This window comes from Heloderma suspectum, chromosome 5 (assembly GCF_057233095.1).
Source record: "Heloderma suspectum isolate Gila_16-S chromosome 5, 16-S_ref, whole genome shotgun sequence".
In the NCBI taxonomy this organism is placed as follows: Eukaryota; Metazoa; Chordata; class Lepidosauria; order Squamata; family Helodermatidae; genus Heloderma; species Heloderma suspectum.
This window is the reverse complement of record NC_139462.1, coordinates 182,636,600-182,748,079: the sequence shown is the minus strand read 5'-3', so window position 1 is coordinate 182,748,079 and position 111,480 is coordinate 182,636,600. Positions and strand designations below refer to the sequence as shown.

Sequence of the window (111,480 nt, the reverse complement as noted above, 5' to 3'; positions counted from 1 at the left end):
TTTTTCTGGAAAACTTGGGATAGTCTTCTAAAAGTACATTGGTCCAGTCTGAAAGCAACTACCAGAATACTTTTGAGCAAACATTGTGCCTCCCAAAAGTTTTTTGAATATATGGTACAAAAGCATTTTATTTGCAGAAGGCTCATGGCTCAGTGGTAGAGCACCTGCCTTGCATGCAGAAGGTCCCAGGTTCAATCCCTGCCATCTCTAGTTATAGCCAAAAAAAAAAAATCCTGCCTGAAACCTTGGAGAGCTACTGCCGGCCAATATTGACAATACTGGGGTATATGGACCAGTGGTCTGATTTCAGTATATAGGTACCTTCCTATGTAATGCCTGTGTGCTATATTCATGCATGCATGGTACAAAGCTTATTGGCTTGAAGGCTGAACAAAGAGAAACCTTGAAACATGTGAACAAATTCAGATGTGAGAACACCAATATTTTAGGTGTAAGTCCGCATTCCGTTCTTCTCAAGGGGAAAAACATGAACCTATTGATATATATTTTATGTACCATTGAACAATTTTTTTGTTATTTTCCTGCAGATTTTCCATAGGTACTGCTTGATCTAAGGTGCGATGTCTACGACTCTTGCAATCTTTCTGTTTCACACTACTGTGCCAAATAGTCTATGTTCTAGGAAATAACTGGTGAGAAGGACTTACTCCACTGTCACACTAATGTAAGAATCAAAGCAGTTCATTGTTTTAAGTAGAGATTTATTCTCTTTCTTTCTCCCTTGTAAGAAGTGTGCTCCTCTCTGCCCGGCTAGAAGTGCTGCCAGGCTCCATCCTCTGGACCTATTGTTGGCCTCAGAAACAGTGTGTGTGTGTTGGGGGGGGGGATTAAGTCTACAGCACCCACCTAATGACTTCCTCATGCACACACACACACCCCGGCTGATATTCAGGGAGGGGCTCGGCTTATCCTTGGTCAAACTCCCCAGAGCAACCTGTGCTTTCTTAGCTACCTTTATACTCTCTGAGTATCTAGGCTTCCCACTAGTGCTGTGCTGAAAATTTCTCCCATTCTCATTCAAGTTGATAGAAAAGGAATTGCTTTTGTAAAGAAATTCAAAGGAGAAGAAATTTCAGAGAAATTCTCATGGGTTGAGTTTGGGGTTCTTGGGCAGACCTTACTTAGGAGGTGGCTGAGGAGTGTTCATGAGTGTCCTCCTGTCTGTCATTGTACAGTAATCTCTGTGGCAGCCTGTGGCCTCCTCGGCTTCCCGCACTTCAGTTAAAGCCATCATGAGGAAGGCATCGTTAGGGACTTTCTCCCATAGGGCTTTTTTCAGTGCAGGAAGTGCAGGTGGCCTGGGAGGCTGAAGAGCAATGGAAAGATGTGTAGTAGAGAGAGAAAACACACACAGCACCCTCGGCCACCTCGCAAGGATTAGGTAAGCTCAAAAACACCGCCAACAGAAATTCAAAATTTTGCCTCAGAAAAGCAGAAGCCTCAACACAGTGGATGCCGTTTCCACCTGTAGAAGCAGTGCAGTAAACCAAAAACCCTTAGGGGGAAAAAAGAAAGAAGCTGTGCTACTACAACCCCTGCCGATAGTGAGCCCTATCTGTGAGAAACTGTTGGAGAATTTCTCCTCCCCTAGGAGAAATTTGTTGAAATCCCCCCCCATCCTTTTTGTGCCCACAAATAGGCTGGAGAATTCTGAGAGGCCCTTTGTGCACAGCTCTACTTCCCACTCCCTCGGAAGGCACTCCCTGATGACCTCATAGATTTCAACTACTGTTCCGCCTCTTCTGGCTGCTGTGCCCAGTCCCCACCCTGCTCTCATGTGGGAGGCCCTGAGAACCAGTTGCACCATCCAGAGGTTTCTGCAGGAGCAATCTCATCACAGTTCCATTCGTAGAAATGTACATAAGTGGAATATTATCTCTCTGCCTTTAAAAATGATGTCTGTAGACCATGATTTTTGTTACATTCATTGATCTTGGTGGGACTGAAACTCTTCTAAAAAAAATAATAATAATAACACAGAGAGTATTAAATATTTTATGTGAACATTCCTTAGTAATTGAAAATAATGATACAGTGCAATGCTATGCAAGTTTACTCAGAAGTAAGCACTGCTGAGTTCAATTATGCCTAAGTAACTGTGTGGCGCAGAGTGGTAGGCGGCAGTATTGCAACCGAAACTCTCCCCACAACCTGAGTTCGATCCCAGTGGAAGCCAGGTCCCAGGTAGCCGGCTCAGGTCGACTCAGCCTTCCATCCTTCCGAGGTCAGTAAAATGAGTACCCAGCTTGCTGGGGGAAAAGTAGTCACGACTGGGGAAGGCAATGGCAAACCACCTCGCTACAGTCTGCCATGAAAACTCCAGCGCAAGTGGCGTCCCTCTAGGAGTCAGCAGTGACTCGGTGCTTGCACAGGAGGAACCTTTCCTTTCCTGAACTGTGCATAAGATTTCAGCTTTAGACTTCCTGGAGTAAATACCATGGGATTTACTTCCAAATAAACATGCGTACGATTGTGCTGTAAGTTCCATTACAAACTAGGTATCGAATATTAGATCTGATTCTCTGTAAAGATGATTTGAAGCAATGATGTGGCTATGAGCTTAATTTAATTGCAAGGCTGTCAGAGGTAGTTCTGCCAAGTGGAGGCAGATTTAAAATTATTTAAATGAGATTTAAAATACTCCACACTAAGTAGAAGCCCAAATGTTTTTTTCTGAACCATATGCTACACAAATTAAATGAGATTAGTAGTTAAATGAGAGCAATCAACTGTCAGAGCACAGGAAATTGTTCTTCTAATACTTGATGAATTGGTCTATGAAAACCTGACACACCTTTTATACATTGGACCGCTAGCAAAGGATGGGACTTTTAAGGATGGCTAAGGACTGACTTTTTAAAAAATGTAATCTTAACATTCCCCTTCATGGATCACTACCTTGTTGTGGCGAAGGGGCTTGCGTAACTCAGTGAAGCCATAAGCTATGCCATGCAGGACCACCCAAGACGGACAGGTCATGGCGGAGAGTTCTGACAAAATGTGGTCCACTGGAGAAATGGCAACCCACTCCAGTATTCTTGCCAAGAAAACCCCATGGAATGTATCATAAGGCTAAAAGATTCGATGCCGGAAGATGAGCCCCTCAGGTCAGAAGGTGTCCAATATACTACTGGGGAAGAGCAGAGGGTACTTCCAAGTAGTGCCAGAAAGAGTGAAGCGGCCGGGCCAAAGCCGAAAGGACACTCAGCTGTGGATGCGTCTGGTGGTGAAAAGAAAGTCCGATGCTGTAAAGAACAATATTGTTTAGGAACCTGGAATGTAAGATCAATGAATCATGGTAAGCTGGAGGTGGTCAAACATGAGATGGCAAAATTGAACATCGACATCTTGGGAATCAGCGAACAAAAATGGACAGGCATGGGCGAATTTAATTCAGGTGACCATCATATCTACTATTGTGGGCAAGAATCCCTTAGAAGAAATGGAGTAGCACTCATAGTCAACAAAAGGGTGGGAAAAGCAGTACTGGGGTACAATCTTAAAAATGATAGAATGATCTCAGTATGAATCCAAGGCAAACCATTCAACATCACCGTAATTCAAGTCTATGCCCCAACTACTGATGCCGAAGAAGCTGAGGTTGATCGGTTCTATGAAGACCTACAACACCTTCTAGAAAAAAAGGAAAGGAAAATTTCCTCCTGTACAAGCACCGAGTCATTGCTGATTCCTAGAGGGACGCTGCTTGCACTGGTGTTTTCATGGCAGACTGTAGAGGGGTGGTTTGCCATTGCCTTCCCCAGTCGTGACCACCTTTCCCCCAGCAAGCTGGGTACTCATTTTTCCAACCTCGGAAGGATGGAAGGCTGAGTCAACCTGAGCCGGCTACCTGGGACCCAGCTTCTGCTCAGGTCGTGGGGAAAGTTTCAGTTGCAATACTGCCACCTACCACTCTAGAACTAACACCAAAAAAAGATGTCCTTTTCATCATAGGGGATTGGAATGCTAAAGTAGGAAGTCAAGAAATCACCAGGATAACAGGCAAGCATGGCTTTGGTGCACAAAATGAAGCAGGACAAGGCTAATAGAGTTTTGCCAAGAGAACATGCTGGTCATAGCAAACATGCTTTTCCAACAGCACAAGAGGCAACTCTACACATGGACATCACCAGATGGTCAATACTGAAATCAGATTGATTATGTACTTTGCAGCCAAAGATGGAGAAGCTCCATACAGTCAGTAAAAACAAGACCTGGAGCTGACTGTGGCTCAGATCATGAGCTTCTTATTGCAAAATTTTGGCTTAAATTGAAGAACGTAGGGAAAACCACTAAACCATTCAGGTATGACCTAAATCATATCCCTGATGAATATACAGTGGAGGCGAGGAATAGATTTCAGGGATTAGACCTGATAGACAGAGTGCCTGAGGAACTATGGACAGAGGTCCGTAACATTGTTCAGGAGGCAGCAACTCAATCCATCCCAAAGAAAAAGAAATGCAAGAAAGCCAAGTGGCTGTCTGATGAGGCTTTACAAGTAGCTGAGGAAAGAAGGGAAGTGAAAAGCAAGGGAGAAAGGGGAAGATATATCCAACTGAATGCAGAGTTCCAGAGAATAGCAAGGAGAGACAAGAAGGCCTTCTTAAATGAACAATGCAAAGAAACTGAGGAAAACAACAGAATGGGAAAGACTAGAGATCTCTTCAAGAAAATCGGAGATATCAAGGGAATGTTTTGTGCAAAGATGGGCATGATAAAGGACAAAAAAGGCAGGGACCTAACAGAAGCAGATGAGATTAAGAAGAGGTGGAAAGAATACACAGAAGAACTAATACAGGAAAGGTCTTAATGTCCCCGATACCCATGCTAGTGCGGTCACTGAACTGGAGCCGGACATCCTAGAGAGTGAAGTCAAGTGGGCCTTAGGAAGCATTACTAACAACAAAGCTAGCGGAGAGGACAGTATTCCAGCTGAGCTATTTAAAATCCTAAAAGATGATGCTGTTAAAGTGCTGCACTCAATATGCCAACAAATTTGGAACACTCAGCAGTGGCCACAAGACTGGAAAAGGTCAGTTTACATTCCAATTCCAAAGAAGGGCAATGCCAAAGCGTGTTCAAACTACCGTACAATTGCACTCATTTCACATGCCAGCAAGGTGATGCTTAAAATCCTACAAGCTAGGCTTCAGCAGTATGTGAACTGAGAACTACCGGAAGTACAAGCTGGGTTTCGAAGAGGCAGAGGAACTAGAGATCAAATCGCCAACGTTCACTGGATCATGGAGAAAGCAAGAGAAATCCAGAAAAACATCTATTTCTGCTTCATTGACTACGCTAAAGCCTTTGATTGTGTGGATCACAACAAACTGTGGCAAATTCTTAAAGAGATGAGAGTACCAGACCACCTTACTTGTCTCCTGAGAAACCTGTACGAGGGACAAGAAGCAAGAGTAAGAACCGGACATGGAACAACCAATTGGTTCAAAATTGGGAAAGGAGTACGACAAGGCTGCATATTGTCACCCTGCTTATTTAACTTATATGCAGAGTACATCATGAGAAATGCCGGGTTGGATGAATCAGAGGTCGGAATTAAGATTGCTGGGAGAATTATCAACAACCTCAGATACGCAGACGATACCACCCTAATGGCAGAAAGCGAAGAAGATCTAAAAAGCCTCTTGTTGAGGGGGAAAGTGGAGAGTGCAAAAGCTGGTTTGAAACTCAACATTAAAAAAACTAAGATCATGGCATCTGGCCCCATCACTTCCTGGCATATAGAAGGGGAAGAAATGGAAGCAGATTTTATTTTCTTGGGCTCCAAGATCACTGCAGACGGTGACTGTAGCCATGAAATTAAAAGACGCTTGCTCCTTGGGAGGAAAGCTATGGCAAACCTAGACAGCATAGTAAGAAGCAGAGACATCACCTTGCCGACAAAGGTCCGTCTAATCAAAGCTATGGTTTTCCCAGTAGCAACGTATGGCTGTGAAAGCTGGACTATAAGGAAGGCTGAGCGCCGAAGAATTGATGCTTTCGAACTGTGGTGCTGGAGAAGACTCTTACGAGTCCCCTGGACTGCAAGGAGGTCAAATCAGTCAATCCTAAAGGAAATCAACCCTGAGTGCTCATTGGAAGGACAGATACTGAAGCTGAAGCTCAAATATTTTGGCCACCTAATGCTAAGAGAAAACTCACTGGAAAAGACCCTGATGCTGGGAAAGACTGAAGGCAAAAGGAGAAGGGGACGGCAGAGGATGAGATGGCTAGATAGCATCACCGATGCAATGAATATGAACCTGAGCACACTCCGGGAGAGAGCGGAGGACAGGAAGGCCTGGCGTGCTGTGGTCCATGGGGTCACGAAGAGTCGGACACGACTTAACGACTGAACAACAACAACAACAATCTTAACATTATTGTACAAGATTCCTTTTAGGATAAGGATCTGTGGAGATCCTTAAAAACTACATCACAGGTTAGTTCTTAGAAATGGGTTTTTCCTTTCTCTTTCTTCTAGCTCCATTGCCTCTCAGTCTTTTTATCCTGAAAGTAAGTCTTTACTGCAGCTTGGGGAGGCATGCCTTGGAATTAAATTTGCAGCCTTGCAGACAAAGATAGGACGACCTGACTACTGAACAATATCAAAAGAGGGGGGAATGCCAATCAAAATACAAGCAGGTTGGATCCAGAGGTCAGTGATTCTTAGAATAGACCACGGGTGCAGAACCTCTTGCAGTCTAAGGGCTGAATTATATTGTGGAGAAGCTCTTGGTGGCTGCATTCCAGTGGTGAGTGGGGCTGAAGGCAAAATGGGTAGGGCCAAAAATACCAGCATATTTAACTTACTGAGAGGTAACTATGCATTTGGAGGGGCATTTAAACCACTTAGAATAGGGGTGTATGGAAACTGCACAGAAGTTTGGAAACCACCAAAAGATCAGCGGTCAAGGGAAAGGGGGCGGAGTCAGGGGAAGGGGGTATGCCCAACTGGGGAACTCTGGGGCCAAATTTGGACCACAGGGGGGCTGGAATTGGCCCTGAGGCCTAAGGTTCTGCACCCATGGAGTAGGCCAAATGGATGTAAGTTAGTCATGACTAACTTAAGTCTTATTGATTTTAATGGGCTTACTCTTATGTACAACTCAGTCTGGATCCAAACTAGCAAAATTGAAGGTGACACTGACCACTGCGGACTTCTAGGGGCTTCTGTGAAGGCAAAGCATAGCTGTACAAGCATCTGTGACATTCCTTCGTTCTCTCCCTTCACAATCAACACACTGCAGGGAAAAGGCTTCCGGCTAACACTACTTTATTAGTAAATGACTAGCTTCTTTACAAATGCAGATTCTAGGAAACTCTCAGACTGCATAGAACCAGCTAATCCACACATCTACGAATATCAATAGAGGATATGAAGTGGAAGTTAGAGAGGTTGCCAGCAGTCTGGGCATGACCTTCATGGCCAGACTAGCTGCACAGGGATGCCCCTCCCTTATGAGGGCTGCTTCCTACATTGGCTTCCACAAGTGGCCAGCCTGGCCGAGCATCTGAGCCCTGCCTCTAACTTTTTCTGCTTCTCTCTATGACGAGCCTCAAGTCACACCCCTTGCCCCGCTCCTCCCAAGCTCGAGTTCTCATGGTGGAGGACTGGGGGAGCAGTTCAGGCTGGGCTATCTGTGCGTCAAGGTCTTGGGAAGAAAGTCTCGCCGTATCTGGGCTCTGAGGGTGCTTCCCTCTGTTCTCGCTGTTCCCATTCTGATTCCAAATCTGAGCTGCCAGACATCTCCACATGCTCAGATTCATTCCTGACAGCATCACTGCATTAAGCAGACGTGCCCACCTCACATTTACTACTACTAGATGGGGAAGGCAAGTAGATCCATTGGTTCTCTCCCCTCAAAGGGTGTCTAAGAACCGTTGTGCATGCTGCCACATAGGTGCTACTGGTTGGTTATGTCAGGACTTTCACAGGGCTGCCAAAATCCTGGAAAGTTGACTCTTGATAACTTCAGAGTCCAAAGGCTAATTAGATACATGTAGGATGATTTACATTAATTAATCAATTAATAATCAATTATCTAGATCCATTTCGATCAGGCTTCAGGCCTGGTTTTGGAACAGAAACTGCCTTGGTCGCCCTGTGGGATGACCTCTGCTGGGAGAGGGACAGGGGGAGTGTGATCCTGTTGATTCTCCTGGACCTCTCAGCAGCTTTCGATGTCATCGACCATGGTATCCTTCTGGATAGGTTGTCTGGGTTAGGAGTTGGGGGTACTGCACTGGTTCTGCTCCTACTTGGATGGCCAATTCCAGAAGGTGGTGCTGGGGGATTGTTGCTCTTTACCATGGCAGTTATACCATGGGGTTCCACAGGGCTATATTTTATCCCCCATGCTGTTTAACATCTACATGAAACCGCTGGGGGAGGTTATCCGGAGGTGTGGGCTGAGGTGCCATCAATATGCAGATGACACCCAGCTCTACCTCTCTTTCTCATCAAAACCAGGTGAGGCAGTGGCTGTTCTGAATCAATGCCTGGGCATGGTAATGGAGTGGATGAGGGCCAATAAACTGAAACTCAATCCAGACAAGACGGAGGTACTGTTAATGGGTGGTTCGTCTGCCCAGCTAGGTGATATTCAACCTGTTCTGGAGGGGGTTGTACTCCCCCCTAAAGGATCAGACTCATAGTTTGGGGGTGCTCTTGGACCCAGCACTGTCACTTGAGGCACAGGTGAACTCAGTGGCACGGAGCACTTTTTATCAGCTTAGGCTGGTATATCAACTACGCCCTTATCTGGACAGAGATAGCCTAGCTACAGTTATCCATGCTCTGATAACTTCTTGTCTGGATTACACAATTTATTATACGTGGGGCTACCTTTGAAAACAGTCCGGAAACTTCAGCTAGTCCAAAATGGGGCAGCAAGATTGTTAACAGGGACTGGCCTGCGAGCTCATATTACGCCAGTACTTTTCCAGCTGCACTGGCTGCCAGTCCATGTCCGGGCCCGATTCAAAGTGCTCGTATTAACATTCAAAGCCCTTAACAGCTTGGGGCCAGGTTATCTGAAGGATCGCCCCCTGCCATATGTGCCTGCCTGGCTCCTAAGATCATCCTCAGCGGTCCTTCTCCGTGAGCCAGAGGAAGTGAGGCGGGTGGCTACCAGGAAGAGGGCCTTTTCTGCTGTGGCACCCCGGCTGTGGAATGAGCTCCCTAGAGAGGTTCGCCTGGCACCTACGTTGTATTCCTTCCAGCACCAGGTGAAGACCTTTTTATTCTCCCAGGCATTTTAGCATTTTAGCTTCCTAGTCTTTTAGCTTTGGAGTTTTAAATCTGTATTTTAAATCTCTGCATTGCTGCTAGGTTTTATTCTGGTTGTATTGTTATATTGCAGTTTTAATGCTTTTGTAGTTTATATTGTCTTATCCTGTGCTTTTTGGATTTAATTTTTGTGAACTACCCAGAGAGCTTCGGCTGTTGGGCTGTATAGGAAATAAACAAACAAACAAACAAACAAATTTGAAATATTCCTAGGCCACCTTTCAGGGAGGGGCCCTCCCAAGGTGTCATACAACAATAACATTCATATAATAAAAACTGATGTGGTAGTAAAATCAGCAAATATTCCAAAAAACAACAAACACCAGCATTAGACAAAACTTACAACACAAATGCAGCTACAGCCCAGTCCAATAAATCATATTCAGGTGAAGGCCAGAGTGAACCAGTAAATTTTGGGGCCTTCCTAAAAATCTGCAATGATGGGCCCTGGTGGACTCCCAGTGGCACCACATTCCAAAGGTGAGAGGGCCACTGCAGAAAAGGCCCTTCTTTCTTTATTTCAATTATTTATATGCCACTTTTCAGGATACAAATCCTACCAAGGCAGCTTACAAGCAACATAAAAATAATAAAATCACAATAAACAATATTAACAAAAAATGTACAAATTATCAGGATCCTTCCCTCAGGGCAGTTGGTGGAAGATGGCTCTGAGGCGGGGGGAATCCAGCTGGAGCAAGAACACATGTCAGGTGACATCCACTTCTCTCTCTCTCTCCTCGAATCCTTCCCAGAGGGCAGTTGATGGTAGATGGCCCCACGGAAGGGAAGGAGGGGAATGTCCAGGTGGAGCAGGCCTTGAGCTCTTTTTCATCTGCCTCTCTCTCCTAGAAAACATCCCACCAAGAGAGCCCCAAACTGTCCAATGTCAGCTCTCTGGGGGTGTTCAGAAGATTGCAGGGGGAAACAAAGCTATTGCAGCTTCTCCCCGTGCCCCTATGCATGTGCACCCGTTGTTTACATAATTACCCACACTATAGCGCAGGTTGGTGTGTCATGCAAACCTGGCACGTGGCTTCGTACCCACCCTACAACCCCTGCTGCACGTTGTGGGTTATAGGGTGGGTATGAAGGTACCCCTGCCATGCTGGGCATCAGGTTCACACTACATGCCAACCCACACTGCAGTGCAAATAATTATGTAAACAATGGGCAGCACACACAGGAGCAGGAGGAGAAGCCATGATGGCTTCTTTCCCCCCATGATCATTCAAACCTGAACCCTTTGTATGGTAACTGTGCTAGAATTATTTATATTTTGAGCACTTAACATGCTTCATCTGCCTCAATTGTATGGGCCTGTGATAGCTGTTTAACAGATGCTAGAGGGCCTGATTTATACGGAAATCAGTACATTACATTACAATACATAAAATTCTGTATATCAAGCCTTGTATGTGTATACATATATATGTGATTTATATTATATATATATATATATATATATATATATATATATATATGCACATACATACATACATACACACACAGTACTGTGCAAAAGTCTTAGTCCAGCACCAGCTTTGTTGTTTTAGCAAAGTTTTAACGACCATCTATAATTATTTTTCAGTCTCTGTATTAAGATACAAACAGAAAATACAGGAAATACATACAGGCAAAAGTCAGTATTTAGTGTGACCTCCCTTGGCTCATCTTGAACTCTTTTGGGGAGACTCTCCTGAAGTTTTCTGAAGTAATCTTCTGGTATATTATATCAGGCTTCTCTCAGCACTTCCCAGAGTTCTTCTTTAGATGTAGGTTGTCTTTTATTTCTTTCTCTGTCCAGGTAATCCCATACTGCCTCTATAATATTCAGGTCTGGACTCTGTGGAGGCCAGTCCATGACTGTCAGTGTTTTATCAGCTGTTTTCCTCACGTAATAAGATTTCACTGCATTAGCAGTGTGCTTGGGATCGCTATCATGCTGAAAAATGAAACCATTCCCAATCAGGCGCTCTCCAGAAGGAATGGCATGATGAATTAAAACCTGTCTGTACTTTTCAGCATTCATGATCCCATCTATACAGACAAGATCGCCAACACCACTGGCAGAAATGCAGCCCCAAACCAGGATAGACCCTCCACCATGTTTCACTGAAGGCCACTCATTCATCCATCTCTCCAACTCTTCTTCTCACATATTGTCAACGATTGGACCCCAAAATTTCAAACTTGGATTCATCACTCCATAATACTCTTTTCCACTGATCCTCATTCCAATCTTTGTGAGCTTTAGCATATCTTAGCCTTTTCACCCTGTTCCCCTTCCGCAAAAGTGGTTTCTTGGCTGCTACCCTTCCACGAAGACCATTCCTGGCCAGGCACCTGCTGTTACTCTAGTGTAAGGAGAGGTCACACTAAATACTTGCCACTTTAGCCTATGGAAGCTGTTTTTTCTGGGGGGGTTTCTATTGTTGTATACTGCATACAAATTTCCTGTATTTTCTAGTTGTATTCTAATGAAAAGACTGAGAAATAATTATATATGGTTATTATACCACTGCTAAAACAACAAATCTAATGGTGGCCTAAGACTTTTGCACAATACTATGTGTAAAGGTAAAGGTAAAGGTGTCCCCAACTAGTCGTGTCCGACTCTAGGGTGCGGTGCTCATCCCCGTTTCTAAGCCGAAGAGCCAGCGCTGTCCGAAGACGCTTCTGTGGCCGGCGTGACTGAACACCGAGGTGCACAGAACGCACATATATGTGTGTGTGTGTGTGTGTGAGAGAGAGAGAGAGAGAGAGAGAGAAAGAGAGAGAGAGAGAGAGATTTCTGGCATAGATAATATATGGAGTAACATCAGGATTCAGCCATCAAAGCCGTGACACTCTTGGGGATGCTAACCATGTATATCTCTGTGATTGGGTCTGTCGTCATCGTCGTCGTCGTCATCATCATCATCATCTCATCATCACATTCTTCTCATATGGAGTGGACTGTAATCTGTTTAAATTAAGGATCAGCTCCAGCTAATCCTTTTCAAGGAAGGGGCCAGAGATTGAAGCTGATTTTTCAATTTGGGGGTGGTATTGGGAGTATTAAAATTCTCAATTAAGTAGACAGTTTTGGAACTCTTGAGACCTCTGCCCTTCTCTGTCAGTGCATTTCCATTCCCACATTGCTTCAGAGCACTTTGCTTTTAATGTTCTCACACACTTCCTTTTTTTCACTCACATTATCGCTTTAGATTTTGTGGTTTTCACATTCTTGGAGCAGCATGATGTTCTTGGTCTCTATTTCTGGCCTTACCCCTCCCCCTCAATCCCCCCACAAATAATGAAGTACCTTGTCCCTGCTTCTCTATTGGCTGCTGGCAAATGTAGATACATATTTTGTTCAACCACTGTAATTTGCATTAGCAGCACAAAAAGAATTACGTGCTTTGTACATCTTTTGGGATGGAAATTATAGAGCATTGCTATATGAGGCTTATATTGTGCACTCATGATTGGTCGCTTGCAGTTTTTTGTGGGCCCTTTATACAACATTGTCAACCTTCAGGGCCCCTCCTGTCCCTTTTGGCAATTATAGCAGCTTAATTCTCTATGGGGAAAATGTGATAAGGGACTTTAAAGCACAATAACTTTCTGGTGAAATTCTGGAGTTGTGCTATATATGAAACATATAGAATTTGCCCAGAAAGAAACAAAAAATGGATGAAGCCACGCAAAAAGGAGCCAATCTTAATCCTGCAATGGAGCCCGAGTAAGGTGCAGGATTTAAGCCTGGTGTAAAAATCCTCGTAATCTCAGTAAAATATATCTGAAATGATAGGGGCATATATATATATATATATATGAATACAAAGGAACAAAAGGAATATCGAGAATCATTATAATGACCACAGCCAGTTCCAGACAAGGTCAAGACTGGAAATTTGCCAGAGCCCCCAGACCAGTAGTGTCCATTTCCATTTTGCAAAAATTATCCCAAAAGGCCAGATGCCGCCTATCACAGTTTGCATATCTTGCCTATTCCAGGTTGGTGAGCCCACTGAGGCTGCCATATTTGAGGCCCTCCAGACTCCATTACTAATAAAGGATGTGTAGTATTTATATAGTACTTGTTGTAAAATGCTCACTGCCTTACATCATCTCAGTAATACTTACAATAATCCTGTAATTAAATTAATAAATAATAAAATATGTGCATTATTAAGGAAGGCCAGCATTATTATATTCATTTAGTTAAGGTTCTCCAGGAAGTTCATGGCTGAGATGATATTAGAATTGGGGAATTGTTGTCTTTTTCCTATTACACTACACTAGCTATTAGGAAAGAGCTAAAGGTGCAATCCTATGCATGTTTAGACATGCATAGGATTGCACCCTTAGTTCTTTCCTACTAGAATTGGGATTGGCTGGGAATTGTAATTGGCTGGGGAGTGCTGGGAGTTGTAGGACTTTTTTCTGGCTAAACATGCATAGGATTGTGCCCTAATTTTTTAAAAAAAAATATCATGGGAAATTATAGTGAAATACTGATAACTGAAGTTGCAGCATGTGCACATAGATTTATTTCTGTTACCACTGACTTTGCTGGAAGTACAACATGAAATCAAGAATGAAAAAGTGTGGGTTCTGCATTTTCATTTTTTAAAAAACAAGATGTTTGACTGAGGTGATAATTTGGCCTTAATTTTTAGGGGGATGTTCCAACATTGTGAAGGGAAATTCCAGGTCCCAATGAGAGCTATTTATTACCATCTGTAGTAGCCTAAACATTAGATGTCATAAGATGCTGATAAAAAATAATATATCCTTTCCATCTGGCAGCTTAACAAGCACATAATTCAAGCCGAGTAGTACAAAATTGCTTCAGAATTAATAGATGGAAGATTGAGGCAAGATCTTCGAAGCTTTGAAGTTGTGAAGCTTCACACCTTCGAAGCTTCAAAGATCATGCCTCAATTAGGAAAAAAAACATTGCGGAGAAGCCTCGATTCTGCAAGGATAACACCTTAATTTTAAAAAAAAAACATTCGGAGTGGGGGATAGGAGGGGGTAAAACTTAGTCTCATTTCATTTGAAGGGATACAACAACCCCCTGCTCAATGCAGGAAGCCTGATTCCCAGGCGGTCGCCTATCCAAATACTGACTGTGGCTGACCCCGTTTAGTATCCGAGATCAGACAAGCACGCGCAGGAAAACAGCACAGCGCTCGAGTGTGAACCGAGCTTGCCCATTCGATGAAGCACTGCAACAGGGAAAATGGATAGGTGTGAATAATCACATTTTAATGCGAGAGCATTTAACCGGATGGGACATTGAATTCATTGCGATGGTGGACGCAATGTAGATCGGCCTGAAGTCAGTGAAATTAATTACACTTGAAAGTATTCCTTTTTTTCCGAGGACGTCCTTTGTTCAGCTACTTAATATTTCCACTGAGTTGGTTTGCAGTGGAAAAGCTTCACCTTGAAAATAGTTTCATTGTGTTGAAAGGGATGACATGAGTGAGATTTCCTAAAATGTTGTGTTATAATATTAGGAGTATGTGCAAGTTAAGGAGCATTCCCCCCCGCAACCAACAATGCAAAAGGGAGAAGAGGAAGTCCTTTCTGGAGTGAATACTCCATGCATGCTTCTGTCATCCAGCCATGAAGCTCACAATCAACATTGTCATTGCAAAAGCAAACTGCATACATGCATGCTAACATTACCAACACCTCTGTTTTATCTTTATTTTAATTCTTTACAAAAGGATAATACCAGTACTCCACACAGTCATTAAAAAAGAAAAGAAAACATGTCCATGAATGAACTGCATGACAATACTGCAACACACACACACACACACACAGAAGGAAAAGTAGGGGTGGAGAAGAGGCTACAATTTGTACTAAGAGCCTCCCAAAACCAAAGCAATATATTCTCCTTGGCTGAAGCCCTCTTCTGCAGACAGGAGCTAGTGTGCATTGCTACTCCTGCCTGCCTGGTGAAAAGGAAGGAAGAGCATTAGTGGCTCTAGCCCAACACACCCCACCCAAATCCCAAGCCCATCTGGGAAAATATACCCCTGCAGAGAGGTCTTTGATACACAACCATTTCCCCCCATTTTTTCATGTTCAGTTGGGACTTGGGAGCCACCAAATCACCCACACATCTTCTGGACCAGAAGTATTCCATTTTCTTAGGAAAGGACCAAAATTTCTGTGGTGGTTCTCAATGTCTCAGCACTATCATATCAGTCCATGGATTCTATTTTCTGATGACAAAAAAAGGCCCGGGCACAGCCTGCCCTGCCCAAGGTGTGAATAAGCAACCTACTAACTGAAATAACCCATACATACTGTAACATGAGGGTCATCGTGGAGCAAACATTCAGAGGTAGGATTCCAAACACCAAATTAAACATAACTTCACTTCTTTCCATTTTTGAATTTGGTAAAAAACCTTGTTTTTCTTGTCCAAAAAACCCCTACCAAATTCTTACCCATCTCCACTGGCCAGTCCTAGATTCTTTAGATAAAATAAGTAGCAAGCACAGGCAGACCACAGCTTTGGAAATGGGATAGAATGATTAGAAAACCAGAGAGAAGCAACAGCATAACTCCCACTTGTAAATGATGTGTGGTTGGTTTTTGAGAATGCTTGCTTTTACCACTGCTCCAAGCTCCATTAATTTCTTTCCCTTGAATTTGAGAGCACAGCACAGAGGAGACATGTTAGGGTGCAGAACTGCACAAATTAACCCCACACTCATCTTTTTAGTCAAAGTGTGCTGTGGTGTGACACTGTGGAAGAGTATTTTCAACCACAAATAATAAGAAACAACTTAATGTGTCACAAAACAAAAGCAACAGAACCTACTCCAAAAATTCCCATCTCTGCTAATCTGCATAGCACTGACCTGACCTGACCCCTGACCTCCCCAGACCAGATGAGTGATATTGACACTCAGCAAGAGAGAACAGCATATAATCCTGCATATTCTCAGACAACAAAAGACTCAAGTGCCAGTGCCCCAGAGGCTCCTTGTCAAATGTCAATGCATTATCAAAACGAAGGAGAGGAGAGGTTCAGCAGGCAGAATCAGTGAGCAGTCTGACAGACTGAACGAGTGGGTCATCGACACAACTCCATGCTAATGGATGCTTACAGAATGAAAAATGGTTGGATTCCTTCACAACATGGAAAGATCATTGTTCAATGGGAAACACGGGGGCCTGACACATCAGCTTCTTTTTTTTGCTGGGGTGATGGGATGTCTGTCAGCAGGGCAGGCAGGGGCATGGCAGGCACTGGCAGGAAGGCAGGCAGGAAGGGAGGCAGGGTAGAGGGAACAGACTTGGGAGACTAGGAGGCTTAATGGAGTACTTCAGGATCAACACCCCCAGTAATAAAGTTAGCCAGTCCATCCGTCCATCCGATCGGGGGGGGGGGGATAGTGCATTGCAGCAACAACTCCACGCTCCTCATGTTCCCTCCTCCCTGACATTGCTGCAATGGCGAATGGATGATTGCGCAATACTGCATACAAATGTTGCACAGATGTAGCTCAAAGTGCACATTTCAGAGAATTAAAAGTGCTCAATTTTCTGTGTTTCCCTATGTTCAGGCTTTGTGTGTACACTTCACATCTGCGCATATAAATCGCCGAGTCAAAAAAAAATTGACAAAGCTGCAACCGCAGAACCATGAGCCGTGACACGGTTCGTGGGGGCACTCAACAGTACCGGGCGCTCATGGAGCACTTCGACGAACAGTGGGAGAGGTAAGCTGTGGGGAGTTCGCACATCCCTACTTCAAATAGAGGACATCTTCAAAACACAGGACAGTCCTTAGCAGCCCTTCAAACAGAGGGCCATCTTCTGTAAAAGAGGACAAAGCCACTCTAGGTCTCCAAAAGGATATTGTAGAGCTGGAAAACGTGCAGAAAAAGGCAACTAAAATAATAAGGGAGCAACTCCTGTACCAAGAGAAGTTATAGTGCTTGAGGCTCTTTAGTTTAGGGAAAAAGTCAAGTAAAAGGGGTTACAATTAAAGGTTTAAAAAATTATGCATGATGTGGAGAAAGTGGATAGAGAGACTCCCCGCCCCTTCATAATAATTGAAAAGCTGGGGTCATCTAATGAAGTTGATTAGCAGTAGATTCAGGAGAGAGAAAAGGTAGCATTTCTTCACACAGTGCATAGTTAAAGTATGGAATTCACTACCACAGGGTCTCGTGATGATGGCTAACAACTCATATGACTTTAAGAGGGGATTAGACAAATTTCTGGTGGAGAACGCTATCAATAACTACTGGTCATGATGGCTCTGTGCCACCTTCAGGACTGGAGGCAGCATGAGTCTGAATACCAGTTGCTAGAGCACATGAGCAGGAGAGGGCTATTTCCCTCATGTCTTGCTTTGGGGCTTCCCATAGGCATCTGGTTGGCCACTTTGGGAAACAGGATGCTAGAGTAGATAGGCCTCTGGTCTGATCTGTTTTATCTTCATATATTAATACCCTTATTCTCACACCAGCATATCTTCCTCATTATACATTACTCTCATCTAAGATCTGAGATAGATTGATAGATAGTTATTCTAGTTAAGGCCAATAGCAGGGAGAAGTCTGTAATAACACCCAAAGAATTGCTTATCCCAAAAAGCTATGCATTCACTTCCAAGCTAATTTCTGTCACATTATAATGCCCTTATCTTAAAAAAATAAAAATAAAATACATAAACGAACTGACTTCAAGGCCCCTTCAGTATATCTCTCTCTGGAGAGATATACTGAAGAACAGTAGTTATTTCCATATTCTCTACCTTGTGTAGTAAACTCGTAAGCAAAATCCTTTAAAATGTATCAAGCTTTACATCATTTCTAGGACAAGGTTTCTCTCTCTCTCTCTCTCTCAAATATAGCACTCAGTTAATTCATTGTGGTGAAATACTAATTTCCTAACATAACTACGAAAGGGGTATATAGATATTTCATGGACACTGGAATTTCTTAATGTGTCAAGAAACTAGAATAGGGTTGTTTTGATAAAGTCCAGATGAGGACTGCTAAATTGTTTAATGGGTGTCTTTGATCTCTGTTTCCCCTACTTTCCACCTCAAAGTCAAATGCTGTAATCTAGAAAAGGAGCTGCATGCGTGCACACAACTAATACAGATGTGCATTGAAATGCGTATACCATCCCTAGTGAAAGTAATGCTGTATCTGATGCAGATAGGAAAGGAATCCAATATCTAGGGCCACTACTCACTTTCATGTACTTGTGAGTGGCTGGATTCAGGCCAAATTGGGTGTATTCTCTGTCATTTAGTATGCGAAAAGATGGTATGGTCATCTGGTCCAATCTCTTCTCCTGGGGAAGAACATATCACCCTTCTCCAAGCATCCAGATGTGTTGGACTGCAGCTCTTGTCATCAGAGGATCAGAGATAACAAGGGGATTGGGGGAGCAGCAGCTGTGCACTCATCTGGCTCTTGCAGGAGACCAGCACAGCCAGGTACTGCAATCATCTGATGCTTGCAGGGGCTTCCCTGTGTGGAGAAGGCGAAGCCCACTCATCTGGCACTTGCAGGAGCTCCTGCAAGTGCCGGGGGAGTGTGGAGCCACTGCTCCCCCAATCCCTTTGTTGTTTTTGCTCTGTCATTAGAGATAACAAGGGGATTCCCCTGAGTGAGTGTGTCTTGCCCTCCACTAGGCGGGGAGCAGTGCACAGGGGTGTTATGCCCTTGTCATGTCTGCTTATAGATCAGAGTTAAGAAGTGTATTCCCCTCCCTGCCTCCTCACTCAGCTCCTGTTAGGCTGCAGGTCAGGGGGCAGGACTTGAAGGGAAGCACCCCCCATAGAGAGCCCAAGCCTCCGTGGGCTGGGTAGGCAACCTCAGTGGGCCAGATTAGGCCCATGGGTTGGAGGTTGCCCACCCATCAAAATGGTTGGGCTGGACAGCTAGATACAGTCAAAGGCAAAGGGGGTTCTAGTCAGCAAGTCACGCCTGGCATCAGTACACAGCTTCCTTGGGCAGCTGCCATGACCTGGCATCCTGCTAGGGCCCACTGCTGCTCTGGCACCTGCCCCCTCCCCCCACACACACCCACAACCTCTTGGGCCAGACAGGTTGGAGACACCATGTACCATTGCTCTAGGGCCTTGTGGGAAATTTAAATGGTGGCTCCAAGCCACCAGGTAAGCCTACCAAAGGATACTTTGCCTAGGGTGCCCTCAAACCTGGAGCCAGCCTTGCAGCAAACACCTAACTATCTGGGTGCTGCTAGGGCCCTCAGCAAAGACAGGCATACATTGCTACAATTATCCCACACGTTCAATTGTTTGGTCCACCTTGGCCTAGTCGGTATGTGTTAGAGACAGTAGGTGCTGTTGTCACGGTAGTCATTAGTCATCACAGTAGCCTTTAACAGGTGTCAACAAGCTATGACACCCTTTCAAAATTACTCTGCACCCCACACACCTCTTCTGGCTGATTTTATGTAGATATATAACTGTAATGTTTCTAGAAATGATTCAGCATCATCTACGGTAGTTTTTCATGTTAGGAAAAAAAAAACCCATATATGCTAATGTGTGGTTAGAACTTTTATGGTTCTATATTTCTAGTATGCATCATTGACATAGTAGCCCCAGATGTGTATTAATTTTTACCATGCATGGTGCTTTCCTGTATTTTCATATAGCTCATATTATTGCTTTGCCAAGCTAATTTTTGTGATTGACTTAAGGACTGTTCATCAGAAAATGTATAGCCCAAGAAGAAAATTAGAGAGTTAAAGAAAACTACTCCACGCCATCTTTGAATTTATTATACATTATTATACATTAATAATTTATTATACATGATTATACATGGTTATTATACATTATTACATTATATACATTATTATAACGTTATTATTATTACATTATACATTATTACACATTAATAATTTATTATACATTGTTATACATTATACATTATTATACAATTTATTATACTTTATTAAATAAAATCTCCCCAAATTGGACTTTGTTCCATGGATTACAGGAAGTCTTCAATTTGTGGACAGTCTTCTTGTGGATCTCCAGGAATGCTGAAGCGATTTTAGTGTTTTGTACATGAGGCATTTATTGCGCGCTCGTGATTTTTTTACTCATGGTTGTTTATGGGTTCTTTAGACGACGTCATGACCCTCCGGTTTCACTTCTGTTTTTTAAGAGCACTTTCCCAATTTTTTTAAGAGCAGGGAAAATGGAGTATTTCTGGAAGCGAAAGAAAATATATGTTCCTACTTGTGTAACCGCAATATTCCGCTACAGCACAATGCCACCTAGAGGTTTTATAGTGGAAAAGCAGAAAGGAAAAGCTCTTTGCATAGGAGCTCAGATCTCAATTCTGTGACCAAACTGAAATTAGATACTAGGGGTGTCAGAGGAATCCATCCATGGGGTGGAGTTTGCCAAGCTTTCATCAGCTCCCCACACACACACTCTGCGAGCTGGCCCAACCTGATCTGCATCGAGTTAGGCCAGTTTGCAGGTTTCCCCCTTTTTTAAAAAATTGCAGAAAAATAAATTTGCACAAATTGTAGCAGCAATTTACATAATTTATGCAAATTTTGGCTGTAATTTCTGTAAATTATGTAAACTGGGCCTGCAAATTTCATTTTACACATTTTAAAAAAACAACCCAGAAAAGTTCCTGGATTTCAGGAAAAACCACATGCCACAGCCCACAAATGCAAGCCAAGTTTGGTGTTTAGCGGGACTCCGCCAAGACCCCAAAGGGCCAGATTTCACAGTGATGTGAGTTTCCTATTAGATACAATGGATGAACAGCCTTATGTAGAAAAACTCTTTACCCATGATTCCTCACTATTGACTATGCTGGCTAAAGCTGATGGGAGATGGAGTCCAACAACCTTTAGACACATCCCCCATCCTACAAATAAGTGACCTTTGGATTAGTACTTCCAGATGCTGGATTAGAAAATCCTTAACAGTTGTTTACTGTGACCAAAAGATGCCCACCTGCTGCCGCCACCAGCAAATGGCACCAGTGTTTATTCCCCATTGCAGATTAGCATTGGTGGGTTAACTCCTGTAACTACAGAGTGGTTATTACCTATTACATCCATCGCCCAACATGGTGCCCCAGCCAGCATAGACAGGGAGCCTGGGAGTTGTAGTTCAAAACATCTTGAGGGCACCAGGTTGGGGAAGGCTGACCTGTTGTGTAATAAAATAACTATTTTGTAAACAGTTACATGGTCGACAGCAAATAAATAAATCCCACAAGTGACAAGGGCCAAACTAAACATTCATCAAATCATGCATAGCAGAACAATGTGTGGTTGACTCATTTACTTCAGTGTAAGTGTGCACAGACCCAATTCTGTTTGGGACTGTGGCAATCCAGGAGGGGGGATTTAATCTTTCCCTCTCCCATTTCTTTCCTGACTACCACCACCCCGAGGGGCCAAGAAAAGAAAAGAGAAGAAAAACGATCTCCGTTGCTACTGCAAATGGGTTTTATAGACACAAGGTCCAACTCTTATAATAGATTTTTCTAAACTATACTCCCTTATATCACTGAAATGAGAGTTATCTAAATGAAGACATTTATGGTCAATTTCTGTACAGTTTCAACGGTTGACGCATGCCATGTGCTCATATCATTGCTCTGGGGAGATTCTGTCTATATTTTGCTTCTGTGCCAGTCAGTTTCCATAGCAACCTGTTTGCTCCCATGGAGCAACAAGACGATATTTTTTTCCCAAAAGAAAAAGAAGAGCCTTACATTTTTAAAAAAGATGGTTCCTTCCCTGTGTGTATTTTGGTGTTTGGGGACAAATTGTGGTCTTTTCCTTGACATTAATATTTGCTGCTTTAATTTTCTCATGTTTAAAATGTTTATGCTCATGTTTAAAACAGACTTTCCCAAATTGCTGAAGCAGCACTGACAAAAACTAGCATTCTTTCCTTGTCTGATTGAAAGGTTTTATACTTACCTTGCTGACATGTCAAGCATGGAAGTACATTTGAGGCAAAGTTCGATGTATGGCACACTGCAGAGGTGCCATTTGGAGGGCAGTCTTTTCTGTGTTTAAAGTAAACCACATGTGATTATTTCTCAGGAGTGTTTATATCTCCAGCCAACTCGCTGGTTCTGCACAATGATGAAAGTTCTGTGGTAAATAATGCTCCCCTGCTCCATCAGAGGCTTCCAAGCATGTGACATGCAGTCTAGGGGTGTACTGGGGACACACTGGGCTAGGATTCCTGATGATCTTTTAGAACACCCTTCCCCAACCTCGTGCCTTCCAGATGTGTTGGACTACAGCTCCCATTGTCCCCAGCCGGCACAGCCCTCCATGCTGGCTGAGAATAATGGAAGGTTGTAGTCCAACACATCTGGAAGGCACGAGGTTAGGGGAGGCTGTTTTAGGGAGCAATATGGCTGGGGAATGTTGGGACTTGTGGGACTTTTTTTCTGTATAAACATGCATAGGATCGCACACTTAGGGCACAATCCTAAGGGGATGGCCATGAGCCTCCAAACTCAGAGGCTTATTGCCATCCAAAGCAAAGTGGGAGACGTGGTGGAGGCAATCTTTGCCTCCATGCTCCTTGCGCTCTGTATTTTCTCTTGATGGGCTTTTTTGCCCATCAAGCTGAGGCATCAGGGAGTGGGAGGGAAGGAGGCTGGAGAGGCCTGGGGATATGGCGTAAGCCATTCCCTCCCCTCCCCGCCCACAGGAACACCCCCTTTCCCTCCCCTCCAAGGTCACCGTTGTGACCTTGAAGAGGCAGGTGGCACAGTTCTCTCCACACTGGCTGGGAGGGGGAGGAGGAGGGGAAGCTGTCTCTGACCTCGGATCTAGGAATCCGAACTATCCTATGCCCCCCTCCCCAACTCTGGGCATTTCTACACCAGCCTAAAATCCTGCATTTAAAACGGGGCTTTCTGCTTCTGTTTTAAATGCAGGATCACTACTGACTCCCTTTACAATCTCTTCCCCCCATATCTGAGTCTTCCATTATCTTTCCTTGATCTCATTCCTCTTCTTGCTGCTTTAACTCTTTTCACTGAGGAAACTGAAGCGGAACACAATGGGGTAATTTGATAGCTCATTATCTGCGATCTATTTAAAAATGGAACGAAGGGCATTTAGTGCAGGACGGTCATGGCAGGTTCATGGCGTCATGTAAAGAACCCACAAACTTCCGTGAAGGAGCAATCTCAATCACAGGATAAAAGCCCGGTGTGAAGGAGCCCTCTGTCTAGGGGGAATAGGATTGCTATTTTAGAAGCTTAGCACAAAAAATGAGCCACTTCAGTATTCACTAAACAATTCCCGGAACAATTCAAGGAATTGCCAAAGTGGCCTGACCTCAGTCATCCATCCTTCCTGTACTGCGCAATCTACCTTTTAAAAAAACATTCTGTTTGTAAACAGAAGCACAACAAAGTCCTCTCTTTGGAGTTTTTAAAGCCTTATTAAATGCAGCTCAAACCCTGACACCTCTGCACTTTCTTCCCCATATTAATGTATTACTGCTTGGGAGTCCAAGCACTCTTGTAATAGTTTCAGACAGGCTCAGCATCTGCTTCATCTGGAGGTAATGAAGCTTTCATTTTCTGTGCCAGCTGACATGTAAAAAATAATAATACAGTTTTCATAGATGGCCTATCAGAACTTGTATTTATTTATTTTTTTGTGCTGAGTTTCCACTTTTCTTCCCCCGTCCCCAGGTCCCGGTTCTCTGGTTTCCAATTTGCAATCTCAAACATTGTTAAATAGGCAAAATCTCCTTGTGAACAGGATGAATGTTGCTTGCAAGTTCTTTTGCAATGACAATAGTATCCACATTTCTGCTGGCGTGCACATTCTTTGACAAGAGGCACGGCACAGAAAAGAAGGACCTGCGTTATGTAACAGTGAGTTACACAGTCGTGGTTTTGAGGGCAGATTACAGAACAACAACAAAAAAGAAGGGATAAGAGAAGTATTGGGGATTGAACTGACAGCTCTAGACAAAGACTTTGGTGAGATGCTGTTTTGTATCCAAAGCCTTTGCAAAGCACAAAAATGTGTACACTTGGTACTAGACTGTCAGCCAGTGAGGAATGCTTTTAAAATCTACTTGATACTAGGATACTGAACATAAGGTAAGGGGACTGGGAAAAAATGTTGCCAGATGCAGATGGCACTTAGAGATAGATGATACAAGAGTTCACAATGCGAAAGAACAGTGGTAGTAAAGCAAGACTTATGCTGCAGATAGAAGTTAGTGAAAATGACACTTCAAAATTCATCTTGAAAAGATCTTGATCTTTCAATCACATAAGAACATAAGAAGAGCCATTCTGGATCAAACCTAATACCTGGCTAGTTCATCATTCTGTTCCCACAGTGGTCAACCAGATGCCTATGGGAAGCCCACAAAAAGGTATGAACAGAACAGCACTCCCCTGCTCATATCGCCCTACAATTTGTACTCAAAGGCCCTGGAGGTACCATCATGATTAGTAGCCACTGATAACCTCATCTTCCATGAATCTGTCTAATCCCCTTTCATAGCTGTTCAAGTTGGTGGGCATTGCTACATCTTCTGGGAGCAAATTTCATAGTTTAACTATGTTCTATGTGAAGAAGTACTTCTTTTTGTCTGTCCTGACTCTCCCAACAATCCGCTTCATTGGATGATCCCAAGTTTTAGTATTATGAGAAATCTCTCTTTCAATAAGACAATATTGAAATATACAGTTATGGTTGCATCTTGACTAGGAATGAAGGAAATAGTCCTTTCTTCAATGCTGGATTTAGTGAAAATACTCTTTTCAGTCTATATTAAACTGACTGCACATCTAGCAGCAGTAATAAGTAGATATACATATGTGTGTGCACCCACCCACACACCCTTTCATAATTTCTTATGGACACAGGACCTTTGATGTGCTTATAGTGCTTTCCTGTACACAAGGGCACCCACATTCATTTAAATGGAGGAAGCAGTTGTGTGTCCATACCATTGCCATGTAGTGGATCAGCTCTTAGAACCAACCTATACCCTGAAGTTGGATGTGTCAACAAATAAAGAAAACAAAGAAAATAAATAAAGTACACTGCTGATCACAGGCATTCTTCAGAACATCACTGTTGTACGTGGCTCTTGTTCTATGATAATGTTGAAATAATGGTCTGTCTAATGGGAATTTATTAAACTATCTAATTAAAATGTTTGCCTGATGATAAATGTGCTTGTCCTTCAGTTAAATAATTTTTTGGCAGGATTTCTGAAAATTCATTCCCTAATGTTTTGGCATGTAAATAATTGTAAATTGCCAGCATCAGGGGAAATTCATACCAGATGGCAGTTATGGGACTAGGCCTTGCATGGCCTTTCCCAGGAGAGAAAGGTCCCAGGAGGTAGAGGGGGAAAGGGGAAAAAGGAGAGGATCTCAGTAAAAGGAAGGGGTTACAGGAGCTGTAAAATGGAACCAATGTGCTCAAAGTGACACATGGAATGTTCTTCTGTGTCGTGTGTGGCTTTTGTCACCTGAAGAGTATAGTTTCAGTACAAACACTTCAGATGTGAGAGACCTGCAAAACTGCACAAGACCAGTTAAATACAAAGTTTATAGTAATTGGTGGTACAATTATGCCAATTGATTTTTACAAAACAACCATAACAATTATAAACAGTCTGTCAATATTTCAAAACAACCATATCAGTTACGTATGATTCATCAGTCTACAGAACCCCAGTGTGTTTTTGTTTTGATTCTATACAGTCTCCACTCCTGTAGACATAACATGTTCAGTAACAATTTACAGTAACTGATAACAGTGAAAAATAATACTTTCACTTCCAGAGTGGACAAATTCTTTCAGTGGTATGCTAGTCAGTAATGGCAAAATAGCCTGCTTTGTTTGCAGGTTAAGAGTGAGGGAATCCCTCTGATTTTTCCAGCTCACCCTTCCCAAAATGTGTAGATTCTCTCAAGACCAGTCACCAAACAGTAGGTGCTGCTACAGCAGTTCATCAGCCAATGGCAGGGCCAACACAACCCTGGCTCAAATGAGATACAAACAGAAGGTGGGAAGTAAAAGAGCATGCAAGCAGCTGGCCTCAGGTGACAAAACTACAGAGAGCTTTAAAATTGCCTTCTGAGAGCTCAGAATATCTCTTCTCAACTCAATAACTGGCAGGTTCTCAGAAGTTCTCAGTAGGCAATTGTAAAGCTACCCCTGAAGAAGGCCTCTAAAAAGATCAGGGCTGAAATGCATTGGGCTTTATTTAAAATAAAGTTAGATTTCCCAGCATCTCTCTGTAGTTTTGTCACCTGAAAGCAACTACTTGCATGCGCTTTTACTTCCCACCTTCTGCTTATGTCGCATTTGAACCTGGGTTGTCTTGGCCCTACCATTGGGCTGCTGAACTCTACTCCTAGTCCCACCCTCTGAACAGGTGTGTCTCTATTTTCTTTTATGACATGTTGGAGGGTATGAATGTCTAGATACCTAAATTCTGAACTCTGTGTGTGTGTGTGTGTGTGTGTGTGTGTGTGTGTGTGTTTACTACCTGCACAAAACATAGCCAAACTTAAAGAGTAGACAGACAAACTTCCAGGAAATTGAAACATTACTTAAAAGTGAATGAACTTCCTTCCAAACAATGATGGAGAGAGCAATCCCATGTTCCTTGGGACAGCATCCCAGGAACTGAAGGACCACTCAGAAAAAACCTTCCAAGATTGAAGACAGTGCTCTGATGTCATAAGGGCAAGTTGGAGACCCGACCCCTCGCATCCGGCACAGAAAGAACCATGCCAGCTGTCCTCTGAGGTTGGAAAAGCAACCTCGGAGGAGGAGGAAAGGGGACGTTCTAATGGGCAGGGAGGGAGGAGACTGGAGAGGCCAGGATACAAGATATCCTGAGTGTCCCCCAGCCTCCTTCCCTCCTCCAAAGTGCCTTCGCTGGATAGGCCTAATAGCCCATTTAGCAAAATTCTCCAAAGATGGAGGATAGGGAGGCCAAGATTGCCTCTGCTGCGCCTCCCAATGTGTTGGCTTCAGCCCAGCAGGTCATAGGAATCTCGGAAGTCTCTGAGTTCAGAGGCTTCTGAGCAGTGAGGGCACAGTCGATAGGATTTCACCCTTAAATGTTGTGAGTAAAATGTAATGTAAATTAGGGCTGTGCAGGGACACCCTGATCCTACTCGGAAGCTGTTTCATGCCTCCAGAGGCAAGCCCAATCTGGCTCGGGCAGATTTGGGGGGGCCCTGACCCGACGCGGCCCTGAACCTGAGGCGGGATTCGGATGTCGAACCCCACTACGAGTCCCCCTGACACCCCCATGCAAACCCTGTTACCTTGCCGCCGCTGCCACCTTCTCCGCCATCACCGCCATCATCATCCTCACCACCTCCACCATCCTCACTGCCTTCTCTGCCACCGCCCTCGATGCTGCCAACTCTTGAGGCCTGGACATGTGCGCCGACTCTTATTGCAGGGAGTGGCCGTTTTTTAAGTCCAGGCCTCAGGAGTTGGCAGTGGTGAGGGTGGTGGCAAGGGTGGCAGCAGCAGCGGCAGCAGAGGTGGTGGTGAGGACGATGGCAGCAGCAGCAACAGAGGTGTTGGTGGAGGCGGCGGTGGCTCAGGTAAGGACCTGGTGCAGCTGGGCCAGGGTTGCCGAAGCTCTGAAGCACACTGAGTGCTTCTGGGAGCTCCCAGCCAACTCTGGGTTGCTTCATGCCCCTCGCGTCACCTCAGAAGGGGCTCAAAGTGGCCTGAAGCAGCCCGCTTCAACTCGGGGTTCAGGCCTCGGGCCAAAGTGGTACACAGCCCTAATGTATACCTCAAAAACATCAATCTAGAACACCAAAGCTTGGCATGGGGTGGGAGACAGATAAGGATGGATGGAGCAGCCATAAACTAGGCTCACACTGCCTAAAGTCAGCAGGGAGAATAACAGTATGAATGGCAGTATTCCATCTGCAGAAGTCAGCCTTTCATTGAGTTCCTGTCAACTGTGAATTTATTCCATCCATTAATGTGGGTTGTGCAGAGCCCTACAACAAAACATATACCCAGCGCAGAGCCCAAAGCCTAGCTCTGTGTTTAAGTGTTCTGTCTCTTTTTAAGTCACTTCTTGCAGTCCTCTAGAATAGCCTGAAATTAAGCTGAAGGAAGGGGTGGGAGGATACATCTCAGCAGAGGACAGGGATATCACCCATGGGAGAAGAGCAAGGCGATCTATGTGGGGGACTGGAAGCTGAATTCCTGAGCAGATGTGGCCCATCTTCTTTGCAGCCATGGCAACTAGATACTTTTTTAAAGGGCACAGGGGGTCTCCACTGTGAATGGGGGGGGGCGGCACTTATGAATTGCCAAAATGCAGAACATAGGAAGCTGCCTTGTACTGACACTGACCATTGGTCTACCCAACCTACTATTTTCAACACTGGCTGGCAGCAGCTCTCCAGAGTTTCAGATAAGGGTTTTACCCAGCCCTACCTGGAGATGCTGGGAATCGAATCTGGGACATTCTGCAGGCAAAGCAGCGCTGTTAGCTACTGCCAAATGCATCCCCAAATGAGAGGACAAAAGAGGGCAGTGGTTTGCGTAACATTTTTGCATATGCTAATTTATATGTAGAGATGCAAATTTAGAAATAAGTACTAAAATTTAAATAGAAATACAATACAGTTCCACCTGTTGTCCAGGTGCTAACTGGTGACAGGCAACAGTTCTTATGGTTTGTTATCTTTAAACTGGAATTGGACAGGACAGAGAACGTCTTTAAATAGAGGATGGTCCTCTGGTAACCCTTCAAAGAGTGGACTGTCCTCTGTACAGGAGGGCACCTGGCCACCAGAGAAGGATGCTGCCAGGCATGGGGTGCCTTTGCACTATATGCCCTGCTTCCCTTAAAGCGGTGGCCAGGCTGTTCCTACCCCCATTTTTTCCATTGAGCCATGGGACAAGTCAGTCACAGGCCACATCCAAAGATGGGTGGAGCCAGAGGGATAGATCCCAAAATGGATAGAGCTGGAACCCAAAGTGGATAGGGTGTGCAGCATTGCAGAGCTTGTCCTCTTACTTCTCGGTCCCTTCTCTGTCTCTCGCACACACATACATGAAGCAGAAGAGGAAGCACCTGACAGAGGGGTGGTCTGGAGAGCAAGAGTGGGCCCACAGCAGAGCCAGGTGAAACTGAGGACAGCATGGGATTAAGCTGAGGGCTGCAGGCTCCGTACCCCAGTCTTAAAGTACCATCCCCACCTATGGAAGAGTAGTCATGCCCCAGCACCATGCATACCATTAAATGCATGCAACAATTTCAAGGGAGCAGGAGATCTGATATAAGCCCCCCCTGCCACAGCTTTTTTTTTTTTTTTTTGGTGCAGACGGAACAGTGGCACTTTCACCGCTGACCTTGGACATTTGGGGCCCTATCTACAATGCAGTGGTGAGAGTACAGGCTAGGACCAGGAAGCTCCAGGTTCTAATCCCCACTCACTCACATGGGCTGGTCATTAAGTCACTATCTCTAAGCTTAACCTACCTTCCAGGGTTGTTTGAGGAAACAGGGAGGCAGGGAGAACCTGAAATTCTTGGAGGATGGGTGGGTTAAGAGTAAATAAATAAATGAGGATTGGCACTGATTTGCCCCCCTGCTCAGCCTCTAAACCACAGCATGCCCTAGACATCCCTGGGACCAGTGGCGACTGAACTCGGCAGCTCCTTGCAGCAGTGGGCCAATCTGATGTGAGTGGTGGAAGCGAGTGGAAGTCACTGGCAAGCCTATTAGTTGTTGCAGCTGTTCCAGCCAATCAGAGCAGCACCAGTGGGGGTTGCATGGTTGCTGAGCCACGTAGTTTCCAAAATCCATGTCTGGGCTTTGTCAAGGCTTGGCTTTCTGTGCTGGTATGGAGAGGGAAGGGTTGCTTCTCAGCACAGCAGAGAATGTTTATTGATTGCACCTTAACTCTTAACTCTCTTGCTTGTTTTCAGTAAGCCTGTCTGGTACAGCACACACAAGCATCGTAAATGGCATCACGACTGAGTACACACTGCAAAGTGCGTTCTGCAAAGGTGATCCTATTTGGCTGGTGATCAAGAACAACCAGTTTTTACAAGCCTATCACAGGTTGCTGGATATTCTGAACACTGAATTTGAAACTATCAGCTGTGTGCACAAAAGCACATGACATGTGGAAGTTAAAACTATAGCCCTTGGCTGCCACCTAAAGGTTTCATTTGTCTCTATAAAGGGACACCCTGGAGTTAAGAACCACATTTTGTTCAAAATGATTTCACCTCCTGTCGTATTAACACTTGTCACAAGTGGCAGACTTTGATGTGGGGAAACAGACGGTCGTGCTTTACTGTGCACAAGACTTTCCGTCTTCACAGTTCCAGGACTTGTGGGAGGGGTTGCAGCTCATTGGTAGGGCACCTGCTTTACATGCACAAGGTCCCAGATTTGATCTCCAGGCAGGGCTGGAAACATTCCTGCCCGAAACCCTAGAGAGCCACCACCAGTCAGTGTTGACAATACTGAGCTGATGGACCAGTGATGTCCTTGCAGTGATGTCCTTGCAGTGGCAGATTTAAAATCAGGACAGATGACAGCTTAAAAAACAACATACTCATTAGTTAATTCAAATAGTAGTGGTGCCTTGTATTGATACAGTCCTTGCATTCTCATGCCCTCAGCCAGATATTTTGGCCTACAAATCCCACCATCCCCCACTGTTGGCTATTCTGGCTAGGTCTGATGGGAGTTGTAGGTTGCCCACTCCTGCCCAAAGTACTACTGACAAATGTCTTACATATACATCACTTCAGTGTAGAAAATTACATGTATCAGACAGATATTCTGACATAAGTCATCAATGCACAATATGTCTGTTTCACCATTCACCACAAGTTGTCTGGTGGTTCCCAGAAAAAAAAGATTACTTTGCGGCAACCTAACAAGTTATGCTGCCATGCTCCCCATGAGATATCTACATCATGAGAGCATTTCAGAAGCGCTAACCTTGCACAGATGCATGTGCGTTCATCACACATGATTGTGTACCTGAGTGGTGTGCAATTTTTCTATGCTGAAGCAATATCCATGTAAGAAATTTGTCGTGTGTTAAAGTGGCCCTAAAAGATCTTCTTTTAAATTATCCTCTTGTGTACCCCGAGAGATAGCACATTTCTAGGGATGTACGAAAGTCACTTACCTTTTCAAAGGGTGACATTCGTGGTAGGGGGGAGGTGCTATGTCCCTCCCCCCGAAATTCTCTCCGGCTGGCTCCACTCAGTGGCAATTCCGCAGAGCCGCCAGCTGGGGCTGCCTGCAGCCGGACATCCGGCCTCTGGGCAGCCTGCACAGGGACGCAAATGGCGGCTGCCGTAGCCACCGCCATTTGCATCCCTGTATTTTGCCATGATAGGCTATGTAAATATTTACGTATGCTATCATGGCAAAAAAAACCACAAACAAACAGCGAACGCAAATGGCGGTGGCTACAGCAGCCGCCATTTGCGTTCCCTTTTTGGGGGGGCCATGATAGCCTACATATTTACATAGCCTATTACGGCAAAAGAGAGGGGCACAAATGGCGGCCACTACGCCATTTGCGCCCCTCTCATTTGCCGTAATAGGCTATGTAAATATTTATGTAAGCTATCACAGCCCCCCCCAAAAGGGAACGCAAATGGCGGCCACTGTAGCCTTTTTTTTGCCATGATAGGCTACATAAATACTTACACAGCCTATCACAGCTTCCTCAGGGATGCAAATGGCATCCCTGCGTTAGCCGTGATAGGCTACGTAAGTATTTACATCGCCTATCACAGCTATAATGAAGAAGCGAATGGCAGCCACGGACGCGGCCACCATTTGCAAAGCAGTGCGAACAGCAGCAGGTAGGTGTCCCGTTTCGCACGCCTTTCGCGGGGTGGGGGGGCTTTGTTCCGCCATGGATTTCAGGGGGCTGAATGCACAGGCATTCGGCCTCACCAAGATCTGTGGCGGAATTCTGTGACATCCCTACACATTTCAAAGGCCTGTTGATGCAGCAGAGTCAACAAAGGATTCCTTATCTCTCTTCCACTAGCCATGAGAACATTTCATTCTCTCCCTTGTTCAAAAGTGGTTCTTTCCCGTCAGCTGTACAAAGGAGTAGTGGACATGAATTAACTTAGCCAGACGTCAATTACCAAGGGATGAAGGATGTTTCACTTTCTTCCACCCCCGTAAATACCACACTGCCTTCCTGTTATCCCAGTTTGGAAAAATGTAATCACTGGGTCAAGGATGGAGCTCCCTGTGGACATACTTGGAAGAAGCAACAGTGGCCCTACTAAAAAGAATGAGCGATATGAAGATCCATATAAAACCTGACTATTTCCATAAGAACTGAACAGTGTAGGAGACCAACTCCAGTTTAATCCATATGGCAATGCGAATCTTACTTCATGGGAAAATGCTCCTATTAAAATGTACAGAAATCTGAAAAATTGGGTACCTTGGGGCACCCTAGATCATGGCATCTGGCCCCAACACTTCTTGGCATATAGAAGGGGAAGAAATGGAAGCAGTGACAGATTTTATTTTCTTGGGCTCAAGATCACCACAGACGGTGACTGTAGCCATGAAATTAAAAGACGCTTGCTCCTTGGGAGGAAAGCTATGGCAAACCTAGACAGCATAGTAAGAAGCGGAGACATCACCTTGCCATCAAAGGTTCGTATAATCAAAGCTATGGTTTTCCCAGTAGTAATGTATGGCTGTGAGAGCTGGACTATAAGGAAGGCTGAGCACCGAAGAATTGATGCGTTCGAACTGTGGTGCTGGAGAAGACTCTTACGAGTCCCCTGGACTGCAAGGAGGTCAAATCAGTCCATCCTAAAGGAAATCAACCCTGAGTGCTCATTGGAAGGACAGATACTGAAGCTGAAGGTCAAATATTTTGGCCACCTAATGCGATGAGAAAACTCACTGGAAAAGACCCTGATGCTGGGAAAGATTGAAGGCAAAAGGAGAAGGGGACGGCAGAGGATGAGATGGCTAGATAGCATCACCGATGCAATGAATATGAACTCGAGCACACTCCGGGAGAGAGCAGAGGACAGGAAGGCCTGGCGTGCTATGGTCCATGGGGTCATGAAAAGTCGGACACGACTTAATGACTGACAACAACCAAGAGATGATGTTATGCTACCTGTGCAATATGTACATGTTGAAAGCAACTTGGAGACACCAAGCACGCATCTGAGACTGGGAAGGAAATGAGGATGTGCAAGGAACAATACCTTTCTATGGCCAAAGTAAAGTAAGTAGCCATGCCTGGCTCCAGACATTTTGCTGCTTGAGGCAGCAAAGGAAATGGTGCCCCTTTCAGTCCAGGTTCATAGTACCCAAGGCTGGTCAGGTTATTTTAGTATGTGAAGCAGAAAAACCCACAAGTGTGTCTCCCTTTCCCTGGCAGTAGAAATATAATATGTTAAATAACTAACCATTTGCTGCCCTTTCACCCCAAATCACCTGCCTGAGGAGGTCAGCTCATTCTGCCTAATGGTAGGGCCAGCCCTGGAAGTAGCACCAGTGTCATGCCCTCTTCATTCCTTCAAATCCTTCCTCAAAACCTACCTTTCCTGTGAAATGTTTAGCACGACCCCCTAGTTCCTATGCTATACTTTAACTGAGCCTAAACACAAGTAACTGAAACAGCTGCATATTCCAGGCATGGGTAACTTGGTGCCCTCCAGATGTTTTGGACTACAACTCCCATGAGCCTCAGCCAGCATGGCCAGTAGTTCCAGATTCTTTCTCTGATTAACCCAGCATCTATTTCCAACCCTTCCTCTGTTGTTTCTCCTGGGTCAAATTTTAGATTGTAAGCACCTCAGGGCAGGGACCTATCTCCTTGTACTCTGTAGAAAGCCATGCACTATGATAAAAAACATAGTTGAGTAATTCTCTGCTCTGTCCCCCTCCCTCAGTTTGTTCCTCGCTCCATTGATCCTACACTTTCTATTACTTTCTGCTTCCATTTACTCTTTTCCCCTCTCATCCCATTTTAAAAGTATTTCTCTCCAGTATCTCATTCTAAAGCTTATTGGCAGTGCAACACTAATGACATAAAGCTGCCTTACTGTGGGTTAGACAGGTCCCTTTGGAGCTATGCTGCCTGGTGCAATCCTGTACCAGCTTTAATCTGTAGTTCAGTTTACTTAGGAGGGGACTGAACCAGATGGCTCTCTTTGCTTTTCCAGGCTCAAAAGGATACAGTAACTACTGCAGCAGAGTGAGCAACAATTGCAGCTCAGCATGAGAACAGATGGAGCGAACAGGCAAGAGGAACAGAAGTAAGGGAATGAAGGACAAATGTGAAAAGCATGGGTGGAAAAGAGGTCTGGATACAATTAAAATCTCATGTGAAACCTAGACAGATGTCTCAATGTGCACCTGTGGATTCAAAAGTAGAAATGAGTTCATAAAATACAAAGCACGTAAATATAACTGTATAGTGTTGAAGGAGGTATGTTATTTTATACAGCTGTAGTATGTCATTGGGCATGGGGTTTAAGACACTGCAGCAGTGCCTTGTTCCTTTCCTCCCCGTCATTCTATGCCCAATAATGCCGCATGCACCAGTTTCACGTGCAAAACTCTGAATGTGTAATTTACAGAGGTCTGTTGTGGACCACCAGCTGAAAAGGTGCTGAAACAATAAAAACGAAAACACAGTGCTTTTGTCCCAATAAGGATATCCTGTATAGTTCAAAGATTTACTCACTGCCCTCACCCAATGATGTTAGACGTGTATGGGTAGAACTGAACCACTTTAAATGGGAAACGATGTTGGATAATAACATCATGCTAAATACGATATTGTTTAGACTTCTTTGCTGTATCTTGACTCCATTCTTACACTAGCACGATATTCCTCTGTAATGTTCAAAATTTACTGGAATTAGGCTGCAATGCTGTACCCACTTACCTGGGAGTAAGCCCCATTGAACTTAGTAGGACTGGTTTCTGAGTAGATATGTATAGGAATGCACTGTCAATAGTCTCTAGGCATGGAGAGCTCTGCCTGCATCCCAGGAAAGTCAATGAGTCCCAGCACTTGCTGGGTGGTGTTTCTGATTAAAGTGAATGAGTCAGGAGGAGACTTTTAGGACCTAGCTGAATATAATTCAGTATAAAATATTTCTCAGGGGTTAACATTGTATGGAGTGATGCATATCCATCTTTTGACAAGAAGTTAAGATACAAGGGCAAAGGGCTGGAGGTGCCTGATCTAGTCCGATCTTGGAAGCTAAGCAGGATCAGCTCTGGTTAGTACTTGGATGGGAGACTGCCTGGGAATCAGGCTTCCTGCCCTGAGCAGAGGGTTGGACTCAATGGCCTTGTAGGCCCCTTCCAACCCTATGATTCTATATCTGAGGTTTTGCTCCAACTAGACACTTCCAAAAGGGTTTGCCCATGGAACTCTCATCTTCATGGTCATTTTAACTGAATGCACCGACTATCGGTGCTTCAGGATGAGGCTCTTATCATGCCGTTGCGCTGCATCATTTACAAAAGTGTATGGGGGTCCAGAAGTTGTCATCTTCCACTCGTAACCTTCCTGTGTTTTCCCACCACTTCTTCCATCTGTTTTCTTAATGGAGAAAATCTCTTAAGGAACAAAAGGCAGAACAGCTCCACAATGCCTTCTCGTGGGTGGCGCCAGGAGCTCTCTGTCTGGAAGAACCAATGCTTCTTTCATCTTTTTTCTCACTAGGAAAAGAAACTGTTAAAGAGGAAAAGACAAAAGAGCTGCACAATGCCTTTTCATTGGTAGTGCTAGGAGCCCTCCATCTGGAAGCACCCTATACGTTGGTTAAAGCTCACAAGGCATGATTTTAGGGAAGAGTCTGATAAAAATTGGGTACCCTGGTCCAGGGAACATCATGTTTTTCCCCGTGACTTTAAAGAGAGCAGAGTTTATGGCCTGGTTCATTGTTACTGTACCAATGTGGGAGGGAGCCACTTCTGCATGGCTCTGTACCATGCAGTACCATGCGGCTCTGATAACATTTAGATGGCGGAACGATGTGAATTGATGCTAGAGGGGAAAGGACCTATATCATTTGTCCTGCCTTTGAGCTTCCTCCATAAGGATCTGTCCAGAGCTGTGTGGGATCAGATCACAACTAGTGACTCCCACACTGCTGCAGCAACATACAAATGTTAGGAAGCCTGGCGCTGCATTTCTTACAGAATACCTAGTATTTGAGGTAGGAATTAGTTAACAAGTTGGAGCTACAACAAAATGTTGCTCTGCATTGTGCTCCTGCTGTTTGGGGTGCCAGCCAGCCATGCCCTCTCCCAGGATGTGTCATTCCACTCCCCCACCCCTGGTTTCCATTCCTCCCCACAAGAGTCACTCAGCATTCCATGCCTATTGGACATGCACAGCTATCTCTGGGCCATTTTACATGACACAAGAAGCAGTACAAGACACAAAAGTGCCCACATGCCGCTGCATTCTGTCAGCTCTTGTAATATCTGAATGCACTCTCTGACCTGCTGAGAGATGTGCAGGCCCCAGATGCATGTGTAGCTCGGGTATCTCCCCATAGGAAACTTGAAGTTCCAGTTTTGCATGTTACAAGAAGCAGCAGAAAGTGGAAATACACCTGCTGCTTGCTGCTTCTTTGAACACACAGGTCTCCTTTGTGCGTTACAAATTCAGGAGACCTTGTGACTGCGTGCAGCTACGTTGTGTCATTAGCCACCAGGGCTGCAGATTGGAGCATCTTCTAGGTCAGTGGACCATTCTCAGACTCCAGGGTGGCCTGCTCACTGCGGCTATAGCCATTAAGCCCTCCTAGACAGGAAGGGCTATACTTCCTAGACAGGACGTGCCTCTGGGACTTTGAGTACCAGAGGCAGTATGCCTATGTCACCAGTTGCTGGGGAACATGGGGGGAGGTGCTGTTGCACTCACGTCCTGCTTATGGGTTTTTTGGCCACTGTGTGAACAGAATGCAGGACTACATGGACCTTGGTCTGATCCAGCTCCCAAACACAATGCTTGATTCCCAGCTCTGGGATTTCCCCTGACACTGCCTTTTGCTCAGCCTTGACAGTCAGAATGGGATAGGAATGCTCATGGATAGAATTCAGACTCTGCCCATATTCATAGAGTTTTCCTGAACTCATAGATGTGCTCTGGTTCCCTGCCCATAGCAGTGGATGTAACCAGCTACATTTCATGAAAAGATTACATCATTGACCTTTCCTTTCACATTCAGAGGATGTTACTATTATTCATGCCTCTAGACTGCTGGAATAATGAGCCAGTAAGGTATAGTACATCTGTGAATATATTTTAGTGTGATTTTATCTTACATATAACGTTTGGATGAGATTTTGTTTTGAAATACTTTGATTCACTTTGACTCCAGGTTAAAAGTTCACATAAAATATTTATAGGACATTCTCAAATATGTACAGAAGAATAACAGAGGTTAGAGAGTTTTTTATTTATTTAAAAAATCATTTAGTTCAACTTCTTGCTTCAAGACAGGGTCTATCCAGACTGATCTACATACTCCATATCACAGGATGCCAAAATCATGAACAGGTGCACCACAGAAAACTTATCTGTCTTGGAGAACAAATAACTCTCATTGTCTCCAAATATCTATATGCAGATTCAAAAAATTATTTGTAATTACATTTCTATCCCACCTCTCCCCCCTTTACCAGGAACCCAAGGTGGCTTACATAGTCCTTCTCCTCTCCATTTTGTCCTCAAAACAACCCTGTGAGATAGGTTAGGCTGAGTCTGTGACTGGTCCAAAGTTACCCAGTAAACTTCATGGTTGAGTGAGGACTAGAACCCAGATCTCCTGAGTCCCAGTCCAACATTCTAACCAGTACACCACAGTGGCTCTCAGTTGACCTCTATTTGTGCCTGCTGCCTACCCTTCCTGCTACCATCCATGTGTTGGGGGACATCTCTGTGGAGAGGACCCACCTGTATGTGTTCAGGCTCTCCACCCTTGAAGTGTAACACTGCGTAATCAGGGTTCCCCATCACAGCGGGAGCCTATGTGCATACAGCAACCTCCCTTCTACAGACACGCCCCTATGTACAGGCAGGGGGCAGGGCCAGTGGGTGCTGAATAGGGCTTAGGAGTCATATAGAGGAATAGTTCTGAATAGTTCTGACATCAATAGAGTGCAAACAGCAATTTATTTAGACCTCTTGTCTGTCCGTAATAAATACATTAAGAAATACTTATGAGTAGTCTAATTTCATGTTTTAGTTTGCGGTTTCAGGTTTGGGGCCGAGGCCGAGGCCGAGGCGGGTTGGGGGGTCCCTGCACAGCCCTACTGCTTAATATAATAAAATCCCTAAGCAGCGTTCGATGAAAGTACATGTGCACAAGATTGAAAGCTTAGTCCCATTGGGATTAATAGGATTCAAATTATTTGCAAATAAAACCTCACCCAGTGATTTGAATAAGATCTGGACCAAAGTCTATTTTTAAGCAAGGCCAGATGGCAGCTAACGAATTTAAAATGAGAGAAAGAGAGAGAAAGATTTTCTCTGGGTATGCTATGTATTCATGTGCCAAGAAAAAGAGCACAGCTCTGTCCTGAAACAGAAGTTATACACTGTTATTTTATTTATTTCTTAGTTTTTTCTGTCCCACCTTTCCAACAGGCCCTCAGGCAGTTTACAATAAAAATAAACAGCAACAACAATAGTCAAGATTATAAAAGGTTATAGAAGCATCGGCTGCCAAAAGAAACAACTGAAATGATTTATGATCATTGTAGGAGCGGGTACCTCCTTTTGGAGGTAGTCTTCCAAAGAAATAGGAGATGTTAGCCTTTTCTGTATCCTTGTGAAGAGCTTTAAAAATACATCAGGTTTAAGATGTAATCAATATACTAGTTTCCGATAACTACCAGATTTTTGTATGTTTCTGCTTTATGGTGCTTGAAGTGCTGTAGGAGAAAAATTAATCATCTATAGCGAATCCTTACATTTTGAAGTTAAGAAAAATACGTAGTTTGGGTTCCATGGACTGCATATTTGTGTCTGTGGCCAGATAGGATGTTCTGCAATGAAAGCATATAAAAAAAACCATTGTCCTTGAATAAAATGTGGTGTAGCCTGTAAGTTAGAATGTCAGTGTGATATGAGTCAGAGAACATACCTGAATAGAAAGAGAGGGAGTTTCCTTGCCTTGGCTTGAAATGAAGGTACTTTCCATTCCTCATTAGTTAAAAGTTGCCTTTGGGCACCTCTCTTTGGTCATCTGGCACTGGAAGAACAGAAAGCTTGAAAACAGTTGGCTGATAAGCCCATGGAGTTTTGCTTTCTCTGTTATCCTTAATCTGAGACAGCCCAAATGAAACTTACTGAAATATTAAAAATGATGTACTTGAGACGGAGGCGAGAGAGCATTACTCACAGAGTAGGATGCATCACCACTGGTGACAGGGCATCCATGGATAAAAATCACTAGAAGAACTGAATAGTACAGTGGGAAATGAACAAGAGTGAATGGATGGATTTATTACTCACTAGGAGTGGCTGGGAAAGAGTGCATGACCATTTACCAAGTTTTATAAAAAGACCTGCTCTCTGTGGGTAGGGGCAGGGAAGCTCAGCCAGCAGTGAGTGTATCGCCTATATCTCTCTACTATTATTTTCACATTGTCCTGGATTATTATATGATCCACATGACCCACTTCCAGTTCTGCTGTTCACTTCAGATACAACAAGAACTGTAGTTGTACACCCAACATCTTGCAGCCCAATTCTGTGTAGGTATACATGCTTGGAATCATGGCGAGGGTCCAGAGCTCAGTGGCAGAGTGCACACCTTGCATGTACAGGGTCCCACATCCAGGTATAGATATAGATACAGATACAGAGAGAAAGAGAAAGAGAGAGAGAAGGAGAGGTAGGTGTAAAGTGGCACAAGAGCACAGCATTAGACAGTCAGTAACATGCACTTCCACTAATTATTTAACTGAATGTTTATTTAACTGAATGTTTTTTTAAAAAGGATGTCATGTGCAATATGTAGGGAAAACTAACGGACCTAAGAACAGGATTCTGTAACCACAAATCTGTGATTCTTACAAAAAACTGGAGCAGCCTGTTACAAGACATTTCAATTTACCCTCACACAGTCTCTCTGATTTACAGTTGCTTCCAACAGAATAAGCAGAAGACACTGACGTGCTTGTCAAAAGGGAAAACCTCTGGATCTATAGATGCAGAACTCCTAGTCCAAATGACCTTAATCTGGAGGACAATTCATAAGCATTATAGCAGTCATACCCCTGTTTTTTCTCCTAAGGAATTTTCCTCTCTAGTCATTCCAAACTGCCACTCCTGGTATCCATATAACAGCAAAGCAACTAATGAGGGCAGAAGCCGAAATGTTCAGGTATATTTTTTAAAATGCTCTGTTGTTAGTAGGGATGTCAGAGAAATCGACAACGAAACCAAATGAGTTAGGATTTTCATGAATCTGACCTGCGATTCTGCAGCAGACTGGTTTTCCCCCTGTTGGGCAGATTCCACAGACTTGAAGACTGGTTTTCTAACTTTCCCAAATTTTGCACAAATTTCCTCATAGAAAAATGTGAATTTTTTTTTTAAAAGCCAAAGGTGTCCCCCCCCCCCCCCCGGCTAAAGTGTAAAAATGTGCATTTGGGGGGAATTTGCACAAATGTAAATTTGTGCCAATTTGGAAACAAAAAGATCGATTCTGTCGATGGGTAGACAACGGAACGGAAGGCGCCTGACAATTCGTGAAACACAGATGGAATGGATTTTACACAATCTGTACATCCCTAGTTGTTAGTCTTTCAATCTTTCATACACACACACACACACACACAAACACACACGCACCACCTTTCAACAAATGTCACTAAGGCAGTGTGTGATACAAACCAATAATACATTGATGATAAAACCATATTAAAACATTAAAACTATGTTAAAAGGACAAATTAAAGAGATGTCTATATCCTTTCTGAAAAGCTGAGGGATTGAGGACTAGTCTTAGCCCTGAAGGTAGAGAGCATTCCACAATTTGGGATCAATGCAGGAGAAAGCCTTTTCATGCATGCTTGACGAAAGAGCCTCTGCAAATGGGGAGTTTCCCCAAAAGGGCCTCCCTGAGGGACAGAGGTCTCCACAGGTTTATAGTAGGGCTGTGCACCACTTCGACCCAAAGCCCAAGTTCCAAGCCAAAGTGGGCTGCTTTGGGCTGCTTCTGGCCACTTCCTAGGTGATGCGAAGGGGCACGAAGTGGGTCAGGTCACTCCAAAGCACTTTGACGGTGCTTCAGAGCAATCCAGGAGCCCAGCTGCGCTGCTGCCACCGCCCAGCCCACACCTCCGTTCCTGGGCCCTTGGGATGTGCGCCAGCAGCCATCTTCCTGTTTCAGGGAGTTGCCATTTTAAAAATGGCAACTCCCTGTATTTCCAGAAATAGATCATGTGCAAATGGTGCAGGATCTATTTCTGGAAATACAGGGAGTTACCACTTTAAAAATGGCGACTCCCGGGAACAGGAAGACGGCTGCTGGTGCACATCCCAGGGGCCCAGGAACGGGCGGCAATGATGACTCCCTGGAACAGGAAGATGGATACTGGTACATGTCCCAAGGGCCCAAATAAGGAGCTGGGTGCTTGCAGGGGTGGTGGCGAAGTGGATTCGGCCAACTGAATCCTGCTTTGGCTCCAGAGGCTGAAGTGGGTTCCCCCCCCCAATCATCCCAAAGTGAATCAGGAAGCCCCAAAGCAGCCTCCAAAGCAGATTGGGGGGTCCCTGAACAGACCTAGTTTATTGTGAGGCAGGTGGCCCCTCCAATAGCTAGATCCTAAGCCATTTAAAGCAGGGATGGGCAGCCTTTGGACCATAGGCCAAATTTGCCCCACTTGGTTGGCCTATCCAGCCCACAGGGCCTCAGGCAAGGCCCTCCCCTCCCTAAAGCCAGAGAGCCAGTCACAGACTCTCAGCCCAACCCACCTCACAGGGTTGTTGTTGTGAGGGTAAAATGGAGAGGAGGAGGATTATGTACGCTGGCTTGGGTTCCTTGGGGGAAGAAAAGGATATAAATAAATAAATAAATAAATAAGCCCCGCCCCAGAGGACTCCTTACTGTTATCTTTGATCACTGATCGGAGATATCAGCAGCGATTCCCCTTACTGCAGCACTCAGTGTCCCAACTGGGGGGCAAGCAGCATGCTAAGTGCTTTGCCTACCCCGGCCAAAGCTCAAGGTGGAAGGGCACTACTCCACCTGGTGCCTCAGCCAGGCCAGTTTTGCAGTGAAGACGGGTCCCTGGCTGAAGATACATTAAGTTTGAAAACTTACATGGATAACGTTTCTAACATGTTGCCATGTGTTAAGAAATGTGGCATGTTTGAATGGATGATGGACAGGAAAATGATGGGTGTCCCTTCAATGGGGGGGGGTTAGTGGGATGCGGCTAAGGGTTCTAAAACCTAGCCAGGGATTTCTGAATGGCTTTGGCAAGTCATCATAGCCAGGACTTCAGTTAGGCCTGGGCTCACCGGGATTCTCCTCTGGAACCTGATTTCAATGCCAGGAGTGTGCCCTGGAACATCAGAAGGGGAAATGTTCCTGACCATGTATTTCCCCTCACTGTGAAATATGCACAACTAGCCCACATATAAAAATGGCATAATGCATGCGGGGCTGCATGATATTTAAGCAGACTTGAACCTCATGAACGCTAATTTTGGATGTTAACTAGAACAGCTTTCCCCAACCTGGTGCCCTCTGGATATGTTGGACAACAACTCCCATTATCCCCAGCCAGCACGGCCAATTACTTCAATGGGACTAAAGCATAACTTAGCCTGGATCCAACCGAATGTATTTGGGATTAAGGGTGCAATCCTATACATAGTTACCTGGAAGTAAACCCCATTGGACTCAATGGTAGTTATTTCTGAGAAGACATAGGGGTGCTTCTAGACGAGGCTTTTATCATGCCATCGCCTTCCCTGCCTTATTCACAGAATGTTGGGGGTGGGGTGGGGGTTCCACCTGTAACCAACCTGTGTTTTCACAATGCTTCTTTTTACCACAGAAAAACCCATTAATGAAGGAAAGATGGACTAGCTGCACAATGCCTTCTGATTGTTAGTGCCAGGAGCTTTTCTACACGAGGCTGCTAATCAGCTATTAATCTGCTGTATCTACTTTTGCTTTCAGCGCAGAATTGAGAGCCCAGGAGCACTGCGTGAGGTACATTTCCTTTCCTGCTTTTCTGCTACATAACCTCTAGGTGGAACTGTGGTATAGCAGGATAGCACAAATACAAAAGAGAAAAAATGGTTTATTTTACTTTAAGAATTAAATGCTACACTTTTCCTGCTCTAAAAAAACAACCACCTCTCATTGAAAGGGCTGGCTACACAGAGATGCGAACCTGGTGGGTCATGACGTTGTCTAAAGAACCCGTAAACAACTGTGGCTAGGGAATGATGAGCACATGATAAATACCTCATGTAGAAGGACCCCTCCTTCTAGGGGTCCTCTAGGGGTTGCTCTAGGACCCCTCCTTCTGGAAGCACCCATGTATAGGATTGCATTGCAAGATGACCAGCAGTAGAAAATGTGCTTTCCATGTTATAGTGCAGTCTTTACAGACTGGTGCCCCCCAGATGTCTTGGATGACAACACCCATCATTCCCGAGCCAGCATGGGCATTGACTGGGATGGTGGGGATGATGGGCATTGTAGTCCAAACGCAGCTGGAAAGCACCAGGTCAAGGATGGTTGCTATAGCACCTAGGTTCAATCCCTGGCATCTCCAGTTTAAAAGGATCTCAAGTAGCATATTTGGTGAAGACTGGAGGAAAACATTTGGAAAGGATGCGGCCAGCCAGAGCAAACAATACTGAGAGCTTGAAAGCCTGACTTGGTAGAAAGCATCTTCAGAAGTGGTATGTGAGGAATTCACAGTAAGGACTTGTGGGTGCTTTCCTCACCCAGTATTCACTGCTTTCGATTCCATTTTCCCAGCAGCTGGAAGCGAAGTCTCCAACAATTGCAACAGATTAACATGAACAACCGTGGCTCCTAGATGAATAGTCCACATTGTTTCAAACAAATTCAGTGCTATGCTTATGAAATGCAGTAAAGACTTTCTGACTGATGTAAGAAAATTCAGGGCCAGCCTTACCCTGAAGCAACGTGAAGCAATCCCTTCAAACAGATTCCTAACAGACTGCAATTTTCATGCCTCCCACCTCCCGTCTGTTTGCTGTACAACAATCCGTGCAACAATCTGTGTGGGATGAGTGTCATGTCATTCGAGCTAGCACTGAGAATCTTTGGCTTTCAAGTTAGGACTGCGGCCTGAACTTCAGGGAGAGACTCTTTAGACCTGCCAAACAGAGGCAGTGAACTCACCAGAGACCCCATCCCACCCAGGCTTCAGAGGCCGGTTTCAGTCTCACAACATGGCTCTGCATTGGAATTGCACAGTAATAACAAGAATCGCCTCTCATGAGGCACCGAAGGCCATCATTCACGACCTTGCAGCTACACCCCCCCCCCTTTCCACCTATCTGGGGCTATAGAAAGGCTTCCCAGGTAGGGTTAAGGTCTCTGTCTTGCTTTTCAGAACTTAACTCCTAGTCCCATCAATTGTCAGCTCATATTGTTTTTGGTTGCGGTCTGGGGAGCCTCTTCCAGCTCGCCACTCCTACTTTAGCAGCAGGATGACCATCAGGAATTCAACAGGTGCAGCTTCACCCACTCTGCACACATTTTGGGAATACTTCTGCTGTTGGTTTTCTGCCCGCCCTGCTGCAAAATTCGAAGAGCCATTTCGGACCATTGCGCGGGCGGGGGGGGGCGGGGGACACGGTATTGTGATGTTTTAAGGGAACTCCTCCTCCTCCGAAGTGGCAGCCCTCTTTGCTCTCCTAAATTTGGGAGAAATTCTGAAGTTCGGTGACAACCAAACAACTTTCCCCTTTCATTCCACACACACACACACACACACACACACACCCGTGCCTGCGTGCGTGCGTGCGTGCATGCATGTGTGATTTCTGGCTCTTGCGGCTCAGGGCGCCGGACACTTGGGGGCCGCAGGGTGCTTTCTGACCCCAGAGTACGTGGGTTGAGTCTTCAGCCGCGACGCGAGCCGGAGGACGCGGGCGGGCGGGCGCCCCCTCCGCCCCCGCAGGCGCATTCCCGCCGGGAACAATAGAGCCGGGGCTTCGGAGGCCGACAAAACAAAGGGAGGTCTGGGCGACGACGCCTCCACGCTCCGCCCCCCCCCCCCGCGCGCTTGCTTCTGCCTGCCCTCCTCCTCCTCGCTTCCATAACCTGCCTCGCAGCATCTCTTTCTCCCTCCGCCCCCGGCGCTCGCCCCCTGGAGATCACCGCCGGCAGGGACTGGGGGCTTGGCCTGCGCGCGGGAAGCCGGGCGACGAGCCGAGCCGAGCCGAGCGCGCCCTCAGCCGCCCACGCCGCCGCGCAATCGGAGCAGCCGCCTCCCCGAGGGACGGGGCTGGACGGCTGGGCAGAGGGCGCCCTGCAGCCCCTCGGCGAGCCTTCCCTCCTTCCCTTCCCTTCCCTTCCTTTCTTCCTGCCCGCCTTCCTTTCTTTTTCACCCCCCTCCTGGGCACTCCGGCTTCTCCCCCCTGTTGCCACGGCACCGGGCGCGAGGAGGAGGCGGCGGAGGAGGGAGACAAAAGCCCTTTGTGAGCAGCTGCGCGGCCAAGCAGGGGGCCGAGGCGCATGGAGAGTCCGGCTGGGAAAGAAGGACGTCGCCCCTCCTGCCCTCGCCCTGCGCCGTCGGGCTCGGCGGAGGGATGGCCATCCTCGCCCTGACAGGCGGCGGCGCTGCTGCTGCTGCAGGGCTCCCTGCCGGCGCGCCGGGGACGGCGAAGGCGCCGGCCGCTCCCTGTCGCGCGCTCCTCGTCGCCTCCGCGGCGCCGGAGACGCCGCGGCGAGCCCCTCTGCCCGCAGCCTGGTGGGCCGCCTCCTCCTCCGAGCGCGGCCGGGAGAGGGCTCGCCTGCTGGGCGTCGTCTGGATCCCCCTCTTCGCGCTCCTGACCATCGGGCTCGTCTCCCTGCACAAGTGCCGGCGAGGTCCCGGCCCGATCCTGGGGGCAGCTCGCTTGCTCGCAGCCGTCGTGCCGGGCGTATGCCAGCGCCGTAAGTTGCCTCTCTTGTCTTCCCTTGCGGAATAACAGCGCGCTCCTTTCTACAGAAGCTCAGGTGCACCTGACTCTGGCCGCGATCCTGTTCGCGCGTACCCGGGGGTAAATCTCAGGCAAACCCAGTGGGATTTCGTCCTAGGTAAGCACGCCTAAGAGCGAGTTTTTAGACAGGCTTACGTGGGGGGAGTAAATCCCACGCAGTTAAATGGGTTTTGCTGTCCTGCTAGTAAGGATTCTCGGGATACAGATGAGAAGTTCCTTTCAGGCGCTAGGAGGTGTTTTCAAAATAAGTGTTGACTTAGATGCTGGATTGGTTGACTCTTCCTAAATAAAGCATTTCTGCTCGCTGCGATGAGCTCTGGAGGTTCAGTTGGGACAAATAAGATAGGAATGAGGAGTCGGTTTGCACAAGAGGAAGTGTGCGGGGGGGGGGGGTGACCTTTAGTGCCCCGGATTTCCCAGGGAGATGATTCTTAATGATGACCCTTTAATCCTAATAGCTCCTTTGACAGCTGTTAAGCAACCTGCTAATGGCACTTTCAAATCTTTTTTCTTGTGGCTTGAATGGCTACAGTATCCTTCAGGTGTAACTGGTCCCACTATCCTAGGAACTTAAGAAGTGGACTTACTGGTCCATCTGGCTCAGTATTATCTATGGGTTTCAGACTGATATTGCCCCCCTTTTTTCGGTGAACTTACTCCATTCATCTTTTCCCCCCATATTTGCTGCTTCTGGATTGAGCTACTCGGGCCCTCCTTTTCTCTTACTATTATTTCTCCCCCCGCCCCCATCCTTTGCAACTGTGCACAAATTAGCCTTTATGAAGTTTCACCTTGTCAGTTTCCTTGTACCTTACCTACTCCACTTCCAGCTCCCTTTGTCACCTGAAACATACACGGAAATTGACTGGGCAAGTCTAAAATGTTGGACAACCATATCTGAGCTCTTGCAAAAGACTGCCAAAACTTTTTTTAAAAAATGACCCCATTTACACAATTTTGAGGCACCAATAACTTTTTTTTAAATGGTGGTGAACAAAGTAAGTGCTCCAAAAAGGAATGGTGACTGGAGTGGGGAGGGGGCTGGGATGAGGAGACGACAGGGGTTGTGCCAGAAAGGACACAGGGATGCATGCAGGGAGCTGAGGGGAAAACAAGCCACACCGAGCCACCGCGCACCTGATCGTCTGTTGGGAGTAACATGGGTAGACGAGCAAGGTGGCTTATTCTCCAGGGTGGCTTAGTGTTACATGCAAGCCTGCCCTGAGTATCTCCCAGCCCTACCTGAAGATGTCAAGTACTGAACCTGGAACATTTTGTATGCATATGCTCTGCCTCTGAGCTCTAGCCCTTCCCATAACTGTACGCAGCTTCATGCTTCCTTTATGTTAGTATCCCATTTCAGGTGTTAATTAACATAAAAAGTTTAGGATGGCCATGTTACCACCCAGTAACTGCTGTTGTGAATGGCCACTTTACTTACGTTGCATACTTTTGTCCTGGATGCTACTTTTTGCATTCCATTGCCATTTGGCCTCACCACTGACAACACTTTTTTCTCTACACCCATGTATATAAAGAGGTGCTGCCAGGTTTTGGGGGACCCTGGGCAATGTCCCCCAAACCTGGGCCTCATGGTCTACCCTTAGCAGCACCACAGTGTGCATATATAACCCTTCTGAGGATAACCCTTTGCGCATCCAATGAAGTAGACTCATTAACAGATTCTTCTGACAGTCCAAACAAGAATATTGGGGCAAAATGGTATGTGCCAGCACTTCTATGCTCCTACAAGTGTAGCATGCTGAGTGGTAGCCTTTCAGTGGAGAGTCTAGAGTTGTTCTCCCATTGGACAGAAAGAAGCTTAGCAGAGCAGCTATAAACAGGATGAGAGTGTTATATTTTTCCATTGGATGTATTTGAGCCAAAATCTCTGAGAGTTAATGAGCAGTTGTTTCACCTTTTTCTTTCCTCTACCCATCCCTGAAATAATAATAAAGGAAGAGTTGCAATAAAAGCTTGGGTGGAGTTCTGTTGAAATAGTTATTGCTATTGCAGTTCCAGAAACAGAACATACAAACTGGATCGGTTTTTCTTAATAAGAATATGCAGTGTTAAATGGCATTTGCCATTGGACAAGACAGAAAGACAAGTTAAATCTCAGCAATGAAGAGACCAGGGTTGGTAACACATAGGGCACAGTCCTATGGGTAAGCCCTGAACTTAGAGGCTTATGAGTATCCTATGCAGAGAGGGAGGGGCCTTGTGCCTCCCCACACTGTATTTTAGCTAGGTGGGTGATTTTGCCCATCTTCAGGGAGGGGGAGGGAAGGAGACTGGGGTGGCCATAGGAAAGAGCATAAGAATGCCGCCCTGGTCTCCTCCCCTCCCTGCCCTCAGGAACACCTCCTTTCCCTTGTCTCCACGCTCCATTTACCAAGTGTGGAGAGGCAGCTAATGTGGTTCTCTCCATACCAGCTAGGAGGCGAAGGTGGTTGGGAGTACAGTTTCCTGGCTCCAAGCATGGAGCCAGGAAACTGAAAAATCCTGTGTTCCCCAGATGCTGTATAGGGGACATAGAATTGCTCCCTCCATCATTCTAGACAAAGTGGCCTAACTATAGATGAGTGAAGTTCCTTCATTGCTTTCCCCTCCTTAATATACCTGCTCATTAGCACCAGCAACCCAATGAGACACATCTCTTGTGGCAATCAAAGGAAGGGCTGTGAAACTATGTAAATTGACCTAAATTTAATTAGTTATTTACAACATTTATATACTGCTCCACATCTAAACAGATTCTGGAGTGGTGAACAATAAAAGATAAAAAGACTAGGGCTGTGCACCGCTTCAGTCCGAAGCCCGAATAAAAGGTCGAAGCGGGCTGTTTCAGAGGTGCCTCCATGTGGTACGAGATGTAGCAGAATAGCAATGAAGCACCGCCAAGTGAAGCAGCTTAGATACAAAGTGCCTCATCCGACTTGGTGATTCGTTCTGAGCGACCCAGACAGCCTAGCGCCAAAAGTTTCAACTTCAGAAAGTTCAGAAAGGGGTTGAGGAGGAGGCGGTGGCAGTGGCAGGAGAGAGAGAGTGAGCTTTGGTAAATGGAAACTCTAGTTGTCAAATCAGGGCCGAACGTAACCCAGCAATCTATCAGAGACAGAGGTGGAGGGGGGGGGGAATTGAATAACTGGAGAAAAATGGCTGCATTTCAGAGACAGAGATCATTCTGGTGGTGTTGCTTAGGGATACAAGAAGTGAGAAACTTCCCCTAGCACCTGCTCTGCTCGCCTGTTCCTCTGCCTCTGCTGTGATCACCATGTTCTTAAAAAACATGGCGATTGGAAGTCTATGTGCACATAGACTTATACACAAAAAGTGCTGTGAATTGCCCAGGCAGGAGAAGGAGGTCTCCGCCACTTGCTAGCTGTCTCCTCCTCATGAGCAAGAGATGGCTAGCAGTCTTTGGGAGTGTTTCCACCAGCAACTTACCCCTCAATTGACAAGGCACAGTGCCCCTTGGTTATAGAAATCCTGAGGGTTAAAATGGGGGCTGGTTTCCGTATTTGTGTTGGAAGAAAGTAAAACAAGGATCCTTGAAATCAAAAAGTGATCCTCATGATTTCATATGGTTTTTAAAGGGGAAACTCCCCAAACCACCATCCAGTCACAGACCACATCTGCCTCCACAGACTGAAGCAGAAAAATCATGGATCTGCTACTCATGGGTGCAGCCATGGTGCAAAAACAGGGATCCGAAGCAGGGATCCTCTTGATTTCATATGATTTTTCACACTATTTGAGGTGAAACAGAAGATCTGGGATTTTTAGTGTGCATACTTGGACAAAGATGAGTTCTGTGCTTTGGGCAGGGGGCACCCAATGTAAAAATCCAGAGGATCTATATTCAATCGGGTGTCTTATCCATGGCTTTATAACATGATGATGCTAAGAAGCCCCCAAATCTATGGTTTTTGTCACTCAATCCGTGGGCATAGATGCGCTCTGTGATATGATGGTGTTTGGGGGGTATCTTTCTTGTAAAAATCATGAGGATCCCTAAGGATCCCTGCCTTGAATCCAATTTTTTTCCACTGTGGCTGCACCCATGAGTGGTGAATCCATGATTTTTCTGCTTCACTCCATGGAGGCAGATGTGTTTTGTGATTGGATGGTGGTTTTGTGAGTCTCCCCTTTAAAAATCATATGAAATCAGGAGGATCCCTTTTTTATTCTTTGGATCCTCATTTTACCCAGCCCCCTTTGTGCTTACTGCTCTCTTTCCCAGCACAAGCATATGTCTGTCTGCTCAGAAGTAACACCCATTGTGGTCAAGGAGGCTTGCTCCTGAAATGCAGGTCTTTCAGGGGAAAGGAGAAAGGGGGGGGAGCCTCTCTTATTGGTTGAGCAGCCCCTGCCAGTCAGATGATGTTCACTCCAACCCCCACCAGGAAGTATGTTCTGTGAAGCGATTTTTATTGGTGCGGAGAACCTGCTCGTGGAGCCCTGCGTGGAGCACATTGCAGCAAAGCTGATTCCTTTTCATTTAAAATCCAGTACTCCTCCATTAGTTTCTCCTTCCATTGGCATGGAAACATGGCCATAGACAGCCTAGCAGGGAGGGGACAGCGGCGGCGCAGCCCTGAAAGGGATAGCTTTTTGCTTTCAGAATTTTTGTGGAACAACTGAAAGTTCAGCCGCACCTAGCACAAAGAGTATTGGGACAAACTGTCTGACATTTGGCGGGTGGGATCCCCTCCATGTCAGCAGAGAGGTCCCTAGGTTTCATGTACTTATCATGAAAACTGGAAAAGTTATGGCCATTCGTGTTTTCCCATGCAAGTCAATGGGAAAATGCTCAAACCGAGCGGTCCAGATATACGAATGTCACTTTGGATCCAGAACCGAGTCGAAGCGAAGGGGGTCCAAATTGGTCCGAGTCGAAGTGGGCCTGATTAGAAGGGTCTGAAGCAGCATCCGAAGTGGATTGGGGGGTCCATGCACAGCCCTAAAAAATACCATAAAACACCATATTAAAGGTTAAAAAACAACAACAAAATACCAGTAAAAACTGTGGCTAATCAATCAAGGAAGGTTTCCTGAAATAAAGATGTTTTCCACAGGCAGTGAAAACAGCACAATGTTGGTGCTTGCCTGACCTCCAGAGGCAGGGAGTTCCACAGACAGGGAGCCACCACACTGAAGGCTCTTCTCTGGGTGGACTCTAGTCAGGCCATAGGCCCATGTGGAACCACCAAGAGCATGGTATCTGATGACCTCAGTGACTAGGCAGGTTGATAAGGGAGAAGGCGCTGTCAAATATCATGGTCCCAAGTTCTTTAGGGTTTTATACACTAGTAGCAAAACCTAAGGTTTTGCTGAAGTTTAACCTAAGGTTAAACCTGGCCCAGTAGTGAATAGGCAGCTGGTGCAGTTTCCTCAGCAAAGGAGTTGCATGCTGCAAAGAGGCAGCTCCTGACAACAGCAGCACTGCGGTATTCTGCACTAGCTCCAGCTTCCAGACCAGCCTTAAGGGCAGCCCTACGGTCACTAGTGCCTGTACCACTGTGCCCAAGCTATCCCTGTCCAGGAGAGGCCATGGTTGACGAACTAGCCAAAGCTAGTAAAAGGCACTCTGAGCTGCCATGGCCACTTGGGCCTCTAGCAACCATGACAGATCTAGGAGTACCCCCCAGATCACAAACCTGATCTTTCAAAGGGAGTGCAACCCCATCAAGAACAGGCAGTGAGTCTATCTCGCGGACTCAGCAACCACTCATCCACAGGGCTTCCATCTTGCCAGGATTCAGCTTGTTTATTGGTCCTCATCCAGCCCATTACTGAGTCTAGGCACTGATCCAGGACTTGCACAGCCTCACCTGATTCCAATGTCATAGGGAGATAGGGCTGTCCCTAATGACCACTTCCAGTGGCTTCATATAGATGTTGAATAACACTGGGGACAAGATGGTACCATGCGGAACCCCACAGCTCAGTTGCCAAGGAGCTGAGGAATGGTAACCCAATGTTAATCTCTGATATCAACTCTGCATGTAAGACCAGAGCCACTGTAACCCAGTGCCTCTGATGCCCAGCCCACAGAGTTGAGCCAGGAGGATACCATGGCTGATGGTATGAAAAGCTGATGAGAGCTCGAGCAGAATTAAAAGGGTCACACTCCCCCTGTCCCTCTCCTGATAAAGGTAATCCATCAGGGTGACCAAGGCTGATTTGGTCCCATAACCAGGTCGAAACCTAGGGTCTAGATAATCAGTATCTTCCAAGGGTGCTTGCGGTTGCTCCTCCATGACCCTCTCAAGTGCCTTCCCTAAGAAAAGGGTATTTGCGACCAGGAGGTACTTGTCAAATACCTTTGGGTTCAGAGTGGGTTTCTTCGGGAGTGGCCTCACTACTCCCTCCTTAATGACAGCAGGAACCACCCCTCAACACAAAGATGCATTTATCGCTTCCTGGACCCACCCAGTCATGCTCCCTCAACTAGTTTTTATTATCCAGGAAGGGCAAGGAATGAGAGGATGCTTGGTCAGTAGCACTGCTGCAAGCACCTTTTCCACATCATCAGGCCACAGCAACTGAAATTGATCCCCCCAAATCAGGCAGATGGTGGCATCAGACATCTCAACTGGAGCTTCAGAGACAAGCCAGCTCAGTCAGGGAGGCTGCTGGACAGCAGGATGGGTGGTACACCAGCAGCAAAACCCCAATCTGTCTCTGCGGCCATGATTAAAGCATGAATGAGTGTGATCTTATTGTGGACTGACCTCACGTTAAATAGCAGCACTGCAAGACAGGAGGTCTCAGTGGATGAGCTACCAGGTAAATGGGACTGAAGGAGGGGAGTAGAAGGCAAACAGTGCATAAACATCTGTAAGCCATTCTACTCTGATGTCCTCCCGCCATATCGACTTCTGCCCTAAGTCACTAGAAGAGAGCTACCAACTCCATGGGTCCCTGAGTCAGAGTTTTCCAGGCATATCGTTACCACAACAAATCTTCCCCCACACTGTCGACACCCACTCACAATTCAAGCCTATGCGCAGACACTCAGAAAGTCACACACTCCATTCATCTAGCCAATCACATAGAACCAATGCAGCACAATCACAAATTATAGCTTGTGGTTATAACCAGTCACTGGTCACAAATATGACATCAGGCTTGCCAACCCACCAATTACATTTGTTAGTATCTCTTGTTGCCAGAACCATGATAATCCTAAATTGCTCTCTGAAATGTATATTACATTTTATAAAATATGTTGGTACAATGCAGTGGACAGAGTGTGGGGTTTAGACATAAGAGGGCCCACTTCTAAAGTCATGCTTATCTGGGGAGCAGGGATGAAGGAAGAATTGAAATTTATTCTCTACACCAGCAAGTACACCACCACTCCAAATTAGGCACGCATCAACCCTTCTAGGTTTTCAGCACCTGGGGACAGGGGAGTATGCCGTGGGACTAACCACACTTTCTGATTTTGTATGAATATGGAAAACTGGTTTGTACAATCCACAATTATTTACAAGTCAGGATCTGATTTTGGTTTTATATCTTGGATTATCCCATATCCAGAAAGAATGGGAAACTGTTCCAAATGGAAGCTTTAAATCTGCTCCCCTGCAAAGGAGGGGAGAAGAAGAGAGGGACCATGTGAGCCTAAGCCTTGCATATGTTCTCATAATAAAAATATATGATTTGTTGTGATTCTGAAATATAGTCATTTTTTATGGAGGTGATGCTACCAATTGTAGATGTGCTAGGGGCCATATCTAAGAAGTTGCAAGACATAAAGTCTTGCACATGCATGCATTCTCATGCACATATGCATGTTCATGCACAGTTTTTCTTCTGCTAGAGTTGCTTTGGATACAGCACAGATATATGATAATTTGGCTTCGGCTATTGGGCGGTATAGAAATGAAAAAAATAAAGCTTCGGCTATTGGGCGGTATAGAAATAAATAAATAAATAAATAAATAAATAAATAAATAAATTGTTAACATGGAGAGAGAGTCATGCTTATTTGTTTGCATTCCCAGTCTAATATCCAAAGGGGAACTCACATATCTTCCCCAGGAGTAAATATGCACCCTTCCCCTTTGGGCATCAAAAAGCGGAGTCACTAAGGCCTGATTTAAACATCAGGTAAGCGGGCAAGAGATCTTGCCCATGTGACGTTGTACCTGAGCAGCAGCACCTTCAACTGGGCTCTTAGCTCCTACCTGTGAACAGCTACCATGCACTGCTAGCACAGCCAAACAGGTGCTGTGCTGGAGTGCTAACATTGCACACTTAGCAATTGAGGGTCCAGTTTAATCAAGATACATGGGTACACGCAACAGCACACAAGTACGTTCTTCTTCCTCACCAGTGTTATGTATTAATTGGCCATCATGCTTTGACTTCCATTGCTTTTGTGTATCACCTGAAGCCATTCCTAAGACAAGTGTGCACATATGTCTGCATAGAAAGCCCAGCTCCTCTTCTTCTGCCTGTCAGTAATGGGTTGATTGGGCCCTATGCAGAGCATCTTCAAAGAGAGAGCTGCTGATGGAAATGGAAAGGAAGTGAACACTTGTCACCCATACTTGCTTTTTAAGCCAGTCTCTACATATGTATAGAGATGGGGACAAGATGGGTCATGGGATGGGAATGGAGAAGGTGGCCTGCATTCGTACAAGGGCCCTAATTTTTCACACATGTGCCTATTGTGTGTGCGTGTTACACATGCAACTATGTTTTTTTTACCGTTTATGTTGGCTGCCTCTTTTCAGCCAGTCAAGTCTTGGCTTCCCAACAAAATGGCTGTGTGTGCACTTTGCATGGTATTTTCAACATGTAAATGTTTTCTGTATTATGAAGCTTGCTGAGCTCAGAGAGCAGAAACTCCTAAAACAAAGGATCCTAAGTTCACAGTGCCTTCAAACGATGTAATTTGTGAGTGAATGGTTATGATTTTGGGCAGTGGAACACGGCATTAGCAATTGAAGTACTCCTGGTCACCCCTCCCTGATGGATCTAATTAGGGGAGAGTCTGACAAGCAACCAGCAATTACTTCATGGAAATGAAGTGCTGCAGGAAGTTCAGAAATGAAAATAAAACCTGTAGCTTGCTCATCTCGATGAGCTACAGTTCAAGGATAAAAAAAAATCTTGTGTTTCAAGAAGTCAGTACTATCTGCAATAACATTTTCTGTATTGCCTCATCTGTAGCATGGTCCTTGGTCCTAGAAATAACTGGTGTATATTGTTTATCAAAAAACTGATAAATGATGGGCTAGAGATCATTCCAGAGTCCTGTTTCTCTTTGGGAGTATGTAATCTGGTAGTAAACCATAGCATGACCTAAAACTCATGCTATTTCTGCACTGATACATAAGCTGGCATCACAGACTGTTCTTCAACCAAGACCTGGTTTATAATGTTCATGGAAAGTTGTGAGAGAAAACAAGCAAGTCTTACGCATATAATTCCAGCTAATTATTTCAATTTTTTCCTTGTCCATGTATGTTAAGTGAAGGCTGAATGCTTGCCTTAATTGGAATGAAACAGTGAACACATTAAAGCAGTTCTAGAGTTGCAAATCTCAAAATCGAGTGTCCTCTCAGTGCAGATAAAATAGACCCATTTTTCTGCCCAGTGACAAAGGATTCCTTGTTCTGTGGCTTTAGCCAAAGGATAATTGTGCTTTAGTTTAGCCAACTGAAACAAACACCTGATGCTAGGATGAGAATAGTGGGTAGGAAAAACTTGCCAAAACTACTTCACACAACTATTTGGCTTTATTTGAAAAAAAAAAAATAATGTAAGAAAGCTATTGAATGAAATGCATTTTAACTGCATAAGCCTGCCCAGCTTTAATCAGTTCTGTGATTCTAAGCAACTATGGCAGAGATGAGAGTTCACATGTAGTAATAAGCAGAATAAAGTTCAACCATTAGCTATTTCTGGTACATGAATTACTCATTGTCTAATGTTAAACTGCATTGCACTCCATGAACAACCTGTTCAATAGGCTCAGGGATTCAAATCCTGCTAACATTTTGGTAGAGAGACTTAGGGTATGTCAGCCTTCCCCAACCTGATGCCCTCCAGATATTTTGGACTTCAGTTCCCATCAGCCCTAGCCAGCATGGCTATTGGTCTGGAATGCTGAGACTTGTAGTCCAAAACATCTGGAAGGCACAGAGTTGGGGAAGGCTAATATATGGCATCCCAATTCTAGAGATGCATGACACAGGGATGGCACAAAGAAGGCAGGCATTGATGTTACCAATGTATCATTCTATGCGAGGCAAATGGGTCAAATCTATTGCACTTCGCTGTGCTCAAATGAATGCATTTCTAAGGATGCATAGCCAAGATCACTTAACTTGCAAAAGGTTCAGAAACAGTGTCTCTTGTTGAACATGGACATTTGCGGTCACCAAGACGTGGGAAGCAAATATTTATTTATTTATTTATTTATTTATTTATTTATTTATTGCATTTATACCCCGCCTTTTTTCCTCTTGCAAGGGTTGTCAGGGGAGAGGGTACCTAGACTCAGTGAACATATTAGTAACTGCCCAGAGAGCTTTAGCCATTGGGCACTATAGAAATGTAATAAACAAATTAGCAGCCACAACTGTTTAAGGTTTTGTGGTGGCTGCTGAAGAATTCATTAAGCAGGTATTCTGTCTCATTACTGTTCCCAGTGTGGGCAGTATGTTGTGTATAACTTTATTTAGAACCAGCTTATTGCTACAGCTACCTATTCACCTTTTAAAGTGTGTGTGTGTGTGTTCTGTTTTGCTTAGTTTTTAGAATAGGCTTTTTAAAGTCCTAAGCAAGTAAAACACTTTTGAGGACATTTCTGGATCAGTTGGGAAAGGGCAGGGGGAGAATAAAGTAACTTTGATTAGCATGACATGATGCTAGTTGATCCATCCCTGTAGAGCTGTCCCAAACCCCCAAATACACCACTCAGGTGTTTTTTCTTGCTGCAGTGCTGTGCCAGCCTTGTCGCATCCGATTCTAGTGTCTTTTCCTCACTTAATAGGAAATGCTTCAAAATCCATTATTTCTCTAAGGTATATAAAGAGCTTTCCTTCAAAGAGACTGTTCTGAATGAGAAGTGAGAAGAAGTGCTTGTCTAGGGCAACTTTCCCCAACCCGGTGCCTTTCAGAGGAGTTAGACTATGGGTCTCATTGCCCCCAGCAAGCATGGGTACTTCCTGTCATAGTCATGATGCAGAGTGCCGTGGCTGAGTGTTAACAGAAAAGAAGATGGAACTAATATTGGAATGGTGCCCCTCCCCTCGCTGAACCAAGATGATCTGAATGAACCCCTCTTTCTCAGCCTTCCCACTGCAGTGGATTATACATCTACTTTTTTAAAAAGGTGGAACAGCAATGTGGTTCCCGCTCCTCATCTCCCCACCCACTCACTTTCTCCATTATAAGTTGATTGGATACCATACAATTTATTGTACTGAATGTGGACTTTCCCCCCCTTTTTTTTGCAAAAATGTGAATGAAAATGTATTCAATGATGAGAAGTCCTACTATTTTTCCTAAATAGTGCTATTTATTCGAAATGCTTTTTCAATAAAATGTTTCCCCAAGAAAAATTAAGAACTGGATTCTTAGGACTGCCTATCCTTAATGGTGAGTCCAAACAAGGAAGCATAAGTAAAGTCACGAATAAGCCTGGGTACAATAAAATATACAGGGTGTTTCAAAATGATGGACCCAGTTTCAAAGCTGTATATTTCATGATGGCAACATGTTACAATTACACCAAAAGTTACAAACGGTTTAATGAGTTATCAAGTTTTACTACCCATTTTATAAATGCTCTATGTGCCCTCCACCTGCTGTCTGGACAATATCGAGACAATAGTTGAATTCGTGGGCTACGCTGAAAACTCTCTTGAATTCTTCTCACGTTTTCCTCTGAAGTGCGTGGCTGCCCTGTGCTCTTCCCCTTACATAAACAGCCTGTTTCCTCAAATTGTCGGTACCAACGACGAATGCTCTTTGGCAGTGGTGGATCAATGCCAAAACGCTGTTGAAACGCACGCTGCACCGCAGTTGCGGATTCAGTCTTGCTGAACTCCAGAACGCAAAATGCCTTGTGTTGCGGGGTCGCCATCTTGCGAATGACTGAGGCTAGGGGCTGTTTGTGCACTGAGAGAGGCATCTAGCGATAATCATTTGAAACCCTATGCCCCACCCTTTCAAGTGGTAAGAGTTTCATTCATGGGCAGTTCGTGGTTGCAGAGATATAGCGATTTCAAATCGGGTCCATCTTTTTGAAGCACCCTGTACTATGGCAAATGTAAAATAACACTAAGATGCATAGAAAGGTAAACAGTGAAAAGGGAAACGAAGGCAAAATGGCTAAGCTAACTCGTAATAGTGAACTCTCTGTTTTAGGTGTGGTCATGCATTAGGAAATGAGATGTGCATATGAGCACATGGGGCTCATTGCCAGCAACACAGAGAATGAGACCACGCTATTGAAAAGCAGATTTACAGTGATCAGGTGTTAGCATTGGGAAGGAATGTAGGGGAGAGCTGGCGGCAAATGAAGGCAACATTAGTCAACTCCTTCTCCAAGTTGACCACTGCGCATCCAGCACAGAAATGCAGTAGGTTGGCAGTGGGGGAACAGATCACTCTCTTCTTCTGCCACCAGCCCACTGCATTTCTGTGCTGGATGCGCAAGAAGCTCACCTGCTGCACATCAAGCGTAGGAACACAACAAGCTACTAGAGGAAGGGTGGAGCACTTTGTCACTCCTCTGGTAGCCTGCTCACTTGCCTGGATGAAATCCCTTGCCTCCTGTGGTGTGAGAGGTTAAAAACAATGCTGCAACATAAATTCCCCAAAGACCTCTCTTTTTTGACAGCAAGTTTTCTTCCCTGTCTTGTCCATGGAACGTTGACTGCTGAATTCAGCACCGGACAGAGATTATGAAGAAATCAGAAGAATTTGCAAATCGTTGAAATGTCCAATCTCAGACCAGCCATGGTTCGTTTTAACTATTTTTTCTCCAGACAAGCCAGCTTTAAACCATGCAGCCATAGGATTGCTCCCTCCAGTAGTTTATTAACAGTTCTCTCTGGCAGAGCTGTTCACATACACTTAGCAGGGTTTTTCCAAAGCCCAAAGAAGAAAGGTAGCAACAGACTCTGGATTGTACTTTAGGGAACAGTGCACACTTACAATATTATTGCACTGATATAATTCATCAAGTAGAATAAAGTGCATAATTGAACAAGGTGCTTAATATTAATACATAATAAAGTTATTAGTGTGTACATAACTTGAGCCAATATTTAATATCTCAAATTTATCAATAAATATATATATCAGCATCAGTACACACATATATCAAAATTGGTAAATGCTATAAATACACAAATACTACCAGTAAATACATGAATCAATAAATAATGTAAATGCGTTAAGTACCTATCTTAACACCAGATTTTAATTAAATTTTAAATATTACTTTCAACATTCTAACCTCCTAATCAATACTTTAATTCATTAAGAGAGAATAAAAAGAAACACACACACACAACAAGGTTAACACTTGATCATGAACCACAACAGGTTTTTATAAAACACACTTTAACCTATATTATGATGGCTGTGAAAGCTGGAAGATGGACAGTAATGGATGATAAAAGGGTGTTTTTGTATGCTACTTAAATGTAAGTAATATTTGGATGTTTTCATTTTTGTAGAAATAGAAATGCAGATTTTTTAAAAGACTTATTTTTTAAAAAGCCCTGAAAAATATATCTGTGGTGTTTCACTTCTGGTTACAGTGAAAATAATAATCATAAAAAGTGTTTTATTTGATTAACTGTATTAGAGAATTTCTGCTAGTCACTGCAATCCAAGTAGCCAGACTAAAACACAGCAAACTCTTTGAGATGTGGTATTAGTTTATCCAGCTGAAACAGAAACAAAAACTGAAATTTCTGAACCTGGGAATTCCTTGTTTGTTTAGAAACTTAGTTAATTATTAGCTTAATTAACTCAGAAGTTAATGTTCACTTTTTGTTTTGCAGTAGTCAAGGCATATGGGTTCAACAGAAACTGTTTTTCCTGTACAGTAAGCAGACCATATCACAGCAAAACTACAAGCAAATAATTAATGTTAAGAGTAAATGTGAAAATGAGAAGGTAAAAATGGGAAACTGGATTTTGGAGAATGCTCCCCAGATCCATTTTTGGTTGGACTCTAAAATGGATCCATTTCAGGCCAGCAATGTTTCCTAGACTTCTCTGCTGCCCCTGTACCTCCAACCTGCCTGGGGAGGATGTGGAGATGCCTTCTGGAATCAGCATGGTAGGCCCTCTAGCCTTTACACATGCTCATCATAGTATGCAGGGACCCCAAGAACTAGGGGAAATGCAGTCCCTTCCTGGTTCTCTGTACCATTTGTAAATGTGCACAGCAGTATCTAGGGCAGGGGTCCCCAATCTTTTTGGACCCATGGGCACATTTGGGAATTTGAAAAACCTCTTGGGCACCACCACAAAATGGTTCCCATTGAGGATGTGGCTGGTCACATAATGGCTACTGTAGGGGCCTGGCTAGTCAAAAGAAGTGGTGGAGGGGAGAGAGAATTAGAGACTAGAGGCTGGGAGGGAAAGGGGAATAGCAAGGCAAAGGGGTAGAGGAGAGGGAAAGTGAGGCTACAGGCAAGAAGTGGGGAGAAACAGTTAAATAGGTGAGGGGCAAGAAATAGAAAGGCTAGAGGCTTGGAGTGGAGAGAAACAGCAAGATAAATGGGTGAGTATGAGAGAAAGAGTCAGGCTAGGGGCTAGGAAAGGAGAGAAAGAAGGTGGTTAGGGACAGGGAAGGGAGAGAAAGAGTGAGGAAAGGGGTTGGGTTGAGAGAAATAGCATGGCTAGAGGCTGGGAGTGGAGAGACAGAGAAAGAGCAAAGGGGAAAGGTCTGTGTGGGCAGAAGAAGATTGGATGGGGCCAGGAAGCCACTCTTTCCTTCTCTTCCTGCTTGCTGAAGAGCTCATCAGTGGCAGGTTCAGGAACAGGAGGGAGAACCTCGTGCCCTAATGTTTTTCAAGGTTTGTTTAAATCAAAAATAAAACTTTTAAGGGGGCAGGGAGTGGAGATCTTTGCACGCATCATGACAGTCTTGCTAGTGGCCTGTTGGGAACTTTGCTTGCTATTCTCCATTTCAGTAAGTGAATGGACAAGAGCCAGGGAGGGTTCTTGGTAGGTACAGGCTACAGGGAGATCTTTAGGTCCTGCTGTGTTCATGTGATTCCATGGGGAGCATGATGGGGCCTTGCCAGTTAGGAATGGGTTGAGTTTAAAGATGGATTAATTTTGGACATCCAGCAGATGACTGTTTTAAATGGATCCTTCCCTAATTGGTCGTGGGGCAGGGTTGGATGGTCCACTCATCTTTCAAATTACAAAATATGTTTCAGTAATATTTTGTAACCAACATACAATTCAAGAGGATTCCACAGATTTCCAGTGACGACCGATGAACAGTCTCACTACAATTAGCAATTTTTATCTATAGTAAATTGTCTCATCTTTTATGTAGCATAACAGGGCTACTTTGAGTTCTGGAGATCAATAGTACCTATCACTTGTTGGAGTATAGTAAAAAAAAAGAAAAAGAAAAAAGTTCCAGAATTGTCTAACGTTTGGACAGGTTTCTCTTCCTCTGAGCCCCACCCTGAGATTTGGGGATCAAATATCTTCCTGTAGATTGATAAACAATTGTGTACTGACTGGTAGATAAGCTAGTGCTGGGTCAGTGTAAAGAGTCCTTCAAATGAAGTAGTTGATTTGAGCATTCTGTGGCTTCCATAGTACATGAGGCATACAACTTCACTCTGTTCTTCAAGTGGATTGTGTTTGGTCTTGTCTAGGAGTGCTCTCTCTCTTGATTCTTAAATATTCATTCTTGCAATACCTGTTCCATTAAGCCTTATTTAGGGTACTGAGATGTAATTCTCTTAGAATGCAAAACTTGATATACAGTTGGACTTGATCTAACCAGCTACACGTACATTTTATTATGTATATATGCCTGCGTCATTTTTTTCTGAGCCAAAGTGTGGCCTGTCTTGTTTTAAAATACCTTCTGGCATGTTATCAGTTATTTAACTAAGGCCAGTAGAAGCTTGCTGCTTCATTTTTGGCATCATAGCTTTTCAGTTTTGTCTGGGCTCTGTTGGTAAAATGGTAAGAAAAGTGTCTGTTCTATACTAAGCCAACTCATAAAAATATTTCTAGCTTTAGTGTAAGTTGTGTGTGTTTTTTAAAGATATAACTAATTTAGTAATGCCTTGGTTCTAATTTATTTTTTAAAAATAGACTGGCAGCTAAATGAGAAATACTTCATGAATGAATACATGTCTGTAAATGTTATTTCTATAAGAAATTATTGGAACAAATTATTAACCAAACAGATTCTGAATTCTATTTTGAAAAGAGTTATATAAGCCCAACACATTTTTTTCTTTGTAATATTTATTGATACATGAGGTTTAAACCAAATAGGTTCCCTAAAGGGAGTAATTTACAGAACCTCCATATTGGTGCCATTTCATTCATGTTACTGCAGCTACTCTAGTGTATGGTCATTTGTTAGGGCCTGATCTGTTGGCAGGAAAGTTGATTTGGGTGAAAGCCACCAATAGGGAGCTTCATGCACAGACTTCTGGGCCTCTTTTGTTCTGAGTAGACCTTCCTACCATTAAGACTGTACTGAAAGAGATGAAAGGGAGAGCAGGGCCATACCACCAGCCCTGCTGAAAGACCTCCCTCATGAAGTCTCCTCCTCCCTCAACTGTCACCACCACCAGCCATTCCAGCAGGCTGTATGGAGAGAGAGCAGGGCCATTCCACCAGCCTCACTGAAATAATGATTTATTCCCCCTTCCCTCCTTCTGTGCTGTGCCTTTTTAGACCATAAGCCTGCAGGCAGGGACTGACTTGTTTAACTGGTTATATGGAAGGTGCTCTGGAAGCATAAAATACTTCAAATAAATACATAAACAAGACTTGCACACATACAAAGAAGACCAAATGCCATTCAGGGGTCGAGCACATGCTTTGTATGCAGAAGGTCTCAGGTTCAGTCTCTGGCATCTCCCTTAGGGCTGGAATAAATCCCTTTCTGAACCCTAGGGAAGATGCTGCCAGTCAATATCAGAATTCTGAGCTAATGGTCTGACTTGGTATAAGGCAGCTTCCTCATGATGTTTATCTGTCTTGGGATGCTGCACCATGAAAAAGCATGGCTTTTAGTAAGATGCTATCATATCTCTGGTCTTATGGAGAAAGCAAAGTGAGAGCTGCTTCTCCCTGACATGCTAGATTTCTAAGTGTATGGAACTGGTTCTTTTACAAGTTGAGTTTTCAAATGTAAACCCCATTGTGAAGTCAAAATCCATCAAGAACTGTACCATGAGACTTTGCTGTTCATATAGTTCATAAGCTGAACTAGATAAACAGCATTTTGCTGTGTAAGTTTATAGACGTGTTACCAAAAATGTGTTCTGGAAGAACATTCTTACTCTGGCTTGGCTTGTGTACTTTTCTCAATCAGTTTGGATGTACTGTATTTTTCCTTTTTACTGAAGCAAAAGAGGCATCAAGCATTTTGGCCTAGTGTACTCTTGAATCTAATGTCTTCCCTTCCCTGATATGGGGCCCTACAGATGTTTTGGACTACAACATTAGCCATACTGGCTGGGGATGATGGGAGTTCAAGTCCTAAATATCTGGAGGACACCAGGCTGGGGAAGGCTGAATGAAATCATGGCAGTTATTGAGGATTCTGCTTCAATAAAAGACCTGGGATAGATGCCCCTTCGTATTCAGTTCTTTGGCTTTATGGATGGAGAGGGAGTGATACTTTCTTGTTGTCAGACTAGGTGCTCTTGTGAAATGACTGAGTGGAGAAGAACAGATTGTATTTCAAGGGCAATCTTCCAAAGTTCTCTGTCAACCTTCCAAAGTTTTCTGTCAAAAGGCTGAAAATAGTGGATGGCATGCTGTCCTTTTAAATATACAAGCAAGCCACAAGGCATTAAGCATTTGAGGGATATAGTTATTTGTACTGGTGGTGGTCACAGAAGCTAATAGCACATCACCAAATTTTTGCAGATTATTAGCCCAAGAGATAAATGCACCATGCCTCATTGGGAATCCATTTATAGCAGATGCCATGTCACAGAGAAAGAAGTAAACAAAGAACTTAATTTAATTTATTATTTATTTATTTATTTCATTTCTATGCCGCCCATTAGCCGAAGCTCTTTGCTCCTTGTTGCATTAGGCACCCACAGAAATTGAAAGCAAGATTACTTATTTAGAATTAGTGAGTGCTTGGGCATATGTGCTAGAACTAATAATATTGACATCTATGGACAGATCAATCGGTAGGTGGTAGATGCAGCAATCATGGTTGTCAGGGCCACCAAAAGGGCTTTCTGGGCCTTATACAACATTTGTACTCCTCCTGCCTCCTAGGCCAGGCTGTATACTGCTGTGAGTTTTTGAAGAAGAGCAGAATAAAAATCTAAGCAAGCCATGAAAGGGTGAGATGAGTGGAGCAGGGAGGATGAGGATGGGGGGATGTTCGCATGCATGTGAACAAATGGGCTAGAACCTGAGGAAGTCAGCCGTCACTCCCCAAACCACAGACACAATACCACTACAGCCACCCCACAAAACATGCATGCACCAGCCTCTCTGTCTCTTTATATAAAAAAAGGAGACAGACAAGGGGTGGGGGGAAGTCACACTTGGAAATGAAAGTTGGTAGGACCTTCCACCAAATTCTTTTCAACTCCCTTCCCTCTGGGGTCTGATCACACTCGTTCCTGAATTCTTTGGGGCTGATGGAGCAGCCCATTTTGATCAGTGTCAAAATGCCAATAATCTTGTGTTTATGCTCCCCAGTAGTATTCTTACAGATATCATATTTCTAGAAAGAACATGAAATTGTTTGTTAATCAGCATTTTAACGTTTAGATATTGTGCTTTGTTCCCACGCATATTTGCAAACTGCTGAATGGTGTTATCCTTTTATTTCAGCAGACAACAGATGTGCCATCTCAAATGCAGCAACATGCAGCAACTGTCTTGCTGTGGGCCCAGAATGTGGATGGTGTACTCAAGAGGTAAGCTGTTTCTCTGTATTACTCATCCTGGTATTTATTTGTTTGTTTAGCTGCTTCTAGCCCATCTATGAAAATGAAAGAAGTCTCTGGCATCAAGAGGGAAAATCTAACAAACGTTGGGGAAAGTACAGAAACTTTTAAATAACTGATCCTTTCTTTTCCATTTGATTTTTAAAAGACACTGGCAGATGACAACGATAATTTGGGAATATAAGAATGTGTAGCTGGGGTGGGGGAGAGAATTACTCTTTTTAATGAGCTTACATATTTCTGTGTTGTGTGTCACTGTATGGATGTTTATTGCAACTGTGATGCTGTAACTTTTTCAAATTCCTGACATTTGACTCTTCTCATATAGCAGCACATAATGGTAAAATCCTGTTTAGCTTCGGTTAATTTTGTGATTTGCCATACACATACTGGAGTCTCTAATGGGCAGGATTGTTCTGAAATACATACAGTTTCAAAAGAAAGGATTTGGTTATAACACGGCATTCTCTGTTTTGAGGGTCCTCAGCATATGTTTTGTAAGAGCTCAAATACTCCCCTCGATGGGACAGTGTGGATATGCAGCACTTCACCTGAGTTAGACAGTCCTCTTAAAAACCTACATAATATTAATTAGAGATTTCAAAAATGCTTTAAGGAGCAGTCAGCAGGTGATGGCTTATATCTGAACAGCAGATGTTTAGACCAGAGACTGCCGGTCTTGGGAAAAAGCTACTGGGGTTCCTAAATGTGTAGCTGCTTCATGTATAGGCAGAGAGGGAACAGTGACAACATCCTTATTGACACAGACAGAAATAACCATTTTGTTGCCATGGTAATAGGGCAGCTGCCATTGTTCCTCTCATCTACATGTGGTTGCTGCCCAAGCGGTTTCACCCAGTATACAACTTCAGTGGATAATTGGCCCCAGTTTTTCATCTGTTGCAGCCAATTAATTGTTTTCAGCTTCTAGCTCACAATATCTTAATTTGAGGAAGTTGGCAAACTGAAGGTATCTTGTAAAAAAAAAAATCTAGCATACTTTACCATGTCTGATTTCCACTTTTATAGTTTGGAAGAACAATGTAACGACAGTGAAGCCTAGCCAATCTTAAATGGGTTTAAAGACTTCATGTTTTCTAGTTAAAACCTTTGTAATTCACTGTTTTACACATTTGATGGTAAATAAAAATGTCTGATTGAATCTCTTAATTACAGCTAATCCTGACATATGCTTTAAATAATTCCTGATTTAGTTTATGCAGAACTGATGTGAGATTCTATAGGAAACTTTATTACACCCCAACTACTGTGGTATGCACTTCATTATTGCAATACTTGGGGTTCACCACCGCACATAGGAGGTCATGTGTGATCCACATATGTGGAGAGGTTAAGATCCTAGAAACATTCATGAATCATACATACACCTGGGGTCATCCATTACATGCATACTTGTGAGCTTGATTCTACATAGATACTAGCCCTGGGTAGATCATATAGCAGCACATAATGGTAAAATCCTGTTTAGCTTCAGTTAATTTTGTGATTTGCCATACACATACTGGAGTCTCTAATGGGCAGGATTGTTCTGAAATACATACGGTTTCAAAATAAAGGGTTTGGTTATAACACGGCATTCTCTGTTTTGAGGGTCCTCAGCATATGTTTTGTAAGAGCTCAAATACTCCCCTCGATGGGACAGTGTGGATATGCAGCACTTCACCCGAGTTAGACAGTCCTCTTAAAAACCTACGTAATATTAATTAGAGATTTCAAAAATGCTTTAAGGAGCAGTCAGCAGGTGATGGCTTATATCTGAACAGATATAATCTGTTATAAACACAGGGAGGATGGGGAGGATGGTCATGTGTGGTGTCCTTGCTGCAAACTTACATGCATTCAGTTGAATGTCTGCTTAGAGTCTATACAGTGTATAGTATACACTTACACCTTTATTTATCTAGGGCTCTCTACACACAACTGGCAACCCTGCTTCTGTATGTGTGTAGATCCCATGGAGACAATTCAAGTGGAGGAGTACATTCATTCCCATGCTTCCTCAGCCCCCTCCTTGCCTAGGGCTACTGTCTCCATGTGTTAGAACCACGCCTACCATTGAACATATTTATTTATTTAATTCATATCCCACCTTTCCACCAAAAATGGTGCTCAAGGTGGCTAACAATAAAGCAGTGATTAAAATAAAACTGAATTAAAACATACAATAAAAACAAATGAGTTAAAACACAATGCTATGACTTTCAGTTGCCTTGCCTTGCCTTTGCATCCATTAGTTCCCTTAAATTTTTTTCTCTTCCCTTAGCAAAGCCATAATGTATTCCAGCAAATAAATTTGGCAATAAAAGCAATTCAATTATGTCGTTTTATAGCAAAATGCATTTTCAGATGTTGAATTTCTTTTTCCGGGCAATAAAAAACACTTGTCTTGGGAATGCAGTTCTTATTAAAATATCTTAGGCCACAGGCTAAATGAAAAACAACATTTGGTTGATAGAATGAAAGAGGGCTGGTGCACTCAAACATTTTTGAGGCAGAAAAGTACAATGAGCCCATTTTTCATTTTCAGGTTTGAACTGTGGAAGCACCCCATGCAATGAGATCTCAAATTACCATGTCATAGGAACCATTATTAGCGACTTCTTGCCCACCTGGTTTGCTGATAGCAGCATATGCAATCTGGAACATGGGACATATCCCAAAGAAAAGCTAAAACCTTGTCTGGCAGATGTTCTGTATTATGTTTAGTACATGGGATACTGTCATGTAGACTTCATAGCTGGCAGTTGCCAATTGCTTTCCTCTCACCTCTTGAAGTTATGGAGACTAGGATTAATGTTCTATGAAATCTGGATAAATCTTTACGGAGATTTATAAAATTATGTTTCATGTGGAGAGAGTGAATAGATATAATTTTTTCCTCTTAAAATTGGGAATCCCTTTGGGGTGGAAGAGTGGGATAGAAATATATGAAATAAATAAATGTTTCTAGAACTTGAGGGTGCCCAATGATGTTGATTAATAGTTGGTTCAGAACAGACAAAAGAGTGCACTTCTTCACACACCTGAAACTTCATAACACTCCATGCATCTGATGAAGTGGGCTATATTCCACAAAAGCTAATTCTAGAATAAATGTGACAGTCTTTAAGCAGCCGCAAGAGTTTGACCTGGTTCGCACGATCAAACAACCCATGTGCGGGAGCGAGCAAGCAGGCTGGTTCCCACCCACTCTCCTGCTTCCACTTTCAGTTAACAACCCAGGAATGTGCGAACCCAGAAACTCTGAGTTGTTTAGGGCTTAAGCAACATAGAGTTCACCCATGGTTTGTTACTGGGTTAACTCTGGGTTGTTTAAATCCTAAACAACTGAGTTTCTGGGTATGGATGTTATGAAACAACCCAGGAACGGGGCATTCCTGGCTTGTTAATTGAAAGCGGAAGTGGCAAGCAGGCAGGAGACAGCACACACACACACTCGGCCAAATCCTGGGTTGGTGTGATGTGTGAACATGGTCTCTTTGTTGTTCTGGCATAATTAGTGTAATTCATTGTGTGGCAATGTTTTGATGGCCACTAGTTTAGATGACCTTCAAAAGGAATTTTAACGAAGTCACGGGGGGATAACTCTATGAATGGCTATTAGCCAGATTAGCTAAACAATAAAACCTCAATGTTCAGAGGCAGTAAAGTACCAAAAGCTGTGTTGCTAATGCCCTGCTTGTGGACTCAGAGAAGTAAACACTTGGCTGTTGGTCAAAATGGGATTCTGGACTACATGGACCTTTTGTCTAACCCAGCAGAGCTGTTCTTATGACCCATTTGCAGATAACCAAAGCACAGAAATAATGCTCCCAATCCTGACCATTAGAGCAACCAATACAAGCACTGGAAACAAGGGCTTACTGTATATCTGTAGCAACTGCCAATCAATAAGTAGATTACTGATGTATGATCACAAGACATAATTAGTTGTTTAGCTTTGGTTCTTTGAGTTGCAGAATCAGAACTAAATGATGAGAGTAGCAGGATAGCCGTTGTAGTGGAAAATCAAAATGGAAAAAAATATAACAGTCTAACCCCTTAATTCTTGGAGTAAGTGACAAACTTGTATGTGGAGGTACTAGCAGAAGCTACAGAAGAAACTAGCTTCTCTCTGATCTTTCCCACCCTGATGTTTGTGCAAAAAAGTGCAGTCTGTCCAGAATTCAATGTGGTGGTAGTATGCCCTTGGATCTGTTACACTGGGTGGTGGTATAATAGTAATAATCCTTGTCTAACTGAATTTCCAAAGAATGCCTGTTGCTTAGCTCCAGCAACTGAGGCCGTGTATCTCCTGTGCTGAACTGAATTGCTTTTACAACCCAAGTAATGTTCTAATTTAATAGTAAATTAATTTAATGCATGCAAATGTGTCCAGTTAGGATTCTGCAAAATTGAATTTCTTTTTCTATCAAGCTTGGAAATTATGTTGTACGCTGTAAGGCATGTGCAAATAGTATGCAGCTGGAAAAACCATAAGAATCACTATAACTCGTACAGAAAACATTTAGCAAGGTGTTAAGCCTAGCAGGAACTGCTCAGTGATTTTTACTTTTTTCTTTGAAATATATACAGTATAAAGCAGTGCTGTGCTGAAAATTCCTCCCACATTTCTTCGACCATTCTCAGTAATTTTGATAGAACAGAAATTGCTTTCAAAAAGAAATTCAAAGGAGAAGAAATTTTGGAGAAATTATCATGGGTTAGGTATGGGGTTCTTGTCCTTACTTTACTTATGAGGTAGCCATGGAGTTTGCATGATTGTCCTGTCATCGTACAATAATCTTTGTGGCAGCCTGTAGCCTTCCTCAGCTTCCCACACTTCAATTAAAGCTATCATGAGGAAGATATCATGAGGCAATTCCTCCCATGGGGCTTTTTCAGTTCAGGAAGTGCAGGTGGCCTGGGAGGCTGCAGAGCAATGGAAAGATGTGTAATAGGGAGAGAGAGAAAACACACAGCACCCTCGGCCACCCCACAGTGATTAGGTAAGTTCAAAAATACCACCAAAAGACATTCAAAATTATGCCTCAGAAAAGTGGAAGCCTCAGCACAGTTGATGCTGTTACCACCTATAGAAGCAGTGCAATAAACCAAAAACCCTTAGGGAAAAAAGAAAGAACCTGTGCTACAGTCCTGCCAATAGTGAGCCCTATCAGTAAGAAACTCCTAGGGGGGGAGAAATTCAGTGAAATTGCCCCCCCCACACACACACACACACCATTTCTCTGCCCACAAATGGTGTAGGGAAATTTTGAGAAGCCATTTGCGCACAGCTCTCGTATAAAGTCATGTTCTTGTAAATATTGGCCCAAATAATTATCTGCAAATACAGCTGTGAAAAGAGCACAATATTTTTAATTTGACATGTTAGGTGGTCTTCTAGAACTTGGAAGCTTGCTCACTATTTTGTGACATTTTACTTGGTTCTTATAAAGGTGTTACACTACTATAGATTATGGATTTTTCTGGGACAGTGTCATCTACTTTAGGATGCATTCCACTTGAAGTCAATGGTAAGATTTCACTTTATCTTAATAGAACTAGATAACCATCTATTGATTATAGCACAAACACATTTACAATGAGAAAAATGCTGCAAGCTGCATTTATTTATTTATTTATTTATTGCCCATCTGGTCGGTCGCCCCACCACTCTGGGCAATGTACAACAGTACAATTTAAAACAATAAAATCATACATTAAAACATTATTTAAAAATACCCTAACCCATCCCAAATGCCTGCCTGAATAACCAAGTTTTCAGTGCGTAGCGGAAGCTCATTAAAGAGGGGGCATAGCAGAGTTCCCTAGGGAGGGAGTTCCACAGAGTGGGGGCCACCACAGAGAAGGCCTTCTCTCTCGTCCTAACCAGCCTAGCTGTCCCGGCTGATGGGACAGAGAGAAGGCCATCCAAGGCTGATCTTATTAAGCGGCCTGTCTGGTGTTGCTGGAGGCGCTCCTTGAGGTAGGCTGGGCCAGAACTGTATAGGGTTTTAAAGGTCAAAACCCACACCTTGAATTTGGCCCAGAAAACAACTGGTAACCAGTGCAACTCCTTTAGCACCGGAGTGATGTGATCACGCCGGCAGCTTCCTTTAATCATCTTTTATTAAACTAAATGCCAATCGTTAAAATCTACAAAACACTCCTTCGTTTGAGAATATAAACACCCTTCAAAAACCCTTACAGCAATTAGACTTAACTTTTGTCTTACATATTTTCTTATCGTTGTCATAAATACCTGTGTCGTCAAACGAAATTAGATGTTATATTAAATACATCACTTGAGGTTTTGTGGTCATTGTTTTTGTTAAAGTATTAATAGCTGCTGCAGGGTGGGTGGGGAGATCCTGATGTTCATTGGGACTGCTTCTCTCCTGCAGTGGTCCTGATGAAAATCCCACCACCACCACCACAGCAGCTATTATCCTGGAAGGCAAGCCTTTGTGGGATAGGGTGAATTTTGGTCAGGAACACAGCAGGGTGGGAAAGGGTTGATCCCCCTCCCTGTACAGTTTAAAAAACAAACAAAGCCACAGCACTTCTTCAAGACAGAAATTTAGTGTTGCATCTAGTTTATGTATTTATTTTTTATTTAATTATTTACATAAGAGACTTTAAGCCTTTAAAAATACAAATATTTTCCCAAAGCGGCATACAACACATAATAAAATTCTAATAAGGCAGACATCAAAATTAATATTAAGAATAATGAACAAAAGAACATAATAAGCAAAAAAAAGCAATAAAATCCTTTGATTTCAAGTCAGTCATGCTATCATAGAATCAAATACATTTATTTGTTTTATTTATTTACAATATTTATATACCACTCCTCATCAGAAGATTTCAGAGTGGTGAACAACATGATAAGAATAAAACAATGGTTAAAAGAGTTTAAAAAGTTAAAACATTTTTTAAAAAGACAGATCCCAACGAAGTGGAGTTCAGCAAGCCACGGCTGGTCATGCAAGGAAGGCCTCTTGAAAGAACAACGTCTTCAGGAGGTGCCGGAAAGAACACAATGTTGGCGCCTGCCTGACCTCTAAAGGCAGGGAATTCCACAGGAAGGGAGCCACCACACTGAAGGCTCTTCCCCTGGTGGACTCCAACTGGGCCATAGGTCCATGTGGAACCACCAGGAACATGCCCTCTGATGACCTCAGTGACCGGGCAGGTTGGTAAGGAAGGATCCTGGTCCAAAGTTGTGGGGTACTGCTATGAAGAACATCATAAAGCAACAAATCCATTAACCTACCCACTTAATTAAAAGCAGTCTGAAATTAAAAATAAATAAATTAGGGTCCGCCTGAAAGAAAATGGAGAGGGAACTAATTGTATCTCTCAGGGGGAGAGAATTCCATAAATATGGGCCCCCAGCAGAAAAGGCCCTGACTCTTGTGCCTGCCAACCTACCTACCCTACTGGGTAGGCACATGAGCAGGGCCTCTGTAGCTGATCTTAATGCTCAGACAAGTTCATCTGGGTACAGGCTGCCCTTTAAGTAACTTGGGCCCAATGTTACAGACATTAAAGGTCAACACCAGCATTTTGAATTGGATTTGCAGGCTAATCAGCAGCCAGAAGAACTGATACAGGATTAGTGTAATAAGGTCTAAAGCAATAAAATACTGTTTCTTTTATCTTGTATGCTGCCTTGGGAGGGTTTCACCCTTAAGATGGCCTAAAATAATTTTAAATAAAATTAAAATAAATGCCCATCAGCATCCAGGCCACTGTATTCTGCACGAGCTGAAGCTTTTGAACTGTCTTCAAAGGCAGCCCCACTGTTGTTCATGATGTTGTAGCTGGCATACTTGGTTGTTTGTTTGAACTAATTACTTTTTGGTTATGTGGCTATGCTTGATGACACTACAACAGAAAATCTTTAGCTGGAAATGCTCTAATGTTGTAATTGTTGTTGTTTTTGCCTCTTTTGAAACAGGATTTCATGGCTGAAACAAAGCAGAAGGAACGATGTGACATAGTTTCATATTTAATTAAAAAAGGCTGCAGTGCAGATTTTATAGAAAGCCCCAAAGTCGGTCTAACAGTAGAAGCCAATGAAGTTAATATACAAGTGACACCAGGAGAAGTTTCAATCCAGCTCTATCCAGGTTTGCTTATTAAAAATAAGATACTGTTTTAATATATAAAATATATTTTGAGTTGGGTGCAGCTTAACATACTAAAGAGAGGGTGTATTCACACAGACCTTCTAGTCTGCTTTTTAGGCTTGAATTCTGGTTAGGCTAATGCTAGGGAACTCTGACAGATCCAGTTTTAAAGGAGGACTGAATGCAATCTTAACTTATACTCATTAAAAACAAACCTTTTGGCCTTGCTAATTTAGGTAGCTTTCTATACTTCATCTATGTGTTGGTTTTGGTTTCCACAATGTTTATGTCCTTGGCATCTGTTTAAATAGCTAATGAGCCTGCCTGTTACTATCCATTGTCTAAATGTTTGCTGAAATTGGATAATTAGAAGTGAATAGCTCTGTATTCAGTTACCCTACTCCTCAGCCAAATCCTGTAAATGATACTGTGTCTGCTTGGATTGCCTGTGCTTCCTATATTTCATTCTCAGATTGAAGACAGACATACCTTCTCCAGGGCAGGTATTTCTGCTGGGGGCAAGTTCTGATTCTCCCCACTCTCGCTCCTCTACTGACATGCACAACCTGGCTCTGACTCTAGTGTGGATTTTCATGCCTGCAGTGATTGGGGCAGGATTTGTGCTCCTACCCAGGCAGCCAGCTTGTCTATCCATGCCTTTTTAAAAGCTAGCTTGTTTGCTGTGTGCTTGTGTATGTGGTTTATTTTTGTTTTTGCTTGAGATCTTGTTTTGGATGATGGTACATATGTGTGGACATGGCTTTGTGATTGCCACAAAAGTCAGACAACCAACACTCAGCAAAGCTGGATGAGGAGGTGGGTAGGAGGTGGCTTCATGATAGTCACAAGGGCCAGCAAATCACAACCAGGTTCTCCTACAGATGAGAAGAACCATTTGGTTTTGTGCTCAGCTTGGAAGTTTGTACATCTGTCCATAAAGGGATGATGCAGATTCACAGTGGGCTCACTGCTTAGGTTGTGTGTGTTAGTCTTCACCTTTACTTAGGGATGTCCATCACAAGGAAATCTGGCCCAAAGGGCTCACCATATTTCCGCAGTTCTCCCAACTCAGCTTGCATTTGCGAGCTGAGCTACGGATTTTTCCCGAAATCTGGGAACTTTTTCCGGTTTCTTTTAAAGTTGTATAAATAGATATTTGTGCAAATTCCTGCCATAATTTGTGTAATTTGCACAAATTACAGCCATAATTTGTGCAAATTGCAATTTGCACAATTTTCTATTTATGCAAATCCCCCCAAGCTGTTCGATGCTGATTGAGTCGGGCCAACTTGCAGAAAAACGAGCCAAAGTCTGGGAGGCCCGAGCTGATGAAAGCTCAGTGCTCTCCACCCCCAGATGGATTCCTCTGATATCCCTACCCTTACTTCCACATCTCAAGAACATGGTGATTTTAGTTGCCATACTGCCAACTGCTGATCTTGCCCTACTTCTTTGTATACTTCCTTCTCAAGGAACAATAGATATGAAGTGTATGCTTGGTCTCTTGAGCAAATCCATTGTCTGAAACAAGGGATATAAAAGAAAATAAGTTCTAAGGCAGTGGTACTGAACACGTGCTTAAAAGCATGTCACTTGTTGACCTCCAGGTAGTAGTCTATCATCTCCTTTCAATAATATTATCAGTTGTATTGTTCTGATCTGCCTCTGTCATGGCAAGGACTTGGTGTCGTTGGATGCTGGTGAGGCCTAGGTTACAAAGTGTCCAGTATGTATTGAGGTTTCACTATGGTCTTGGGCAAGTCAGGTTAATCAGGGAGGCAGGAACGGGAATATGACAGCAGCATGGAGAGCTACAAGTGGGGCTGGAAGCTGGAGAAGCTTGTCTGTATGTTGCTCCAAACAGCAGCAGATCGCGACTGAGCCTTACATATGGGTTTGGCTTCCTTTAGGCTCGTTAGCCCCGTATCCAAACTGACTAAAGCCTTTTCTCTTAAATGGACCTGGTGTGGTTTAGCAACCTCAGGCTGCAGTAACAGGGGGGGTGGCTGTAGCATGCTGGTGTCTTCACGGCTGGAGTCCTCAGAGTCCGGATGGGAATGCGACCTCTGCTGGATGCAGGGAGGCAGGTCCCTGGGATCTTCCTGGGCAACTGCATCCTGAGAAGGTAGAAGTCTTTTGATGCCTTACTGTAACCAAGTCCTCTCCCTGAATTGTTAACTCGGGAGCCTCTTCTGACGATGAAGGGTTGGGGTCTTGGACCTTGACATGAATCTGACTACGCTAGCCTTATGTCTGGTGGATGCATCCAGGCAGATCCTTGTGTACTGCTGTTCGTATGCAGCGCTACTGACACATATGGGAATGTTTGGATCAGGTTGAAGGCAATCCAAATGAGTGTTCTACTTTCATTTAATACATCATCAATGGATTATGCGACTACGTGAAGAATAGAAAAGATACCTTGGAGATTCACATATTTATTTATTTTATTACGTTTATATCCCGCCTTTTTTCCTTCTTAAGGAACCCAAGGCAGCATACATCCATTTTATCCTCACAATCCTTCTCCATTTTATCCTCACAACAACAACCCTGTGAGGTGGGTTGGGCTGAGAGTCTGTGACTGGCCCAAAGTTACCCAGTGAGCCTCCATGGCCAAGTGGGGACTAGAACCCGGATCTCCTGACTCCCAGTCCAACACTCTAGCCACTGCATCACTACACCACGTAAGTCTATCCATAGCCAGCTGCTTCTAATAACATGCTCTGCATCCTCTACTCAGCCAAACGGTACAAAGTCCTCCATATTAGGAATCCCATGAATCCCTTTCTTGTTGATCTGTCACTACACACTTCTGCCTCTTGCATAACAAAGCCTTTGGAAATTACTTTTCTCATGCATAGCTAATATTTATAAGCCAAAAGTGAGTTTAGAGATCTTGTATGGACATCCACCTATACCACAAAGCTTCATAGGCTGTTAACACATCTTGTCAGTCATCTGCAAAGATGAGATTGGGTCAGCTGCTCATTCTCAGAATTATAGTGGGATGTATTTACTGAGCATATCCTGGCCTCGTTCATGTTAGGTTTACACAGGTATATGCGTAGTCCACTCCAAACAGTTGCTGTGGTATGTTAATACAGCATAGAGTAGAAGTCATTGTTTATTCATAAAGCTGGTGTTCCAGACCCTTGGGGATTTAAAGTGATGGTTTAAATGAGGGAAAACAAAAACTCTATTCATGACAAAAGTATTTCACATTGTGGGAGTTGCCTGGAAGTTTGGAACTTCTGCATGAACTTCTTGTGTAAAACCGTAATGCTTAGTGCGGTTTTAGTACATTGAACTGGTCATTCAAGAGTTGGCTTTGGGGAGAATATGGCAATACCAGCCAGATATGTGCAGGACTTCCTCAGTGAGCTATTCACAGCTGATGCACATATAGCACAGACATGTTGAAGTCAAATGTTGCCATTGCTAAACCTGTGAAGTTGCCCAAACAATTTGTAGAGTGAGAGACAGCACCAGGTCGGGGTTGTTCCTGCCTCCAGTTCCCCTACCATATTTTGCTTTTCCCAGTCTCACCTCAGTTCCTAGCCCTGCACGGTGCCTGCATGTTGCCACCATGGCACTAGGGTCTCCCTGGTGAAGTGAGTGGCAGGCTAGATTTGATTAGGAGTAGCTCTGCTGGTGCAGGACGCAGAAGTTGCTAGGGTGGGGCATCATGGCATGACTTCAGAAATCACATTATCTCTGATACTCCCTCTTCCATGCTCTTAAAAGCTAGGAAAATGTAAATAGAGTTATATCATTTCCTTGATCGAGAACAGAAATCTTAATGTAGTCAGCTTTACAAGCACAACTGGGAGAACTTTGAAGCTTTCATAGATGCAATAGTTCAGTGACTATCATTTCACATTTGTATCCCGCTAAGAAATTGCTCTGAGGAATTTGGCACTGCACGCATGAAGCTATTCCATTCCCCTACCCCCACCCCCTCACACACACAGTAACCCTGTGGGAGAGGTTAGGCCAAGAGATAGTGATATACCCAAAACAACTTAATCCTTCAAGGGTCTGCATATTTATATAAATCAATGTAAAGTTCTTGTTAACATTGCCAATTGTGGTGGGAAAACATGACCATCCCTTCCACGGAATGGCGTTACAATAAAAGACCAGCAGTAATTCTAGTGATGGAAATGATTTCACACTGAACAAGACTGAAAAAGAAGCCTTAGAAAAACGAGCAGGTTATTTTGCAATCTCATTTGGTTTTCATTATCTCCCTTCAAGGGGGAGTACTCAGCAGCATCAACAAATAAGGCTTCTCTGACTCATTTGTTGTTTTTTAATTGAGGTGTTTTTTTTAATTACTAGATATATAATGCTGTTTCCTGCTCCTCTGCCAAGTCAAACATGGCTGTAATCTGAAAAAATTGTTTGTTATATAATTTACATGAGTGTCATCAGTCATGTGTACATTGATATCATAAATAAAGCAGCCATCTTCATGTCATCCAGAAAGTCGTGATGGTGGCTGCCTAGTTTGGAAACTACATCCTACATTTCTGTTAGTATGCATGGAATTCTGGGGGGCAAACAAGAACACAGTTAATAAAAATGTGACCTCTGAGATTCAGGAAAACATTTTTTGGAGTAGATTTCAAAACCAGCTTTGGCATGGCATTTTATCCATATCTATGGAATTGGCATTCAGCTTTTGCAGTCTTAAAATGAAATATGTGTACCTGGTGTTCTTCAATATTTGACATGAAATTGTGGTCTCTTGAAAATGCTATAGAGGCAGTGCGCCACTACGATGATGACGACGATGATGAATGGATCTTGCCAAATGTAGGGTGCAGCTTTATATATCTATTATTGAAGCTTTCCTGACCAAAAAAGACTGATAAAATAAAGTAGCAAGCAGCCTAACAATCTAAATAAAGCAATCACAAACTTCAGAAAACAAACTAAAATTAACTAGGATATCAGACAGAAAGAAGATTCAAACAAATTCCTATCCATGAAATACTTTTTTAAGAAAGAAAGAAAGAAAGAAAGAAAGAAAGAAAAGCTTGAGGCAGAAGGCCTCTCTAGGCCTTCTGGCTGGTATCAATTTCAAAATGTGTCCTCCTTCTGCCAGGGATTCTGGGACATAAAGTCCCAGTTCCCTCCATGGCCAGAATTGATGTTCCACTAAGAAGCTCGAGTACCCCTTTGTCTATGCCTTCTGCCTCAGGTGAAGTGTGTGGGCCCTTGTGGAGGCAGGAAGTGGTGGCATTGGAAAGGGGCCCTGCTTGTATTTGGCTGGAAGAGGGCCCTGTTCAACTTACCTGCGAGGGACTGAACAGGGACATTTGTTTCTCATGCACTCCTATTCAGTTTCTTGCAATATCTCTGCTTAGTAATGCCACAAACAATTCTCAGCATTAGCTTTTGCATTATTTCCAAATTAGAATAAGCATGATGTCCCCAGACATTTTGACTATATAATAGTTGTAGGCATATTTTAAAATATCTTAAAAATAAGAGCTTTTTTTTTTCCTTTTAGGACTATTCATGTGATAGATTGCTCTAAGGATTCTTGATTTTTGAACAATTTGACATATATCTTGTTATAGAATTGTACTCAATCTGGAATGATTTCTTTTTTCATTGATCCCAAACGTAATCTGATTTTGTTATTTTGAACTGGAAGCAGGTCCCTTTTTCCTCCTTCCTCCCCCCGCAAGCACAACTACGTAACAAATTCAAAATATGTCGATCAATAATAATCAAGTTCCCAGAAGATTTGATTAACCACAATTTAGGATTACTAAATTGTGGCTAAGATTACGATGTTGTATCAAGGCAACTTCAACTATAGTTCAAATGACAAGCTGCAGTTACCCTAAAACAGAAGTGAAAGCTTCCAGCCTCCTCACTGTGCCAGAGGGGTCAGAGCACAAAACCCAAGGCTTGTTGAGGCTTGGTGGAGTGATGCTGTGGTTTAGCATTAAATCTGAATGAGGCCTATGTCAGGAAGCTATTGCAGAAAAGATTGAGGGGGACTTTCTGGGATTGGCAGTTCTCTTCTCTGTTATGTGGCTACCTGAATAGAGGAGCCACTGCTGGAACTGTGGCTCTTGTCCAGCAACTGGTGTCCTGGAAGCAATGAACTGGAGAGTTGGGAAATACTGATGAACCTAAACTGGAACGGAACCTAAGATCAAGGATATTCCATTTGTAAAGAAAACAAACAGATCCTTTCATAAACTGCCAGCCCTGAACTAGTGGCTTTAATTTATATGCAAATCCATTCCCATTTTGAGTCATAGTTTTTATTCTCATAAAGCCAGACTAACTTTGCACTATGAGATCTAAAAGGGATATGTAGAAAGATTGCTTTTTTAAACACCAGAACTTGTTACTATTCACCTTGAACATTCATTACACCGATTATTTGAAAAGATTAAATTGCAAGTCTATCACAGAATAGCTGGTGTCTTGTCTCTGCAGATAGTTTTGAATAAAAAGGTACTTTCTTTGCATAATGAGTTCAGTTGAAACGAAAGTCACCCCTGTTACATGTTCTTCCACTATTGATCTTTATTTAGTGATCTTCTAGCAAGTCATGCTCATTCTTTTTTCCTTTCCCATTTTCTTATTTCTGCTTTATTTCCAGAAGAATATATACCAACATTATTATTCGGACCATGGACCACATATTATGTTTTGGCTTTATCATTACTCTGTAAATTAACGAATATGGGTTTTAACCACTTATGCTGCAAGAACATAAGAAGTAAATTTCCCAGGGAGAGAGCCCTTCTCTGAGCCTTTTAGAAGGACCCCTGAATCTGCTGGGGAATATTATGGGGCACTTACGGCCTCTGGCACAGTTCTCCTCTTTAAGAGTAGTAGCAACAGAACAGTGATTTCTTCTTCATCATGCTACTCCCACCTGTTATTTATTTTCCTTAGCAGAAGGAGGAATGCTGGAATCCTACAGATGGGGAACATGAAAACCCAGCATGAAAGAGAATAGAAAAAAATTTATCTTACTACTACCCTACTTTGCTTACAACAGCAGTAGTTCACATGGTGAGGTGACAGTGAGAAAAGAAAAGACATCCGTTTAGCAGGCAGGGCAGTCAGACCAATGGAGAAGTTGACTGAGTGGATTTGTGCCACAGAAGGAAGTCAAAGGATAATTATCCCAGGGGGCATACGCATACACACACACACACACACACACACTCTGCAGGATTTTTGTTTGCAACAAATCCAGCCAAAGTTTTATGAGGGTGGACCGCAGTGCTTTAATTTTCTACTTGTAGTACTGAGCGAAAAAGACCCACCCTACCTTTGCAACCCCATTCACAGGTTGTGAAAATTGGGTACTAGATGGGAAAATGAGAGAGAATTCTACAAATGAGGGGGGGGGCTTATCAGGAAAATCGGTGGGGTCTTCTTTTTTCTGGCTTGTGGCCAGGCAGCCACCATGTTGCTCCATAACACCCAACTTAGAATGATGCTATATCATTTTAAGGCATTATGGGAAAACAGTGCATTATGGGGCATTATGGGGGAACAGTGCCAAACTATGCTTAAGAGAGGAATAGAATCAGCTGTGACTTCTCCCTGTAAGCTCCAGCCCATGAAAAACTCTGGATTTTCTTTTCACTCCCACCTCTGTTTCCATAAAAAGTGTTCCTCTTGGTACATTTGGTCACCGTTATTCTCCAGCTTACTTTTCCTTAACTCTTCTTGATTCTGTCACTTACGCACAGACACAAACTTTTATTCATTTTTTTTTAATACAGCACCATCAGTACATAGTTATATATTGCATTGCAGAGGCAAATCCAGGGAGGAGCTTACAAACCACAAGGAGGATGCAAAACTAAAATAGACAACAGGGAAAACAACAGGGAATGAAAGGGAGAGACTGGGGAGGAATAAATGTGGGCAAATGCATTTACATGTACTCTCAGGTTAGTTACAGTTAGGAATTAGGATCAAGAGGATAATCCAAATAAAACTGGTTTTAGAAAGAAGATATGCTTACAAGATTTGGTTTTAAAGTAACATGACTATTGATAAATATTGATTATAGTTCTGCTTTTTACACGTCAGGATCTGAAGCAAGTTTTATGTTGAAAGTCCGCCCACTGGAAAAGTACCCTGTGGATCTCTATTATTTGGTTGATGTGTCTGCATCTATGCACAAAAATATAGAAAAATTAAACTCTGTTGGATTTGATTTATCTCGAAAGATGGAAAATATTTCCATTGATTTACGACTTGGATTTGGATCCTATGTGGATAAGACAGTGTCACCTTATATTAGTATTCACCCAGAAAGAATCCATAATCAATGCAGGTAAGTAATGTTAAATGCATATCTATGACACAAATTCACCCATACACATCCTAAACCAAACTATTGTAATATAAACCTTTAGGAAATATAGGGTGTAAAATAAATGAGGAAATATTTGAAGTTGAACCATGGAATTCACTACCACAAGATGTAGGGATGGCCACCAGTTTGGATGGCTTGAAAGGGTGATTGGACAAATTCATGGAGGAGAAGGCTGTCAGTGGCTACTCGTCCTGATGGCTATATGCTACCTCCATTATCAGAGGCAGTATGCCTATGTTCACCAGTTGCTGGGGAGCATGGGCAGGAGGATGCTGTTGCACTCATGTTCTGCTTGTGGCTTTCCCATCGACAGCTGGTTGGTTACTGTGTGAGCAGAATGCTGAACTAGATGGACCCTTGGTCTGATCCAGCACAGCATTTATGTTCTTAGATTCTTATCAGCTGTGACTTGTGTCAGTGCCTCATAACATCTTGTAACATCATAAATGTGCTGACGTAATTGTAATATGTTGCCTCCTAAAGCTCACTGCTCCAGCACAAAAGCCTACAGGTCAGGATGGGAAATATGATCTCATTTTTATAAAAGAGGCAGTGTTCTTAATGTAATATGTTTGTGGAGCTAGGTTTTCTAGAATACACAGTATGCATTAAATAATTAAAACTCTGCAACTTGGTCATACAGACAGCTTGCTTTCCTGTAGTGTTCTGATTTGAGGCGGAGGGGAGAGAGACTCAATTTGTGGCCTTATTTTAAACTAACCTAAAATGTTTTAAAACTATGGCTAGCAAAATATTGGACATTTTGACTGGGGACGGGAAGGGTGGGGGGGAGGCGGGAGAAGAGAGATGTTGGGAAAGGGGGTGCATATTTTTCTCTGCAACCTTATGGCATCTTTCATAATTCACTTCTGTGGTGGAATGTTGCAGGTAGAAATAGGTGGCCCGGTTACTCTTGGCTCAGAGCTACCATTTCTGTGCCTTGCCCCCCCCTTTGGTGATATTAAAAGGGAGAAGCTTATCCCCCCCCCATTTTTTTTTCATAATTGTGGTATTCAGGACCATGCCCTTACATCAACACTTAGTGTCTTATTTTTGTTGTTGTTGTGATATGAAATTACATTTTGTGTATATCTGTATAGTTAGACAGAGAGATGATGACCACATTCAGACAGTTAATAATTCCAGATATGAATGAGCCTTGTGCCTTCATGTGCAGCTGCTTTGCTCCTTCCTTCACATGAGCATCCAAACAAATCAGGAATTCTTCCATTAACTATAGTTATCTATTATATTCAAAATGAGAACCTATAGTTAATGGCTTCTTGAACAAGCCAGGATATGAAGCCATGGTTTGAAGCTGGCTTAATAACCTGGCTTGTTTTGAAGTAGTTAACCATAGTTTCCTGGTTCAGATGTAACAGGCAACTATAGATAATGGAAAACTTCCTGGTTTATATGCCAGCTCGCATGAAGAGAGGAATGGATGCATGTGGAGCCACAAGGCTCATTCATAATTCGGCTTATCAAACTGAGATACATTTGCCAAAATGCAGGCATCATATAATCATCGTGTTATAGCTAACTACCGCTTCTATTAAAATGTTGCTTAGAAATTAATTATAATTTTGCATCTCTTCTTTTTACCACATAGCGAATATGAGCTGGATTGCATGCCTCCTCATGGTTATATCCATGTCTTATCACTGACTGACAAAATAGCAGAATTCAGAAGTGCAATTAATAAACAAAAAATCTCTGGAAATATTGACACACCCGAAGGAGGTTTTGATGCTATGCTTCAGGCAGCTGTGTGCCAGGTAAGAGGTAACCAGTAATGTGGCAAAAGATCTGAATGCTATTACTGTGCCTTGTGGTGCTTGAACATTGTGTGCATGTGGTAGCTCTTCACAGATCAAAAGGCAGTTTTGTAGGGCTTCCATTGCCTGTGGTTATCCCATCAACTTTTTCTTTCCATGTCCATCAAAGTATTTTTGTGGATATTTGTAAGCCTTCAAGCCTTCTGTCAAAGGAAGGGAACATTTTGATATAACCCACTGTATTTCAGGCCACTTTGAACCCTATTGAAATAGAACCTACAGAAGTTTTCTGAACCAGTGCAATATCTTTTAACTACATTTCAATGTCTCCTCTTCACTCGCATTTTCCATTACACATCTTAGAGTCCATTTTTCTTTTCTTTCTGTAGAGCCATATTGGTTGGCGCAAAGAAGCAAAGCGTCTTCTTCTCATGATGACAGATCAAACCTCTCATCTGGCTCTTGACAGTAAATTAGCAGGGATAGTAATTCCTAATGATGGAAACTGCCATCTGAAAGATAATGTGTACGTCAAAGCAACCAGTATGGTAAGGTATATGTCGTATATAGTATTAGCTTTGGACTGTGGTTCCCAAAGTGTTAGAAGGGCCTACATAATGAGATGCACATCTGCTGGGAGGCATGAACATCTACTGTATCCCTCCTCACTTGACTTGTGTTAGGGCCTCATTTAGTCAGAAAGGAGTATGCCAACATATTTCCTCACAGTCAGTGCAGTGTGAGTACCTTTTGGACCGTGTAGATTTTGGACCTTGTGGTGTTCGGCAGAGAAGAGGAAGAGATGTTGATGAAGCAACCCACTCTTCACACATCTTGTTGTGTCTGGCTCAACTAAGATTCATATGACAAAGACTGTAAGGGTACTTCCAGGTGGCGGGGTGCTAGTGATCAGGAGGCATTGAGCAGCTATTCCATCTTTTCTGTCTGAACTGATTATCTGCAGTAAGTGAAAAGACAGAAGAAGCGGTCTCATTGATTTCAGTGGGTCTACTCTGAGTTTGACTAACTCTGGATCCAATGCAATGGGGGATCCGGAATCAAAAATGTTGTGCTTGTAAAGTTCAGTAGAACTCTACAAAAATGTGATAGCAATATTTGGAAGGCTATCATAAATACAAATGGTGAAGGGATGACTACATACATCCTACCCACGGCAACACAGAGGAGGATGTTCTGTGACTTGTGCTAAATCTGTATTTCTACAGCAAATTAGTCAGTGCTGAGAAGCCAGTGAACATCTGTAGACACTTTTTGAAACTGATGCAGCAACAAAGCATTAACAGCAACAAATTATTGCAAAATTCCATTCCAAAATAAATACTATGTTATTCAAAAGGCTAATACAAATTAGGGCAAATGTTTGGTTGTTGCAGCCAGCACGATTTAGGAAATTTGTTTCTACCCAGTCATCAATTTGGGATAAAAGGAAAAATAGCACAGGCTATGATTTCCTTACCCTAGCTTTAATGCTAGCCAGATGTTGGGTGCCCCTTTTCTTTTTCTGTTTACCCCTCCCCCTTGTTGAGCTCTATTCTTCACTAATACACTCTGAAAGTATGTTTGATGTGGACGCCTGGGATCACCTAGGAGAGACTGGGTAAACTAGTTACCTTGCATTGTAATCCATCTTGAGAAGATGGTTACATTTTTATTAAATGGACAGGGTTTACAGATATGCACAACACTAGCTAAAGAGTAATATCTTTTCCCCAAGTCTGAATGGTCCACTTCACCTGAAGTTCCCCCCCATTTCAGCATCTGATCAAACTGCTGAGTGTCCAATGATTGGCATGAAATGTGGACCCTTATTGAGATCAAGCTCACATGTGTAATGCATTATTATTCTAGGATAAATGAAAGCTTAAATCAGAGGAAAAGAGTGGTATAGCAAGACAAAGGTGTGTGTGCGTCTGTGTGTGAATCCATTCAACACACCTACAGATGTACTTTTAGCATCAGCACAGGTAGATGCAGCTCCTTGTGCCTGCATTCTTCTCCGTGCTTTTGAACACTGTAGTACAGCTATGGGTTTAAACTCCTCCTCGCCTCTATTGTTTCAGTAGGAATCCGCTCACACAACTGCTACCCACAAGTTTCCCTTTTCCAGCAGCAGCCACACTAAAAGGATAATAACATTTTGTAAATGCCTTGAGTATTTTTAGTGGACAGATGACTCATAAATCCATTTATAAATACACATGTGGAGAGGATATATATGCAATGATTGCATCACATCTGTAATTTTAGGGGATGCCTGTGCAATTAAAAACTGAATGTATACGCATGACAGAAGCGTGTTTTCACCTGCACACTTCACACATGTACACAGTGCAGGGAGCCGATACTTGCTATCTGATCAAGTGTGAATTTGCCATACATTCATATGCCTTTCATTACTTTATCACCTCTCAGTTTGGCTCCGATGGGAGGAGCAGATGAAGGAGGGGCAGGGCTTTGTCTGATGTGGTAAGAGGCAATGATCTCTGATGATTCAAGACAGGAGTGGGCAACTTACGGCTCTCAAAGCAATTTCAAAACCCCTTTGCATGGGATCAGTTCAGACCTGTGGCAAGATCCACCTGTCCCTGACAGCCTGCTGCACCGAAGGAAGAGGGAGAGAAAACCGGTGGCAGAAAGAGAAGAAAAAGAGTGGCAGAAAGAGAAAAGGGGTCAACCCACTTTTGTCTGCAGCCCCCTACAGATTACCCAGGAGGGAGTGTGGCTCTCAGCAGAAACAGTTGGCTTAACAGCAGGGGAGAGAGAGAGAGAGAGAAACTGAGAGATGAGTGTGGGAATGAACAAGAGAAGGGGGAAAAGATTTTGAGAGAAGGAAGGAAAACAAAGTGAGAATTAAAATGGATGCATAGTTTAAAAGCATGTTCAGGATAAAGATGGATTCTGAAGATGAAAAGACTGAAGACTACTGACCTAGCTTGCATCCATGTCAGCTGTTGCACGTAATTCAGGATACTGCAATTGTGATGCAGAAAAAATCATTAACATAATTTGTAAATGTGCCCTTAGCACATTCCACTTCAGTCATTCGCACTGAAACTATAAGAACTCCATGTATGTAAGGTTTCTTGTTAATTTCATATTCATAGCATTCTGTATATCCTATTAATCTATAAACGCCACACTGTGTGTCCCCTTATGTGATTTACAGGAGCATCCATCACTTGGTCAACTTTCTGAAAAGCTCATAGACAACAACATTAATGTTATATTTGCAGTCCAAGGAAGCCAATTTCACTGGTACAAGGTATTTTTAAACATAATAATTTTATGTTCTTTAAAGGCAATAGATAAACTGGCATTATACCTCTAACTCTCTTCTTCCATAGGACCTTTTGCCTCTACTGCCTGGAACTGTTGCAAGACAGATAGAATCACAAGCACCAAACCTCAGTGATTTGGTGGTAGAAGCCTATGAGGTACATGCTTTTGAAGTTCATGTACAGTTGTTTCTTTTTTCTTTAATGTAGGTTTCAGGAAAGCAGCTAGTAAAGTGAATATCCTGTTGGCTTCAGATACAACTGCAATATGGCAAGGTGCTCAGGGAGTCCATATATCTATATAAGTACTTTTAAAAACTGTTCTCTTAGTAAATTAGTGAGATCACAGGTTTTTCTTCATCCAAACATGCTTCTGGGGTAACAAGTGGAACCTGAATGCAAAGCCTTCAAGCCAACTTACACAGCCGTCAGGGTTGAACACACTGTGCCCACCCTGTCTGAGTGAAGCCGTGCCTCCTTGCACCATCCACATATATATGCCGTATCAGACACATTTCCTTATAGAAAGACAACACTGTGATCTAACCGAGAAAGAAATCCCCCCCCTTTTTTTTTACTAGATTTATGGCTTTCACTTGAATTCTGACTTTTGAATAGAGCTTAAAAATTCATTTAGTGCTCTGAGGCAATCAGCATATTCAGAATAATAATTTAGTACAGCCCTGTACCACTTAAGACTGCGTTCTGCTGCTGGTTTTAATCTGGTTTTGTGACGCTGTAATGGTTTTATTCTTTGCTGCTGGCTTTATCTTTCTTTTATTCTGTGCTGTTTTTATTTTCGGTTTAAAAGTACAGTAAATAAATACACTGGGGGGATACTGCATATGTCAGGGTGGACACTGAGCCCATAGAATCCCAGAGCAGTTCTGATTCTGAGGAAGAGCAGTCGCTCCTGGGAGAGGAGCGCGCTCCTCTTTCCCAGGGCCAACAGCTGACGGAGATTCCTCCCACCAGCATTCCTAGCTTAGAAAGCAGTCCAGGGAGTGACAGAGCGCGCGTAGCAGACTTGGTGGACGCGCGACGCCGACGCAGAGAGCGGCGCCAAATGGAGGGCGCAGAAAGGAGGCGTAGTGCCCGGTTGGCGCGCAAACAACGGCTGCGCCCAGAGGATCCAAGGGAAAAGGGGAGGGACTCTCCCTAGTCCTTAAGTTCAGGGGTCTGCCAGTAATTCCCTTTCAAATGGGGACCAACTGTTCCAACTTAGGGCATAGGTACTCTGCTGCTCAGATCTAGTTGCTAACGGTAGAGTTGTTAAGTTGTAAAAGAAGAATAAAGCTTTGAAAGGAATCCCTTTGTCTGTGTCTGGACTTGGCTACTGGATTAGACTGAGAGAGGCCTCCAAGGAGCCCTTGACAGCATATTTGATTTAATTTTCTCATGTGGGAGGGTGACATAGCATGTCCCCCAGGGAGAAAGGTTAGAATCATAGGTAATCATTGCTATTACCAACTCACGTCATGGTAGCCTTGGTGTTTTTGTTGCCACCGAAAACAAGGCACTTGCTACCACCACAGTGGTGTTCCTGCTTTGCAGGGCCTGCCCCACCATTAGGCAAAGTGAGGCAGCTGCTTCAAGCAGCACATGCTGACATGTGGAAATCAGTAACAAGGGGATGGAAGACAGCTGTGTGAGCCATGTGGCCTACTCTATGCCCCCTCAGCTAGCCTGGAGGGGTGGGGGTAGTGGAAAGCACTGTCCTGTCGCTAGAGATGTACAGATTGTGTGAAATCCATTCCATCTGCGTTTTGCAGATTGCCAGGTGCCTTTCGTTCCATCACCAGCCCATTGACAGAATGGGATTTTTTTTAGTTACCAAATTTGCACAAATGTGAATTTGCACAATTGCGAATTTGTGCAAATTTGCACATGTGAAAATGCACAAATTCCCCCCAAACATGCAAATTCTCCCCAAATGTGCATTTTCATGCTGTAGCACATTTTGGAAATGCACATTTTGGCCAGCTTTTTTATTTTTCCATATTTTTCTACGACAAATTTGTGCAAAATTCAAAAAAGTTAGAAAAATGGTCTGCAAGTTCACAGAATCCACCCGACAGGGAGAAAGCCAGTCCGCTGCAGAATCCATGGGTCAGATTCATAAAAAATCCAAACTCATTGGGTTCCATCAAGGATTTCATCCAATATCCCTACTTGTTGCCCATGTTGAAGTAAAATTCAATTGCTAGTTTGGTTGGCTTTATGTATGGAATGAGTGGAGGCACCATCTTGTCCTTTGACAAATGTCTCGAGGTGTTCTAGGTAGTGACAGATCTTTGAACCAGTGGCCACTTAGTACATGTTGCCATGTTAAAAATTGAATGTGTGAACTTGCCCTACAGCATTTGAGTGGAATGTAGTGTTGTCATAAATATTGAATTGTACAATTGTAAAATTAGCTGGAAGCCCAGACGTTGCTATACTGTTCCTCCTCTTCAGGATTATAAGTTCTCTTGGCATGACTAAATGATATATAATGGAGCCTTTATGGAGAAAACAATTAATTCCTTTATGCAGAGACAGACAAGCTTTTTCGTTTCAGTTAAATCCACTGAGTCAGGCATGCTAGTGCTTACTGGATGCTAATGCATAGTACATATTGCCATGCAATGGGAATGGAATGTTTTGTTTGTTTTTTTGTTTCAGAAGCTGCTCTCTGAAGTGAAAGTTCAGGTGGATAACACAGTCCAAGATATACATGTCAATGTTACTGCGATCTGTCCTGATGGAAGTAGAAAAACAGGCATGGAGGGATGCAAAAATGTGAAAGCTACAGCTGAAGTATGAGCTTTCCTTTATTCACAAAGGAGATGAAATATTTCGTTAATATTTTGATAATAGCTTTTCAGTGGAAGAGGGTCTTTGTGGGATTTAAAGTAGATTTCTATTGGCCACATTCTTAGGCCCTCCACATTGTTCCTTGATTATACTTCTGCAGGGATTTATTTTAAATTAAATCCCAAGAATACATCTTTTCTGCTTGAGGTTATCTGTAAGCTTCTGCTTTTTAAAATTTCTCTCTGCTCCCAGAGTTGAGGTGTTATGTCTGCTCATACTGTCTACGTGAGGCCTAATTGAGTGAAATCTTTTAAGGGGTGTGTGTGTGAAGGAATGCAGGAATTTTTTTAAAAAAGTAACCCCAGGTGAACACCTTGTTGTTAAAAGCATTCATGCTGATTACAGTTCCTATTGGATGGTCTTTAGCATCATCTGTGTTATTCTAACATTATTTCAATGTCCTTTTATTCTTGCATGTGTCTAATGCTCCAGAAGTGCTGCAAGCTGCTCCTTGAACTCTTGGATGGTAGCATCCCCATTTACATGCATGCGTCTGCATGTGTGTGTGTGTGAGATGCTTCATCACTCAGGGAAGCCCTTGCAGATCAAGAGCTCATGTGGAAAACCAAACCATATGCTTGCAGTGGATCGGTACACTGGGGCATGAGAAAGCATTTCCAAGCTGAGGTTTGTGATGAGCATCAAAAGTAGTAGTATTTAAACACAGTTAAAACCTGTGGAGTCTTTCTTTGGCCATTGCAGTTTCCACTGTCACAGAGACAAGCCACTTCTGAAATTGAACAGTACTGCAGGGAAAGTGACTGCAGGGAAAATGTGTATTTTTAAGAGAACTAACTGAACACAAACTTCCTCTTGCACATAAATTACCTTTTGTTGGCAACCTCAAAATGCAGTAGGCCAATCAAGCACACCTTATTGTGACCACAAACATGCCTTTTAGCTGCACAAATCTTTATGCGGAAACTGCTTTTGTAGATGTAACTTCCCAATGCATTTGGAAAAATAGATTGTCATCTGTATGACAGGATATAAAGTGTGTACATCTTGTTCCTACAAACAAGTTTTATGGGTATTGGAAAAAGATCACTTGGAAAGTGGTCCGAAGACAGAAGTAAGATTTAGCGGGTGCTTGTTGGTTTCAAATGGAGATTAGTTCTAATGGGCCAACTTGTCTAATTCATATTGGGGCCAAAAATAAGAATTCTGTTGAGGGAATGGTGACAGGTGGCTTCCCCCTGCCTCCACCCTCGAAGTCAGCATTTGAAAAGCGTGTATACATAGAAATTACTTGCATTTTTTAGTTTCCATCAAGCCCCTATAAAACATTTGACACTATAGTAAGTAAATACTTTTTACTTTTTTATATCGCAGGTGTTGTTCAACATCTCCATTGCCATGAAAGGATGCAGTACAACTGAAGGAAGAAAATATGTGATACTAAAACCCCTTGGTTTCAATGAATCTACCAGAGTTAATATACACGCAAGGTGTGCTTGTCAGTGTCAGGACAGCATAAAGCACAAAAGAATATGTGGCAATGAATTGTCTCAGGATGCTGAAACATCAAACTGCAAGGGCAGCACATGTGAAGAGTTCTCTTCTGAGCAGTGCAAAATGCATAACAACCATCTAATCTGCAACGGTCAAGGAGACTGTGTAGGTGGAAAATGTATTTGCCACGAAACTAAACTTGGCATGGTATATGGTGAATACTGTGAAAAGGATAACTTTTCCTGCTCATATTACCTTGGAAACCTATGTGCTGGTAAGCGCCAGAATTCTGCAGTATTTTACCCATTCAGGTTTGATAATTCTATCTCTTTTATTTCTTATTCATGTTTACCTACAGCACCATCCATATACATAGCATCATACAGAATTAGATGGGGAAAAATAGACCGGACTTATGCCCAAGAAGTTTGCAGTTTAAAATACACAATGGCGGGGGGGACGATTGGGGAGGGAAGGTTGAATATGGACAAGTGTCGTTATGTGTACTTCAAAGCTTGGTTGCAGTTGGGAATGAGGAGTACGGACGATAAAAGGTGAGTTGGGGGGGGTTGAAGAAAGAGAGAGAGGAAGAACCATTTACATGTTCTGACCATCTCCCATGCTGCCTGGGAATGATGGGCATTGCATTTCAATGCATCTGGAAGGCATCAGGTTCAAGAAGATTGATGCAGAGCTTTAGTGAGTAATGTAGTCAGGTCTCACCCTTTATTCTCTGCTCCCGTAGGCCACGGTGAATGTGAAGTTGGCAAATGCAAATGCTTTGGTGGTTGGGAAGGTGACCGTTGCCAGTGTTCGTCATCGTTACGGAAGCACTGCATGAATCCAAATGGCCAGATCTGCAGTGGAAGAGGAACGTGTGTGTGTGGAAGATGCAAGTGCACTGATCCTAGCAGTTTGGGCCGTTTATGTGAATTCTGCCCTTCTTGTAGAACAACGTGCAGTGACAAGCGGTATGAGTTTGAACTAAAACTTGTCACTTTTAATCTGCAGTATCTAAAGCAGGTGTGGGCAATGTACAACCCACTACCCCTCAAAGCTTTTGCCCTGGCCCATGCAGTCCTCCGCTGCTGACTCATGGCATCACACAAAGGGGCTGCCAGGAAGAAATCGTGATTCGAGATGTCTTGGATAAAGGCACAGTCTCTGAACTTTTGGGAGATTGAGTGTATGTGTCGCTCTGGGTTCTGTCTGTCTGTCTTTTTATTTATTTATTTATTTATTTATTTATTTATTTATTTATATTACATTCCTGTACTACCCAATAGCCGAAGCTCTCTGGGCGGTTCACAGGAATTCAAACGACAAAAAGTGCAGAATATAAACAGGATAAAATATAAAAGCTTAAAACTACGGTATAAAAATACAACCAGAATAAAACCTAGCATCAATGGGTTATTATCACACATTATAATCCATAGGACAGCCTTTAACCAAGATCTTTAAGGGTTTAGAATTTCCCCTCCCTCCCTCCCTCCCTCTGTCCATCTCTCTCTCTCTTGCTCTCCTTTTCTTTCTTTGGTTTTCAACAGGAATTAGCATTGCATATACTTCCTTTGCTAATCACAGGAGTCTCGTGGAAGCTGCATACATTAATTGCTCTTCAGTCCCATCCAACACACACAAACGCACACATATCCCTTCACTGGGTTTAAGTTACTATCATGGTCCCAGCCCTGGGACCAGTTCTGTGATCCCTCATCTTTGCCTGAGAGTCCTGAAAGCCCTTGCTTTGGGTGAAAGGGCCTTGCAAAATGTGCTAGATCACAGCTCTGTGCATTCAGCAAGCCAGCATCACATGCCATGACTTGCCACACATGCAGATTGCTCATGACTAGCAAGTAAGACATGTCTGCCAGTGTCTGACATGTCAGACACAACACAAACACGGTCTTACTGTCTCTTCCTTTGCCTCTTTTGGGCATTTTCAGGTGTTCTCAGACCACAGCTCCTACAGTTCTCCAAAGGCAAAGAATGTGTTAGGAAAGGAGATAATTGGGATATAAGGTTTTCCTTTTCTTTTCTGGGAGTAAAGCCTTGGTGGGCTGTATATAGTCAGGCTTTAATTTGCTAATCCCTATCTTACAGTATTAGTTTTCTGAGTGATAGGTGAAAGCCTTGTTAAAATCATTTTGGGGATCATTTGTGAACCACCCAGAGAGCTTTGACTATTGGGCAGTATAGAAATAAATGAAAATGAAGTGAAATATCCTGAATAGGTCTTTATTTGTTGAATCTTTAATGATATTACATGTCAATAAAGAAAATTTAAGTCCCAGTCATTCATCTTTTGCACATATTGCAATAAGTAGTAGTAAGACTACAGTTTATGGTTCACTTTTGGTACCCTGCCATCTCCTGTTTCAAGCAGCCTTGAACAAGGGAATGTTGTACTCCTTACGCACCTTATTGCTAGTAAGAAAACCAAATTGCTGAATTGGTGAGATGCACATTTGGCTTTGTAGAACTTTGCAGCTAAGAGAAGATGAATAACATGAAAGTATCCATTCAGTTTCATTTTGCTTTACAGACATTGTGTGTCCTGTCATCACTCCAACTTGTCTCAGATTACGCTTGATCAGTGCAGAACCTCATGTGCTTTTAGGGTACATTATAATGAGCAATCTTCAGGTAAGTAAAGAAATTGCCCATATATATTGTCTGTAGACCTGATATAATGCTTCTTCATCAACATTTCTTCATCCCCCACTGTTGGGTTTACATGATGTGTGTATTCTTAGTACAAGATATCATAACTGAAATAGATGTCTTTCCTTACTTGGTGACAAATTGCCAAGTGTAGTCAAATTATATGTTTTGATATCGGCTTTTTCTTCTGCTTCTCAGTCTTCTATGTGTGGTTTGCCAGAATTCTCAGAATCTTCTTGGTTGCATGTCAAGCAGACTGGGGTTTTTTTCAGGTGGGTCATAATGTGGCTGAAACGAACGCTCACAAGAAATTGAGTGCTAGTGCTTAAACACTTTTTTGTTGTTGTGAGTTTCTTGACTGTTTACTGTAGATGACATTGTTTTTCTTTAGCTAATATTTATATTTTCATGCAGGAACTACAACAAAGATATTTTCTCTGGGGAAAGCAAAACCTTAACAACAGTAAATATAACTGGCTAGTGTTGGCTCAATATCAGGGGTCAGGCATTCCTAGACCCTTGAGAAATTAGTTCTGTTAATGACAAAACCAGCCAGAGTAATACAGGAAGAAATGTTTCTATATGGCTGTATGTTTTTCATATGTTTTTGCTTCTGCATATGCATTTGTTTTATTATTGTTTTAATCAAGTTTTATTTTATGACTGTAAGCTGCATTGAGTGCCATTTGTCTTGGTAGAAAGGCAGGGTACAAAGCCAATCCAATCAATCAATCAATCAATCAATCAAAGGCTATTCTTACTCCACATTAGGTGTGCACAACTGAATTATGAATTACCTCTTCTGGTAGGGGCAGCTGAAAGCTGAGAAGTTGCCAGGGTGGGGTGCTTAGCCTTTTTGTCACCTTCTCTAAAGATCAATCTCCCCATCCTCCCTCCCTCTCCCCCTCCCCCTCCCTCTCACACACACACACACACGTGCACGCACGCACATATCCCATTATCAGTCCCCCCCCCCATCTATAGAGGCTTTTTGGCTATTATTGTGTGTGTTTGCGTGTAAGGTGTAATCTCAGTTTTCAGTCCACTTGGTTTATAGCATAGGTGGGCAACTTGGCTAGCACGGAGAACTACATTGTCATCACATACCAAAAACAGAGGGCTCTTTCAAAAATGAAGCTTGGGATTTTAAGAAATTACACTATATATAAAAGCTTGGTGGCCACAAATTGTCTACCCCAGCTCAAAAACGTCTCAGGAATGTATGATTTTGGGGATTTCAATTCCTTGCAGAGGGCAGGGTTGTTTTAAATCATGGGAGCCAAACTTAACTGAAAGGTATACAAAGAATTTAATTACATGTATTGTTATATTTAGAGAGATTCATGAACTGGAACTATTGGAATTGCAACACTTATAGCTGTTAAATAGCATAGGAAGAGAGTTAGTGTTGTCTATTAGATACAACACTAAAATCTTTTGTCATGGAGCATTTTAAATTTAGGAGGGGAGTCATTTATCTTTTCTGTGCCTTCAGCAAAGTCATACTCCACTCATAGTTTTGGTTGTGAGGCAGGATGTTAGCAAAACAAGTCTTTGATCTCAGCTAGTGCTTTTTACTTGTACACAATGCATGTATCAGTGGCATAATGGAAGACCTTCCTTATTAACATGTTTTCCTTGATTAACATACTACTTTTGGTATTTAGCAGAATGATAATTCCATAATGAAATGATTTAACCATGTAAAATTCTGCATTACCTTATCACACTAGGGTTGTGCATTTTAGGTTTACTGTATGTACTTTTAGGGGGCAATGTAAATTTTACATATTGTTTTTCTTATTGCAGAATGTATCTCCAATGATCCAAGCCACTTCAAAATCTTTTTCAAAAACTTTATAATTACATTTCTGATTGGGTCACTTAATGTTCTTATAATCTGGCGTATAATTCTGCAGTGGAACAATAGTAAAATTACGTCCTCGGCTGATTACAGAGTGTCTGCAACAAAGAAGGTAACTGATGTCAGTGACCCATGATTAATGTTTTTCTTGAACATAAAAATGCTAGTTGTGTGAAGCTTTCTGACCAGTTATATCTTCTCCTTCAAGGATAAGACGTTCTTGCCTACTGTTTGTACAAAAACGGTAACCTACAGACGTGATAAACCTGAAGAAATAAACATAAATGTCAGCAAGTTACAAGTAAATGAAACTTTAAAATGCAGCTCCTGAAGACAAGACTGCTTTCTTCAAAGCTTTGTTTTCACAATCAAGAAGTATATTTGAAAGATCTTGCCTGATACTTTGGGGTGGGTGGGTAGGATTTTGAATACTGTAACGAAGTGACCTGGAAGTCTAGTTGCACAACATGGCTAGATCTCAACTAGAGCTGCTCCTTTTTGAAAAATAAATGTGCATTAACTACTGATTAACAATTACATTGCTGAGTAAAGCTAAGGTATTTCGATTGGGAGCCAATTGTTTGAGGCTGATAGATCAAATTGGCTTAGACTGAACTGTTCTGGCTTAAGTGAGCTTTATATTGGTTCGCAACACCACTCTGCATTGTAGCACTTTAACATAATGTAACTTATTAGTTGTGTCATAGAATGTTAATCTCAACTGGTGTGACGAAAAAGCACTGTTCTCACTTTAGAGGTAGCTAACACAGGTTTGGTCTATGGCAGGGATTCCCAAACTGTGTTAAGAAAAATGTAGCTGGCATATAAGTGACAAGTCAACTGTCAGTTCTTACTCCTTTTCTGAGTGCTTGGAACAAACAGATTAGAGGGAAAGAATGTGGAACCAGACATGCCCACAGGTAGAGGACACAGGGAATCCAAAAAGTTTGTTTAGGCCGCAGTCTTATGCATGTTTAGCTGCTGGGAGTCGTAGGTCTTTTCTCTGTCTAAAAATGCATAGGGTTGTGCCCTTAAGAAGTTACAATTCCTTACTACTGCCAGCACTGATGAGCAAGCCCAGATATCCTACTAATTTGGAGCTGAGTGGATAAATAGGCTTGCATCCGGTGTGCTCAAAAGACACTAACAACACAATCCTAAACATGCCTATTCAAAAGATAGCACCACTGAGTTCAATAAGGCTGATTCCCAGATAGGTAGGTATAGGATAGCAGCTTTAGGCTGCAGTCCTAAGGATACTTTATTTGAAGCAAGCCCTATTGGTATCTGTGGGACTTACTTCCATGTAAAAATGGGCTGCAAATGTTTAGAGGATCGCTGGGGAAGTTTATTACTCCTGGCAACTCCTGTGTACCTTTTGGCAGGGAGCAGGGCTAGCCCTTCTATTAGGGAGAGTGAGGCAGTCACCTTCGGTGGCAGATGCTGGGAGATGGCAGCAAAGTGTTGGAGGAGAGAGCTGTGGGCCATGTGGGCTGCCTTGCACTTTCTAAGCTAGTCTGTAGCCCTCAGATGTAGTGGCGGTCGCTGTCCCATTGCCAGTGTTGAAGCCAACCACCAGTCCAGGCAGCTTTTGTACATAGCATGGGAGAGGGCGCCATCTTGTCCTTTGCTTCAGGCAGCCAAATATCTTGGGCTAGCCCTGGTAGAGAGATTCTCATCCTGAAGAACCATTTTGCTCTGTGAATGAGCAAGTCACGTCATAAAACTATGATGTATTTTAGAAAACACTAGACAAAACTACAAGTGTGTTTGTACACATTTTATTGAATCTCTTTCACTATTTCTTAACTGTTCTGAGCTTGTCTGCTTCAGGGTCTTTCTAATATTTGATATAATTGTTTCTTGTAAAAGACTGGAATAAATAAAGATATAACTACTACTGGATTTTTTTTAAAGCTAAAATGTTGCCACTGTTCATAGTTAGGAATAAATTTTGCGTCATCAAGAAAATACATTAAAGCTTTTGACTCAATTTGACCAGTTTTGATATAAAATTGAAAATACTGTATTAGTGCAGAAAAGTGTGAGATGTCAAATATATGAGAAGATGGCAATTGGAGAGTAGATTCATATGGATAATCACTCTGACTTTGAAACTGTATGTCATCAAATCAATCACTCTGTCAACCAAACTAAAAACTAGTATATTTTGGCTGCCATCCTATATGCATTTACTTGGGAGCAAGTGCAACTGAAGTTGGCAAGGCTTACTTCTAAGTAGACAGATATAGGATTGCATTGTTAACTTTTAAAGACCCTGTCCTGATCCATACATGTGTGCAGTTCGCATCCTAACTCTACAATGTTGTTGGAAGCTCTGTGCACACATCCCATTGCATGGAAGGAGAATCCCAAAGCACTGGAATGGATGGGACAAAGCATTGGAATGAAACTGTGCATTGTGATCCCATGGATCTTTGAAGTCTAATTTAAAAAATATTTATTTATGAAGACATGCTCCATCGAGGCTACAATGCTCAAACTGCACAATTATAGCACTTTTAGGATTATAATGTGTATTGTTCTTCAGAAATTTCCCAACCTGTCTTGCTGAAATAACCAAATTCTTTGTGAGATTTGATACAGTTTTTCTCCCCACCCTTGCTTTGCACACTTCTGAAAAAAGGTACCCAATGTCACTAAGAATGTCATGATATTTATAATTTCTGTGAACATATATATCTGATTTTCCTTCTGTTTGCCATACCATGATCTGTTTAATACTTAGGTATTACAATATAATTTGAACAAGAAAAAGGTCTAAATTGAAATGTATATTTTGTAGTAGTTCCTGCTATTCTTGCTTTTGTTATGTTTTAATGTGTACTGTTCTTTTTGTAAAAACAAATGGGTGAGTCATGTTTTTCTCAATTCGGTGTTTAATATGTAGACTCTAAGAAAGAAAGAGGCTCAGAGTATAAGGGTACAATCCTATGAGAGTTGTAGATTTTATTTTATGTTAAAACATTCATAGGATTACAGCCTAAATGTAATTTCGTATTGTTTATTATAATCTTAAAACAGTTTGAAATCACTGCCATAACTTCCATTGAAACTTACTGCGTATTTTATTGAAAATGTATTTTTGTAGAATACATGACTAACTTTTTAATTTCTAATTATTTATTAATTTGTCACTTTAGTATATTGTAAGATAGTTTATTTTTCTATGACTGACTTAACATTACGTGAATACAAAATTATACTACTTTGTCTAAAACATTAAAAGAAGTCTTGTTTCTAATCCATTTTGTTATATTGCAATATTTTTAATGGGAATGTCTTCCTCAATTTACCTTACTATAAGTTTCTTTAAAACAACTTAAAAAGAATTTCAGCTCTATAACTGTAATCCTACACTATAATTCATGTGCAAGTCCCACATAACAATCACTATCCCGCAGCAACACTCCTCAACAAAACTAAAGGAACAGCAGCAGAAGGGGATAGAAAACAGCCACTCAGAAAATGCCAACCACAAATCTCCAAAGGCAAAATCTATCCTCCAATCCAAGGCAGAATGGAACTCCAGAATTAGAAGCAGTAGTTGCTAAAGAACAATGGAAGAAGATTATTGCTCTCATGTCCTGCTTGTAGGCTTCCCAGAAGCATCTGGTTGGGCACTGTGTGAGATAGGATGCTGGACTAGATTGGGCTCTTATGTTCTATACCCATTCCACAAAGGAGCAGCCCAAAGGGATGATTTTCTGTTGTGTTGCCCCTTTGGTAACAACCTATCAACTGTGGTGAACCCTGGTGGAAATATCACCAGCTGAAGAAATGACTGCCTAAGGAGCCAGATATCATAGTTCTCTCCTCGGTGGGGCTTTCAAGGCTCTTGGTAACTTCCCATAGATCTTGGTGCCCTTCTCTAAGCAGCAGAGAGGCACCAAGGGGGCTCTAGACAACAACCATCTTTCTCCAGACCTCTGATTTCCCAGCTGCCACTTTTACTACTCTGCTACTTCCATTGAATAACACTTGCACTTGGATCTTGAGAGAGAATTTTATTTATGCAACCCATCCCACCTAAACTCCAATACACAAAACTCATTTCAGTTTCCATTGTCCACAGGAATGAAAACAAATCCGTAGGTCTTTATTGTGCTGCTTTTTTGGTTTTATTGCAGATGAACAGTGGGGTTGCAATGGGAGCAGCTAAATCTCTGTAAATCTTGCAATTTTGCTGTTACTATTATTGTTCCTATTTTTCATTTAGTGGTTCCAGTTATTTGCTCAGCATAATCTTCGTGTTCTCCCAAGAACTTTGAGTTTTATTGAATTTGCTTGAATATATATATTAAACTGTCGGAGAGCTGGAACAATGGAGTAAAAAAAACAAATCATTGCCTGAGGGTGTGTGCGCGTGTGACTTGTGGAGTAGGACTCAAAACTGCATGGGAAGGGGAATGGAATAAGTATTCTTGATGGGGGTACTGAACAGAAACACTACAAGCTTTTCTACATGACATTGTTAATCTGCTGTATCTGCTTTTGGTTTCATCACAGAATTGAGATCTGAGCACTAAGAGCTTTTCCTTTCCTGCTTTTCCACTACATAACCTCGAGGCGGCACTATGCTATAGCAGAATAACACAATTACACAATTAGGAAAATACATTTTCTTTTACTTTCACCAGTAATACTCCATTTTCCTGCCCTAAAAACCCTCCAGGAAAGTGGTCTTAAGAAACAGAAGCAAAACTGGAGGGTTATGACATCATCTAAAGTACCCATAAACAACCGTGAGTAAGAAATGATGAGCACCAAATAAATGCCTCTACACTGTAAAGACAGGTTGCTATCTGTAACTCAGTAACTGTAGTTCTCTGAGTGGTCATTTATGCATTCACACATGTGGGCTCTGTGCCTGCTCAGAGCCTCAATTCGGGAAGCTAAAGCTTATATAGCTGAGGAGTTTGGGAACCTTGACCCCACCGTCCCAGGGTTCATGTCCCTAGTGGGTTCCTATCTATTCCCTCAGGCCCTTGAGACTGACACTGCAGCCTCAAAACTTAGAGGAAGTGCCTTCGGTACCCATCATCAAACTTGAATATGAATGATAGTGAAGAGAGGACAGTGGGTGGGTTGTGTGAATGCATAGATGACCACTCGAAGAACTACTGTTACAGGTAGCAACCTGTGTGGTCTCTGAATCACACATATGGGTGAGTAGCAAGTGGAGATGGGTCAGTGCCCTACTACAACATGGATGAGAGGACAGCATGACCAAAGTACAGTCAGCTCTTGCCCGAACATCCAACCTGTAATGCCTAAAAAATGTAGATGGCATCAACCAGACTGCAGCATGGCATAGTTCAGGGATGGCAACCCCTCTGTCAAATGCAACTGACATTGCTCCCATATGAGTAGAATGAGCTTGGGTTGGGGCAGACAGTTCAAGCCCAGCCAGCTCATATGATAGCTCAATGGTCTTAACGACCCAGGAAGCAAAGCACCGAGTCAAGAGAGGCTGGCCTTTGCACTTGCCGCTGTAGCAGACAAAGAGGCGGGGAGACAGTCGAAAATGTTTAGTCCTCATCTTGTAAAAAGCCAGAGCATGACAAACGTTGAGTGTATGCATGGTCAACTCCAAAGGTGTAGACGGTGAGGCAAAGAAAGCAGGCAAAACAATGTCCTGATTTTAAAAGAATTCCACCCACCACAACAGTAGGCAGAAACGCAGGCCTGAGCACCACTGTATCTCGATGAAAAGAGAGATAAGGCTGGTCTACTCTGAGCACACAGAGTTCACTGGCATGGCATGCAGATATAATGGTCCCCAAGAATACCACCTTCCAAGAAAGGATGCACAGTTGCTAGTGGCTCAAGAGGTTTAGTGGACAGCTAGGGATGGCGCGGGCACCCAATTCTATCTGGGGATCTGGTGGAACCTCCCCACCCACACCCCCAAGCCCCGCTCACTGAGACCCTGCCCCCACTTGCCCCTGCCTGCACTCCGCATATGCGCATATTTGTGTATGCGCGAAAATACACATTTTTCAAAAATGTGCATTTTTGTGCATATGCAAATATGCACGTTTTCGCTATCACATTTTTTTTCCGAAAAATGGTGACCGTGGAGCTTGACAAGGCTGCTAGGGTAAATGCGGGCTGCTCACTGAGCACAGGAGGGGGCTCAAGTGTGGTCTGTGGACCAGCGAGTGGGGACGGGCTGGGTGGGCACCCAGAAAACCTGGGAGGAGGTGGGTTCTCACATCCCTATGGACAGCGCTTTAAGTACCACTGACAGGTTCCAGCTTGGTACCGTAGAATGGAGTGGTGGTGCCAGGTTTCTTATCCCTTTTAAGAATTGTTTTGCTTTTGGATGTGAGAACAGAAAATCCCTCAACAGGAGGGTGAAACGCAGAAACAGTGGAGAGGTAAACTCTGAGAGGTGACAATTTGAGTCACTTCTTGAAAAGGGATAGAAGAAACTGAAGAATTTGGTGCAAGGAGCACCGGCATGAGTGAAAACCCTGAGCCTGGGCAAAGGCAGAGAAAAGCAGCCCATTTCCTAGAGTAGGAACATTGCGTTGATGGTTTATGGGCAGCATCAAGAATCCTCTGTATCCCGCCGGGACCAAGGTAGCTTCCATCACCTGATCTTCCATGCTGTCAAGTGGAGAGTTGTTAGGTCTGGGTGTCAGATTCAGCCCTTCTCTCTCATTAGAAGCGATGGATACAATAGGAGTTGTCGGTACTGACCCTTTGCCATCTTGAGTAGAGGGGAGAACCAAACTTGGAGAGGCCACCACGGTGTTATGAGGATGCACTCAGTGCCCTCCCTCACAATCTTTGCTAGAACCTTGGTTATCAGTGGAAAGGGGGTGGGGGAAACAGGTAGAACAGTGCCCCTGTCCACTGAAATACAAAGGCATCACCTGTTGATCCCTGGCTTTGGCCACTCTGTTGCAGAATGTTGGGCAAACTGCATTCTCTGGTGTGGCAAAAAGGTAGATTTCTGGCATGCCCCATCACTGAAACAGACTGCTCAGAACAGTTTTGTCCAGCTCCCACTTGTGGTGGTCAGCATGGCCCAGCTGAGTTGGTCAGCCAGGACACTGTCGACACAAGTAATATACATCGCCACAAGTCCAATTAGACGGGCTGTACATCAGTGGAAGATACAGAGCATAAGAGTAAGCAATGAGTGAGATCTGGTACCTCCCTTCAGGGATGGGCCACAGTGTGCAGGGAGGGAAGTTATCCTTCCTTTCCCAGCTGTGACACCTCTGCAAATTCCCCCACCCAATATGGCAATTAGGCTTTTTAAAGATCATTTGCACACATTGGGATGTATCGTTTTAATACAACTACCATTGGTACCAATGGAAGCTTTTTAAAAAATGTAATTGCTGCATGTAGGATGTATTGTAGAGCCGGGGGGGGGGGGGCAGCTAGAGAGGGAAGGAAACTTCCTGAAAATCCCTCCCCAAGTGGCAATACGGCTTTGAAAAATGCTGTGATTGGCACCAATGGGAGCTTTTTTTCAAATTGCTGAGCTGGGAGACAGTCAAGGAAGGGAGGCAGCCAGGGTAGGAAGTCAAGAGAGGTATGGGGGGGGGGAGAAAATGAACAGGTGTGTGCATGCGCATGCGTGTGTGAGAGTGGGTGGAGAGTGGGTCTGTGAATTAGATAGTGATGGTAGCGATGGCCGTAGGATTGAACACTGTGCAATAAAAACCTTTATGGGGCATAAATAATGTCTAGTCCCTTACACTAACACTATCTCTTGGGGCCTCCCCTCCAGCAAGGGGTCAGGTGAGAGCTGATGCCACTTCAGGCTGTTGTCATGCATCTTTCAAGAAGATACAATAGGTGGAATTAAGGGGTTTCTTTGCAGGACTTGGCAGTCTAAATCTAGCTAGCTGAAAAACACTACAGCAGTTCTGCAAGATCATGAACCTACCGCTGTCCTGTCAGAAGATTCATGACTCTTCAGAATTTCCTCAGAACAGAATGTTTACTTCATCAGTTGCATCAGTGTTACTCAACACTGAGTTTCAAACAGTGACCAGCCCTTTGAAATGCTGTCTATATAAAGCCATGAGGCTCTGGTGTTCTGAAGAAACAAGACTTACACCAGAGCAACGCTTGCAAGTCAACTTTTGCTTTTTGAGTTTTAAATGTAGTTTTTCAGGGTGACTATCGTGTGTGTGTGTGTATGTGTGTGTATTTGTCTTGTACATTTTGTTGCTCTTTTGTCTTTGGGTGCTTCCAGATGGGGCTTTTATTATGCAATTGCCCTACCTCCTTTGCTGAATTTTACAGGAGGTCAAGACATCATCGTCTTCCTTTTGTAATCCTCCCATGTTTTCCCTCCCCTTCTTTACATACACACACACACACACAGAGAGAGAGAGAGAGAGATTAAGGAGGAAAAAATGGAATAGCTGCACAATGTCTTTGGATTGGTAGTGCTAGGAGACCGCCATCTGGCATCAGTCTTTGTTACCATGACTTATGGCAAGGTGGTGGTGGTGATGTTGATGATGGTGATGATTATGATTTTTAAATTACAATTAACTATCTCAGCCTCCCTTCTTTGGCTAATATTGTGGGAAAGATTAGTGTTACCTACTACTTATTATTATTAAAATATGTTCTTCGCTCATATCTAGCCTTTTAAATACTGTCTGGTTTTACTGTAGGTCTGTGTGGGAGTATTTGATTATATTTTGCACACTTCTTTTTTTACTGCCATCTCTCATCATGGGATTCCACCTCCTCCTCCCCCACTGCTGAACTAGTCAGTTTTTCATCCAAGTGTTGTTTATTCATCTGTAGCTGGATTATGTCTGTCGAAAATCTGCTTTATTTCTGTAGTCCCTGAGATCCTAACTTGGCTCAGTGCCCTTGTTTCCACACAGAAAACTTTGTCAGTGATTCTCTGATTTCCACAGCTGCTTTGTCCTCTTCATTGCTCCCTGGAAACATTTTTTTTTTCATCCGTTCTTATGATTGAAGGTCAACTAAAAGGGCTGGGAATTAGGACTGTTAAGCATAGTATAGTCCACACTAATTTCACAAGATATCCTGGGCCCCACCTACATGATCCATTTGCCCCGGCGCCATTTCAAAGGGAAGATCGTTGCAACAAATGACGCAGTCACCGCTTCATAGCCCAATCGTGCTTTTCACGGAGAAATCCGGGTTTTCCAGGAGTCCATTTGCTGTGAAGTTTTCAGTTGCTTCGGGTTCACTGTGGGGGATTGAGCTGTCTGTCCCTGCCTCCAATTGAAATCGCAGCATCATTAGTGATGCCCCTCCGCGTTCCTCCTTTGCAGCTCTGCAGCTGCAGAGGCATGAAGAAGTGGGCTGGTGGAAGCCGTGCTTATTGGTGGAAGGGAAAGTAGCCTGGGGCGGGGGCAGGGGGAGAGCAGAGGGGCAAACATCATGTCTACAGGGAAGTAACTCATTGCCTTCAGGTCCACGTCACTGCCTCTCTCTCACTTTAGGTATCGAGCTTGAGAGTGGAGATGTTCAGCTGCAAAGGAACACAGCTGAGAAACGCTGGATGCCTGTGGATTCGAAGCTGCACCGTGAAGAAGGGGTGGGTGCCAAGGTGGATGATTTTCATAAACATAAAATCAGAAGCACTTCATTGAGCCTGTGTTTGTGCAGGGTGTGTGTGTGTGTGTGTGTATTGGGCAGTTAATAGACTACGTGCTACTCACTCTCTCCTCCTCCCCAACTCTGCATTGTCTGCTCTCTGCGCCGGCTCAGTCTCCGGATGCAGCGGCTGCCTGCTTGCCTGCCCACCTCCAAAATGTGTATGTGGGTTTTGTTATGAATGTCTACTTGCAAGCAAGTCCTACATGCTAGTCGCGCGCACCCTCCTCCCCAGCTCTGCATGCTCTGCTCTTCTCAGCTTGGGATGTCCGCATTAACCCTCCCATCTACTGCCCCAGTTGTTAATTTGCAACGATAATACCGCACAGCTCCTACCAAGCAAACAATGAAATCGGTGCCACGTAGATGCATCCCTGGTTTCCTCTGGAGAATACAGGGATCATTTTGACTATGCATTAATGAGACCTAGTAGTTGTGCTGGGAGGTGTTGATCTTTCTCAGCTCTGTCTACCTGGGCTTTTGGCATAGCACCAACATAGATTTGAGGACCGGGCACAAGAGTTACCACTGTCACGTTTCCCTTGGGCCTCCTCTTTCCTTATGCACTCACACACACAAATAGAGAGGCTTCAGTCTCACGCCTTTAATTCATTATCAACAGGTTCATTACAGATGCAAATCCTCGAAGACTCTCAGGCTACAAAGGAACGCCTCCAGGAGATTCAACTGGGAACACCGACATTGCCTGCAGTTTGAAGTGAGGCTTGCTGGCTAGACTAACTTAGGGAGGGATGTCCCGCCCTTCCAGTGATGCTTCCCTATGTCACCTCTCATGCATCGCTAACACTGTCAACTGTCTGAGGTCTGCCCCTGATGTTTCCCTCTTAGCTCTGCGCCACAGTCTAGCATCTCTTAGGTCACAGCCCCCACTCTCCTCCTCCTCCTCCTGGCTTCTCACAGAGGGGGGCAAGGGGGGGCTTCAGGCCCAGCCATCTGGGAGTTAGTAACCTGAGAAGCACCCATATCTGAACTGGCTTGGGAAAATGCATCCCCTGGTTCTGGCTGTTCCTCTTATGAATCTGAGCTTCTATCTCCCCACGCTCAGAATCAATCCTGACAACCACTCTATAAAGATTCTATCTTTATCTCAAGTGTTCCTGTTCAATAGAACACAAATTTTGAGTGTTTGTACCGGTATTGTAACAGATGTGGATTCTTTTAGTGTACTGGTCATGCCACTTCCCAACAGTCCCCCTGCTAGTGCTGATAAAGTGTCCCACACTTGGTGTTGAGGGTCCCCAGTTTGGTTGTTCTAAGGAACCTCAACAACTATGCTGAGGCTGCCTTATCAGAAGCAGCTCAGAACTTCATGGCCAGGATGTCAATCATGGGGTCTCCCAATTCGTCATCAGGCAAACATATCTGGCACATCGATTCTTACTTGGCATTTGCACTTGGTCAGGGAAACAATCATCTTGGTGTGGGGAAATTTTCTTTGTATCACTATCAAGTTTATTAGTAGTCCACAGGCCTTCACGTTCAGAAAAAATGTGGGGGTTTTCCCCACCATGTAGGGAAACCCCCCACAAAAATGCAAGAAATACTACTAAGAATACATTTTCTATTATTAAAAATTTAAACAAGATTAAGAAAACAAAACTAAAACAACCAGTCCCCCTTAACAATACTGGAGAAGTTGCTTATGGTTATACCAGCCTTCCCCAATGGCCATACTGGTTGGGAATGATAGGAGTTGTAGTCTAGCACATCTGGAGGGCATCAAGTTAGGGAAGGCTGGGCTATACAAACTTTGCAATTGATTTGGTTACATAAGATTGTATGTCCATGTTTAGGAAGGCTATATACCACTTGAAAGACCTTCCTGGGAATGGAGACATTAATGGACAGGCAAATTCTTTCATCTCTATGATACATGTAGTGCAATTTCTAATTCTTCACTGCTTCATGGAATGCACAGCTTGCATATGGAATGCCATGAAATCTTCCTCCCAAAATAACTGAGGGGAAAATATTTAAGTGAATGAGTGTAAATGTTTTCCTGTATTTGGGACAAATAATAGTCTCAAGTAATGAGCACAACCTCCTTGTAAAATCATAATAATCCCTAAATGTAGCCAGGATCAGATTTTCATGGCAGACATTACAGCACTCCGATAGTCAATACCTGTTGGGATAAAACCAGTTTTGCCTTGTAGCTCAAAGGGGAAAATATAAGGTACTGACATGCCGTAAGTTTAAAAAAAAAATGTTTTCCAGAGAATTCTTCCAACCACTTCTGTAAGAATGTTCACACACAAACTAAAAGAGCCCTCCAAGAATAAAAGTATCTCTTCGATTTCGTTATCATGCTCAGATCATGTCCTGGTGAGGTTTGCTTGTGTGCTGCATTTTTATTCCACTTTTCTGGCAATTATTGTCTCCCAAAGTGGTTCATATCAATAAAAGAGAGAGAGAGACAGGCCCAGCCACCAGGCTTACAAACTAAAATGACAAGACACCCAAGGGAAGGAGATTATAGGGAAAAGGAAGAGGAGGGAGATTAGTTTTTCAAGGCCAGAACAAGGTGATAATTTGTACAGGCATCCACAGAACTTGGGGGGGGGGAGGGGCAGAGGGAAGCTGTACAGCAGCTTCTGATTGTAACTGGTGTGCACAGTATACACCACTACAACAAACCTGTGAATTTTCCTTGTGTGTGCACTTCTTTGCTTTGCAGCACATTTTATGATATTTAGAATCCTACATAAAGCAGCAGAAAATCCTGGGAATTTGACAGCACTAATGCAGAAGACAGTTATAGTAAAAAAAATCATGAACTCCAACAAAGCTTTATTTGGAGTGAAGGATTAAAAAAAAAACAAGCAAACACTAGGAATAAGAGAGAGAGAAAAACCAAGTGCACAAACATAGTACAGTAATCTTAATAATGTCATATTGGATATTTTATGGCTGCTTCTGCTCCCTTTCCTGGTCTTTTCGCAGCCTTCTCAGGACCTTTACTTTCTGTCTCTCCCTCTTAATAGTTTCCTCAGACCCTTTCTTCACAATATCTACCTCTATTTCTCTCCTCGCAGCATCCTCAGAACCTTTCTTCACAATCTCTGTGTCTTTCCCCAGTCCCCTCAGATCTTCTCCCCTCCCAACCCTTCCACCCGTTGATTTGGTTACATAAGATTGTATGTCCATGTTTAGGAAGGCTATATACCACTTGAAAGACCTTCCTGGGAATGGAGACATTAATGGACAGGCAAATTCTTTCATCTCTATGATACATGTAGTGCAATTTCTAATTCTTCACTGCTTCATGGAATGCACAGCTTGCATATGGAATGCCATGAAATCTTCCTCCCAAAATAACTGAGGGGAAAATATTTAAGTGAATGAGTGTAAATGTTTTCCTGTATTTGGGACAAATAATAGTCTCAAGTAATGAGCACAACCTCCTTGTAAAATCATAATAATCCCTAAATGTAGCCAGGATCAGATTTTCATGGCAGACATTACAGCACTCCGATAGTCAATACCTGTTGGGATAAAACCAGTTTTGCCTTGTAGCTCAAAGGGGAAAATATAAGGTACTGACATGCCGTAAGTTTAAAAAAAAAATGTTTTCCAGAGAATTCTTCCAACCACTTCTGTAAGAATGTTCACACACAAACTAAAAGAGCCCTCCAAGAATAAAAGTATCTCTTCGATTTCGTTATCATGCTCAGATCATGTCCTGGTGAGGACATGATCAAAAACGATTGAACTCCAGGCATTCCACTAGAGAACTGCACTGCCCAGGATTACACTGACCTGGTTCACATGAACACCAGCACCCAGCATGGCTTAAATAATCCATGGTGGGTTGTGGCACATACTGGCCACCATTGCGTATATTCAAGCCACAGTGGCTGTTACTGCAGCTTATCTCTATGTGTGAACCTGGGCAGGGTGGCTTGTAGCTCTGGGTGCAAGCCACTCTGAACCCATGGGCTGCAGTAAGGTTATGGGGTGGCTTGTTAACCATGGCAACAAGCCACTTTGCCTGGGTTTGCATGTAACAATAAACTGTGGTGACCACCCACCACAGCTCGAATATTCACAATGATGGTTGGCACGTACTACAACCCATCATGGCTTATTTAAACCATGATGGGCACCGGTGATCATGTGAACTGGCCCACTGAGTTGCTGTGGCTGGCGCTCCTGTCAAAAGCCTAGTCTCCCTGTGATATACCAAGTTGACCAGTAAGCCTCCTGGTTTACCAGGGCACTGGTCTGGGAATGATGAAACAGGCTGGGAGACAACTAGAATACAGGTGGCATAAAGCTCAGTGAAAACACAATCAAAGACATGTAAGAGTATTTGTAGATACAGATCCTTATGTAACTAATCAAGTAGCTTTATTTGCAGTGGCTACTAAAAAGATTAGAGCAAAGGTCCTAAAAACTGTTGCTGTAGATCGTAGATGGTACATATGGTGAACCGATTTGAGTGGCTTGCTCAACTTGATTCTTTTTGTGACTCTCACTCTCTCTCTCTCTCTCTCTCCCTTTTCAAAATTGTAAGAACCTAGGGTGATATGTAATAAAATCAACTGACTGAATGACAGATACTGACATTATTATGCCTACTTTGTAGCAGTACTTCTTTTGCCACTATTGCATCCTTGAGGTGTTACCAGCAGAGCTTTTTTGAGTGATCCAGGGCCAACTCCAGCTTGGCCCACAAAATGATGTTTCGGAGCCCTCGGTAGCATGCTGTGAGATATTAGTAGGCATTTTGAGGATTCAGTTGCTCACATGGGTCACAATAGATCCCACAAGTTCTAAAGTGCAGTGACATCTAGTCATAGTTTGTGAGATGACCTTCCATTATTGTGGCTTGAGGACATGGACATGTAGGCGTGTGGCCTATCACTTGTTTACTCGACCCTTGCCCTTTATGGCTCCTAACAGCTAGCCGAGGATTGACCAGCTGAGTCTAGGTCTAGGAGGTGATTAACGCCTCTTTGAGAGAAGAGATAGTCCCAGATCCGAGTCTGCAGCACAATCACTGATTCAGACCACACACCAGTCATCACAGGCACACAACCACTGGCTTCCCTTGTGTGGAGAAAACATCTGATACTTTTACAATAACTAATGGCATGGGGAAATAGTTTCAATATTTTGAAACTGATAACAATTCTGAAGTGCCCCCAGGCTGTGGTTTGGAATGCAATGAAACCTGAATTTGAGTGTTGTGTATAAGTGAACTTGGTGCAGTCCAAAAACAGAGCAGAGGTCCTAGAGACAACTGAAATTTAGGGCCTGTCAGTAAAATAGGCGATGCTTAAGGATTTTGTCTGCTCTGCATATTGAATTGTACCGACCTAATCTGCACTTCCTGGACTAATGTGCAGGTCAGAACACAGTTATTGTTCAGAGTTCGCGCTTGTCCAAATTTTGTGATGTATCAAAAACTGTACCAAATTGTGTACACAAATGCTTATTGTAGGATAATATGTTTAGAAAGCCATACTTTGAGAGAAAATATTATTTTTGTGAAAAAATATGTTGAAAAGTATGGATTTAAGTATGTATTTCTTGGATTTTCTTTTTAAAAATTGCAGAGTAATGTGGAAACAGGATGGAACAGACATATTAATAGACATGCGAAACTGACATGG

At 43.3% G+C, this 111,480-nt stretch overlaps 1 protein-coding gene and 1 long non-coding RNA gene across 5 annotated transcripts; both read left to right on the top strand.

Moving 5' to 3' along the window:
• Positions 1-46,100: 46,100 nt before the first annotated feature.
• Positions 46,101-100,571, top strand: ITGB8 (integrin subunit beta 8). Of its 4 annotated transcripts, none has more exons than XR_014792357.1 (15): positions 46,101-46,540; positions 65,662-65,744; positions 73,744-73,915; positions 82,004-82,250; positions 83,905-84,070; positions 84,460-84,618; positions 87,258-87,353; positions 87,436-87,525; positions 90,031-90,165; positions 91,555-91,948; positions 92,420-92,645; positions 94,223-94,323; positions 94,540-94,613; positions 96,151-96,317; positions 96,414-99,473. XR_014792357.1 is itself a non-coding variant. In XM_084858601.1 (14 exons), exons 1-14 carry the CDS (start codon positions 46,195-46,197, stop codon positions 96,534-96,536), a joined length of 2,505 nt encoding a protein of 834 aa, XP_084714727.1. In that variant the 5' UTR covers positions 46,101-46,194; the 3' UTR covers positions 96,537-100,571. The 4 variants fall into 4 exon arrangements, 2 of the variants coding, with proteins under 2 accessions (XP_084714727.1, XP_084714726.1); XR_014792356.1 differs by having other exon boundaries at positions 65,659-65,744; XM_084858601.1 differs by lacking the exon at positions 94,540-94,613 and having other exon boundaries at positions 96,414-100,571.
• Positions 100,572-104,245: 3,674 nt separating this feature from the next.
• Positions 104,246-110,429, top strand: LOC146344924 (uncharacterized). The gene is made up of 4 exons (XR_014792618.1): positions 104,246-104,325; positions 105,688-105,782; positions 106,464-108,977; positions 109,553-110,429. It is a non-coding gene; the product is annotated as an uncharacterized LOC146344924 (long non-coding RNA).
• Positions 110,430-111,480: the final 1,051 nt, after the last annotated feature.

Bases quoted from the DNA above. Each gene is read 5' to 3' on its own strand.
- ITGB8 (XM_084858600.1), top strand. From the start codon at position 46,195: ATGGCCATCCTCGCCCTGACAGGCGGCGGCGCTGCTGCTGCTGCAGGG. The intron at 65,745-73,743 runs GTAAGCTGTTTC...CTTTTGAAACAG, and splicing joins GTGGATGGTGTACTCAAGAG to GATTTCATGGCTGAAACAAA. The intron at 90,166-91,554 runs GTATGAGCTTTC...TTTATATCGCAG, and splicing joins ATGTGAAAGCTACAGCTGAA to GTGTTGTTCAACATCTCCAT.